A 144,179-nucleotide genomic window follows, 5' to 3' on the forward strand; every position below is an offset into this window, starting at 1 on the left:
GCACACGTGACCCCTTAAGTACTCTTCAGGACAAGTCCTTGCCCTACCACACAATTTGGGGAATTGCTACAAACTGCTAAATAATCAAACAATACCTAGCTAATTAAAATCATATAAGTGTTTCTTGAGTTTCTTGAGTTGATTTAATTCTCCTAACTCTAAATTAAATACAGCATCTAAAAACCCATTGGATTAAACTCACAATGCAGGGAATAATACAGGGCTGCTTTACCCAACTCATGTTTTGGACATACATGTTTTTTTTAACAGGATAGCAACCCCATATGCAGTATAATATTGTCTGAAAGGATGTTAAAATGGAACAACTAGATTTGGTCTAATAAAGAATCAGAGATACACAACAATTCACGAAGTCATAAAGGTTAAAGAGTATTTCACCAAGTTAGAAGTAGAAATCAAAGGGCAAAATGCATAGGCTTTAACACTGAGATGCAGGCCTAAATGAACAAATGCCAATATAAAAATTGTACAGAAAGACCTACAAAACAATAACTGTCTTGTGTAAAAGAAGAGGCAATTAGCAGGGCTCATTTTGTTTTGATGTTATCTTAACCACATGATAGCCTTTTGTGGTTAAAATGTTAGTTTAGGATTAAGTACAGTGCCTTGCGAAAGTATTCGGCCCCCTTGAACTTTTCGACCTTTTGCCACATTGCAGGCTTCAAACATAAAGATATAAAACTGTAATTTTTTTGTGAAGAACCAACAACAAGTGGGACACAATCATGAAGTGGAACGAAATTTATTGGATTGGATTTATCTGATCCAATGTTGACCTAAATGACTAATGATGATAAATAGAATCCACCTGTGTGAAATCAAGTCTCCGTATAAATGCACCTGCTCTGTGATAGTCTCAGAGGTCCGTTTAAAGCGCAGAGAGCATCATGAAGAACAAGGAACACACCAGGCAGGTCCGAGATACTGTTGTGGAGAAGTTTAAAGCCGGATTTGGATACAAAAAGATTTCCCAAGCTTTAAACATCCCAAGGAGCACTGTGCAAGCGATAATATTGAAATGGAAGGAGTATCAGACCACTGCAAATCTACAAAGAACCGGCCGTCGCTCTAAACTTTCAGCTCATACAAGGAGAAGACTGATCAGAGATGCAGCCAAGAGGCCCATGATCACTCTGGATGAACTGCAGAGATCTACAGCTGAGGTGGGAGACTCTGTCCATAGGACAACTATCAGTCGTATACTGCACAAATCTGGCCTTTATGGAAGAGTGGCAAGAAGAAAGCCATTTCTTAAAGATATCCATAAAAAGTCTCATTTAAAGTTTGCCACAAGCCACCTGGGAGACACACCAAACATGTGGAAGAAGGTGCTCTGGTCAGATGAAACCAAAATCGAACTTTTTGGCAACAATGCAAAACGTTTGGCGTAAAGGCAACACAGCTCATCACCCTGAACACACCATCCCCACTGTCAAACATGGTGGTGGCAGCATCATGGTTTGGGCCTGCTTTTCTTCAGCAGGGACAGGGAAGATGGTTAAAATTGATGGGAAGATGGATGGAGCCAAATACAGGACCATTCTGGAAGAAAACCTGATGGAGTCTGCAAAAGACCTGAGACTGGGACGGAGATTTGTCTTCCAACAAGACAATGATCCAAAACATAAAGCAAAATCTACACTGGAATGGTTCACAAATAAACATATCCAGGTGTTAGAATGGCCAAGTCAAAGTCCAGACCTGAATCCAATCGAGAATCTGTGGAAAGAACTGAAAACTGCTGTTCACAAACGCTCTCCATCCAACCTCACTGAGCTCGAGCTGTTTTGCAAGGAGGAATGGGCAAAAATTTCAATCTCTCGATGTGCAAAACTGATAGAGACGTACCCCAAGCGACTTACAGCTGTAATCGCAGCAAAAGGTGGTGCTACAAAGTATTAACTTAAGGGGGCTGAATAATTTTGCACGCCCAATTTTTCAGTTTTTTATTTGTTAAAAAAGTTTGAAATATCCAATAAATTTCGTTCCACTTCATGATTGTGTCCCACTTGTTGTTGGTTCTTCACAAAAAAATTACAGTTTTATATCTTTATGTTTGAAGCCTGCAATGTGGCACAAGGTCAAGGGGGCCGAATACTTTCGCAAGGCACTGTAGTTCAAAGACATGATGATTTCCTCAAGAATCTTTATTGAAAAGCTTTCACTGGACATTTGCCATCAAATCAATCTCAACATCTAACTGCAAAATCAATACATCATCAATACTGAGACTGGAGACATTTCATCGGTGCAGACGGCTTGTCTCCTGATAGCTTCTCTCACTAGCGTCGCAGGATAATTTAATGCATTTATGCACTGCTGTGTGATTGGTATTGTATAACTGGGGTTGGTGAACATGGGAGCTGAACATATTCTAACTGACATAAATGAAAAATCACAAATTTATCTACACACAAATGCATTACTGGCAATCATTCAGGGCTCCTGAAGGTCAGGGGCTGCTGATGAAATTTCTCTCGCCTGCACAGCTGATAATCTTGAGTTGAAGCATCATGTTCTACGGTATCTATGAGCAAGATCGTTACTGTACCAGCATGGAGTTGGGCTCTTCCATCTCTGAACTTCAGTGAGGGGCAACAAGTGACGGCAGTGAACAGCTGATTGCACTTCTACACTTTGCTATCTCAACAACAAATACACACAGTTCATTTGGGGAATGTGTTGGGAACTGAGTACTTTGAGAAGTTAGCCAAAAAGATGGATAGCAAATGGTTTAAAAAAAAACACGTGATTTGCACATTAACGTTAGATAACTTAGCCAGTGGTTAGCATTTGCATGCTGAGAAGAAACTCTAGCATTTGCATTCTAACAATAGCACTGATTACAAGATTGGAGGGCTGGCTGTGAACTGAACTATTTCTTCAAGCTACAGTTTGTAAACAAATCAAAATATCTGACTCAGTTTGAACTTGCAATGACATATTTATTTCACCTGTTAGGTGCAGCAGAAACAAGTTAAATATAACATTCACGTACCATCAGCTTTTCATTTCATATCATGAAAATGATTGCACAGTTGCCTGTATATTGGCATTAAGTCAAATATTCTCTGGTTTTGGTCTCAACCGTCTCTGAAGTGAAATATCGTGTTCAGTAGCTGCTGAATCTCCATTTTTGTCACCAGCTAGTTGTTAACGTGGTGCTGGTGAGCTAAGTAAACTGGGTTTGTCAGAGCTACTACTAGCTAAAACAATAAGCTGAAGAAACACTCTTCATGTAAGCAGCTGATAATGCTCCGTGGGATCATACGAGCAACCCCTTTCACACAGTGTACAAGTAGTCATGTGATCCATTATGAAAATACTGATAATAGCTGTTTTAACTTCAATCTAATAATCGCCCCTCACTATACGGTAATCATTTAAAGGTACCTCTCTTTTACCTGCATGTTGTTTTAAGTTTTATTTTTGCACATCCATCTCCATGGGAGTCCTTGCAGGTGCTCCAAATGTCTGCTGTAATGTAGCAAAACTGCTATATTGTACAATATATGTGTATTGTTTGTTGTTCTCAGTTCTCTAGTTATTTCTTTTACTTTCTCCATTCTGCTGTCTTTGTTTCTCTCTTTCTGTTCCTCTTCTCTTCCCTATTGAATCCCCCCCCCCCAGCTCCCTGCTGACAGCTGGATTACCATGTATCAATGCAGTGCCAGAAACTGTCTGCCAGACAAAATCATGTTTTGTCTCATCCTTGGCTACTGCAGTGTGATGAGGACCAACAGCGCATGACATTGGGAACAAAAGAAAGAAAGCCAGGTGTGACCACAGACCAAGGCAACACGCAGATTACGTTTCCATATGTACATGTGTATATGAACATCATGAATTTGTGCTCGTCTGCATGAATGTTTTGTCCCCGTGAAATTCTGACGACAGAAAGTAATCAGTTTGCTGATGAGAGACATTTATTAGTAATGTATGATTCATTTTTAAAGGACGTATGGTGGTTAAGTGTTCACATATGTATATATGCAGTACATCATTGTCTATATTTAGATCTGTGGAGATGTCTATATGTGCCTGCATGTGATGTCTGTTTGAGGGTTATAAATGCTTATTGTTCCACAGACCAACGTGAAATTGCAGTGCGATGAAAAAGATTCTCACTGGCTTGCAGGCTGAATATTGGATTTTCCAAAAAGTCAATAAAGGGCTTGATCATTAAAGTGAATAAATATTCTCTCCCCTCAAAGCTATTTCAAGACTTGCAGTTTCCAATCGCTACTGTGGCTCTTTTATTATTTACAGTATTGTGCTGACACACTCACTCTTACTGCATGTAGTGTCTTATATGAAACTGAAAAGAGGTGCACGGAGGGAAAGTTGCCAATAATACACAGACAGCTCTATTAAAATGGATTACCTTTTCCCCCACTCTCAATCGTCCTCTGCACTCCCCAAAAATAATGTATAAGATTTCTGTCAGGGCCTTAGCAATAGATTGGCTTTTTGTATATCATTTTCCCAAAGGAGCTGGAGAGGTTATTTTGGAGCCTTTGGTAGATGTGGAGGAAGCGATTTCAAAACAGTATCATGAGGGAATATACAGTATTGAGGCCATTATCTGCCACCTATATAGTACCCATACAGACTCAATCAGTGACTTTTTACTCCTGCAGAATGCTGATGAAATAGACTGTAATAAAGCACTACTAAATATCAGATAGACCGCACAGTTCACTATAAAGCTGACAAGCACTCTGAGGATTTTTTTAAAAAGTGTTGCCTTATTGATGTTTAGGTTCACACATTTACTGGTATCACTTTCTACTAAATCCCTCTTTATAAAAAATGAATAACTTGGATTGTGGCTTTGTTAATCGTTAAGTTGATGATCTTCCTCCAGAGTAACACTTTGTCTTTAAATTTGCTCCAAAAAACTGTTTGGCCTCTGAACTTCTTGAAAATATTCACTGTGTGATTACCAATAAAGTTTTCCTGATGGTCTCGGAGGCTGTTTTTGGCCCCGGGAAAGTTGTGATCACTGGGAGCCTGCTGAGCCTGGTTCCATTGCCCGCTTGCCCGACTCAGGTCCTGTCGCCCATTTCGGTCTCAGGCAGCTTCTAGGGCCACTAACGCGTAGTGTTTTACAAGGAATTTGTTTTGGTAATAAGGTGCTACACATAGACAAACAGACAGTCAAATAACATAATAAATGTAGAAATATATAAATATAACTAACTACAGTTTCTTAATGATAATAACTTTGGACTATCAGGGAACTGGGGAATTGGGGAGTTTAGGGATTCATGTGAGGTTATATAGCAAGAACCATAAATGTTTGATAAGAATCATGATTCTGGAATCCTCTTGTCCCTGTGGTTGAAGTAAGATTTCCAGCACATCTTCTTCCCACCGATGACTAATGGTGTCATGAAAGAGCTGCCCAATTCCTGTATCTGTTGGTTCTGTTGGCGATATCTCTTCTTCCATTTGCTCTCACATTGTTTCTGGTTATTCACCAAGCTGCAATCCCCTAAACCCAGGCAGACAGGAGAGGGCTGATTTGTATTCATCTGGACCGTGTGGAAGGAAAGGAGGAGTGAGTGGGCAAGAATATATCAGTGTATTTGTGTTCAGGATTTATATCTCTGTGTATATGTGCATGTCCAGGTGTGTACATCCCTGTGAAAATTTGTATGTGTGGTGGGCAGCTTACTTCTCTTTCACTCACTGAGCACTGCCCAAGTTAATTAGTTTATTTATGAGGGAGGAGAGTGGCAAGAGGAGGCAAATGAAGACTTAGTATTGTTACTTATCCTGACAGAGCAGGATAGTGGAGAGATTAACTATGTGGGTCCAAGATACAGCTGTTGCGGATTGATGACTCCTGAGCAACTGGGAGACAGACTCAACAATTCTTGATAAGTGCCCATGAAAACCTTGTATCTCCCACAAGTGACCTCCTCCTCTAACATACATCAATTGTCACAGTTGGGGGGATCACTTTAAATTTTGGGGGTGGTGTGATTACCCAGTGTTCCAAAGTATACATTTTTTATTAAACATGCTAAAACCCCTTGTACAATACATGTTTTAATGCCTTAATTTCACCAAGACTTGATTTACTTGACTTGATTATAGACTGAAGCTGTGGGTTGGTGTCTCCGTTACTGCTCTCAAATGGTTTGTCTTGTACCTTTCCAATAAGATGCTTTTGGTCATGATTGGTAACCATCCTTTTCTGTCCACTCATTGTCTTGTTGAGTGCCCCAAGGGTCCATTCCCAGGCCAATTTGTTTTCTATTTATACGGTCCCTTCAGGTAATCATCACTCATTGTCAAAACAGTTAAAGGGGCTATACGTGCTTTCAGCGGTGCAGTTTTTAGATTGAGACATAAGCTGGAAACTCAGGTAAACTCCCACACAGTAATATTTTTATCAGCTTGATGTTGACCTAATCCATGCTGGTTGCATAATAACTTTACACTGACTCCATTTAGCCAACGTGATACATCAGCGTTAGCTCGCCTGCTGCTCTTCAGTAACTATTTGTGTATCTTTCACCAAAGGCTCTGCAATGTGAGCGCAGCTAAATGTATTTGAATGAAAATGTAACGGTTAGTGAGCTAGACTGAATATTATAAATGAGATTGTTGCCACGCTTTGTAACAGTTCTCTCCGGTCTCTCCGTGACTCAAGCCTTTCTGATGTTGACTGTCTTTTTACCCAAAGTCGATCTGATTTTCGTTTGTCCTGACAGGCTCCAGCACATAAAACCTTGTTCTTGGTTTACATCATGCATGGAGTTTGTGTTGTGCTGGAAGCCTGTCATTTTTTGGCCTTAGCGTATGTCTTAGGCTCAGGAGAATGCATGCACGTAACAGCCAATGGATTTCCCGGAAAATCCGACCCGGAGGCTTCACATAGGAATAGGCATTGGCAATAGTGAAATGTTTTATGTGAGGTTACAACTCCTTCACACACAGGCAATAAAAAAGTGATTCATTTCCTTAAGAAAAACTACATTTAGCCCCCTTAAGCAATGCTTGGGTTCTTCATCCAACCATGTAATACCACTGTGCAAAAATTTACTTTTTCAGGCTCATCTCAATCTTCAATTATTCGGCTGCAGCTTGTCCAACAACCAGGTCCGAACACATTACTCCCCTTTTAGAATCAATAAACTGGCTCCCAGTTTGATACAGAATCACATTTTAAATGTCTTTAAATTACCTATAAGGCATTACGTAGTCAAGCCCCAGAATACATTGCTGCAGTCGCGGCTGGCCAATAGAGGGCAGTAAGGCGCCGCCCTCCCTGGTGGGAGCATATGTGTGTTTAAAATGCACAATAAAATGCAATATATAAAATACAGGCTAAAAAATTATGTTTGGGGGCGAAAGTAGCTTCCTGCTCATCCACTGACCTCTTCTGGGGCGCTAGAAATATCACCCAGGCTGTACAGCAGCACAGTCAATAGCTGACACAAGATATATCCATAGCAACATAAATTAAGCCAATCAGCATCCTCAAATCTGATGCCTGAAGTGCGATGCAGTATCTGCCTAAAGCAGAGTCAGTCGATGGTAGAGGGACACCTGACATTGTTGACAATGATGAATGTGGAACTCAAGACATAGGATTTAAGCCTTGGCTAGCTGGTCGCAATCATGTTAATGCCGTATTTTGCTTCCCATGCTTGCTTTTTAAAACAGCGGGGACAGATGACAGACAAGATGGACTGTCACAGGAGTAAATGACATGAAACATTTATCTGAGAAGATTAAGAAAGAAGCTAGCCATCCTAGGCAGAGTTAACATCGCTACACAACTGGCACATTTTATTAAAGATAGGCCTTTGAGCTGACCTTGCGCAGCCACAATGAGACTGAATCCTTTGACAACCCTGGCGCTTACAGTAGATCTTGTTGCCTCGCTGGACAGTGTGTTGGAGGAGCACCTTAAGACAGCTACCGTTTTGAAAGGCACCTTAAAGACTGTGCAAAACGAACATTTGGACGACATGCTGTCAGTTCTTAAACATTACATTCTGGAGGATGTAAAAAATGCAGAATATCTTGCTATTCAGGCAGATGAGACAACTGACATTTCCACCCATTGCCAGTTAGTGCTTGTGCGACGCAGGGGCGTTTTTAGGATCTTAAAACATTGGGAGCTTAGCCCAGCCCATAAAACTACATATCTTCACATAATAATTTAAGTTAAGTCTGTAAAGCAACGTACAAAGTACAAAGTATAGCAACAGTAAACATCCTCTACTTATACACCACAACAAAACTCACAACAACACTATTAACTGTCTCATTTTGATGTTGCTAAATTGTAATGTCATGTGTCTAATTACAATAATATAACAACAAAACTACGGTAATACCGGGGGGATCCAGGTGGTACTCCCCCAGAAAATTTTGAGTCTTAAACACTTAATTTCCTGCATTGTGGAGTTTTTCTGCACCAATTTTCATCCTTTTCTGCATCAATTTATTGTGGAAATTATTTATGTAAAGGGACACACAAAATTCAGGTAGCCCGCAGGTGGCTGAATCTTTGTGAACCGGTTTCACTGGTTGCTTTGAAATGACTTGAAGGCTGGCAATTCTGCCCTCAGATGTTATAACTGATTACTTGTTTGATCGTCCTTGTTGCTGAATTGTGGTAAATATTTAAGAACATTTTGATATTTTATGACCTTGTAACTGATTTATTTCCATCTTAAATGTGCAATTGTACTACTGCCTGCCTTGGCCAGGACACAAGAGTTTTTCTGGTTTAATAAAGGTATAATAAAACAATTCAAAATCTAAAACTGTAACAGAATATAATGCAGAGCAGCTCTCAGGCATTCTGGGTTGCTTTCAGATTTGTTTCTCCTGTAGATCAACTTTTAATATCATCACTGCTGAATCAACACACACGCAGGCCTGACTGATTTAGGTAACCTCTTTAAATGTGCATGTGGCACCTTTTTACGTCATCAATAATAAATTAAATAATTTTAATTCAGTTATAAACTCCTGGACTTTAATAGTTTCTGTCTTTCAGCAGGTTTTCTGCTCATGTTCAAAGTTCTGCACATTCAGAATGTAACTGGGTTCTCTGACATTTCCAGAATAAAGGATATTTTGAGAGGTCAAAAAGGATAAATCCTCATAAACTTTTCAATCAATCCGCGGCCCACCTGTGTGCTGCACCGTGTGGAAGGGATCCATACCATGGATTGTGCAACCCGTTGCACCACTACTATCCATGGTAGTGTGGGGATTTAATTCCTGCATGTTTTGCTGTGCAGGATCACAGCCCCTATGTGTCCACATGAGGAAAGGTCAAGATAGGCTATTAGAGTAAAAATGGACTGTCTATTGCATTAGACTAGGCAATTTGATGAGTTTTTAAGTAGCCCATTAAAATATTCCTGCAAATGCAGTGAAGAAGCTGATTATCTGTAATTTAGCTATTTCTACAATTCTATTCTTTTCATTTTTAAATCTCCATGAAGCTGTTTATAAGATCACTTTAAAATATCACTTTTGCTGCCCAGCCAACTTTTGTTGCCTGTGCCTTTTATTATGGAGATGTAGCCAACCAAACTGCTTGCTTTGCAGTAGCACAGGCTGCCAATACAATTGATTATTCCTGAAGCATCTAAATAATCTTCACAACGCAAAGATTTATTGTGGCAGTAACATGAGAGCAGCTCGTTGCTGAAGCAGGTAAACCTACATACAGAGGAAGCTGTGCGTCATGCGTAAAACCCACATGACTATTTTATCCACCATATTCTCTCTCTCTTTCTCTGTGCATCTCAAAAATAAATAACAGCTGGTAGCTGCTGAGTGAAAGATTAGTTTCACTGGCGACATTCTGTTTATGGAATCACTGTCGGACATCACTATAAAACAAATGGTAACCAATGTGTATTAAAGAAAAGAAACAGGCTTATGTCCAGGGGCACTTTTAATATATCTCAATCAATGCAGTGATCATCTGACATAGATCTTACAGTGTGTAGGCTAGTCTTCATTTGCTCTGCAGAGACTAAAGACGCTTCTAATGCGCAGATAATGGAAAGTGAAAGTATTTCACTTGCCGGCTTGTTAAAGAGCGACGCAGGCTGCTTTCCAACACGGTCACCAGTGCCATGGTGCACGCTCACTAGACTTCAGTTGTATTAGTAGAACATAAAGCCTTAAACTGAAAAGATACTTGCCTGATTTGCGAAATGTTTGCATCTGCCCAGCTCTGTGACTGTGACAAGCGCCCGACCAGCGCTTTACTGCGTACCTGCGCACAAAGCCTGGATGACAGCTCATTTCGGTTAATGAAGCAAAATGTCGATTACAGATTGCTTAAGTTATGAAGGTATGAATGGAAAATGCAGCAAAATTAAGAGTAGGCCTACATTAGATGTACCTACCCCTGCTGCAGACATCATCACTGCTGCCTTCAGCGGTAAGTAACAGCAGCACAAAAGAAAAGTCTGTAATATTGAGGCACTTTGCTGCTAACGACGCCGCTGGTGCTACGGTACATCGACAAGGAGAACAACAGCGGTTGGCTACAGAGGTAAGCTGTGTAGTTATATATAGGCAGCTCTGAAGTGTTGAAGATGTGGTTATTACTTTTTGGTTATTAGCAACTTAAATAGGCCTACTCTACTTAAGTACAAATTAGGGGTATTTGTACTTTACCTGAGTATTTTCTTTTCATACCACTTTCTATTTTTATGTTCACTGTTTATGTTTTTGTGTAAGAAACCTTTTAACATTGGCATTAAATAATTTCACAAAGCACTGGTATCCTGCAGTTTGTGTTAAATTGTATTGGGACGGTTACGGCACAGCCCCACCTAAAATATTTTTCACCAGCCGCGACTGCATTGCTGAAGTGTTACAGCCTTCTATCCCTTGAGGTGTCATCAGAGGAGTGTCTGTTTGCCATACTTCAAACCAAACCCAGATCTAAAGGTCATCATGCCTTTGTTAGTGTGGCCACTAAACTCTGAAAGAGTTTGTTCAAACTGCTGCTGATTTTGTTCATATTTTTAAATCTCATTTGAAGGCTCATCCTAATAGCTTGGCCTATTTGCATTAGATTGTTTTATTGTAATTATTGCCCATATTTTGTATCTAACATATGCCATTGTCTTTTAGACCCTTTTTCTATTGCAATGTTTTAAAGAGGTGTTATTATGCTCATTTTCAGGTTCAAAATCTTATTTAGGGGTTGTACTAGAACAGGTTTACATGGTTAAATTTTCAAAAAACACCATATTTTTCTCTGCACATTGCTGCAGCTCCTCTTTTCATCCTATGTGTTGTACGCTCCGCTCTTGAGCTACAGAGTGATGCATCTTACTTGTACAAAATCTTTGTTGGGAGTTGCACATGGACTACTAGCCAATCAGAAGCAGAGAAGGGCAGGTCGTACGAAACAAGGTAGTGTGATCCAAATCAAAGCCGCTTCAGACTGCGACCGTAACCTAGCAGATGGTATAAGTTACTCACAACCACACAACATCATTGTTCCACATCTTACCATTAGGACTAAACGTTGAACTGTTGCTGGTGTTCTGACGATCTATGCTGCCTTGCCGAAAAATGCTACCATAGCGCAAATCGATCGACTCGACTCTACTCGACCCTGCTCCGTTTTCCATTGCAGACAGTACCCAGAGATAGTACGTAGCTTGTCGTCATAGCAACGCCACACACAACTGCCGGGACATAATGTTCAATGCGATACACACACCAGCGATCCACACAGCTTTCTCTTTTTTAAGTTAAAACGTTTCAACATTACTCAGAATGTAAAGACAGATAAGCGGTATGAAAACCTTCCAGCTGTGTTTTCCTCTGCCGTTGTTGCTGCAGCGGTCTGTGTGACGGCGGGAGCAGAGGGCTCTGTGAGCGGGCGGCTGGCCGGCCTCACACGCTGCTCCAGCGGGTTGGCACAGGCTTCCCCCCGCAGCCACTTGCGGAGCTCCTCAACTCTGAAAATATTCAAGCACATTTTTTTTCACTTCTCGTAAAGCTGTCAATATTCAAAATCTACACAGCTGATTTCTCAGCTCAAAACTTCTCAGAAGTGGATTTAGTGATGAAATTCCATACGCAAACTGTAAAATATAAAACTTTCTGTTGCTGGCCTCTGTCTGGTGCAGCAATGATGATGCAGTGAATAGTGAATATTCTCTCTGACCAATCAGCAGTCTGTCGTGTTTTCATGTTACATTTTAGGATCCCTCAGCTCGCTTGGAACCTGGAAGGAGGTGAGGTGACACGAAAAAAAGTACCTGGAAGCAGGTGCAGGTACAACTATCCAACGAAGGTTAAAATCAAGGGCAACTGGACTTGGTTGAAGATACTGGAAGACGTTTCGTCCCTCATCCAAAGGACTTCTTCAGTTCTGACTGACTGGCAGGGAAACTCAGCTATTTAACCTCAGTGGGGTCGTTGGCCCGGGTCATCAATACCGCTGGTTCAACGTCTTCCAGTATCTTCAACCAAGTCCAGTTGCCCTTGATTTTAACCTTCGTTGGATAACTATGACCTGGATGACTGAGAATCTTCATAGACATCATACAGGTACAACATTTCTACAATGGAAAACCAAACAGGCGAGTCGAGCATAAGGGCCTCCGCTCAGACTAGCTTGGTTTAGGGGCGTGCCTGACCCCGCTAGCTGCTTGGCAAGATTTATGACGCATTTTCATTGTGACGTCACAAGTAAAGGAAGTGAAGGGCTGGACTACAAACGAGCAGAGCTTTCTGTGGGAGATGGGAACTCCCTTTGGGCTTTTTCACTTTGCAAACCTGTTACATGCACAAATGAAGAGACATAACTCAATAAAGGAGAGGGGAGCCAAAAAGCATAATACCATCTCTTTAAATGTGTTTTTATTTGTATTATTTTAATGTTGTTTTATGTAATTTACTATGTGACCACTTATCAGCTTCCATTTTAATTGTTAATCACTTTGTAAACCTGTTTTTAAAAACAGCTGTATAAATGATTCTTTTATTACTGTAAAGTCCGGAGCATATAATCCTCCCACTCAACTACAAATGTTTATGCCCGAACATCAAATAGAAATTAGACATTTTGATCAGTTTACACCTGTTCTGACATCCTTTCACAGGCTCCAATTCAAGTTAGATTAGATTTTAAAGTGCTTCTTACGTAGACTTTTTATTCTCCACCAGCCTCTTCATCCTTCATCTATTCTGTCATGTCCTCCACTTGCAGGATGCTGTTGCTCTTGCTGAATCAAGAAAAAAAATCTGCAAGCAGCAGAGCATTTTTTTATCCCCAGTTGCTCATCTCTGGCACCAAATCCTGTTGCAATTAAAATCTAGTGGAAACCCTCAAATCCAAAATCAAACACATCCATGCTCACTGTACTCATATGACTGACAGTCACAGATGTGTGTACAAGGCAATAAGATTGAGGAGAAGAAGAAGGACTTTACTAAATCAGTGTTCAAATTAAGAGGCTCAAAGTCCAAAGGAAAAGATAGTCAAAACGAGCCAACAAATCAAGGGAGGCAAAACACAGGTAGCAGATATCAGGCAGAAAATCAGAAGCAGGAAACGAGAAAAGGTATAGATGGCTGATTTAAAAATCATTGATGAAGAAACCAGTCTGTGTATTTTATAGACAGTATGCTGTCAAGTGTGCTCCAACTGAACTGCTTGCTGGATGGTTGTTTGACCAAACCAAGCCACATAAACAGCCACTTCACACACATATTGAACAGTTGTTTGGAGATGAGGAAGTAAGCAGGGCTTCAACTGCTCTCTCAACCTGTTTTTAATGTTTTACACAACTATTTCCAGTGCATTTCAAAATGCTTGTCCATATTGTCCAAAGTGTGCAGCGCTTTCCCCATATTCAAACAATTATCACATCTCTGTGACAGCAGGCTTGACAGCATGTCACACAAACTAGTTATTTTCTAGCATACCACGACCTTTACAGTATATAGCACAGCTGGAACCTGTTGGGGTGGTCCAGGGGCAAAACTGAGCTGTGGTCCCCACTTAGCACCAGAAACGGGGCCGTAGCTAGACTGTCAGCACAGTGGGGGCAGAGCTTCATTGTGGCCCCACCTGCTACAAAGTCATATTAACCAAGTTCACATGACCCCAGTCTCACTCCGAAAGTCCACAGTCTGTCTGCTTCGCTGCTGCCGGAGCAGCCTTTCTACTAAATGTTTGTGCTCACACCAGAAGCGCTGCAAGTGCGTCCATAGACGCATAGATGAATGTGTCCTGTAATCGTCCCAGCATTGAGCAGCACAGCGCAGATGAACCGGGCAGGAAGTCAGACACAGAAACGGCAGAGAAACGGTCAATTTTCAAAGTGAAATACCAATTACAGACTTCCGATCGTATATCAACAATAAACACAGTTAAATCAGACAAAAAAGAAACATTTTTACTACGTAACCTACTTAATCATAGTAGAAGCACAAAAAGCAAGCACTAATCACCACATCAACAAAATCTAAACATGTCGGCAAAGTCCGTCAGGTAAAACGCTCTTTTTCTGAAATGCTCCCTGTGGTAGTTGCTAGATGCACCCCTCAAGATGAGAAACGAGAGGTTTGAAGAATGTAGTAGAAGCACAAAAAGGACAATTAAAAACAAGTCATTAATGTGGGGCAGGCTGCACGGTTTGCTGCTGAAATGCTTCTGAGAGACTTCCAGTGGACTTTGACGTCGTAAATAAACCGCTGTGCACACGCAGCCTACGCCCCTCCCTCAGAATTCCCATGATGCACTCAGGGTGAAGGGAGCTTTGTTAAAATGTGCTAGTAAGTTTGCCATTTGTTTGAAATACAAATGTTACTTTATGGTTTATGTTTATTAAAACGTGTCTCCTTATAATCTAGTGTTTGATGGTAATTGTCATTCTTGTGGTGATTTACCATAAAAACCATGAGTGAAGAGACCGTTTCATTTGATAAGAGATGCTGAATTCTTCTAGTTAAGCATATTGTTGCATATTATTGTTGATTGTTTGTGTCCACTATAATCAGCTGAGCTAAACTTCATAGTACACTAGTGGGTCCCCTGCTAGTGATGGCAAGTTGGAGTCTTTTGACAGACTTGTTCATTCAAATCTCGTTCATTAAAATGAACAAATCTTTTTTTGAGTCATTACGTTCATTTTGTTCATTTGAACTAGGCGGTTATTGCAGCGCTGCAGACCTCTAGTGGCCGATTAAAAAACAGCGGCGTTCTCAAACAGGGAAGGCTGCCTGGTGTGCTTTATTTGACAAAGTATAATGCACAAATTCCCCTCTTGATTACTGTATATTATCATTATATAAACCCCCCTGGGCCCACAACCAAATTCAAACCATGTAAAAACCACAGAAATATGTTGTCTATATGTAATCACCACTACTCCGCCTAAATCCTTCCATTTTCACAATCTTTCCCGAGTAGTATACAACCAGACCAGCCATATAAAGGCTTATTATCTCTAAAGTGCTCATTCATACAGTAGCCTAACGTCCCTATCCATGAGTAAAATATCAGATTTGCAGTAAATATATTGAAGTAATAAGCTTGATAGACTATATGAATAAACACACTCTTATTAAAATTCAACCAATTTAATAATAATCTGGATCAAACCACCAAGTTCTTAAATAACTCCAGCACAGAGAGAGGAACAGAGAAATAAACGCAGCAGTTTGGCAGTTCTGGACGCAGAATGGGCCACATCAGGTCCTGATTCTGCAGACAGAGAAACACACATGAGCACATCGCTCTCAAACACTGCAGGTTGTTCACCAGTCACAAGCTGTGAAACAACAGCACGGCTCTGTTGGTAAATAAAAAGGTAAAGTTACGTTGCGTTCTCTGGCAGACCCGGATCAGCTGTTAGCTGTTTACAGGGCTAACGCTAATGTTGCTATGTGGCTGTGTTTTAATGACCAAGTCTGTTTGTTTTGGAGAGGAGACGAACTCTGAGGTAATTTGGCTCCCGGTAGGACTCTGTCAGGGCTCTGAAGTGGACCCACAACAACTCTCATCAGCTGTTAGCTGTAATGTACACTAGCTGGACTAAAGTTACTGCAGCTGTGTTAAAACTATAACTTAGCACAACATCACTGCACTGTAATAACATTATGTTTTATTAAATGTCACAAAATAGAGATTAGATATAATGTCAGTCCAGTGACTGTTACCTGACAGCCGCGCTGGCAGTCACTCAGCCTGCAGAGTGAACGAAAGACTGAGGAGGACCCATGTGAGCGGTGAACGAGTCCTTCATTCCTGCTCCACAGTAGGAGCTGTCACGTGACAAATGAACGACTCAGACCTAGAGACCCACAGTTGAGAGTCGTGAACTAATCAGTTCTGTTTCCTGTGCTGACGAAGCCCATGCAGCTGCCGTGTGACGAGTGAACGTAAGAGTCCAAGATCCTTCACGCATACGTGAAAATGAACGAATTACTCACTGAGACTACCTGTTCCTCCCGAGTCATACACACGATTAGGTCTTATGAACAAAACACAACACTACCCCCTACCGGCGTGGGCCCTGGGTCCATGCACCCACGCTACCTTCGCTTATGACCAGAAACCAACCTGTATATCTATGCCGCAATACTACCCTGTGCCGGATTTGTTGTATGTCACTTGAAAATTTACACTAATTTGATTTGGAAATTTTAGTAACAGTTGTGATCTTATGTAAAAGATGTCTATGTGTTGCAGAGATATCTACTGAAGTTAGCATGCTAACAAGCGAGCCCCGGCCTGTCCTGTGTTGTAATACCACTTGTGCCTCACCTCAAGAGGCGATGAGCTCAGTGCCATTTAAAGAACTTTCAGGGGCGTTTTCCCCTGTTGGCCTTTTGAATTTCCAAACTTGACGTGGACTAATACACATGCTGCATTGAGTATATTAGACAGTTCATTTACTGTCCCCCTGACTGCACTTCTTACTCTAACACAAGGCCAACAAATAAGACTCAATACTAATAAGGGCAGGTGTGGAATGATTGAAGCATTCCCTTTTTTAAGCAGACAACGGCAGTGTATTTAAGTTAATGTTGTTGAATGATTTTCCACCCTGGTGAGCAGACTCAATAGCAAGTGCCACTGTTTGCATTCAAATTGTTTTGCCAACCAATTAATCATTATGCGCAAATTTTAAGCAGAGTTGCTTTGGAAGAAATTATCAATCAATTCTTGTCCTTCCTAGGCACTGACATCTAGCTTGCTAAACTAACCGTACATTGGATACTTTAAAAACTGCTTGGAAAATATCTTTTGTTCACATTCAGCCATCTTAGTTCACTCAGTGTAGCAGTAAATGTTCCTCGGTTGTCTGTTGAGCTGCAGGAACAGCAAGTGCTGTCATTCAGTGCTCTCTATATCCATAATAGACCATCTGTATTCAGGCGGTACAAGTACACACAGGTACACACACAGACACACACACACACACACACACAAATACATACGCAATACTTGGCACTTAAGAATGACACCGACTCTTCAATATTCCAGGCCACTGTCTGAGGCCTGACTGAAACACCTTTGCTACAAATTACTTTATAGAAAAGAACGTTTTAGAGTAGAGGTATCCTCCCACTCCCTTTTGTAATGGGTTCTGATGTCTGATACATAGGAGTAGGGTAATAGCATGCAAAATGCACACTGCAGAGACAGAATAATGCATAAAATCTTTTTTCTTGTTTCATACATGCCAATTTGGAGTTGCTGGAGTGAGTTTGTTCGGCGAGAACCATCTGTGGTTGGTAGAACTGACAGTAATGAGCACATCAATAAGAAACCTAAGATCTGCCCCCTCAGCCCTCCTGTCCTAACCTCCTGATGAATCGAAGTCTCCAAAGACACTTGCATCTGGGCCAATTTATGGCTATAATATGGCTTCCTCTGGTTTCAACCAATATTGCTGAGTGGGTGCTTTGAACGCTTGCATATGAATGAAGAAATAAAAATATATGTGCTGTTTCCATCCCAGGGCTTGAAAATAGAGAGTGATTTCATTGCATCTCCTGGAGCAATTTCTGATCACAACAGAAACTACAACCCTCCTAGCTGCATCAAGGGATGGTTCATTCGTGAGATCCTTGACAGCTTGACATTTTGGGAAATGTGTTTATTTGCTTTCGTGTCGAGAGTTAGTTGATACCACTCGCATGTCTGTACAATAAATATGAAATTATAGCCAGCAGGCAGTTAGCATAGCTTAGCTTAAAAACTGGAAACAGGGAAAACAGCTAGCGCCTACCAGCACCTCTAAAGCTCACTAATTAACACGTTGTATCTCTTTAATTTATAAGCTTTAGAGGTGTACAGGTAGGCAGGTTTTGTTACCTTAGTATTTATGCTAAGTTAATTAGTTAGTTAGTGTCTCCTGTGTAGCTGCTGGCTGTAGCTTCATATTTAATGTTTAACATAACTCTTGGCATAAAGCAAAGTGTATTTCCAAAAATTGCATATTATGTTTTACCAGTCTCCATTTGGATCAGATTGTTTGCTAAACTCTGAGGGAAATTATGCAATGTTGATAACAGGTTGACTGATCACCTTTACAGTCTTAGCCGGAAAAGTGTCAGTTCTATGTAGACACATACTGGCCATAAAATGGATTGGTTTGATTACAGAGCGGGGTGTAAAATTGGCTGCCTGTCACATTTCACACATTTATAACTGCCGCCTGACTTTACACATCAAGTCCCCTGGAAAGAGCAGTCATGTCCGAGCACGTAACTCGTGCGTGCATGTGCGAGTATGTTTTGGGGAGAACGGTATGGACATAACATAGAGACACAGAACCTTGCACACACACGTTATAATCACCATGCAAATAACAAGGGAAAGTGACATTTAATTCCCAAATTGGTGGCCAATGGAGCAGTCATGGCAATAAAGTCCTAGCGATAATGAAATCTCTGGCAAGGGCTCAAACTGAGTTTTTGCGGCTGTATGTGTGTGACTGTGTGCATTCATCCACTCATGCACTTAGACCCACTGTGGGCACATCTGAGTGAAATTAATATCTAGCTAGAGAAGCCTCCAGTGAGTTCTGTCTGGGTCGGTGTCATTTGGAGAGGCATGTGCAATCAGGCACACTGTAAAAAGTGACATTTCACTTAAGCACATCAGATGGCACCTGTCACAGAACTCAACAGAAAGCAATATCATAGATTCAACTATGTTCTGATAAATGGATTAGTTTAGATAAGCTGGTGTCCACTACAGCAGATTCACCGATGGTTTAACAGGTATGTACAGGAGATCCACACAAAAGTCTTCCAGATGGTGCCTCTGAATTATGCAGTGTTTGCTGTTATAGCCTTGATTCCCATATGGTAAAAACACCGTAGTGATATTAAATATGTGACATATGTATGCATGTGTTTGTCTACTATTTACAGAAATCTAATCAGATTAAATGATTTCTCACTGTCATTAAAGAAGTAAACTATAATCTAGCCTATACTATGATTGAAGTTCCTTGTCTACAGGTGACATGCAGCGTCAGTTATCATCTCCAGTCTGCTATGCAAATGAGTAACTTATCTTCTTTTAGTTGTCCCCCGATTAATAATGATGCCAATTAAGGATTCTGATCAGGTAGGTGATTGAGTTGTTGTTATCTCCATTGAGTAAACAAGGTTTCTTTCTTCTCATCCCTCGGCTTCATTGGCAAGCATAACACATGGCTGCATCCTGGAGCCCACAAAGACATGAATCTATAGCTGGGAGTGGTCTCAAGCGTACACACAGATATAGCCACGCAGAGACATAGGCACAATCACCGGCTTTTATATGGATAAAGGGTTTAAAAGCAGCATTGGTCCAGGGGCGATTGTTTATTTCTACACCAGCAGCAGTATGTTTACCCACCTCAATCCAACCCAACTCTAGGTGTATCTCATCTAATTTAAACATTAAAGGATTGGAAGGATTTCTACAGCCATAACTATAAAATGTGGTAAAATTTTCTTCTTTGCACCACTGTGAAACATTTTCTCTTCAATCTTGCTGCATAGAAGAAAAGATTAAAAATGTCTGTGTTATACAAGGTCGCACAGGCCTGGACTGGTTATCTGGCATATCAGGCATTATCCTGGTGGGCCGAAGCAATTTTATTTATATAGCACCAATTCATAACAACAGTTGTGTCACTGCACTTTTCATATATAGCAGGTCTAGACCGTACTCTTTCTAATATTATTTACAGAGACCCAACAATTCCCGCCATGAGCAAGTACTCGGTGACAGAGGCAAGGAAAAACTTCCTTTTAAGCAGAAATCTCGAGCAGAACCATCACTCGGGTGGGTGACCATCTGCCTCGACCAGTTGGGGGTGAAGGAGAGAGAGAGAAAGATGAGAAAGCACAAGACTACAGTAAAGGGAAGAAGTCGAGTTAGTAACGTGCATTAATAAGGTTGCATTTAGAAGGAAAGAGAGAGGAGGAGAGAAGATCTCAGTGCATCATGGGGAGCTCCCCAGACTGCAGCAGTAGTTTCAACATCTACAGTAACAGCAGTACTCACCATTATGCAGCAACAGGTGGAAGGAAGACAGGTAGCTGGCAGAGGAGCAGGAAGAGGTGCAGACTTGTTAACTAATTCCCTAATGCTGTTGGACCTTTGGCTGAATATTCTAACTGCTTAACTAACCAGCTAACATTAGCGTTGGCCATGCAGTGAGTCACCTAGGTCCATAACATAACATTACCAAAATTATTAGGCTTGATAAAGATGGGAAGGATGTATAATTTGAAATGATTCTTTGACTTCTGGCTGAGCTTTTTCTCTGACAGTTACTTGTTACTCTTACCCTCAGTCCCTCTTACCTAAAGTCAGCCCTAACCCTAATGATCCTGTTGATGTTCATTCAGATAAAATGAGAAACAACAGACATTTTCCCTCAATGGCCCTCCATTTCACAAACGTATGACAACAGACATCTCTTCCCCTTTAATCATTTCACCCCTCCCTCTCGCTCTCCCTCTCTCTGTGTAAACTGGGAATGCTTTTCATGCTTCATTAAGGCTAGCAGTGAGTTTCCATTTAAATCCATTACTTTATAAAGCTCAGAGATACACAGTGGTGATGATGTTCTCATAACCCCATTTAAGATTTCATTGCTGCTAAAATGAGCTCTGGTGTAATTCATAAGTAATAATGACATTTGGACCACTGTCGCTACAGTTTTGTGCCTCTTTCCAATTTCTGTGGCGTTCAGTCAGGCAAACTTAACGGGGATGCGTCATCGAAGCCTATTCAGAAGCATCACTGTTAATTCTGCACTACACCAGCGCTGTGAGAGGACACCCATACAACATGTTCCTCATCGACTGCTGAGAAATACGCTCATAAAAGCAGCACTAACTCACAGAAATGAGCAGATATCTCCAATCATTCGCAGGCACAGACGATGTGAAGTCCATTTGGACAATTGAAGGCACCCCTGGCTCCCTTTTGATAGAGCTTGCAGAGGAGATGGCTGTAGCATTTATTAACACTGATAAACCTCTTACCTGTACATTCCCATCCCCATTACCTCTTAATAGGCTCAGTTCATCTGAATTCCATTTGGCCACAATCAGCCACGGTGATTTCTCTATCTCTCTCTCTCTCTTAAGGCTAAATTATGCCTCGTACATCATCATTTCCTTGAGACTAAGCAGATGCTCCGAGCAGAATTAGGTTGGGAAGGGTGTATCGAATTAATCTAAATAATTGGTCTGAGCTTGTTTGAGTGGGCTCTCACACTGATCTCGGACAGCGTAATGAAGTTGCGACCTCCCCTAAGATGAGGCTAGCCAGTCATCCCCAGCTCATGTGTAGTACGTGTCATAAGCGTAATTAAGTGGTTACAACTGAGGTGAGGAGAGATGCAATGACAGTGTACCCCTGACCCCAGCACTCATAAATCATAAACTCCATGTTGTCGCCCTAATCTTGATTATAAATAGAACCCTCAGGTCCAGAGCTGCTGAATTATTCATGTGTTACTAATAGAGGTATTTAAACATATTCTGTTTCCTTACATGAATAATGTGTACTTAACCTGTGTGCAACATTTAGCAAACAACTCATGGGATGTGTGCAGACAGACATTAGCAGAAGCTAATGGAAATATTTCTCTTCTGAAGCAACAGCAGAGAAAAGCCAGGTTGCTGTCAGGGCAAAATGCAACTTGAGGCTAAGCATATAATCTTGATTTTTTTATTTTACAGAATAAATTGTTGTCATATTGGGTATTGTTACTGTTGCACTGACAAAAGCTGCTAGCAATGTATCTTGCATTCTCCTGTTTCTGTGGTGATGTATTGTTGTGAATACCTGGGTAGATAATGGCAATAGGTTGAATTGAAATAAGACAATATGAGCTATTTTCTTTTTAAATTGACGAGTCAGGTTTTGGCATCCATGAGAAAGTGCTTGTTACTATAACTTAAAGACTTGCTATTTCAACCTGAATTTCAACAACCACAAAAGACTAAATCCTTGTGGGTGAACAGGCAGAGGTTGCTAATTGAAAGCAGTTTTAGTTAATGCAACCACAAAGACTTGCCCTCTAATTGCTTAATGCAAGTTGCTTTTCCTTTACTAAACAATGATTCCTAAAGGTATTACAGCTAAGAATAATTATAATTTCATTTAATTTTCCTTTATCCCATAAACACTGAGCTCTGTCCAGCACTATTCCTCCAACATGAGGTGAAGCGAGCTAAGGGACGTTAGCATGACAGTGGATATTTGAATAGCTCTTACCCTAACGTAGCATTTATAAAAAAAATTGATAATAACTGCCACATTTGAAGCACATGTATGTTTGTGATAACAGAAAGGAGGAGGATTAAAACAGTATGTTTTATCCACAGAATGGTCATTTTAGACTAATAACCTACAATATCAAGCTAATCCCCCCTGATTTGCTCTGGTAGCCTACCTAGATTATATTATTATAGTATTCAGTTCAACATTTAGTGAATGAAAGCTAGCCATATTAGTAAAATATTAGAAATAGAAATAATAAACCTACCACAGATTTCTTCATCTTTCCCTAATAAAAAAGAAATGCTGTATGATTTACACCTTTTTGACTGTGATGATAAATATGCAGCTGAATACTAGCTGAAGACTCACAAATTTTGTCATAAATTAGTTAGCATTACCATTGTGTGCATGACTAAGTGTCTGCCACATACGACCACCGGCTACAGGTAAATAAACATAATACTATAATTAAACAGTTTATAACCTTTCGAGAAGGGAAAAAAGAGACATAAACTAAAAAAATGTATAGGCCTACACATGAATGAAATATCTACTCTTCGCTTAATGTAATTTCATTCAGTCAGTTTGGGGGGTTGCCCCCTTGATTGAGAGAAGACAATTTACAGAATTAAACATTGTACTTCCTAAAAAGCTGAAAATCATGGCAGCTGCAATAGGAAATTACTAACTGAAATACAAGCAGCAACTTGAGGGTGTATGGAATATAAGGATGGATTTCCAAACAGCTTTGTAGGAAAATGGTCAACTGCCCCAGGTCCCCCAAAATCCCCAGTTTCACTTTGGTCATATGGTTGTACCCTTCATAATTTCATTATTGCAAATTTGTGTGGGATTTGCATCACCAATGCACAATATCAGCTAAGGCAATAGTGATGTGTCTGTCACAAACAAGTCAGCATCTTTAAGTGAAAGATAGGAGCTAGACCTTATGAGAGCCTAATTCTTTATTTCTTGCAACACATTGGAATCTAACTTATGCAGTGACCAGTGGAAGTGGTAATAAATGAAGAGAAATTTGGGAGCTGAAAGAGCCAGTGTTACTCCAAATTTTGCATGCCTGCCAAGAATTGCATGCACCTCCAAATACTGTTTTTAAACGCATTGTGGGGATTATCAGTGGTGATAAATGATTCATATTCATAAGTATATATTTTATAAACGTTCTGGTAATTAATATTTATTATACTTAGAAGTAGCATTCCTTGACATTCAGCAAAAACATGTGGTGATAACCATGTTTGATCAATGTGCACAGCAAAGTGTCTGAAAACGACCTTAAGAGGTGGATGCATAATTCGGCAGAACAGATGTTGTAGACAACCTGCCAAGAAAGGCAGGTAGTCTACAACATCTGTAGAGGTAAACGGCTCTCAGAAAGGAACGAAGCCAGAAGATCCGCTCCCTGCAAAGGTCTGTAATTTGCACCACTGTGTGGCAATTTGCCAAGGCTGTCTTATTTGCTAATTTGGTGGTCCAGTTGTCCATGTGTGTCAAAATCTAGTTTTAAAACCTGGACTTTTGTAGTTTATTTTGTGCTCACATGATGCATAAACTAAATCAAAGTCTGTTGTAACATGTTCAACTATTATTGTGGGGGAAAAAATAGAACTAATCACAGAGAAAACACAATTAACAGTTCCAGCAAGCGCTGTGTCTATGTACCTTACGTCCTTTGCTATTTATCTGAAATAATAAAACGTAAATATTAGCTAGTACCCAAACGAATTTGTTGCTATCTCATAGTGTGTGGCTGGCTTTCCCTTTTATACAATGATATTTGGTCAGGAAGTGGGAAAAAAGCTCTTCACCTCAGCTATATCTCTCCATGGGAGTAGGATTAATGCAGATTGTTTCAAGCAGGAAAACAAGACTCTCCCATTTGGTTCGGATCAATGTCAGAAATCAAACAGAGGCCTCTGCGGTGGTTTTGTGTTGCTATTTTGCCCTGAAGCAGCTTTGATGAAGTGTATATAAAACAGTGATTGATATGGAAAGGCTGAAGTAGAAAGAGAGGTGAGGACAAACTCAGATGATCAAAGAGATGTGCAGTGGAGAGGGGAAATGGGCCCTACATGGGATGCGTCCCTTTAAATTGTTTTTATAAATAAGACTTTGGAATTCCCTGAACCTTTTGTCATTGCGCCACAGTGATCCTCTCTGACATTTATGAATTAATAAAAAGGCAGCAGAAGGTCAGCCTATCTATTTGTATACGCTGTACTCGCCCATTAAGCCTTCACCCAACTGTAACATACATTTTAAATACACACACCTAACAGTGGAGAACACATATTCTCCCTTGGTTTGCTCTTTCTCATTCCCATATGCACACACATTCACATACACACCATAATATAATATCAGCTACTCTAAATGAGGTCACTAAACCGCATGTACCAGATACATAATAAAGAGTGTGTATTCAGTAAAAATACCTTTTTTTGTTTCCTGCACTGTGGAGCTTGAGACAGAGTATGGATAAATGGAGGGAGCACTTGCTGTTCTTTGAGCACGGGGCAGAGAAGCATGCTGAGTGTTACTGTGATTTGCTATGACAGCCATGCCCCAGTGTAACATTCATTTAAAGCACAAAGTAAGCTTTGTCCATTTGTTTCTGTTAGTGTGTGCACGGGTGTGTGTGTGTGTGTGTGTGCGTTTGTGTGTGTGTGTGTGTATAGAAAGCACAGGGACTAGATGAATGCAGAAAAGTGTGCATTTGCCAGCCAGGTGGAATCAGACAGTGTCTTCTTTAAATGACAGATGAGCTTGGAGACTATCTACATACATCATGTTTTGCTAGACTGATCACGGGAAAGAGTGGGAGTAAGGCAGAGAAATCCCTACAGTGTAGGATTTTGGACTTAATAATTTCATGAGAGGCTGAACACTGTGAGAATTACACCAGACAGATAGAAGAGCCTGCTTATTTTCAGGACCAGTTGGGTGGTATTTTTGCTCAGTCTCCCTGACTGATTTTTCTGTTGAAATACATTGCGGTCAGACACACAAGCACTGTGCTCTTCCATCCATTTTGTCCCATCTGTGTAACATGGCGCTTTACTAACACAATCAGCAGATCCTGGCACCGTGTGTGCCAGACACTGGTGAGACAACTGGCCACAGAAGCCTGTTTATTTACACTACATTTTCTTTTATTTCACCTGAAGTGTTGAAGGATTCAAGTAGAAATTGTAGGGCCAACACTCATCTCTAATCTGCTTTGGTGTTACACACCCGCCAGACCTCTCATATCAGGGACTGGTCTGTTTACTGTTCTGGATGGTCTTTCACCAGCTATTCGTAAATCCAATATGTTTATATGTAATGTTATCAAATGTATTGCACCATTAAAACTTGTCTTGGCTAAAGACTTCAGTAATGTATAAATCAGTTGCAATCATAACCAATCTGTGTCAACCAAGCGGCACCTCCAAGGCGAAAAATTGCAGTTCTTAGAAGGGCCACTTGAGGCTGGCTCCAAAAGCGAGTCAATCTCCATAGACACCCATGATAATTTGCACAACTTTACAGCAGAAATAACCATGTTTATCTGGTACCAAAAAAAGTCAAATCATGACAACTGTGCTGGGGTGAATTTTTATGTAACTCACTCACTTAAATTATACAAAGACTTAAAGCTATGCATAAATAACTCTCACGAGTTGTGGATCACTACGTGCCACTTTAAGTGACAGGTGGGTGTCCTCCCAGGTGGCTAGCCACTAGGCAGTTCAGCAACCAGGCTTCATTCTGCCAGCTTCAGCTCCGCTTCTTTGCCGATTTTTGGAGAGTCAGGCACTGCCAAGTTGGCGCCGGCAGGAGTCACCAGGAGCCGCCCACACACGGCTCTTCAGAAACCTATGGGTGACATCCACATCCATGGTGATATCAAGGACATGTCCATGTTTTATACAGCATTTGGTATCAACAGAAGGTCACTGTAGCATTACAGGCTAAACAATATTTTTAACTTGCACATGCTTTGTAAATTTATGTAATTTTATGTGTTATACAGTATATGGTGAAATATGTGTTTTCTAGTTTTGTGGCATTTATGCAATTTAAAATGCATAGAACATATCCAGTCATGCTAACCTAACCAAAGTTTTTTGGTCATTGAGGCTAGTGCTATAACATTTTGTAATTTAGGTAGCCTACTGTATATAAATGCAGTGGCGTTTTCGCCCAGAGGCCAAGGGAGGCCAGGCTTCCCCTGTTTTTATCAGACTCTATTTATCATTTTAATAAAAACACAGTGTTTTTAGTTTTGATAAATCTTATAAGCTGTTGCTGTCATCTCTTCCCCATTTCTTACTATTTTACAATAAGTGAAACAACACCCCTCTGAATGCTATGCGTTATAGACTGGCCATAGACTGGCCTTCGGTCTGACTATGTGAGGAGGCCAGGCAGGTTGGCATCCCTTTGTGAAAAAAAATTAAATGATTAATCAATCAGATGAGGCCACTGTCATGCCACTGCCTAACTGTGATTAGTCAGGATGATGCCAAGGGAAGCCAGCCGCTGTCTGGCTTCACGCCAATCAAATCACAGCATGCGATCAACGTCATTCAGATGAAATAACGGGAGCTGTTAGCAACTTTAGCTGGTGCAGTTATGGAGGATGGAGATAGGTAGCGCGAAACTTCAACTGATTCTCTTGTTGTGAAGGACCTAAAAGCCAGTCGGAAATTCTATAACTTGGTCACCGACCATTTCCCCACCATGAAAGACAGGAGATGGCCTTCATTTTCAAATAGGGTGAGTGAAATGTCCTCCACCTCCTTCTCTCTCTGAACTTAACTGAACTGCAGCTATTTGTGCGGTTTTTGATGTGGTTATATTGTTTGTTTTGCTTTGCTTGCCTGGATTTAGCTGCTGAATGAATAGTCCGCTGAAGTAAGCAGCAGGGTATGTATGCTATTTGGGGTGAGAGAGAGAGAGAGAGCGTAGGTCTCGGTAAATGCAACTTTCAGCGTGTGTATTGATGCACATCTTTAAAGTATGATTAAATTTTGTGTAAAATTATACCCTGCACTGTAATAGCACAATACATTAGATAATTGCCCTCCAAAAAGGACATCCCCTCTCACTTGGCTTCCCCAAAAATTTACCCCACCCCACACCACACCACTGTATAAATGTAGTATAGCTATCCCACTTCTTCACCCTTCAGTCTAAACGCGTCATGTATTAGCAAGCTAATGTTACTTTTATGAGTTCGTCCCGTTAGCGACATAGCAATTGCACATGGCAGTTAATGTTTTTGCAAACCATTGTAATTTAGCCATGTATAAAATCTCTACTTCCACTGGAATAAACTTCCACAATATCAGTGGTCTGGGCTTATATTCAGGGTAGGGGTGGCCAAACTAAGGTCCGGAAGTGAATTTGTGGCTTGAGCTTATTTCTAATACATTGCACTGTATGTACATTTCACATCCTAGTTCAGATGGCAGTGTCATCTTAAACAGCTACTAGCGTGCCCTGTCATTGCACTGGACACTGGAGATGCTGTCATTTTTACTTGACCTACAATGGTGGATTACTAGTGGATAAAAACATTTACCTCTGTTGAATAAACATGGCGGAACCAAAAAGATGGAAGATGCTGAAACTTTCAGAATTTGGCCCGTGACATCTTGTATTTTTCTGTAAATGACCCACAAACATTCACAAAAATGTTTGGCCGTGCAGTAGTAACCACAGCAGTGGTAACTGAAATGCATCATAACTTTTATTCCTCTATCTCTCTTTTATTAAATTTTTTTCAAATGTATATTTATTTTCCCAGTCATTGTTTTTAAATTGTCCTTCAATGCCTTATGTGAAGCATTTTAAATTGCCGTGCCTGTTTCACCAAAACGACACCAGGTCTGGATTATTCCCATTTTTTTTCAAAATTTTTGGGCTTCAGCTCTGTTTTGTTTGTGTGAGCTGTCTGAATTCCTCAGCCTTTCTATCTCTCGTGGCACCGGCCATGTCCGTGGCTCTGAGAACCATTTGTTATGCAGGTTCATGAGATCAAGTGGGTGTTTATCATTCCCAAGCTCACTCCTTCACAGTGGTTGGCTGCCTGTCTCCCCGCGATACCACAGTGAGGAGAAAACAGCATGACACGGATCGCGGTCATCTGCCTCACAGAAAAGGAATGTACAGAGGCCACTTCTCATATGTTGCTCTGATTTGCTCCAATGTTACATTGATTTACCGGCAAGATGGCCAGGCAGACGGTATTTGCTACAGCAGTTTGATTCTACTGTCAGTCATGCAGCAGCTGCTCGTGCTCTGCTAGAGATAAAAGAGATGCGCTCTGGAAAAAGGGTCTCGCACACACTCATGCACACACATCCACAGTCACAGCAGGCATAAGTGTGACCCCGCAAACAGTGATGAGGTCATTACAGCCGACACAGCCAGAGCTGGAGACTGGGGGCTGTGCGGCAGTAAAACAGAAGAGAGTACAACATGTTCCTCAGAAAGGCCAGAGGTCAGGATGTGTTATTCCCTATGCTTGTCCTCAAAGGTTGGAGACAGAGGACGGGGAGCCAGTGACATCACACAGGGCCACTCGCAGTGACTCACAGACACTAATTATGGTTTCAACCTCCTGCTCTCGCTAAGTTTGACTCCTCTCCACCTCACCGATGACTTTTCCACCTGCGACATTTTGACAATCTCTCTCAAATCTCTTGTTCTCTTTTGCTTGAACTTTTTCTCTCACCTTTCTGTGTGAGTGTGAGTGTGTGTGTCTTTCCCTCTTTTTCTTTCTTGCACACACATCTTGCATGCAACGATTAAATACTATAGCAAAATTCATACTCCATTTGGTTCTCACGTCACCTTTCTCGGCCTTGCTCTCTCGCTTTCTCTCCGTGGACCTTGCTCTCTTGCTCTCTTTGGAAACCACATTTTTAGCTCCGATAAGAGCAGAGAATCCTTTGTGAAGTGCAACTAGAGGGAATGCACTGAATGGTGATAAAGCTCTGCCACTTGACTGGGAGAAAGCACCATGTGCTGCGGTAAATGAAGGCCTTTTTTCGTTGGGTCTGTTGATATCCTGTTAAGGGATGAGTCAACACACAGCAACACAGGTGAATAGAGAGTGTTTGAAAAGCAAGAAGTGGAAGGATAAGGCGGCGAGAAGTGGGGAACATAACAAGTAAACTTTGTTAAAAAGAGGTTTATATAGAGAGAGAGGAAGAACTGTAATAGTGAGGGTTTGGTCGGCAGCAGCAGTGGGTGGGTTTCTGTTTGCGCTCCCGGTTAGCTCTCAGCTGCCTGATATGAAGGAGCCTTGGCAGAGCAGTCAGCCAGCAGCCAGCACACCTGAGGAGTAAACATGACAGATGCTGATAGACCCTGACACAGACTGATAAGCACTCTCCCACAATCCCCCAGTGCTGTCCACAGCGGTGCAGAAACCTTATCGTGCGGTGTGCCATGCCAAGCCTGCCTTCCCTTAAATCGCCACCATCACAGCCACCAAGCGACCACCCACAGTGTGATGTAGCACGCTCAACCTGGTGGGGCCCCGGAAATTATACTTGACTCCTGCAATTATTCATCTCATCTTGGGAACCAGCGTATTTTATTAACATCCAGAGGTTTGATTGAGCACCACTCAAAATCCAAGTGTAATGATGTAGAGCAGAGAAAGAAAAAATTGGAGAAAGAAAAAATGAGTGATGAGATGCCAACATTGCACCAGTTATATGTAAATTGGCTAATAAAGATATCTCCCTTTAAAATGATGTGTAGGCTAAGAAATAATCAAATCAGACACATAGGCTAGTTAGTGTAAAATATTTTTTTAGGAGAGGTAGTAAAAGAGCGCACAGTCATGCATGAAAACATGTAGTGGTGGCAATATTAGTCATAATAACTGTGCATGCAGTTACGGTAGAAAGAGTAGTAAGAGCAGTAAAACTGAGGTACTGGAAGTAGATGTAATAGATACTAGACCTGTAAGCAGGTATGCCAGGGCCCAAGACATTTGTTTCAATACTTGGGCTGGCTCAGACACTCTCCTGCCGTACACAGTGCCAAGATTTGCTCCAGCCTTGCATCACAAAGGCATCCAAGGTATCCATGTCTGCAGCAAAAGTGTTATTTGCAAATAATTTCCAACCTTTTTCAAAAGTGTTGATATGTCTCCAAGTTAGGTTTTCTGCATTACACTCAAAAAGAAAAAATAATATAATTTAAAAAGAAAATTCTGGCTCACAGAGAAGTAATTGCAGTGGAGCTAGTGGAAGAAGTAGCACTTAGCAGTTTTGTTTTGTTTTGCTTATTATTTATTCCAAAATAAAGCCATGGCAGTAATATCTATAACACCTCTTAAATTTTGGTGTCGCTCACTGGTGCTTGTTAAAATGCTTATAACTTCTATTGACCTGTCTCCATTGATCTCTCTATCTGTTTATACACACACAGCTGATCAATTTCAACCTGGCTCTAACTGATCCCTATCACTCTCAATTACGGCCATCAGAGTTTGGGCTGCTGATACCCTCTGGCCTCTAAATATGTGGACTCTGCATCATGTTAACAGGTATCGGATCCTCTGGTGGGCGGACAGCCTGGAATCAATACAGGCAGAGAGGATCCCAGTGCAGCAACGGCAGCACACAGCCGAGAGTGGGCAGGTCATGCTGCCACAGGCGAACAGACAAGTGAATCTATTGGGAAAGACGTATCTCAGCACCAAACAACAATGTGCTTTACTATCCTTTACTGTGTGACTTCTTAATCCTGTACTTGTCATTGCTGTGGGCAATAAACCATTTTGCTGTAACCAAGTGATTTAACCTCTTGAGATTCCTGATTCAGTGAATAAAAAATGGAGTGGCCATAGAGTATATTATGGTGTGGATACACGATGAAAGTTTACACAACTTCTCCTCTAAAACACTGTTCTTCACAAGAACATGTCATTACTATGAAAATTACAGCTCTGTTCACCAGAGCTCCTAGTGATATTCTAAGAAAAACATTATCCGCAGTGAGTGCTGAAAGGTCAGAATTGACCCTTTGCTAAGCCCCGCCCCCTTGGTTACTGTTGCTAAGTCCGACAAACTGTTGGCGCGGTCACTGTCGATTACTGCACTCCCCGGAGAAATATTGTCAAGAAAGAAGCAGATTTGCAGTTGCATTATACATTTGAAGGTTGTATTCAGGCTGTCAAACTGAAAAAATGAAAGAAGCTAAAGTACACACAGTACAAGTGAATCACCGCATCCCCCGACGATTGAGAGAAAAGACAACGATATTAAGGATCAACACTGTTCCTGTAAAGCTGGGTATGCCTCTATTCATTATTACAGTCATTAAAAAGCAGAACAGTAGGGCTTTATTACGTTACATTCAGTAGGAAGTTAGCTAGCATTGGCTAACTAACATTACATTAGGAACAATCCACGGCCAATATTTCTGGATTTATTTTAGGTTTTGGAAAGAGAATAAATCGTACTTCTCCTATCAACCTCTCTGGGTAGCGACTGTAACTATTACAAGTGCCCCAGAAGTTTGACCATATCTTAGAAAAATACAGCCAAAACAATCTAGAAAATGACTCTTTTTGCATTAGAGTCAATGGAGCGCAGCCATGAAAGTGTCAGACCTCAGTTAAAGCGAGTCCTATACTGCACTGTGATTGGTCAACTGTGTATTCGGGGTGTGGCTTAGCAAAGGGTCAATTGCAGTTGAGGCAGAGACAGTACAAGGCAGTCAACATGCCACGACGAATGCTCGTTGATCTGCATTTTGAATGCACCTCTGAGTGGCCACTAACTGCATCAGTGAAAAAACTGCTCAACCACGGGGGCCAAGTAGGGCTGTTATATAAAACAATAATGATAATTAGCACAATTTAATTTCCCCCAATATCAATATAACAAATGTCTAATATATCGTCAATAAATGTTTAATTCAATACATTTGAATCACAAATGAATTAGCACTTAATTTTTCATTAAGATATTTATTTTGTTGATGAGAAGAGACTGAAAAAAGATTTTGCTTAACTTTACTCATGCATATTTGTGTTGAATGTTCTACCTCAAATTTGTTAAGATATCCACTGTTTGCTGAGTGTTAAAAAAAAAAAAAAAAATAGTTTAACCACATTTATTTTCACTAATTTTCACTCAGGAGCAAAAATCTTCCTTTAAACTTGAAATAAATAATAATATGACAATTATCGTGATAATTATCGACATCGAATGATATGAAAGTTTTTTACTGTTTTTCGGTGTCATTTTCAGCCATATCGCCCTAGGGCCAAGATGATCAACCTTATAAAAGCACTCATCCTCCTGTGTATCTGGAACCTGAGAGGCAGTGGTTTGTTGTGGTTTTCTAAAGGTAGTGCAAGTGGGAGACTGTGAAAGTTAGATACATTAGGCCTTGTTTGTCAAAAAGAATATCCGCTCTGCACCATCCTCCATTTCACTCAAGAGAAAAATGGCCTCCTCTACAATGATGGCATAAGGACTGCGTGTCATATTTAATGCCAGTCATTTTCTGACATAGTGGTCGGTCCACAGAGATGTTGTGCGTAATAGCCAGAGGCATAATGGTTATGGTAGGAGTGGGGTTAATAAAAAAATAAGAAGGGCTGGAACTGGAGTGAGCAGGAAAGCCTGCTCTCTGTGCCTCCATCTGAGCTGCTTGGTTTTATACTGCTCTCTCTGATCCTCTCTGGCTGTATCATTCGCACATTCATCCTAAAAAATAGAGCTGCATCTGTCACATTGTCACTGGGTGAATCGTCCTCCATCTGAATTACCTCCTTCAAATATTCAGAAAGAAGTGGGAAAGAGAAAAAAAAGGGGTTGAATCAAAAAGTCCTGCCTGCCCATTATTCCAAACCCGGCCCGTAGAGGTGTTGTCAGGGAAACCAGCAGCCACTTTTAACAATCAAACATGCGTGACAGTTCATTTTCTCTCCTGGATTAGAAGTGCTAGCAATGAAGTGTAAGCAGAGAAACAGCAAGGCCGAGCAGTAGCAGAATGTGACAATTGGATGGCAAACACACAGGCATTACACAACTGGAGGCACAGTGGAAAGAATTAGCAACTACTAATAAGATCAGTGGGTGGCAGCTGTTCACTCACCATCTTGAACATCTGTTTATCATATCAGAAAATTCAGGGAATTTACAACTCAGAGGGAGCGATCCTGCAGCGACACATAACAAATGTTTACATGTTGCAAAAAATGGAAATCACATATCGATCCATCATTTCTGCTTCTCCCCCTGTCATCCTCCACCATGGCGGGCATCAAGTGCATAATGAAGACATCCTGCATCTTTAATATGCACTTCAATATAATGTCCTGTGGAATATTCACGTCCACTCGGGCAGAAATTCATAAATGTGGGTAATGAAAAATGTTAGCATGGGTCATATTCAGGCCAGGCATTGTGAATTGAAAGGTTAACATCCAATCCAGTGTACAGAAGAGATTGACAGACATGGTTATGGGCAGATATTTCCATATTGCATAAAGGGTTATGGTTATGTCTAGTCTCTGTGAGGCATGAAGTCTGAATACACCTTCAATCATACCTTTAGCTCGGTGAATTTATACTGTATATGTGCATGACCGTAATGGGGGATTATAGCAAGAGACCACCCAGTAAAGTAAAGTATATGGTGTGGTTGCCCAGCCGTGACCTGTGTGAGAAATAAATTACAATGCTGACGGAACATCACATCCTCTTAGCTCTAGGAGAGCTGAAAGACGAGGGTCATCCGTGACACCATTTCTCTGCGGACTGTTAAATGCCACTATTTGATCTTTTCCATTTACAAGTAATATTATTTTTTCATTGCCCCTAAGCACAGTGCTGTGCTAAGCTACATATGGCAAGCCATTCAAATACTGAAACAGCCGCGGACCACCACCATCGTATTATGCTCCCTGTGAGTCTCCAAAGCAGGGTTTGGGTTTTTTGTGCTTTCACTCAAAGTTGCGACTAATACCTTCCTCTAGCCTCGTGTGTTTTCAGATCAGACTGACAAAATGATGCCTGAGTGATTACAGCAACTTGTTTATTCTTTCTCATTCACCCTCCACTTGTTTCTCAAACCACCCTTCAAGACTGACCCCGTGGCCTCTCCTCCTCTCTCAGCATTCCTTCGCCGCCACCAGCAGCACGTACATAAAGACAGTGCGAGATGTCGAACACAGAGCAAAGATCAGGGCTATCTGTTTGAACATCTTCTGTGTTCACTCTTTGATTTGTCTTTTTGTTTGGCAAAGGCTGCTCTCCCGCTGTTCCTGCCCTACGCTGGCTTCTCTTTTCTGCTCTCCACTTCAAATAGCATGGCGTATTCAATTAGATTTGCCCCGAGCTGGCAGCCTTTTTTTTTTCACTGCATCAGGAGGGCTCCTCCCCAGAGAGCAGCACAAACACCTCCAGTCCAAGGGGGTAAAAGCCAGAGATCGAACAGTGAAGCCTGCATGGAGGGCTCCATGTAGACCCAAAAATGACGTCAAAACCCTATGACATCCTGTCGCACATGAGAGAAGTAACCGTTTTGCTTAGATTATAATCTCTCAGTGAATCTAAAAAAAATTATTCGAAGAATTACAGTTACAGTGTTTCTGCAAAGACGCTGGTTCCGACAGGAAGTAGCCCTGTAGTTGTACTGGTCCAAAAACTGGTGTCACTGCTCAACTGTCTATGCTCCAGTCACCTCACCATCCAGTGCTCCATGCCTCCTGTCCCTGCCGATTTCAGTCTCAGCTGTGGTGCAACACTGCCCCCACAGGCGTGTTTTGGTTTTGCAGCACTGGATGCAGAGAGCAGAGTGAGATTTATTGACTGCAGTATTTGCAAGTTGGTGCCGTATATGATAATGTGAGATGTTCAGTCTCAGCAGTTGAAGTGGTCTTTTTATTCATAGTGTGGAAAACTAGGATTCTGTGGCTTTAAAGTAAATCTGTCTGACATGAATTTTCTTGTAATACACGAGGGTCAAGTGCAGCTTATGTCTTTGCATTTAAAAACAAACTCATTTATGTACAGGACATAAATGCTACATGTCCTCTTGAGACCTTCATTGTGGCCCAGCTGTGCACAGATGCTTGATGGACCCCTCAGCATGCAGAGTTGAAATTTATGAAATTTAGCATTGTGCCAAAATACCAAAAAGCATTCTGCAGGATATTTTTACTATTTGTCATGTTTGGTAAGCAACACATTTTTCACTGCACATATTACTTCAGCTGTGAAATAACAGTGACTAAGACGTGGAAGTGAATCATCTGCCTAACAGTTCAAATAGGTGAGACGCTGCATATTCTCCAGTCCAACAGGTGAGAGTCCTGGCTATCAATTTTAAGACCAATATTGTTTATAGAATACAGCCTTTTGTGCTTCATGGGTCGATAATCTGCTCTCTTGCTGGTAAACTCTCAAAACTGTCAATTTGGGTTTGACTTTCTAACTCAATCTTATTTGTTACATATGCAGGATACATGTGGATGTTTAGTGCCATATTGCCATGAAGTTTGCTGTGAATATTTATGTTTCCCGGCTGCAGAGTTCGAATGCTTTTGGTGACTCTAATAACTTTTCTTTAGATTTTAAAAAAGCACATTTCAGAGGTTCAGTCTTTGATGTGGTGTCGAGTGCATCTAATGTCCCTAACCACACTTAATGCTCAGTGAACGGATATCAAGCGCCTCTGTTCATTTTGACTTGTCGTCGCAGGAAAAGCACAGGTGTAACTAAAAACACAGGTGGCTCTGTTCCATTTAAACGTCCCAGTATGCTGTGCCCGTGAGCCAAAATGCAGCAGGACCCTGGAACTAGCTCACATAGATGAAAAACAGCCATCACCAGTGTTTAATTAATTAGACCTGTGCGTTGCCATGTCAGTCGTGAACGGTTTTGCTTTAGCTTGGAGTCTTTCACAAAGAAAACGAATGTTTGCTTAAGTCATCTAATTCTAAATTGAGGCTTGGCAGTGGAAGCATGCTTATTCCATGGTGGTTTGAGAATTAGGCCCAGTTTGACATGAACAACTGAGTCAGCCAGGTGCTCCATACTGGACTGTAATAAAGCTCAGTGCAAGCAACTTCTCCTGGGAATACACGAAACAGGGGGAAATATCCTACAAAACACTGTTGTTTGGTGATGTTTGTGGCACTGTTTTCTAGTAAAGGGAATAAATGGATAATTGAGGATTTTCATAACCTCTCCAGTTACTACAGTCTGAGAAAATGAGAATATAAAGAACAAAACCTCCAGTAATTATCAATACTTAGAGCTGCTTACACCATGGTCTCTTTGTTTCAAAGCAAAATAAACTGCTCCTGCCTTTACTGTTGCTTTTTTTTTCTCAATTGATCTTTCTGTTTGTTCTTTCTGTCCCTGGGTGCTGCACTTTTTTTTATTGTCTTTTATTTGCCATCACTCAGCCAACACCAGTAGAGCATGAATGAGCCGTGTGTTTTCTCACAGCCCTTTTGAGGAACCTTGCAGCGAGAAGTGCCTCTTGGTCTAACAACTGAAAGCAGGTACACCCGGTGGAATGTTTCCATGCCAACAGTGCGCCGTAACATATTTAATTCACTTACATTCCCTATAATCTAAGAGATGGATGGGAGACCTCTGCTGTGTGCCTGGCAGTGAGTAACAGCACCATTTCGGATCCCAAGTCATAACACAAGTGTCTACGTTTGGATATGCTCGGACTGGTTGTTTTATGCAGGTTTACTTTCATTATTAAGATGTGGTTGTATCCACAAAGTGTGCACACAATAATATATTTATAAGGGAGCATGTACAAGCTTGACATCTTTCAAAAACACAAACAATAGATTCCCCTCCACATGAATAAATAACACCATTGCACACACTTGGGGATAATAAAATGGTAGTGCACAAGTGTTAATACCGATCCCAGAGTCACGCAGAACACGACTTGACGCTGATTGGACAACAATATTCAGAGGCAAACTGTCTGTCAAAAACAGTTACAGCTAACTAACAGTGTGGTAGAAAGTGTGAGAAAAATCCCCTGCCTTTCCCGGTTTGGTGGGGCGTCGCCCGATCACCCTAATGAACCAACCACCCCTGCTGGTGATGAAAGTTGAATGTTTAATTGCTACAGAGATATCTTCTTAAACCAGAGAAAACCAGTGAAGATTGAACTTACCATTTGTCAAGTAGTGAGTAACTCCAAATAAGTGCTAACGTTGCTACATGTCTGCTGGAAGTGTTAATAAACCAAAGCAAAGATAGCTTAGTAAGTGATATCAGGACAGTATATTGCCAGCCTGATGTTCTGCTGCCCCCATGTGGCCAAAAAGCAAGTGATGCAGCTTTAAAAATATGGAAACTGCATTATTGCTATTTTTGATCAAATTCCCTTTACATCCCTACAGCAATCATTACATCAAATGTTCTGACACAAAAATGAATGAGTTGGGTTTTAGGGGAGTAGCTTTAGAGGGAGGCCTGAGGGAAGGGGGTGGGATTTTCTTTGGTTAGATACTTTCAAAATGTAACTGTCTCTTGCTGGTTTCTCCAATGTTGCCTACAACAGAGGAGTACAAAGGAGGATAGTACCAGTGGCCAACTGCATGTCTGCGAGACCTAGGAGCTGCTGCTGGTGGAAACCAAACATTATGAGATGGCAATGCTTCTACCTTACAAGTAACTGGTTGTGCATTACACCTCGCCCCAGTTTGTGCCTCTCATTTATTACCACTGCAGTCAGATCACGGAGGTAAGTATATGATTTCCTGAAAAATAAGAATTTTTCAGGTAAATCTTAAACTTAGCTTTCTGAATGGCATGTTTTTACATGAGAGGCACGAACATGGGGCTACATTTCACCAGCAAACTGGTCTGGCCACACAGAGGCACTGAACGAGAAAGGGCCTTCTTGAGAAGGCTCAGGTTGGATGAAACAGACTTTTCAATATGTCCTATCAGTCAGCTGTCTTGGCAGCGGTGTGCTGAGGAGGCAGCATAACAAGAGCATTGATACACTGGTGGAAAAAAATTGAAACTGAACTAAACATCAAAGACAACACCTTCCAGCCGCCTCCGTGGTGGACTGACGCAACATGTAGCACTTCTGTGTTCAGCTCCCCCTGTCCAACCAGCCCCATCCTCTGCCAGCCAGTGCTAAAGCAGGGTTTCTGCACACACACTCCTTGCAGACACTCCTTTATGCATATGAGTTAGTGCTTATATAACACATACATTTTATCTACCCAGACACACTGCATCTAACAATGCACATGAGCTTTTTACTTTTTACTTAATCATAGGATATTTCATTGCTATTGATATTTGCTCATTTTGTATGTACATTGGATTTTCAGTGTCTCATTATAAAAGGAACTACTAGTCCAATTTTGCACACTACCATTATTTTTCATGTATCTTATCATTTTTTATATACCATGTTCTTGGGCTGACTTTGTAGGTCATATGTTCGTATAATCTTCCCCTTGCTGTGACCTTATTTATTCTTTGCCACATTCCACATTCCCGTAATGGGACCATTAAAGTTTCATCTTAATCCTGCTGAGCAAAAAGAGATATGTAATTTATGATAAACAGGACTTTACCAAGCATAATCTATTTGTTGCCTCGGATTAAATAGGACCAATCCCCCACCTCCGGCTGATAAATCATCAAAGTGCAAGGCAAGATCTAAACATAGATTCAGCATGAAGTAGATGTTTCAATTTTTTTTAAATCAAAGGAACAGCATATCTGTAAAAATATATATATATTTTCAGTGTTCTGTCAGCCTGTCAGGAAGAGTCCTTTTCATCAACCAGCCTGAAACAACACATTAACTTCGCACTTTGTGACTGATAAGACCTTAAAGTTACTACAACTGATTGATGGGAAGGAGTAAAAACAACTAGTTATTGCATACATGCTGAATAGAATAAATAATAATTTAATTTCATAATTTGTTTTGTGTTATTTGCCACTTGTTATTGTTAGTGGTGTTCAATCATGAATGTGAACTGCTGCTGCCATCTAGTGCTTCACATTTAAGCTTCTATTTTAAAGAGAGGACTAAAAGAGACATGAATTACTTCAGTAAATCCTGTCTTATTTTTACATCTGGATCTGCATAGAACCCCACCTGCCAGGTTGTCTGTGGAAGTATATTGATGACAGATTTGTGAGCATAAAACAATTTCTGAGGCGTCTGGTTAACATTTGAGAGGCTGGTGCTTGTACTGAGCTCACTCATTTAGTCTGCTAGCCTATAGCCACACTACAGGGGACCTATCAGAATTCATTCATTTTGAGCACAACCAATATCCCAGCATGTTACCAATTCTTGCATGTGTGCGTGTCGGGGAGCGGGGGGGGGGGCGTATTTCATGTGAATACATGCTGATTTAGAAATGAATCCTCTGCCACTGCAGTCCCATTTATTATGTACAACCGCAGGGACCAGTTGCACTACTTCATTTCTCATTAAGATCTTTAAGATGTTGAACCACTTGAGCACAAAACACAGCAGTGCAAGTTTAGTTTCCACCTGACAGAACCGACATCCAAGCTGTCTGTTTTGTCACCAGACTGATCTGTTTGAGGGTTCTTCACTTCGCAAATGAGAACTTATTCTATCCCTTATGCTTTCCTGCTCATCCAACCTGTTGAACCAGTGTACTGGTTTCCAAGGACACCCAGCCATCCACTGGTGCACTAATTATGCAGATACCTACACATATTACAAACAAAAGCACTATTTGGATGTGATGCTATAAATCTCTTTAAAATATTTTTTGTTGACACTGGTTAGTTTCTCATTTTTGGACACTACATTGTGCTAAATGGTAAGTGTCTAAATATTTTGCACACATTTGCATATACTGATTAAAGGGTATTACACTAATGAGAAACTACAGCATGCAGCTATCAAGCAAATCAACTACAATTTTATTGCAGGACTGCTGTTTATTTTGTGGACAGTGTCATTATGTTCAGTATGTAGCAGTAATTACGGAGTTATCTTACAGATGACCTTTTACTTTCAGTGGTCAGTCATATACATTAGGTACTCAATATTTAAGACCCCATGTGCTCCAACTTCATAGAACAAGAGGTCAATGTAACAGTCATGTGTGAAATGTCATTTTCATTGAGATCACATGTATATGCCCAATTCAAGGGATGTACAGGGAGATGAATGCATAGGTACTGCTTAAGTATTTTACAGCACAGGATGCTTATTTAGCTTGGTTAGTAGGATGTGGCAACTTCAGAGTGACAGTGGCTAACATGTTTATATACTCATGTTTAGATGTTCTTAAGTGTACTTTGTTCCTCATCTTCCCTGCATATTAGAATAAAACAATGAGTGGAACACAACGCATGAATAAAAACAAGACATTTAAGCTTGGACAAAAAACACATTTATTTGCAGTGCTGAATTATCCCATCTTGGCCAGCCTTCCAGAGATCACTTGACCCATCTGAGGTGGTGTCAGCGCAAAACATCTAGTCCAGCTGTGTGAAATTAAAATCATGTCATTAGTTAAGGTGAAAATCAACAGTCACCATACTTCTCCAAAATTCACCCAGCCATGATGTCTTACAAACTGAAACAGTGCATTACTGACTGAACATGCATGCTGAATCCCTGCAATGATACAAAACTAACCATTCATGAAAAGCTGCTTTTAGCATAATTGCTTAAAATAGAAAGTTCAGTCATGTGAAGTTTGTTCATATGTTGTGGTCGTGCATCCAGTAATTCAACAAAGACGATGTTTACATAAGGACCACTTACTTCACTTACTCGTAAACTAAGTTAACGTTATGTTGAGATATGTTGCGTATTCTCAGCAGAACCCAATAAATTAACATTAGCTAAAAAGGGAAAAATACTGAGTTGCTTCACTTACCTTGACGAAACCGATGTCTTTAGCGTACTGTCTGAAGCACTGGCGGCACATGTTGAGCCCGTATTTACGGATCAGACCGTGTCTGTTCGAGCAAACCCGGCTGGAATAAGAGAGAAAATGTGTTAATCCGCTTATCTTTAAAAAGGAAGGTAAAATGCCTATAGCCGACGTTCATTCGTACATACTGCGGTTGCGGAAGTTATCATTTGGTGTGTAACCCGAACATTTACCTCAAATTAGTCCCAGTAACGTTACCGTAAAGCTTGTATTATAAACGTTACCCTAAAATAACTAACCAACTCCAGAACTGCTTTGTGAACATGTTTTCAGTTTTCGTGAAATTCAACATGCAGTTTCGTTTAAAAAACACTGAGCGGCCAACTGAACACAATGCTGGTGCTGTTAGCTTAGCAGGGCGCATCTTCCACCGCCATATTAGCTCAGGGGGCAGCTTCCATGCGGCGCACGTTTGGTGATAAATTCTTAAGTATCGGAGCCCACAAACACCTTCAGACTGGCTTGCTTTAGCACACATTTCGAAAATGTACACGTTAAAAGCAGGACTGACCAGGATCGGGATCCTTGACCGAATTTTCTAGGATGACTCCAGTAGAGCTGCTGGTGGCCCATCTTGTCTCTTTCGCTCGAGCGTTGGAAAGGAAGAAAGAAAGACGCGCGTGCGCAAATGAAGCTATCAGATGGGGTTATTTCCGGCTGCGGATTTGTTGTACGGCGCCTCGTAGTGGTAGAGTGCGGCACGGGGCGTGGAAGCCTGCTGGTGGTGCAACTTTATTATAAAGAACTTTATCTTTATTTTGACCTTTATAAAAGCAAAATAGCACATTCTCCCACATTAATGCAAAATTTCGATAAATATGGTCTTTGTTGAATGTGCTGAAGTTTGGCCTAAATGTTGTGGTGTGCAAACAATGCAAAAAGAGGTTTTCTGAGTTTCTGAATAGTTTTCACAGAAAGAGCAGTTTATATTGATGTCTCTTTTAAACTTAACCATGTAGTGATTTACAGGGTGATATCTGTGAGGAATCATCCCAAAAAAAAATTCCAGACAATGTCATTTACAAATTGGTTCCAATACGATAACATGTGGAATAGATACAATTTCTTTCTGAAACAAGGCACGGATGTTCTTATTATTTTGAGGATGTTGAGAGAAACAAAATTTTCCATCTGGTGATTCAGTGGAGGCATTCAGCATATACTGACGCTGTTAGTATCAACATTAGGCAATGAATAAGGCGTTTTAGGGAAAAAATACAGGTTCAATATGAATATTTTCCATAAGGTCAGACACACATTTAATTGTGACTGACATATGTTTTTACCAATTTGAAAGTGAACAATATTTTGCACATTGGGTAAAACAGTTATTTTATCAATGGGTTAAATATGACAATAAATGCAATTTGATGTTGAGCTATTACAGTTGGTAATTCAACCCAATAGAATCAGTTTTTTTTCTTTTTCATGATCTACACACAAAACTCAGAAGTGTTGATACTATTTTTTTCTGCACAAGCTAATTACCAGAATTGAGTGAAAATCATCATGTTGGATATGTATGAACATTTTTTTAAATGGAGCATCATTTTACAAGAATGTTGCCAGAGGTAGGATACCTTACTTGTACGTACCATAACATAACTTAATATTTTTCTAAAGAACAACAGATCTATATTGTTGTTATGAAGAATTTCATTTAAAAAATCTACTGGAAATTAATAAGAGGACACCAGGACAGTGAGTAGGCCAAACTCCTAGTAGATCACTATGACAGCAGCCAAGGTGATATAACTAGGTTATATTTCTCATTCACAGCTGTAAGCCTTATATTCAAATAAAAAATTGTGACATTATTTAATTAAGGTAGCTTCTGATGTTCTGGTTCCCAGCTTAGGGAGTCAGTTGTTTGTTTGAACTGACTACTATCACCAGAAAAGCACAAAGTAGGCAAAATTCAGCTTTAGGGTGGATTTCCCACATAAATTTATCTCTATATTAAACCTTGGTATGAACTTGTAAAATGTATAGAAAACCTATCTCAGCCTATGATGAGCCAAAGACAGACTGTTGGCAGCAGGGATGATTATTTAGGGTGTCTTGGGGGCCCCCCTCTGGACCAGTGCATTGTGGGACAGCGGCAGGCAGTGGTTCCGTATTTGGGATTTTTACAGCTAGCTGGTAGTTGCATTTCCATAAATCCTCCTGGAAGGTATGGAGGAGAATGGGACGCCACCGTATTGATGTTTTTCGCTGAAATGACTGAAAGGCTACTCCAGTTTTAGGTAAGCAGTGTAAATACGGTTGTTCTGGTTCGCCATGGATGCCGTTGTTGACGAGGTTTGGTCTGGACGGGCTGCTTGTACGTGCTAGCTGGAGCCGTTGCTAACTTACTGTTAGCATTTTCTGGACGCTCGCTGTCATAAAGGACCGAAGCTGCAACCCCAACTGTTGTTTTAAGCTGCTACGGAAGCATTTCATATATCAGTCGGCGAAATAACGGCAATGGTATCTTATGCTAAAATCGATGAAAGCTGTCGCTGTTTCGGTGTGTTTGATAGCGACCAATTCAGGACAAAAACTAACGGTTCGTAGGCTTCAAGTGAAACATTGCATATTTACACGAGCAAGGAAACACGGTTTACATTGTGTTAGATTAGAGTGGTAAAAACGGCAGTACTTTCAGTTCCTGAGCAAATGTTTGGCTCTATTTGGCAAGCTGCACATGTATGGAAACCACTGACCATGGGAAAGCAATGTAACGTTAAGGATATGTACATTGCAAACGAATTAACGTTAAGTATATAGGTTTGATAGCTTTGCCATTTCATCAGCCATAAATTACTGACCTTAAAGTGTAGTGCATGTTTATTGGTAGCCTTTGGTTTACTTTGTCGCTTTTTATAGTAACGTTAGCTACCAGGAATGTAACGTTATTCATAAATATTATAACAGACAAGTAATAGGTAACGTTATCAAATGCCTAACCGAGGCAGTGTTAGTGGCACACACAGTGACCATTCAGTGGAGGAGAAGACGGATGAAAGGAACAATTTGGAAGCTAGAGAGACCACTAATTTAATAACAAATAAAAGATGGAGGGGTTGTGCAGCAGATCTGAGCCGAAAGGGCTAATCAATATTGATAATGGAGTTGAGGACAGATTTATTCCGAGGAAAATATAGACGCATATAGCAATAATGAACTGATAATATAAGTAAAGAGGAGGAACAAAGGGATAAGCACCAGGCAGAGCGAAGCCTTTATTAGACTGATACTTTTTCATAGTGACCACTAGAATTCTGAAATCTTATGATGATATAATCTTATCATGCAGTCACGTTACAAATTTTTGCTGTCCAAAATTAGTCATCAAAGTTTTTTTGGTACCACAAGCTCAGTAGCTTGATCTGTGGCTTTCTGCTGCATCTCAAGATTGAGTTGCTCAGTGGTGGAGCTAAAACAAATTTTTCATCATTTTTCATTTTTCATAATGACCAGTATATCACTGATGAACAGAAAATGAATCAGTGACAGTTTTGATAATCAGTTAATCACAACAAAAATGCCAAGCATTTGATAGATACTTCTGAAAAAAGAGGAATTGCTTCTTTTCATGGGTTATTTAGTATTTTAAATGGAATATCTTCTGGTTGTGGACTGTTGTGACATTTTAAAGTCGTACCTTTGGGCTCCCTGAACTTTTGATTTTTTGCATACGTTTGCCATACAGAATGTTTGTATCGGAAATTATCATTATTACGATTGTGATAGGGATTTCAACCATATTGCTTAGATTAAACTGCCACTATACACCTAACTATATTTATTGATTTATTTTTCATTTAGGTGGTTCATGCTGCACACTGCTTCTGCTGCTTCCCAGCAACCGCCATGCCTTATGGAATATTTATCCACCGTCAATGACATTCCTGCGGGTTCCAAGTTTACAACAACAGTTCATTTTTGCCAACAATTAGCCTCATAACAGCTTGCTCGCTTTGCCAAGCACGCCATCACAACTGCAAACCTGTGCTTTTTGTTTCACTACAATCAACTTCTCTCCCTTCGCAAGAGGCTGACCCCCTATCATGAGATTCCGAATCTACAAGAGGAAGGTGGTGATACTGACTCTGGTGGTTGTCATCTGTGGCTTAGCTTTCTGGAGCAGCGGAAGGCAGAAGAAGAACGACAGTGGATCGCCCCCCAAGGAAGTGGAGACGGCAAGGAGAAGCAGCAGCGTTAGCAGCAGCAGTAGTAGTAGCATCAACAACAATCATATCCAGGTGCAAGCGACACCTGCAGTCAGCCGGGCACCTGTTCCACCTCCTATTGTACAAGCAAATGACACATACCAGGAAAAAGCAAAGGACAAAGAGAAGATACCCAAGCCAGAGGTAGATAACACCACATTAGTCTACCGCGGCATTGTTTTCCAGCTCAACTTCGACCAGACAATTAGAAATGAGGAAAAATTTAAGGCAGCGCGACATAAGGACAATCTGGTTGTAGTGGTTCAGGTCCATAACCGACCAGAATACCTTAAGCTATTAGTGGACAGTTTGCGGAAGGCCAGAGGTGTGGAAAGCATACTGCTGATATTCAGCCATGACTTCTGGTCTCCTGAAACAAATAAAGTGGTGGCCTCTGTAGACTTTTGTCAAGTACTTCAGATTTTCTTCCCTTTCAGCATCCAGCTGTACCCCCAGGAGTTCCCTGGACACGACCCCAGGGATTGTCCCAGAGACATTCCCAAAAAAGACGCCTTAAAGCTGGGTTGCATCAATGCAGAGTATCCAGACTCGTTTGGCCACTACCGTGAGGCGAAGTTCTCCCAGACCAAGCACCACTGGTGGTGGAAGCTGCACTTTGTATGGGACAGAGTCCGGGTTCTAAAAGACCATAAGGGTCTGGTCCTGCTGATCGAGGAGGACCACTTCCTGTCCCCGGACTTCATCCATCTATTAAAGCTGATGTCAGCTCTCAAAAGGGAGCAGTGCAATGACTGCGACATCCTCTCGCTGGGGAGCTACAGCCACATCAGTTACTCCAGTAAAGCAAATAAGGTGGAGGTGAAGGCCTGGAAGTCCACTGAGCACAACATGGGCATGGCTCTGAGTAGAGAGACGTACCAGAAGCTCATCCAATGCACAGACACATTCTGCACGTATGACGACTACAACTGGGACTGGTCCCTACAACACCTGACCGTGTCTTGCCTGCCCTCCTACTGGAAGGTCATGGTGAGTGAGGCGCCACGGATTTTCCATGCTGGAGACTGTGGAATGCACCACAAGAAGACTTCTTGCATGCCAATCAGCCAAAAAACCAAGATAGAAAACATCCTACAGAGCAGCGGGAACCAGCTGTTCCCAAAGAACCTCCTGATAACAAAGAGACTGCCAGCCAACGGGGCCGGAGGAGTGGCTCCACATGTGAAAAACGGGGGCTGGGGAGATATCAGGGACCACGAACTCTGCAAGAGTTATGTTCGATTACAGTGACCTTAATTGCTACTATTATATATTATTGTCTCTTTTGCATCCTCTATTAAGAAAAAAAGCCTTTTAAAAGTAAATCTTTACGGACTACTCTTCATATTGCCTGTTTTATTGGACTGTTCCAAATAAAGACGAATGTTGGATTTTTGGCTTCTTTAACACAAATGTCTTTACATCAAATTATTTAAGTGATTCTTTGCAAGTCTGGTTTGTTTTGTAAGTTGTAATTAACAATAATCTACTAAACAAATATATTGTTGTGTTTTTTATAACAAGGCTTTCAGATTGGTTACTTTCAGTTACCAAAAATATAGAATATCTCTCAAGTAGTGGTAAATTGGGAAGTGCAGGCTCATCAGGGCAGTCATAAATGTGGTGAACCTGTGGATTTAGCAACCCCACTGTGCATGCATAATTAATCTGAAGATATTTATATCACATAGATTTGCTGAGATCAAAGGACATCCTTTGAGACACCTTGTTCCATTTAAATAATCTCCCATTTAGCTTATTTTCAACAGATTTCTAGAGTATACGCCACACACATGAGTCTCATTATTCCTGTGACTGTAGAAACGGTCTAACTTAAGGTACACAGCATTAATAAACATGCCGGTGAGACTTGCATGATAGGGCATGTTGTAGAATCTACTGTGGTTTTCATAAAGCCATGTCTGACAGAGAGTGTGTGGTCAGTGCAGGACATTTGTTTTATTTTGTTGCAATTCATCACTGTCCAGCGTTACCCGTCAAATAGCATATGCCAATCCAGGTACGTGTGTTTGTGCAGAGATTTTGATTTCATAGATAAATTCAGGTGATTCATCTGGAGAGATCCCAAGACACTGATACAACTTTCTCTTTCGTGTTGTTGCTGTTGAAGATGCATTTACATTTTAAGTGCCTAGACCACAGCGATCGATGGTTTCCACCGAGGCCCAAGCACGTTGTCTTCTCTGAAGCTGCACTGATTCCCCCTCGCCCCTCCGGCAATGTTTAGCAATCAGTTCTGCACACTGTTCAAAATCTGGAATAACCGGAAAGCTATTGCTGACTGGACTCTCCATACAGTTCATCTTAAATACATCCTCTGGCAGACGCAGCTAGGCGCCTTTCTGAGAGTTGACTGTCAAGATAAAATTCATAAACATTGCATGAATTAAACATAATATGCTAAATGTAAGGCATGTAGCCTTCCACAGCTGTTCAATAAACCAAATGTTCAGGACTGAGTAACACTGATGAAGCCTAACAAACCAGTCCACACAATCTCTGCAGGGCAAGAAGTGTCATTTTATTTCCTGTGTGAACTTCAACTCCTAATGCAGTGTGAAGACGTGTGATTCCGGGACTGCTGTGCTGAGGTCACGTGACTGGCAAACTGTGCAGCTGCTCTCATGGTAGAGGCCCAATTATTGGGCCCACATCTCAAGGGAAACACGGCTTAGAATAGAACTGAGAATAGGAGGAAGTGGCACTGTGCTCTGGATTCTTGGTGACTAATAGTGAACTGATGCTGTGGGCCTCTGAAACTGTGATATGCTGTTGCCTTTGAAAGGTTTCTGTTGAGTTCAATATTTGATCAATATTTGAAGGCAGAATTGAGGAAAAACACACAATTAAGTTCTTTGTTGCATTTTTTTGATGGGCCAGTTAAATATACTGTCTAAACCTTTAGGTATAGTGCACATTTTGACTAATCTAACAGCCGAGCTGAAGAAGGGCTGTATGAAAAGGTGTGTCTTCTTTTTCACCAACATCAGCAGGAATAATGATAAGCCGCTGGAGCATGCAGTCAAAATACAGTCATACATAAATGAACCTTGAATTTTTCAAACCATAAGGGGTTTCTATTTTTGTGTTAACCATCAAATGACTGTGTAATATGAGGAGCCATTCATATTGTTGGATCTGTAGAGAATCATCACCCGACTGCAGTTCCCCTCAACTCCCTGGAGCGCTTTAGTGTCTTTCAGCTTGTTTTGGTTTTCCGGCACTTTCTTCAATCGCACCGCTGTCGTAGCTTCGTTCTTGGCAGTAGCTGTCAGCTGAAAAGCTACACCATATTGCCAAAGGTATTAGGACACCCCTCCGAATCATTAAAATCAGGTGTATAAAATCAAGCACCTAGACATGCAGGCTGCTCCTACAAACATTTGTGAAAGAATGGGTCGCTCTCAGGAGCTCAGTGAATTCAAGCGTGATAGGTTGCTACCTGTGCAATAAGTATTTGTGAAATTTCCTCACTACTAAATATTCCATGGTCAACTGTTAGTGGTATGTGAACAAAGTGGAAGCGATTGGGAACAACAGAAACTCAGCCACGAAATGGTAGGGCCACATAAAATCACAGAGCGGGGTCAGTGAACAGAAGCCACCAACTTTCTGCAGAGCTACCGACCCCTAAACATCGTGTGCCCTTCGGATCAGCTCAAGAACAGTGCGTAGAGAGCTTCATGGATTGGTTTCCGTGGCCGAGCAGCTGCATCAAAGCTTTACATCACCAAGTGCAATGTAAAGCGTCAGATGCAGTGGTGTAAAGCATGCCTACCGAGACATTTTGGACAATTTAATGTTCTTTCATGCTTGTGGAAACAGTTTGGCGATGGCCCCTTCCTGTTCCAACATGACTGCGCACCAGTGCACAAAGCAAGGCCCATAAAGACATAAATGAGAGAGTTTGTGATGTGAAGGAACTTGACTGGCCTGCACATAGTTCTGTCCTCAACCTGATAGAACACTTTGGGATAAATTAGAGCAGAGACTGTGAGCCAGGCCGCCTTGTCTAACATCTGTGCCTGACCTCACAAATGCGCTTCCAGAAGAATGGTCAAAAATTCCCATGAACACACTCCTAAATCGTGACAGCCTTACCAGAAGAGTTGAAGCTGTTATATCTGCAAAAGGTTGGCCAACTCCATATTAAACCCTACAGATTAAGAATGGGTTGTCCAAAAACTTTCGGCAATATAGTGTAGCTGGTAGCAACCTGCTAACAAAAAAAGCTTGAAAACTCACTGTGTGCTACCTGCTCAACAAGAAGCAGCAGACAGACATAGTTAGCAAACAGTTAGCATTTGGCAGCCAATGTAAAAAAGTGTATGATATTTTGTTTAGGAATTAGTGAATACCAGAAACAGAGCTAAAAAGAGAGAGAATATTTGATTTAAATTCACTAGGAGGTCAGAAAGACGACTCCAAATTAATGCTAGTTAAGTGTTCGGCATATCAGCTTAAGAGGTAATAATCTCAGTGTTGTATTCACAGCTTGTTTCTACTGCCCCCAAGTACCCCCCAAAAAAGCAGTAATTATGGGTTTAAACACTTGAGTGAGCATGTCATTAGTTTATTGGCACCTCCTGATGGTTAGCAATATGTTGTAATACCCTGTACCTATGTTTAGTCCCGTCCCTACTTCCCAGATACACAGGAGGTTGTCTTTTTCTAATCAATACAGTGCTGTGTAGAAAATGACCTATGCACAGGATACCAAACTCCCCAGTTGCCAAATGCCAATGCAGCCATTTTAAAGAGAATGAATTCCAGAGTGTCATTTATCAATTAATTGTTCCCAACACAATTTATTCCTCCATTTCTGAACGCACTACACGTCTCAACAATGGGCTGCAGAATACCCCTGTGGAATTTGTTTGAAAACTAGGTTAATTTGATAATTTTACACAATCTGACTACGCTTGTTTGTTCAAAGGCAAAGCATCACCGACGTAACTAGAAGGCGCGTGCAACACATCGACTCATTCTGTAGGCTTATAGCTCTGACAGACAATATTAATCATTCATAGCTGTTGCTCACATTGCCAGGTAAACAAAACTCTGGGTCAATATATAGAGGAATGCAGAGGAGGGAATTGCATCACAAAGAAGATGATTAAAGCAGCAGGACCTTACAGATACAAAGAGATTGTTTCTCAATCTATTGAATTCCTATCAAGTGGGACATATTTCCCTAGGGGTGCAAGATAGATGCAGCTGTTTTCCAAGCTTTTACTGTATGCTACAGTGTTTGCTTGCTATTCAAATGGCCAGTTAGATTAAAGGGTGGTTGGGTTGGTATATAAGGAATAAATGTGGTTGACAGCATATGCAGTTTAGAGACAGAAAACAACATAAGAACACATATATAAGAGTCAGTGTGCTGTTTTTATGTAAAACATCTCACTAAACACTAATCCTGATTGATACCTGCTCAGCACTGATGTGTGCTGCTTAACAAGGGTGGGGGATCAGACAGTCAATCATGTGTTGATTGACACCCTGAGAGGATGATCTGCCCTCTCTAGCCTGCTGATCTCACTCCCCACCTCTTCCCTCACTGTGATGCCACAGGCCAATGGTTTAATGGCTGTGAGTGCTCGTATTTCTTCTAAAAGTGACTTATAAATTATGGAGCAGCAGTTTTATTCCCCACTTGGAATTGGAATATAAAATATTTATGAAGTAGTAGAATGAAGTAGGAGGAATACATATATATAAAGAGAGAGAGGGAGACAACAGGATATACATATATAGACCATGTTTACCCTGTTTGATAAGTGATAGTTGTGATAGGTTTACTTCACTGTTATGATGAGGAATTCTCATCCTCTCCTTTGTCTGAGCAACACTGCCACCTAGTGTCCAACTGTAACCCAAACAATGTGTTGAGCCGCAAGTTTAAATAGTAAGATAGACATTAATGTGGAGGAGCATCAAGGACCTCATAAAAATTTTGATAATGAAAAAAAATTCACTTACTAGATTCTAGATTCTTATTGATTAGATCGCAGACGGAGCATGTAAAACCCAAATACATTTGTTGTGGGACTGTAACTTGCATAGCCTACATCTGTAGGCCTACATACAATTTTCCATTGATAAATGGAATTCAGCCATTATTTATTTTGTTTTTTTTTTGTTTTTTTTTACACCTGTCTGTGAAGATTCTCAATCATCCAGGTCATAGTTATCCAACGAAGGACGAGGTCACCCCAACCTTCATTGGATTTTTCACACCTGTGCTTCTTCAAGTGTAGGCCATTTGCTTGGGTTTATCCAGGTTTATGACTCAGGAGTAATACATTATGATACCTAACTGCTACTGATGAGCTCCTTTGCTCATATATACTGTAGAATATTCTTCACGTGCTAAGTGTGGAAGCTCTGTGCACTTGTGTGAATCTACACTAGGCCTTTATTGATGTTCCCTCAATTCCTTCTGCAAAATCTTTCTTCTTCCTCACCAACACACACTGGCTAAACCAAGTGCTACTGCTATGGAAGTGCTAGTGATACGAGTCAGGGTTTGGTTGAATATGTTGTCAGCATAATACCTAATAAATGCACGTTGTGGATAGAGCCCGACCTCTGGCCTCATGCGGATGAAAGCATCACACATCACAAGAGCTTGCAATGAAGATACTGATGCATGTGGCGCGAGTGCGCACGTTTTTATAATATAATGAAGTAACACAAATGGAACGTGTGATCTGTCAAAGCTGTTTTAATAGGCGTCACATGGAGGAAAAAGGCTCCCACTGTTAAAAGTCCTCAGTCTTCCTACGTAGGTGCTTGGAAAACACGCTCACCTCAAGCACTTAACGCCACGATCAAGCGCGGAGTCAGGCGGGGTTGAACACAGTGTCAAATGTTTGTTCACAAGTTCAGCATCAGTTCTGTAATTATTACTCACAATGAAAGGACTCATATTTCAGCCCTGTCTGCAGAACATGGTTGTCAAGTCCTATTTGTAAGTTAAAGTGAATTCACACACGTGTTGATGGATGGGACTAGTGGTGGGGGGTCTACGCCAGCGTTAGTCTTCCTGTGGTTTACCTGAGCTCGGAGTGATGGCTGAATAACACCGCTGCGCCTGCGCCTCACCTGCCTGTTCTAAAAGGAATCTGCAGCGGCAGGCTAGCTAGCGTTCAGCACTACCTGTTAGATACGAGGATTCATAGACATCTCCTATACCAAACAGTTAATTAATAAAAATACACCTGAATTCTCTTTATGTACAACAGAAAAGAAACATCTTCACCTGCATATTCAAGATTCTTTTTAATATTATGTATAGATTTTCTGTATTAGAAATATCACTATTTTCGGAAATGAGGAACTTTGAACTACTGTAATAATGATCGTTTCACCCATAAATCATCGAAGTACAATATTTACATATAATACAGAGCCCATTTAATCTGAAACAATATTAAAATAAATGTTCAATAGATACAAAGTTTTTTTTAATTCTATTTATATTTCAACCTTGTCAAGGAGTCCTTACACACTCCAAAAATGTAAAGCCATTCTCCTCTAACAAACTATTAAGTGCAAACAATTTTTTTCCATATAAAAAACTATCATTGCAGCATCCAGCGTTGAGACAGATGGCAATAACAAGTCGTTTCCCCCCCAAGTGCTTCCAAAGCTGTCTTCAAAATATTTCGCTTGTGTTCCACCGCCAGGAATTCAAAATAGGAAAAAGAAACAAGAATGAAAACAAAATCTGTGCAAATACACTTTAAAGTGTGATACCTTTGATTAAAATATTTCTAAAGGAAGTAAAAAGCTCTGGTCTTTCTTGAACAGGTGTCGAGGACAGGGGCTGCACAAAGGGATCGCCCAGGAAGTGACAAATTGAAAAAGACTTGGCATTGGGGATGTGCTGCTGCTCCAAAACTATCCCTCATCTTACTCCCTTTATATGTAACTTTGTTTTAATAAAACAAAATATAGGTAGAATGTCCAATTAAACCCATACAAAAGGTTAGGTTGAGGCATCACCACAATGCTTACAGCATGTCTAGTCTTTGAAGATCTACAGGCACAAAGGATTGGGTTCTAGAGTTTGTTATTTTTAGACTAGATGCGACTTGATATGACCATAAATGGAACAATGAGCCAGTCAACCCCTCCCACAAACCTCCTGGACGAAAGCTTGACCTCTTACTTCCAATAGTGCCTTTTGAAACACCCAGACACAAGGGGGGGGGGGGGTCATGTTTCTAAGCCTGGCTTGGCCAACATCGGTTATCTAAACATGAGCAATAACACAAACAGAGCATCTGGGTGGTTGTAGTGATGACAATGAAGGTGACACTGGAGGTCATGTGGTGTGTGACAAGTGTGCGAAGAAGCGCTGCAGGGCCTTGGCCTTGGTCATCCCCGTCTCTGTTGCATGGAGCTGTCATTACCAGCACCAGCACTGGGGCTATACTACTGTTCCACTGGGGGAGTTGGCTGGGTTGTTTTGAGATGATAGCAATCCCTGTGGAGAGACAGATAACACACATTGATAACAAACAGTGTAACTTGATACATAATAAAAGAGGCAGAATAGTGAGGCCATGAGGTTTACTGTCGGGGGAAGATGTGCTATTAACCATCAAAATGCTGAGGATTTAGTATAAATCTTGCATGAAATAACCAAAACCTTTGGCTGCAACAAGGTGGCGTTAACAGCTTCTGAATGCAGCGAGAAAATGCCTGTTTTCGGGACAATGTGAGTTAAGAGGTGTCACATGACAGTATCCTCGAGAGGCCTGTCACTCACCACTTTCCCAGGCCTAGCCCATGTGCAAACGAATCCCTCCTGACAGGCTGTTACCAGACAGTCCTCAAGGAAGATTAACACCGTGAGTCTCTCGTGAGCGATCTTCTTGCACACCAGCGGCTCGAGCAGCGGCACGTCCTCCATGAGTGGGCACAGCGTCGTGCCCAGAGTCTTTGCTGCTTCAGCTTTTGCCGTCCGTGTTGAGCTGAGCTGGTTGAGCTTGTCGCTGCTCTTGCTGCTGATGTGGCCCATGCTGTGGTTTCGCTTATGGTCCTTCTCGTGGCGCTCCTTGCGTGAATCATGTAATGACAGAGTTGCGAACTTGCTGACACCAGTGGCAATGAAAGCACTATCAATGATGCTGTTGCCCTTGGTGCTGCTGCTGTTGCTGCCTGTGTGGCTGTTGGGTGTGCTGCCACCTGTCGGGTTGGAGGAATGTGGCAAGCTGTTGGACCGAGGCAGGGTGCTGGGGAGGGAGTTAGCTGGGTTGCCACTGGCGCTACTATTGCTCGCATTGTCTGTACCATTGGTGCCACTGGGATTAGTGGTGGATACAGTAGTAGTAGTAGTAGTTTGTCCAGTGGCTGGAGGGCTTGTGGCACTCATAACATTAGTGTGAGTCCTAGTGCGGGACAAAGGGAGGTGAGGGAAGAGAATGTCCTCCGTTAGGTCCCACAGACACATCTGGGTATCCTGACCCACTGAGCCAAACCTGTAGGTCACACTAACAGGCCTACTGTCTGTAGAGTTTCTCTTAGAAAGCCGAGAATGAGCGCTGTTAGCTCTGTCTCTGCCCGCACCAAAGTGAACCTGCTCATGAAACTCCTCATCACTACCACTGAACTCAGCTGGGGGGTCACCGTCCTCCACGCTGGTGGTACAGTGGTCAAATGCCACCACACTCACCCACGACTTGTGACCATGCCCCCGTGCAATTACTCTGCAGTCTGTAAATGACCACACTGTCACCAGGTCATCCTCCCCTCCTGCCACAATATATCGTCCATCTGGGCTCCAGCACACACACAGTAAACCACCAAAGTAGCTCTTCATTGTTCCGTGGAGCTCTGCAGCGTCGAAGCCAAACACACGCAGGAAGCCATCCTGGCTTGCACAAGCCAGGAACTTGCCGTCCGGGGAGAAGGCAAACTCGTTGAGTGCACCTTCGCCCACTGTCCAGCGCAGCAATGGGTTGCGAGCTGATTTGCTCTTGCAGGTATGCACAGCATAGTTTTCACCCTGCTTAAGGAGCTGGTAGTGGGGTGCCGTGGTGCCACAGGTGTTTTCCACGTTGTACAAATACATGCTGCCACTGGAGTGAGCCACCAAAAACAGGCTCTCTGAACCAGGAACCCATCGTACACACGTTACTCGGGACTTGTCTATGAGTCTCTGGGGGGGAGGGACAAAGAAACAGAGAAAGAGAAAAAACTGTATGTTACAACGATTTAAAGTAGTCTTTAGCATTTTTTAGTTGGCCTAACCAACAGAACATCAGACGTTGACTGGAACCCACCTCTTCATTGAAGAGTTTGCTGGTTTCCTTCTTTATTGGGTCTATGAGCTGCACCTGGCCCGCTGAGAAGCCCACCAGGAGGGAGACGCTCTCTGCTGTAGCCGTGAGGGGGTTGAAGTCATGACATGTGGGCTGCGTTCCTTTGTATATCCTCTTATCTATGGGTTTACTAAGATCTGCAGCCTAGAACAATGACAAATACACACAAATGAAAAAAGAAGAAACTAAAATGTCTGAATACTTGCTGGGGGCACATAACTCAAGAGCGTTGGCTGCTACCTGCTAACCAAATGTTCCTGGTGCACGATAATGAACTGTGACACATGGGAAGTCTTTATCCAGAAATAGAAAGGAAGTCCAGCCCAACCAGACAATAACGGTTTGTCTTCCAACAAACGGTTGACAACAAGGGTTGGGTATCATTTAAAACCAAGCGATACCGATACCGAGTACTTCATTCAATACCTTGCATAAAATGCCACCTGTTAAACCATAGTAGTTGATTGGTAGCCTATTATTATTTTTATTGTTGTTATGGACAAGCAAGGTTATCTATTTTTTTTCTTGTTTCAATTAACTAGATTCTTGTACTGAAATTGTATCAGATCGATCCTCATACTAATTAGGTCATCCTTACGGGTAGTATTAGCCTATGAGGGGAAAGACTACAACTTCGGAGTATTTTTATATTTGAATGACAGAGGAGAAGTGAAATAGCTTACTGACCAAATAAGTTGTGGGGAATGAATTTAAGGTAATTTTTTGATACGTATGTTGAAAGTAGACACGGGAAATTATTTTGTTAACTTTCGATCAATAAACTGAATTGAGAGATCTCCGCGAGTGCTTTGTCCTTTATTGGTGACTCGCAAACCTCCTCCAAAAACGACAGTCACAAGTATAAAACGATTAAGGAGTCTGTTTAAAACACGTCACTTAACTACTCTAAAGACACAAACAGAGGAAAAGAGAGGCTGCACGTCCAGCAGACCACACCAACTACACCTGTATTTACAGCAGCTGCAGCCGGAGGCTCTGTGAGTAAAATCAGCTCATTGCTGCTATGCCACAAAAGATGTGATGGAACGCAGTGATCGATCAGTGACAAGTGATGTGAATAGCAAATAAAAATGTACAGAGATGTGTTAAATGATACCAGATTATAAAACCAACGGAAAGCCGGGCTTGTCTCCAGACGTGCAGGCCTTTTCTCTTACAGTTTACGGTGCAGGCACATAAGGAAAAAAAGCCGTGCTCCTTTCTTTCTTTCAGTGTGTTGTTTGCGTGTTTGGCAGCAAGCAATACAAATAGTAATTTTTTTTGCCGCGATCTGGTTCTAAAAAGTAGGCCTACGTATCGATTGAAGTACTGGTTTGACTGGAGACGTTTTGATTGTACTCGAAACTGGGCTGTTTCGGTCGATACCATAAAAGTATCGAGTAGTAATAACCATCCATATTGACAACATAACCCAATTTAAAAACAAACATGACACTGAGTTTTATGAACCTAAAATGTGGTGTGCTTTTCCCCCATAAGTTATATATATATATATTCCCACACCACATGACACATGTTTGAATCATGTAAGCTTGTAGTGCAAGTTTACACCCAAAACTGACCCTATTCATCACAGCAAAACAGTCTGTTTCATTATTGTAAAAAAAAAAAGAAGACAAGACGATAAGCTAAACCTGTAGTAGGTCAGAACGGAGCTACTAAGGTGGCAGGAATGTATCTCGCATTGGATAAGGGAAAATGTGATGTGAGTGAAAGCTTTCTGCTTTATCGCTGCAACTCTTTTGTGGTCTCTTTTCAAGCAATAAAGTAGTAAGACAGAATGCTTAGGGGATGGAACTATAAAGCTGTCAGTGTTGTCAAAGCGAGGCAGCTCCGAATAGACTTTGAAATTTCAAGTGCTACAATGATGCTAAGCTTTCCCTAAATGAGACTTTATTTATAAACAATCATTCCATAAGTGTCCTCGATAAAAGCAAGAGATATCTCAAACATGAATCTAAATGTGAGGGCGAGTGTGGGGTATAAACAACCCAAGACTTGTTCGGCCTAGATCTTGCTTTTCTCTGTGCACTTTTGGTCGGAAATGGCCAGTGAAGTTCAGCGACATAAACAGTAATTAAATCAAACTCAAGATAGGTCTACACTACTGCCTGTATGTATGACATGTAACATTTTGTAGGTCAACTCAGTGGGGGAAGTGATTGTCTAACATCAGGATTAGAGGCAAGACACACCATTATAAATAAATATAAGAAGAGACGAGCTAAGTGAATACATATGCAGTGTTTTCCCATCTATTTTGGGCCACATGCTTATGTTGACAATTGGACCGATAATCCTCAGCAACAATCAGGCAGCATGACTTGTTATAATTCTTCGCTGTGCTGAAATGTAGCCTTAGATGCTAACTCGTTATTGGACGACGTGGACATGGACATTTTTTCTCACTTTTTTGTCGAAGAACCAATTTGAAATACTGCAACCTAAAGTCTCACTGATTGACCGATCATTTCAGCCTTCAGTACAGCCATCAGTGTCAGGAATTCGGGAAATGTGTTTGAAGCTGTCTGGGCTCAACTTATGTTAAATGAAAAACTTTTTACTAGATGATGCCCCATTTTACCACCTATACTGGCTGCTACCAAAATGTATCAACACACAGTAAGTCTTGATACAAATAGAGGAGCAAAGCTGGTTGTGTTTGAGATAAGCCAATTTTTACAGTTATTAAAACAGTGAGAAAAACATACCATATTTTCAGTCTGCTGCCAACGTTCCTGTTGTATTAATATAAAACACTTAAGTCACAATAAGGTAGTGTATCATTAAAAACAATACTGGAATAACACAGACACTACCAAATGAGCTGATATGGGCTGACACACCGCTGCATATTTGTGCATATTCTAAAATAAAACACTGTGATCCTGTCTGGTAACAATATTTAAAATAAGTGCTTCTTCCTCCTCATAGTTTGTAACTGTGCTGTGAGATTGTGAGAGACCGCTGAGAACACATGAACTGGAGAATAGCAGCAGAGTTCTCATTGGGAGGCTAGGCGCTGCTGCTGTTGTTGTTAGTTTGCATATTCAGTGGCCGCTTCAGGGACAACCACATCATCAGCATCACCGCCACAGTCACCATCCCTGCTAAACAAGAACAAACGTGGCTTGCTGCAATGATGACATCATCAGCGCGTGCAACCAAACAGTGGCTCACATTGCATCACATCACGGACAAGTAACACTAATCACTACCACTCCACAAGCGTGCAATGTGAACACTTGGTCCTGGTACTAGAAACGCCAAAGCTGACCCTGCCGGTGAGCACTGTTGACAACACCGAATGTGGAGCTTTGCCATGTAGAGAACGAAGATAAACAAACACATCTTAAGACATGACAAGAATTTTCTCACGCTATACAGTTCACCGGGAAAGCTCGTGTCGCAGCTTGTCACTGGCTGAAATTCAAACAACTGGCGGACTCTGAAGTGCAAACAAAGTCTCATCGAGGCAAAATCAACTTCTGTGGCGATGTTAGCTACGAATGCTAATTAGCTCCCAACTTAGCTTGGTCTGCTACATGGCCTTGTCTTGACAACCTGCGCACTTCAATGACATAAGCTAAAAGAGTTGACAGGCAGGGTGCAACACGTTTGAATATGCCAAATCAATGGGCTGCTCCTGGACAGCGCGGGCCTCGTCGCTGCAGTCTATATTGTTTACCTTTCTCACGCCTTTGTAGATATAAAAGTACAGTTCCCGGCCCACATTGAAACAGATCCTGTCGCCGTTGCCGGACTGGTCGTTTACATTGACGAAGGAGACCTTGACGGGATTGGAGCCCTGCGAGTTGAAAGGCACCCTGTTCGGGCGGCTGTATTCGGAGTGAGTGAGGAGTTTGTAGACACCTTCTCGTGTGGTGAATTGAGTTTTAATTTCGTTCATCTCCTTCCCTCCTCCCTCCGCCGCCATCTTGGAAATTGGCGTTCATCCTTGTCCGACCCCCGGATGTTACCAACAACGCATGCGTTGAACCGTTGAAGTCCTGCAGCCATGCGTACAGAGAAGTGTAAAGTCATGTGAGACAAAATGAGAAAAATAAACAGTGTATTTGTAGAAACCGGCTTCAAACAAATAACCCGCACCTAACAGACTAATAATGTATAATGAATACATCTGACAAACAAATTGTATCTTTTTTAATGGCGTTTCTTACTAGAAATGGTTGGATTCATGAAATAAAAATACATAAATTACATTAGATTAGCCTACTGGATAATACCAACTCATATACAATTTAATTATAGAGCAATATAAAGTGGGAAAAATACAAACAATAAATAAGGCTTTATTATAATTATAAGGCAAACAACACGTGTTGGATATTTTTAGAAACTATGTAGAAAATTTGCTATCCTTTGCATTGACAAAATGCAGAAAAAAACACTAATAGACTAGACAATATTAATATATTAATAATAATATTATAATTAATATTAAAAAGTAAATCATAGACAGGACCCAGACTGGGATTGAAACCTGTGGACTTTGTTGTAATTAAATGATTAAAATAAGGATATATGATCATGCCTATCCCAGAATATTCTACCATTCCAGAAACATCCATTTCTGTATTAGCCTACTGTCCATTTATTTCAAACATGTCTAGACTCACCACATTATTCTAGAAAAGGATTCAAACTATGGAGAATCTGGCTCTTTGCTTAAGAATATATCATCTTACATAGATTGCGACATATTCTCAGTTACATGGACAGTCAGCTTCTAGTAGTGTCTACTATCAACTAGAGACATTTCAGTTACATAACAGATTTGTAGCAAGTGTAATACACTGCCATCCTCTGGTCAGCTGAAGTCATTAACACCCACACTGGACCATAGAATCATAGTCTTCTGTCATGTATTTACTGTGTAGTTCCACATTTGAAAATCTCTGTGTGTGAGCTGTTGTATATTTCAAGTGTTACGGAGGGTGAGGTTGGGGGTCAAATAACAGTATGCTAGTGAGGCTGCACCATTTACCCTTCTCTTGTGCCTATAGCTCTCATTAACACTCTATATTTTGCTTGCAAATTTTGCAAATAATAATTATGTGTAATTACTATTCCCTGCGTAGTGTTCCCTGGATTCGCTACCAAGCCATGCATCACCTGTGTGCAAGACGTTTTGACCCATGTTACATTTTAACAACCATATCACAAAACTGTGCTGGTCATGTTTCCTTCATCTGAGAAATACTGCTACAGCATCCATCTTACAAATCATGGCATTGGAAGTCATTTGTTATAGTGGCTCACAGTAGATCTTATTATCAGTTTTTGAATTCTTATAATTAGCCACAGGACATACATGTCAAAGTACCGTGGCAAGGACTACATTGCTGAACTTTTCAGTCTAAAATCGCTTTAAAATTCTTTTTGGTGACCGGACAGGGCCTGCTAATTATCCCAATAATTAAACTTGTGCAATTGAGGCCAATAAACTCTGAAACATCTTCAGAATGAGTTAAGGCTTATGATTCTGTTTACAGATGCAGCTGAAAGCCCTGGGAAATTTCTAGTTAGTGGATCTGGTGATTCTTTTTGTCACACTGCTATAATAAGGTTTACTAATATTAATTATGTTTTAAAATATACCATTAACTCATCTACACTCACAAAGTATCACAGGAGCAAATTATTTTCATATGTATCTCAGCTTCTCTTAGAAATACTGTCCAACTGCTTCAAATGTGCTAAACCTTCACCCCAATGTACAACCAGAAAAAGAAATGGCCCTGCTATCCCTAAGAAGGCATATGGTAACTGTGTGTGTGCGGGTCTAGTCAGGCACCGCAACAGCAGCTGATAGTATAGGCACAGCTGTGATGCTTATAGGGGGGTATGGGGCCTAAAAGCTAGACAAGCTATCAGGAAAGCTCTCATTGTGAGTGACAGGCACTCCTTGTGACTCTGCAGCCCTATAAGGGCACATAAACTTTAGGGCTCTGGTATCTCACTCACTACGCCTCCCTTCCCAGCCTTTCCTCAACACCCCCACTACTGTAGTGAATCTTCTGGAAGCTTCTGAATGGGAGCTTCGAGAACCCCCCTTCAAGTATAAAAAGACACCAGCATGTCGTAGGGTCTGCATAGAAAATAACTCACCAAGAGAGACTTACTGCCCACAGGAGCAGCAGCGAAGCACACATTTGGAGCTCTTCAAGAAGAGAAGACAAGCTCAGTGATACATTTGACGACACTCTTCAAGAAGGGAAGAAAAAGCTTATATTCAAGGTAAGACTAGAACACATTAAATCAAATACAGCATGTACCAAGCATGTACTGCAACACATGTTTTTGTGTTGCAGTTTAGATAAGAATCAGTTGCAAAGGGCAAATTTACACTATATTGGGTGCTTAAATGGTAGGAGCACAGGCTGAACAGTGAGAATACTTCACTTCTTTTAGATTTTTAATATCAGTATTTTGTAGTATGGCAGAATTGCCTCTTTTCAATGATTATTCTAGTGAGACTGTAACATGCAAGGAGCACATGGCAAGCAGGGTGACCTAAGTGTGAGAGCAATGGCGGATGAGCAGGAAAACCAGTTGACACAAAGAGCAGAACAGCAGTTTCACACCTTGGTGCAGAAAAGTATCAAAAAACAATATTGAATACAATGGAAACACAAAGATGCCAGCTTTTTTATGGCCTATTTTAATCTTGAATGTTTATGAATAAGGGCCTGTACAACACAAATATAAATACCTCACTCATGAAAAAATCATTACTGCTCTATAGACAAAAAGCTGAATTCCTAGCTGCTAATTCCTCCTTTAACATAAAGGTGTTGAATGACGCATGGTGAAGCCTTTGGGGGTTGGGGAAAGCTTCAGAACTCCAGCCCTCTTCCAAATGGCAAGTCCTTGATTGACAGAAGGAACATATGTTCATCCACCATTAGCAATAGCGACCCTCCTTGAGCCATGAGGCTGTCTTTAAAAGGGTGAGAAAGAGATTTCAAATATAACAGCAGGAAATTATTTCCAAGATAATTAACACATATATAAAAACATTTTTTTTAAAGAAAAGTTGTGCGTTTAAGCATGAGAAGCATAATTATGAATCCAGAATAACATTTTATCAAACATAATGTTTGCTTTCTTTTAGATGCCTGAGAAAGCTGGAAACGTTATGGAGGAGGAAGTGGAGACCTTTGCCTTCCAGGCTGAGATTGCTCAGCTTATGTCCCTTATTATCAACACCTTCTACTCGAACAAGGAGATCTTCCTTAGAGAGCTCATCTCCAACTCCTCAGATGTAAGTATCTTTGTTTCTCAAATGAAAGCAGCCCTTACATGTCTACAAACGTCACTATTTTAACAAGCGTATCCCTTCCGGACAGGCCTTGGACAAAATCAGATATGAAAGTTTGACAGACCCCAGCAGACTCGAGTCCTGCAAGGACCTGAAGATTGAAATCAGGCCCGACCTGCATGCTCGCACCCTGACCCTGATTGACACAGGTATCGGCATGACCAAGGCTGACCTGATCAACAATCTGGGCACAATTGCCAAGTCTGGCACCAAGGCTTTCATGGAGGCTCTGCAGGCTGGAGCCGACATCTCCATGATTGGTCAGTTTGGCGTGGGTTTCTACTCAGCCTACCTGGTGGCTGACAAGGTGACGGTCATAACCAAGCACAATGATGACGAGCAGTACGTGTGGGAGTCTGCAGCTGGAGGCTCATTCACTGTCAAACCTGACACTGGTTAGTTTTATTTCTCTCAATTACATAATACTCTATTCAATAATTTGCATAATGAATATAATTTCACCCATTATCAGGGATCGTTCTCATTATTTATTTTATTGCTATACTTTTAGGAGAGTCTATTGGCAGAGGCACCAAAGTGATCCTTCACCTCAAAGAAGATCAGACAGAATACTGTGAGGAGAAACGCATCAAGGAAGTTGTGAAGAAGCACTCGCAGTTCATTGGCTACCCTATTACACTTTATGTAAGTTCTAACTTTCATTAGCAATAACATTTGTCCATCTTAAAACCTAATAAAAACCGAAGATAGTAATGCTTAAACATAAAAAAAAAAAAATCCTAAACCACCACTCTTTTCGTGTATTCAAGGTGGAAAAGACAAGGGAGAAGGAAATGGACCTTGACGAGGGAGAGAAGGAAGAGGAAGTTGAGAAAGATGCTGCTGAGAACAAGGACAAACCTAAGATTGAGGATGTGGGCTCCGACGAGGATGAGGACACAAAGGAAAGTAAGAACAAGAGGAAGAAGAAGGTCAAGGAAAAATATATCGATGCTCAGGAGCTGAACAAAACCAAGCCCATCTGGACCCGTAACCCTGATGACATCACCAATGAAGAGTATGGAGAGTTCTACAAGAGTCTCACCAACGATTGGGAGGACCACATGGCTGTCAAGGTAAGCTAAATATATTAATGATTAACATGCCAAAAACAGCCACCAAACTACCTTTTTGCAAAATGTTGTAATGCTAATAAATTCATACTTCATTCATGTCTGCAGCATTTCTCAGTGGAGGGTCAGCTGGAGTTCCGTGCCTTGCTCTTCGTACCCAGAAGGGCTGCATTCGACCTCTTTGAAAACAAAAAAAAGAAAAACAACATCAAGCTGTACGTGCGCAGGGTCTTCATCATGGACAACTGTGATGAACTGATTCCAGAGTACCTCAGTAAGTAACATTATTACTAATAGTTCACATACAAATTCTCAGTCTGATCTAAGATATTGACGACCTTTAAACTCGGCATTCTAGCGCTCATGAAGTCATAATTATTGGTAGGATTAACTTATCTTTCATAAGTTTGGAAGGCTAAGCAGTCTTTATTTCTCTATTTAGATTTCATCAAGGGTGTGGTGGACTCTGAGGATCTGCCCCTGAACATCTCCAGAGAGATGCTGCAGCAGAGCAAGATCCTGAAGGTCATCCGCAAGAACCTGGTCAAGAAGTGCCTGGAGCTCTTCACTGAACTCTCCGAGGACAAGGACAACTACAAAAAGTACTACGAGCAGTTCTCCAAGAACATCAAGGTAGTTTGGTCCATCCAAATGTATTTCTTTAACTGTAACCCTTCAGATAGAAAATTTTAGTTCCACGTTTATTGTTCAGTATTAGTAACACCTCATTTCATGTTTTAGCTTGGCATCCATGAAGACTCTCAGAACAGGAAGAAGCTGTCTGAGCTGCTGCGCTATTACACCTCATCCTCTGGAGATGAGATGGTTTCCCTGAAAGACTACGTTTCACGCATGAAGGACAACCAGAAACACATCTACTACATCACAGGTTAGCTCTTCAACTCGATTTCCATCCTTTTCCTTTTGTGCTTTTGCTTTAAAGTTTTCTCAAATGTGATTTGTTAATTAGCATGTTGATAACACAAATTCACATCAACTTTCACAGGTGAGACCAAAGACCAGGTTGCTAACTCTGCCTTTGTGGAGCGACTTCGCAAAGCTGGCCTTGAAGTCATCTACATGATCGAGCCCATTGATGAGTACTGTGTCCAGCAGCTGAAGGAGTATGATGGCAAGAACCTGGTTTCGGTGACCAAGGAAGGCTGGAGCTGCCTGAGGATGAGGAAGAGAAGAAGAAGCAGGAGGAGCTCAAAAATAAATTTGAAAACCTTTGCAAGATCATGAAGGACATCCTTGACAAGAAGATTGAAAAGGTAATGGAAATGGCAGACAGTTTACCACATCTATTTTAATATTCCCTTGCTATTATGCTTACAGAGTATAATCAATTTTGTTTGATCTCGACTATAATACAACATTTGATTTTTGACAGGTTGTAGTCTCCAACCGCCTGGTCTCTTCCCCCTGCTGCATCGTCACCAGCACCTATGGCTGGACGGCCAACATGGAGAGGATCATGAAGTCTCAGGCCCTGAGAGATAACTCCACCATGGGCTACATGACAGCTAAGAAGCACCTTGAGATCAATCCTGACCACCCCATCGTGGAGACCCTGAGGCAAAAGGCAGAGGCTGACAAGAATGACAAGGCTGTGAAGGATCTGGTCATCCTCTTGTACGAGACTGCCCTGCTGTCTTCAGGATTCACACTGGAGGACCCACAAACGCATGCCAACCGCATCTACAGAATGATCAAGCTTGGTCTTGGTACGTTTTTTGCCCCCTCTGACTACTGACATTTTAGACATTACAGGAATTAGTCTGCCTATTATACATTAATAAGCGGCTTTGGTTGCTGATGATTGCATTCTCATTCACAGGCATTGATGATGATGATTCTGCAGTTGAGGACCTCATTCAGCCTGCTGATGAAGATATGCCTGTATTGGAAGGAGACGATGACACATCCAGAATGGAGGAAGTTGACTAAAATACTTTGCAGAATCTTTCCTGCTTGCTTAATTTTTATTTTTGTAAGTTATGTTGCTTTGTCAAATAGGTATTTCATTCTGACACAACTCTCATCTCTTAAACAGTATTAACTAGTTGATACAAGTAAAATAAGGGAATTAATAGGCCACATTGTGGCTTAGTCTACACTGTATCAGCTGCTTAGCCTATATAAAACTACTGACAACGATTAAGAGTAATATACAGCCACTGGGAATTTGGCTTATGTCTCTTTTTGTAACTATTACATTTTCTATGAAATGCATTCACATTTGTAATAAAATTTATTAAGAAATAAGACCTGCAGTCTCGATTATTGAGTGTCCTGCATGTTGAATTCTCACTTTGTTTAGTTGCTTCAAGCTGATATCGGTTTAGAAGAGACAGTTATAACACAGGTGAAGTCATTTAAATATATCAACTTTTTTTTATTCGATGTTCTGGAATTTTCATTGAACATCTCGCGCTTCGTTCTAGTTCCTACTCCCGCAAGCCAGCCTCCCCTCCTTTAGTCCCGCCTCCTCCAGCCTTGAATGCACAGAGATGCATGGGCACACATCATGATTGACAGTCCACCGGGCCTGTCAGCGCCCACTAACGAGCTGTAGAAAGGAGGATTCCAGATGGTTCTGGAACTCATGTTGGGATTTCTCGAACGCTCAGAAGGTATATAAAAGCTGCCAGACATCTATTAGCCGGGTTGTCTGCGACTTAGAAACGACCTCCACACGTTTCTCGCCGGAGTTTACGACACACCGAGGACCAAGGTAAATAAATTAAGTAGTTTTATATAATGATAACGTTTCTGTGGAGATGTCAACTGATAAAGCATATTACACACTTTGACATTCGTGGTTAATATTAGCTAATTCTCTTATCGTTAACTGTTATTTACTATTAAACGTTAACATTAGCTAAGTTATAGCTTAACGTTAGCGGTTTTCCATCGAAGCTGATATTTTATAAAATGACTATAACGATAAAATATTCTGCCTGGCTACAGATGGAGATGACTTTAGTGAAGGTGGGATAAAATATAGTTAAAGTAGGCTACATCGTGTTAAGCAGATTTAAACCAATATAACGTTAAGTTACAATGGCCGTATGCGTGTGATTTGTTCTTTTTGGTGACATTCATACATGTGAGTTTGTAACGGGTGTATCTGCCTTAACGTTATCTTCCTGGCCTACCTGCGTTACTTTCACATGGCCAAACTTTATCCAACAATATCATGGCAACTATCCGTCCCGCATTACCTTAGGCATCGCTCAAAGCTGGGTGACAGCACCACACATGGTGCATCCGCGGTGCACATTTCAGGCAGGGATTATGTTAAGTAGGCGCACAGTTTAATGGACCTGAATCAGATTTCCCGGGGAGAGAGATTTGACGGTGTATGTCGTCCTGTATGGTCACAGTAATTCAGTGCAAGATCCGTCAAGTACAGAGGGGGATTCTTCACAGTAACTCCTCAGATGTTTAAGAAGAGAGAGGAGGAGCTTTTGATTACAATGGAAACTGCTAGAGAGTTCTGCTCGCCTCTTGGTACCTTCTAGAAACTTGCATGTCGCATGGGGAACCGGCAGGTGGAGCCATTTCTGCTTGTGTTTCTAGCCACGTGCTCCTCTCTGACAAACCAATAACTAATCATGACAATTGCAGTAGGAGAGGATAACTGCACATGTAATTGCAGTGTCGTGATTTATTTAAGTGTGTGGGATGAAATACAGTGTTTAATCACTATTAGCCCTCTCTGTTTAAGTCTTGGTTGCAGAACATAATAAACTGTAATAATGGATAATAAAAATCAAGTACAATTAATTTTCTCTACTTTTAACATACACTTTTTAAAGTATTTAGGAAAAAAATGAAAGTTGTGGGGGGGGAGAAAAACATTTCATTATCTAACTGTAAATGCAGAAGCAGGCGGATTCTGATTTGCCAAAGATGGATTAAAGGGAGGTGGAGCAGTGAGCAGAGGCAGACGGTCACACCACCTGCCTGCACAAGTGACACATGCTCACACATAAGTGCTGATGCATACCTCACTTCTGCTTCATTTAACTGATGTGAACTGATTATTATATTGAAGGTAACTTTAATTACTTTTTGGGTGATTGCCGGGGCTTGTTGTGCAGTAGGTGTGACAGTGTGGTGAATCAAGGTGCTGCAGCCAATCCACAGACCAGTGAACATGATTGTGCACACAGGTCCATAACATGTCTGTATAACTAAAATGGCTAAAAACAGGTAGAACAATTGGGTCAGACTTTAGTTGTACAAAAGCATTTAACACTTTTCCTTATGGTAATTCATTCAGTTCTCTAACCTAACTCATAATTGTGTAGGCCTGCTTTAGGAATGCAGATGGTGCCATCTTGTGAGACGTACCAAATGTTTTGCATGTCTGCATGTGTAATCCATGATGTGAGCATGTTCTAAAAAACAAAATTAATTTGTCCTCTCTGCTTAGATGCCTGAATCACACGACCAACCAATGGAGGAGGAGGCTGAGACTTTTGCATTCCAGGCTGAGATTGCTCAGCTGATGTCCCTGATCATCAACACTTTCTATTCCAACAAAGAGATCTTCCTTAGGGAGCTCATCTCCAACTCTTCAGATGTAAGTTTGTCATAGTCTAAAGCTTTTTACTTAATCTCATGTGGTGTCAAAGATGTTTATTGAGCTTATTTTAAGGGAAGTATTGTTATACACTGTGGCTATACATAGTACTAAGCTGATAAACAAGGGACTGAAAAAGACAAATACTGAATAATTCATTTAAATTTCCGTCAAAACGTTTCATTAATGGATTTCTTCCCCCATCCAGGCCCTGGACAAAATCCGCTATGAGAGTCTCACTGACCCCTCCAAGCTGGACAGTGGCAAAGACCTCAAAATCGAAGTAATTCCCAACAAAGAGGAACGCACCCTGACCCTGATTGACACAGGTATCGGCATGACCAAAGCTGACCTGATCAACAATCTGGGTACAATCGCCAAGTCTGGCACCAAGGCTTTCATGGAGGCTCTACAGGCTGGAGCCGACATCTCCATGATTGGTCAGTTTGGCGTGGGTTTCTACTCAGCCTACCTGGTGGCTGAGAAGGTGACGGTCATAACCAAGCACAATGATGACGAGCAGTACGCCTGGGAATCCTCTGCTGGAGGCTCATTCACAGTGAAGGTGGACAACTGTAAGTAATGTTAAGGCCATTGTTTTGTTGCCAGTTAACACTTAGCTTTGGTAGAGGGGTTCCTACAGGGTAATCTGTAACTTTTGACTCCTTTTCCCCCCTATAGCTGAGCCCATTGGGCGTGGCACCAAGGTGATCCTGCACTTGAAAGAAGACCAGACAGAATACATCGAGGAGCGAAGAATCAAAGAGATTGTGAAAAAGCACTCCCAGTTCATTGGCTATCCCATCACACTCTTTGTAAGCACTTGAATTTGCATTTGAATTGTGTATTAAATGGCTAAATTAATTTAAATCAGTTACCTTGACTTAGCAAAGTCATCCAAAAATCACAGCTAGTGACTAAATTATTTTTTTTCAGGTGGAGAAGGAGCGTGACAAGGAGGTGAGTGATGATGAGGCAGAGGAGGAGGAGAAGGACCAAGACAAGGACCAAGACGAGGAGAAGGACGAGGACAAGCCCGAGATTGAGGATGTTGGGTCAGATGAGGAGCATGATCACGACAAGTCTTCTGACAAAAAGAAGAAGAAGAAGAAGATCAAGGAGAAGTACATTGACCAGGAAGAGCTGAACAAGACCAAACCCCTGTGGACTCGTAACCCAGATGACATCACTAATGAGGAGTATGGCGAGTTCTACAAGAGTCTCACCAATGACTGGGAAGACCACCTGGCTGTGAAGGTAGGTCTCTTAACTTTATTTTTTTTATATTTCTTGGAAATGCATATGTTGTCTATATTGTGCATATTTTAATACAAGTGATATAATCAATTTGAATAGTGACCCTATAACTGAGCTCTCACCCCCCCTCCACAGCATTTTTCAGTGGAGGGTCAGCTGGAATTCCGCGCCTTGCTCTTTGTCCCTCGCCGCGCTCCCTTCGACCTCTTTGAAAACAAGAAGAAGAAGAACAACATTAAGCTTTACGTGCGCAGGGTCTTCATCATGGACAACTGCGAGGAACTAATTCCTGAGTACCTCAGTGAGTATGAACCCAATGTGGAATTACTTTTTATGGAATTTGTTCATAAATCAAATAATCATTATATTAGAAATTTAAAGGTATTGCTGACCAGGTGGTCTTTATCCATCCTCTCAGATTTCATCAAGGGTGTGGTGGACTCTGAGGATCTGCCCCTGAACATCTCCAGAGAGATGCTGCAGCAGAGCAAGATCCTGAAGGTCATCCGCAAGAACCTGGTCAAGAAGTGCCTGGAGCTCTTCACTGAACTCTCCGAGGACAAGGACAACTACAAAAAGTACTACGAGCAGTTCTCCAAGAACATCAAGGTTAGTGTTCTCACCTTGCTCCATGAGAGCTGCAGTTTTCCTGATCTTGTCACATTTATGCTTTTGGCAACCAGCTTTGTTTGATACTGTGTTAATGGCATCACAAATTAAGACAGATCTAATCAGAATTTTAGCAGGATGGAGCTTACTTTTAGCTCAAAGTGTAAAGCTTAACAAGAATTTCCCCAGACCTTTTATGCAGTAGCTATCACTCTGATCCTTTGGCCATATTGTCCACATGTAAAACTGCTGAGTCTTGTTTGGAGCTCCTTACTGTTATCTTCTGTTTAAAGGCACTCTAGTAAGCAATGGTTGCTAGAATAAATGTCAATTGAATTGATGTCTACTGATGCACCTTTGTTTTCAACCCCTGACATTTAGTTTTATTTGTCTTTTCAGCTCGGCATCCACGAGGATTCTCAAAACAGGAAGAAGCTGTCTGAGCTGTTGCGATACTACACCTCAGCTTCTGGAGATGAGATGGTTTCCCTGAAGGACTATGTAACACGTATGAAAGACAGCCAGAAACACATCTACTACATCACCGGTGAGGATGCTCTTCATCTATAAACTGTTTAATGTAAATGTATGAAAGCATCCTAAAATGAGGTAAAGTGAGTTGACTCATGTGACAGCATTGCCATGTCTGTATTTCAGGTGAGACCAAAGACCAGGTGGCTAACTCTGCCTTCGTGGAGCGCCTTCGCAAAGCCGGCCTGGAGGTCATTTACATGATCGAGCCCATCGACGAGTACTGTGTGCAGCAGCTGAAGGAGTTTGAGGGCAAGAACCTGGTTTCGGTGACAAAGGAAGGCCTGGAGCTGCCTGAGGATGAGGAAGAGAAGAAGAAGCAGGAGGAGAAGAAGGCTCAGTTTGAGAACCTGTGCAAGATCATGAAGGACATCTTGGAGAAGAAGGTGGAGAAGGTGAGTAGATTGTTGTAGAACTTCAGATTGTGTATAATCCACTGTTGTACAAATAAGGCAGAAAATGGTGTTAATTCTTGTGTCACCTCCACAGGTCACAGTCTCCAACCGCCTGGTCTCTTCCCCCTGCTGCATCGTCACCAGCACCTATGGCTGGACAGCCAACATGGAGAGGATCATGAAGGCCCAGGCCCTGAGAGATAACTCCACCATGGGCTATATGGCTGCTAAGAAGCACCTTGAGATCAATCCTGACCACCCCATCGTGGAGACCCTGAGGCAAAAGGCAGAGGCTGACAAGAACGATAAGTCTGTGAAAGATCTGGTCATCCTGCTCTTTGAGACAGCCCTGCTCTCTTCAGGATTCACCTTGGATGACCCCCAGACCCACTCCAATCGCATCTACAGAATGATCAAGCTGGGACTTGGTGAGTATCTTGTGTTTATCTACACAACGGAAAACTTTCAAGACATTAAACTATGCATCTTGCAAATTTCCAAGCTATTAAATGGTAGCAGCGACATACTACCAATAAAACAATTTAAAATAAACCTGACGTCACTTTCGTGATCTGCATCCTTCCTCTTTCAGGTATTGATGAAGATGATCTGACACCAGATGAAGCCACCCCTGCTCCCACTGAGGACATGCCCCCTCTTGAAGGGGACGATGACGACACATCCAGGATGGAGGAGGTGGACTAGGCCTGTTTCTGTTGCCTGCTAGCTTTCAAATGTAGTGTTATATAAAATTTAAAGTTTGAATGTTGTAAATGAGCCTGGAACGTCCCCCTTTTTGACCAATTTTACTTTATTTTCCCTTGCGTTGACCATATGCAGTTCAGATTCATTGATGTCATGTTTTGTATTTTTTTTTTAACTTATTGACATTCCAATGGTTCTTTGTGTTTTCTTACTTTTACTGTAAATATTTCAAGATCAATACATTTATTTGAAAGGAGTGGGACTGACAAATAAAGATTTACCAGGTTAACAAGTCATATTGGTTCCTTCCATCTTTACTGAGTTACCTGTCCAGTGTTTAAGTAGTTGTCACAAGACAGTAGAAAATGTTAGAATACAGTATAAAGTTCTAGTTGAAGATAAATTTCATCTTGTGAAATCTAAGGGGTACATTACAGGTAAAATAACTGTTGGAAGAAATGAAAATGCCTACAGGCAGTTACCCTGTAAGGTAAAGTTAACAGGATGGAGAAATTTGCAATGCTGGTAAGGCTTTTATGGGCTGTATGGCTAGGGAAATATTTGACCAGGGGACCTTAAGTGTTGACTCCAAATAATCATCTTAGCCTTGACGATGGCTTCCTTCTATTCAAGTGTCAGTAAGCCATTACGGTGTGACAGTGAACCAGCATACACAATTTAAGAATTCTGCAATACTTTTTTTTTTTTTATACCTGTGCTTTTCTGTAATCTGACGTGTCAAAATGTCTACGTGAAAATGCTCGTTATGGGGAGGTGCATGTTAACATAATTCCAGTAGGTGGCAGTAAGGCGACACTGGGGATGCCTGAACCTTTCAAATATTCTAGAAAAATGTGCTAAACGCAGACCGAATAAAAAAGGTTGTGTTTGGCAGCGAGCGGAAAACAGAAGTTGGGTGAAAACCGAAAATGCTACAAACCATTGCCACATTGAAGTTGGTAGATAGTTGGCAGATAAACTTGCTTTATTATAATGTGAGAGATTCAGTAACAGAAAAAAACCCACTCAGTAATGACAAAGTGAGGTGCAAGAGTTGAATATGAAAGTCACAATGTGCACAGAAAATAAAAATGTTGAAAAATTATAAATGCCTTTTACAATTTCAAAATGCCCAAGTTGACATATTTAACATATTTTTGTGCAGTGTACAGCCCCAAATTCCAACTATATTCAGCTTGGTAGGCCTCTAGAAAACCACTACACATTTACATATAAGAAGACTTGACTTTGAAACATTGTGAGTTATAATTTAAGTGAGTGAAAAGTATTTAAAAAGGATTTATGGAATAAGGTCTGTAAGTGTCAAACGGAGAAGATGGGTGAACATCACAGTGCCTGCCTTCTGATGTGTTTGGTTGTAATAGCGTACCTGCCACCGGCAGGGTGCCCCCACTGCCTCGTGAATACGGTCTGTGTACTCAGCACGTCAATCTGAGGGGTTGGAGTCAGCTGACAGACAGCAGCCAATCAGAGGGCGAGGACAGGCTGAACCGCCTTGCAGTGTGGCGGTGCCCCGAGAGTTGTCAGGGTTTTGATTGTGGAGTATTCGGGCGGGGAGCAAGGGCGGCTACGGTTGTACAATGCCGAATAAAACGAAAAAAGACAAGGTGAGTTTGAGAATTACCAGGACGTTATGGTTGTTGGAAATAAAGTTTGCACGAGGTGCATTAAAGTGTATAAACCGGTGTCATAACAGGAGATTTAGCTTTCAGCGCAGTGTCCCATTACGTTAACGTTAGCAAGCCAGCAATCATCACCAGCTAGCCGCTGTCTGCCAACATGTTAGCACTTGGGACACTGTGCTACATTATTTAAATAAAGCGCCGTTATCTAGAAGTTGGATAGGTTAGTATACTTTGAATGCATAAGTTTTCCTAGACAATGTGTTAAAGTGTAAATGTAAGCGGGTTGTATATGTTTTTGAAGCTGAAATCCGGGGTCGTGTGAATGCTATTAACTCTGTAGTAACGTTGGCTAGCTAGCAGCAGACTTACCAATTGAAACTGCATTATGAGACTGGGTGGGCAGACATGCTATATTTAGTAACGAGTTTTATATGGCGGCACGCAAAAGATTGCGTATGGTGCTGTCAACCTATTTATCTGGTAATGTAAAGTTGAATGAAGTACTTCCTTTCTTTCAGGAATCCCCTAAGTCTGGAAAAGTGGGCAAGAGTGGAGGACAAGAGAATTCAGAACATGAGGTAGGCTAACCCAGGACACTTCACCAGAAAAACTTCCTGGAAGTTCAAAAAGATATTGTATCGTCACTGTTTGAAAATGCAGCCAGTGATATAATGAATCAATAAGCTCAATCCCTGCATCATCAGTGTCCATCCATTGCTGTCATTGCAGTGATTGTGTAAAAGGTCTGTGCATAATGCCTCCCAGGTGGGACACGGTCATGCCCTCAAATCAGTAAACTATTCTAAGCATGATGGAATATCTTGGATGATGTAGCAAAAAATGTATCACATTTATTTTATTTTCTACCCCTACAGTGAGCCCTGAGTGGACCCTCCCTTCTGTTGTCTAGTATCATGCTCCTATGAGTGGGAGGCGGTACACCTGTCTTGTAGTAAAGCAGACACACACAGAGGACAGGAAATCTCCTGTGGAGTGGAAGTGAAAAGCTGACTTGATTTAGGAATCGGGATTTTTTGGACATATTTAAATGGCATCAGAATTCTTCTTGCGAGCAAGATTGCAGCTTTTCTGATTTTTGTAATAGAAAAAGCATTTCTCACACAATATTGAATGTGACCGTCTTGCGATGTGTTAGTATACCCTACTTGTGTCTTGTAGCAGCTGCAATCCTGTTTAGTGATAAAGGAATCGCAGGTTTAGGCATTTAATTTACTGGCTTGGTTGTGGATCTTTGGTTGGCTGGTTGGGTGGATTCTGTTGGTGAATAGTGTTCATTGACAGGACTGGGTTGTACCTGGAGCATGATTGCCCTTCTCGTGACTCGCACTGCTGTTTGTTGATAACCTGGTGCTAAATTGCTTGTACATGACATCAGTTTAGGGTACCAGCCAATCACAGGCAAGAGTAGAGTTCACCAAGGTTTCTCCACTATTCGGACTGTTCACTGGTCACAAATCTTCATTCCATATTAACATACTTTCCAAACCTTTTCTAATACTGCCATTTGCAATTGCCTATCAGTTGCAGTATTTTTGCGATATGCAGTTAAAATCTTGATATCAAATAAAGTTAATAAAATATAATTGATGGTAGCATTTTAAAATGCATGACATTGTGCATGCCTTCCATGCTACTTAACTACCCACCCATAATCCAGGGGACAGACAAAATGACTTAAACTTTGTACTAAGCTTATCAGAATTATAAAGGCAGCTGGATGAGCATGTCATTAAGTTCAGTGCCAGCTAGAAGTATGGCTCACCCAATCCTTCTTTTACTATTATATGAGACATTAAGCATACATGAGGCCAAGGACCAAGACTCAGTAGTCCATGTCATACTTTCATGTCTGTTGGTTACAAAATAAATGGGTGTATATTGTGACAAGAATGATAGTCTCCTAAGGCTGAATTTGTGTCACATGATTGCCAGAAGCAACTTGAGTCAAGAGCTAATGCAAATGCTAACGCAACCTGTCAAGGTGTGTAAGAAATAATAATATAATAATAAACATTAACACGGTCTGACTAGCTATGACACTTGCTTAAGCTACATCTGGATTGTGTCACATCTGGAGTGGCCAAAGGGGAGCCATAAGCCCACATTACAAACTGTTAAACAGTGTGTTGGTCCTGTAACAGCGTAGGCATCTGGTGCAAATGATTATGTCACATTGTTGCACTACATGGTCTTGTACTGTATTTGGAAAATATTATGAGGGCTTTCGGCGGGATCAGATGCACAGTGTAGTTTCAAAAACATTGTCATGATTTTCCTTTGTTCCAAGATAAGAAAATGCATGTGTTAACAAACACAACAAACAGATTTAAGTCAAACTTCTTCCATGACCTCTGCAATCGCCATATCTAAACATCAATGAACTGTCACATGGCTCCAGTTTCCACTAGTAGCACTGGCAACTAGCTACTGAATTTAACTCAATAGCACCGCTTAAATCAACAGCTGACATCTGTTCGTGCAGTTTGAAAAGTGAAAGGTGGTTCTCGGCTTTACTGGGCATTCAATATTCATGTTTGGACTGCTGCTCACCACCTGTTTGTATTTTAGTGGCTGCTTTAATACATATTCTGGTTTGTTGTTATGTAAAAATGCATACTTTATTACTTTATAGTTAAAAGGCCAAAATAAGTTTTCTGCTACATATTTAAGAAAAATGCTTTTTATATTTTAGTCTAAATGTCACGTTAATAATATCTCCTTTACATATATTTTCTAGTCTTTGTTTTAATGGCAAGTAGTTATGAATAATTTACATTACATTAGTAAATCATAGATGACAGATGTTTAATGAACTTACAAGTATAGGAGTTAATTCCTATCATTATATTACATGAAAATGTAATTTAGTTCATAATGGAGGCCAGCTCTGCTTTATTTCCCGCTTTACTAGACAGCTTACTTATGGCCCAGTGCCTAAGCTTCTGTCTTGTAGTGCTGCACACACTGTGGCCAGGTTGAGCTGGGTCTTAACTGAATAATTCACCCGTGACTCAGGCTGACAGAGCTCCACAGCTGCATCTGGTGAAGTAAGCTCTGTGCCATCAGGTGTGTGTTGATGAATGGATCCCAGCAGGCACGTGGAACCAGCTGTGAGAAACTTGCCACATTCAGTTGATCCCGCATCAGGATATATCTAATGCTACTAACGCTTTATTGAGTTATATATCTTTTTTTGTGCATGTAATAGGTTTGGAAAGTGAAATAGTCCAAAGTCCAGCCAAAGGGAGTTTCCATCTCCCACAGAAAACTCTGCTTTGTTCATTTGTAGTCCAGCCATTTCCCTTTCATCCCTGTGACGTCACAGGGATGAAAGAGAATGCGCGTTATTTAATGCTTGCCAAGCAGCTAGTCCGACAATCCCTCAAAAACACTAAGCTGCAGCACACACCTCTCCTCTCCCTTCTAGCTACCCTCCAGGGAGTCAATGGACTCTTGCTCCAGTATATGACGCCAAGCTTGTTGGCAACATGTATAGCTGAACCAAAGCCATGTTTAACAGCTTCTCATTGATCTGCCCTTCTCTGCTTCTGATTGGCTAGTAGTCCTTAACTAGGAACTGTGCATGGGCAACTCCCAAAAAAGATCATTTAAAGACAAGATGTATCACTCCATAGCTAAAGTGAAGTGTTCACCACACAGGGTGAAAAGAGGAGCTGCAGCAATGTGCAGGATGACACAAAATATGGTGTTTTCTGAAAATTAAACTAAAAAATGTAAACCTGTTCTGGTACAACCACTACATAGGATTTTGAACCTGAAAATGAGCATAATACCACCTCTTTAGATTAAAAGGTCTCATCTAGTCGTGTACAGCAGTTGAAAGTCTTGGCAAGTAGCCACATGCACACAGTTTGATCCGATTCCTGAAAAGGTTCTTGCACTCTCATATGCTTGCTGCACCGCAGTGTCACTAATGTGGGTTTTTGTCTCGTTTCAGCAGAGCTCTAACAGGAAGGCTAGCAATAGTGTTCCTCCCACCACTCAGCTGCTAAAGGGGAAGCAGCCAGGTTCCCAGACACCTGTCAAAAAGGACAAGAGGCAGAGCTCCTCTCGCTTCAGCTTGAGCAACAACAGGGAGCTGCAGAAACTGCCTGCTTTCAAAGGTATTTATTGGTACAACAACTAAATCCTGTCCTCTAATCACATAATTAACTAACTTCCCAGTGCTCTATGTTTTGGACTTGTTGCAAATACATTTATACAAACAGAAGTGCATATAATAGAAATGCTGTTTTGAACCATGAAGGTTTGGCACTTGGTTGTGGAATTGTAGACAAACTGCCTTTTTGTGTGCAAAAATAATTTAAATTTTTTCAAGCCTGAACTCAGGAAGGCAAAATGTTCCTTTTAGGCAGGTAGGATAAGGAATCCCTGTAATCTTGACACAGATAAGTGCAGGCCTCACAGACGAGCATACTTACAAGCATGCACTTAGTTATTTGCTCATCGTTTCCACGCTGAAATATCTGAACATCCCCTGCTGCATCACCGTCATTTTAATACCAAGCTGAGCATGACATTACGCAATACATGGAAACAGACAGAGGACGTACATGGCATGGACTTTGTGCTGGATTTAACCCAAGTGTCTATATTTAGTGGTAATCCAGAGATAAAGCTTTAATTCCATGGTCCTTGTGTTTCAGGATGTTGCCAGTGACCAGAAATGTCTGCCAGCTATACTACTATTCCATGTCCCTTCCTCCCCTTGTAGGAGGGAAATTGGCAGATCTTTGCAGATGTATATTGACGTTTACTTTAACGTCTAAACCCAGTGCCAGATGGAAAGTGGGCACTGCCGTTAAGCCTCTGGGCATATTGTCTATGAATGGTTCTGTGTGTGCATGCATGCATGCATACACACAGCAATGATGTCTGCTGCCTTTTCCCAGCACTTTTAAAAATAATTATATAACTTGGCGGTGCATTGAAAACAAACAGCTATAACTGGATTATAGGTTGTTAAGTATCTGTGCAAATAGAAAGAGATTTTGCTGATGATAGTGGAAATAAAACTGACCGACCGAGCTTCGATAGTAATTAACAGCGAATAATCGAATCACCCCAAGGCAGACCCATGTACAGGACTAAGAAAGGGAGGACTTTGATAAAAGAGGAATATTTAGCAGGTGAAGAGCGAGGCAGAGTAAAAATAGATGCGCGCCGAACCGAGTTGGTGGCTGCTGTACAGAGCAGGGGGAACCTGAGTGAGAGAGTCTGATCCAAGCAGGTCCAGAGCGGAATCCGGGAATAGTCTAGCCGGGCAGGGGTCCAGACGGAGAGCAGACGGGTAGCGGAACTCAATCTAACATGTTATTATGCAAAATTCCCTTTTAACTTTTATTATAGCGACTAAATGCTCTTCTTCTACAATCGGCCTCATATAATTATTTTGATGTGTTCATTTTGTTGTTCCAGCCTACAGTTTACTGATTAATTTTAAAATGTAGGACATTTTACTATCTGTTAAATTAAGCAATTGTAAAATTAATAAAAGCCATAACTGTCACACTACTGCACTCAGTTTAAAGTGCTCCCACACAGCTGAGGGCTTCATTTCGTTTTCCCTTTGATGTGAACTGGAGCGTTCCATTCACTGCTGTCGGCGTAGGTTGGGCGCGAAAAAAACCCTCAATAATTGAATCTCAAAATTGAAAATCTAATGTACACCCAACGGTCGAATATTCGGGTCCAGCCTCTAATAGTTAGATGAGTAGAAATGATCAAAACTCAGAAAATATGTAGGAGAAAACCATCCATTTCTCATTAAAAAAAAGTAAAAATCCTAATTGCAATCCTTTATTGACGACCCAAATATCCCATTTTGACACATACATTTTCATAAGCAAAACAAAGTCCTTAACATTTGGACATGCTGCGTGCTGGTAAGCAGAATTATACATTGTTGCATGCATTGTTAAATTGTTTAGATTTAATACAGCTATGACATATGCATCAGTACTTGACGACGAAAGGCGTTTTTATTAAACATGTTTGTCTAGAAAAACAAACATTGCGTGTAGCGTGAATAGGAAATGGTTGCATGATTTACATCAGAACTTAAGATAAACCAAACTTGTCCTGTGAGTTGCAAACCTAGGATATCACCCGAGAGAACTGACTTTTAGCAAGACAGATTTTAGTATCACTGTCAGCCACTCAAAGGCCTTTTTATTATAAAAAAATGTTTTTTTTTTAGAAAAAAGTGCCCTTGTTTTCTGCTTCGCCCTTTAAGTCTGAATACCTTTCTTGCAGTGAGCCCCTCGCTACAGCAGACTACAGCAAAGGCAGTATTCCCTTCTGGGGGAATTTACAAATATTATTTGTTTCTTTGAAAGACTTTGATAATATGACAATGTGGAGTAACTATCTGTGACTAAAGGCAACAGCAGCTGTTGTTATTGTGTGCCATTTGTTCCCTGTTGAGACTTTTGTGTAATATAAGAATGAATTGACAAACAAAGGAGTTGATTCTAACATAAAATGTCTTAGTTAGCCATTACCCTTGTACTATGTCTAGAAACCAATAAGCAAAACGTTCTTGCTGATAAATGCTGTTCGCTTCCCACAGCCCAGTGGGAGCTTTGATAACATTCTGCAAAACATTATCCCACCGTGGCCTGCTAGATGTTATCACTTAGTCATGTCCAAACAGGCTCCTCGCTTGGCTTGTTTTCACTCCAGGCATGTTCACCTCCTGATGGAAACGCATCTCAGAGAGCCGCGAGGTTGAGTCAAGACTCAGAACCCTGACCAGAAGCAGGCCTTTCCCATGACCTCTCCCCAAAACCAAATGTGCTTGTTGTTGCTCCAGAAAACATTTTACCTGTCCCAGCATTTGCTTTCGGTAGCACAGCAGTTTAAATGTGTTGACGACCTGATATGGTGAGCTTTTGTTTCCTCTAGAGCTCTGCAAAAGTACACAAATCAAGACATTTGTGTTTTGGATCAATGTTTGGTAGAGATCTTTCTGTCTGCAGCTCGTAAACAGAAGATAAATTCTCTACAGGTGCATTTTAGTGTCGGTGTGTAGTCTCGTAATTGCAGTTTCCAAAAAGCGCAGAGCAAAAGTTGTTGCCCCTGGATGTGTTCTATTTCAAAGCAGGAGCTATCCTGCAAGGAGCATCTGTTTCATGGTGTTTGTTGCCATCTGCTGGTTATAGTATCAGCTATTTGAGTTACTGTAATGTTGGTTAACTGGAACAAACATTTCAGTTATCAGGGCAGTAATGTTATATAACCTACCTCTGTTATTTTAGCAGTGCAAAACAAACAGATACACTGATTCTAATCCATTTAAGTGTTTTTGCAGATAGAGTATATTGTCTGTGTTCAAAATTAACATGCAAAGTAACATATTTTCTGTAATAGGCTCTACAAACCTTTTGGAACAAATTGTATTTTAGTGTGGCACATGTTTATTTTAACTCTTTGGATAAACTAGAAAAAATATTTAATCATGTACTGGGTACATAATATTCTGCATCTACTTTGTAAATTTACTCCTTTTGTTGGTGGGCATTAGCTTAAGATTTTTAAATCTTAAACTGTATTATGAGGACACACTAAGGATTAGTGTTCTAAGATTGCAGGTTACTCTTTCGATGAGTCTCTGGCTTGTAATGGGATGATAGGTGACAGGGAAATGACACATTTCCTCTATTCCACCAAAATATGAGCTGTTGACCTATTTAAGACATGTTGTCCACCAAGGCAGACAAGAGATAGAAATATAGTTTCTACAGTGGTTTTCATTTGAAGGAACACTAAAGGAAACTTAAGAAATTGAATACGTAAGAAGAAGTAACGTTAGTAGTAGTCGAATGGTTTATTAGGTAAAACAAGAGAAATTGGGACAAATAAAAGTATTATTTAGCTCAAGAGCCAACGAAGTGTGTTGGCCACCATCGTTTCTCCTGCACGCTTGGAAAGGGATGGTTGAGCAGTGACTGATGGTGCATTCATGTGTTTCAGGATGTTGCCAGTGACCAGAAATCTTCCCTAAATCTTCCCTAAATCTTCATTGCAAAAATAGAATTAGTGTATATGGGATAAAAAGAAGTATACAGAACTTTGATTTGTGTACGTATTGCATATACATATTTTTCAGAAGAATGACTTCACAACTCGGAAAATGGGACCATCCAAGGAGTGCGTGAATGCAACGTGGGCCACTAGTTGCAATTCGCACACTGAAACTTTTAAGACAGAGTGTACTATAGTCTTTATCATGTTTCAGACTAATATATGTAGGCAACATACAAGTAGAGTCAAACCTATTGGACAAGAATGTTTAATGCTAATCCCATCTCTATAAAGTTATTATCTGGTTTGTTTTCGACAACCACGTTTAAACTTAGAAACTTAACATTTTAGTGTCTGGTAGGGTAGAAAACATGTAAAAAATAAAAAATTACATTGTTGGAAGATCCTTAAAGCAGGATATAAAAGGGAACAGCAGGTTTCAGGGAAGGGTTTCCTCTACCACTACTGAAGGTGATAGAGGAAAAGACTCCCACACCACATGAGAGAGACTTCCCTGATTAAACGCCACACAAATAAATACGAAAACAGAAGAACATAACTCACTAGCTGCCTTGAATAATTTGAAGGAAGTCAAATAATGAAACAGAAATATTGAAGTAACATTTAATCAAATAGTGTTATCTGCTTGACCTACAGAAGACAGTATGTGCCCACCCTGGAAAATTTTTCAAAACTGTTCATTATAGCAATCTACAGTAACAATTTTTTTGGCATAATGTCATGTTTTAAAAAGGATAGTTTTGTAAACAATAGTTTTTGATGCACCGAAATGAAAATTCTTGGCCGAAGCCAAAAATAATGAAAGAAATTGCCGAACAAGTACAGTCACATTTTTTCCCATTTATTTTGTAAATTTTTTTACCATGGCATAAATTGAATAGTCAGAATGTGCTTTTTACTCAGTGTTTCTCACAGGATTTGGAGAGAATATGGTGGGTGGGTCTGAGAGGGTCCGGTAAAGTAAATTACATGTGTCCATTTACTTTTAATGGACACGTAATATGTTTAATACTTTCTGTGAGTATAATCCAATTAATCTTATTTCCATACTCTATAGACACCTTATTTTGAAAACTGGATGTTTTCACATGCGTGCGCTAAATTCATCAAGTTTGATAAATAATGTTGTATGTGGTTCTCGTATCGCGTAACATGAAGACTTAATGGCTCTCTTCAGGTAGGACTCATACTGCAACACTTGACAACAATGACAGGATAAAGTCGCTAACCTGCCTGTCGGCTCGCTCTGGACCGTTTCAGTGGATTTACCATAAAGACTTGAATACGTGTGCACTCCAAATTTAGGTGTGGCTAGCTTAATCGCCTTCTCAGAAAAGAGTGACAGAAATACTCAAGCTGTTCAGACTGTTTGCCTTTTTTAAGAAATCAGCCACAGATGGAGTGGATGTGCAAGGAGACAATTCAGCAGAACAGTGTCTGCAAACGGTGATTTTTGCGTCGTCTGACACTTTTAAATGCTTCCACTGCCGACATGTCAGCGTAATTGTTTGGTAAAATTTATTCGGTCTTTTGACTTATTAGGCCGAACACCATTTTGCTATTTTTGGCCGATTAAATTCTGTGGCCGAACATTCCGTGCATCCCTAATTGTAAGTCATATATTTTTACAGACCCATGAACTGCAGCCAAAACAAATGGAAATTGTCAACTTTGGGGTCTAATTATTAATGATAAATAACAGTTGATGATGATAGTTTTAGTATGCAGTATTTATGGTGAATTTCTGTTGAGTGTATTCAGCTTACAGTTATGCAGCCACAGGTGTTTCCACTTAGAATGTACAACATTTGTGATTGGCTGTTACCCAGTAATACTCCCTATATAGTTGCAGCTGTTTGTCCCTCCATATTTTCTCTTTTTATGTGAAAGTAATGCAGAGCAGCCATAATGATCAAGCCATCTCTAATTTGAATAGATCACTTTCTATAAGAGTTTGAGTAAGTAGATGAATGAGAATTGATCTTGCATACCAATGGAGCTGTGTTTCTATCATTGGAAGCTGCTTAAGGGGAAACAAAGTCCAGCTACTGTTAAAAGAGCCTCAGCTGTGTTGATGGGTCTGTTTCCCCAAATAGATTTGTGCCTTCAGTGCGTATTACAGAGGACCATGACATTGAAGATCAGCAGACCTGTAAATGAACCACTCAGCTGTGTATTTTAGGCTGCCTGCTGCTATCAATGATGAATTTAGAGGCCCACTCTCCATCCCATTCACCAGCAGACTCACGATGTCTCACAAGCTCACTGTCTTTCCACAGCCAGAAAATACACACACACTCAGCGAAAAGCCCAGGCCTGATGAATGCATGTGCCAAAGAAGCGTTTGGAGAGTATTTGTAACAAGTGGGTGTGTTTTGCATTGTCTTGTCTTAGTCAGAACAACAGATCTTCTGATAGGAGGTTGCCCCATGACTAGGGGACAGAATGGCAAGAAAGGGCCCTTTATATGCTCAGACTAAACCCTGCTGCTGAAATGCCCCACTATTGTATATATTAGGACCAGCCAGACTTGATATTGGAGTTCTTTCCACTGCTAAATTATGTTTGGTGATTGGATCATTATACTGGGGATGTATACATTCCTTTTCCCCCCTCCCCCATACATTTAGTCAAATCAACAGTTGACCCCCCATCTGATGATCCATAAATAAAAGAGCAGCAGAAATACATAAGTGAATACATAATACACAAGTCAGGATTATCCAGTTGCACAAAATCAAGCTGCAACCAGGACAATGTTTGAGAAAGGATGTAACCTTTTATTCTGCACTCAGTAGTCAAATAAACTATAACACTAAAACAACACTGTTTAGCAGGAGACGAGAAGCTACATACTAGCAGATGCAAAAAATCCGGTACTTTAGCCAAATGCATGACATCCCGACATGAACCATCCCAACACCTCTTGCACCTCCAAAGCAGAACTACAGACTCACAGGGAGGAGCTGTGACACCCCATGCTGTGTTAAAACAGCTGCCCTTTCTGTAAACCCAGCGAATAATTCATTTGCACAACATAAAGCAACTGAAGACATACTGGGTCTGTGACCTAAAAACATAGTGTTTTGATTGTGAAACTCTGGAAAAGTTCCCCAACTATATTATATAAAAGTGATGTTTTATCTAGACCAAAGTTTACAGCTACATCTGCTGGACAAAAGAAATAGTATTGGAAACAAATAATGATTTAGCAGCGTACTTTTTGGCATGTAAAAAGACTGATACGATTTAGACTCTGTATGCAACAAAGTATAACTTGATTTCATTTGTCCTTGTATATTTCACGGAAATAGTAAACAGAGAAAAGCTAAGCATGGGTAGTGCGGGTTGTCCACTAATCGCAAGATTGAAAGCTCCATCCCCAGCTCCCCCACCCCACATGCCTAAGTAGGCAAGATGCTGAACCTCAAATTGCTCCCGGTGGCTGTGCCATGTGTGTGTGTGTGTGTGTGAGTGCTTTGAGAGGTCAGAAGACTTGAAAAGGGCTATACAAGTCAATTTACCATTGATTTGGTTGTTTGTATGTCACAATGACGACCATGAGGAGTAAAAAAAAAAAAAAAAAAATAATGCTCAAAATCATTATTAATGCGTTTAGTCATGTACACTGTGAGACTGTGTACTTCACAAAGGGAAGCCTATGCTAAGGTTGATATGCTTGTGGATTGTCTTTGTTGGTACAGGTCTGGTTATAAAATTCTAATCCTCATGGGGTAAATCAGATTACACAGGAAATAACTTTTTCCTGGAATAGTTTCTCACATGCAGCAAACATGAGCAAATTGTTTTGTTTTGAAAAATATTACTAAAAAATGCAAAGAGCATCCCCTGCATTGCTTTTGCATTGTTTTGCATGGTACTTACAGAGGTTGGGATGCAAAAGCCATTAGTTGGCCACAGTCCTAGCAGCATGATGACACACACACACAAAACTTTCTACTTAATTAGATTCAGTTGTCACCGGATTTTAGATTGTCTGATTGGGAGAATAACTACCTTGTCGTCATTGGATTTGCTGTATTCGTTAAGTTACTTTGTATGTGAGTATGGTTTTTGGTGCATTTAACTTGGTACGTCACCGTGGATTTGCCCATTTCCTGCACAGCCGTACAGTGCAGAGTTTTGTCCCCAGTGCTGCCGAGACAAGACAGAGTGCTGCTGACTGCATATGCACATCCTGTGTGGCTCACATTGAGACTTCCTGCCTTCCTGCCTTCCTGTTTCTCTGTCACATACACCTGGGCTCAGGCTGTGCTCCGGGAGAGCCATCTGTCATGCAAAAACTCTCACACATACACACAAAGACAGCACACAACAATGGCTTTTACCTGACAAACCGTGTTAGACACGCTCTCTTCTTGTGCAAACCTCAGCTTATAGTTTGTCTGGTGTTTCTGTTACATCTGTGAAGTTTTATGTAGTAAGAATTGTGTTGCACATTCTTAACACATATTGTTTCCTGTTTGTTATTTTTAGTGTATTGAACTTTTGTTTGACTTGAGTGTTGTAATTTGTTGTAACAGTTGTGGTATTGGGCTTTGTTGTTAGGTGTTAAGCTGTGAATGAGCAAAGTGTAGTTTCACTTTACCCCACCTCTGACTCCTTTGGAACAGCCTACATTTTGGATAGGAGTGTGTATTTGCTGACCTTATTCTTACATTTGAGTAACAAAATGGGCTAAATTGTTGGCAGGCCTGTATTTTGTGTTTTTATAAACTCTTTCTCTCATTTCTGTCACAGTAACAGCCCCACCCCTTCCCCCTCAGCCCACCAGCCAATCCCTTCTCTCATGTTTATATATTCTGACAGCCAGCCCATGTGATTACAGCCAGCCAACCCGGCGGCTGCAGTGGGGGATGACATCACTGACTAGCTGGTTTCCTCCAGCAGCAGGGGAGCTTCATTTTCTGCTCCGAGTGTTTGTGCTAAAATGGAGGCTGGCTCCTCTCCTTAGCCTGGGCAGCCCTCTTCTCCCCTGTCTCCTGCCTCAGCTCACTGATGTTGGCATGTACTGAAGCTGCCAGTGGGATGGTTCTGGATGCATCGAGCTCCAATGGGCCTTTCCAGCCTGTGGCCCTCATGCATTTTAGAGGTGAGAATAGGAAATGTGCCTGTTCTGTGTTTGTGTGTTTGAAGGGGAGATGGACAAAAATGTTGTTACTATTTAGCAGCTGCTTCTTTGGATTTTGTAGAAGAACATATTTGTGACTTTTCTAAAAAGTTGCTGCAGAGACTGAGAGCATGTATCCTCTTAGTGTTGGTGGCATGAGTATTTTTGGAAGAGGAAGGTGATTTTGTTTGTATGTCAACGAGGAAGGGGTTTGCCAAGACACTGCATAGCTTAGCTTCCGTGAGGGTGAGAGAGTGAGGAGTGCTAGTTTTGAGTCTCCCATCCCCCATCAAGACTGCTGATGTCATAGGAAGTGAGGTAAAAGCTTGTTGTTGGTGTCTGCATCTGTATTGTATTTTATATAGGTATTTTGGTGTGAGTTGACACACGTGTTAGTAAAATGCTTTGCATGTTGTTGTTGATCTCAAGTAGGCTTCTTCTGAGTTACTGTCTAACCAGGCAAACTTGAAGCTGGGACCTACAGCCAGTGTTGAGCATGGAAAACAGAAACTGACTAGGTGCGTGGTACCTCTGAGTAAGTGTTATACTGTAACAAACTCAAGGTACATATGTGTTCATGTATTACCTTCTTTGCAATCAACCTTTCCCTGGGAACCGATTTAATAATGCAGCCTATTATTCTACATGCGTGCTGCTGTCGGCGATATCACATTGGTTGTCCTATATCTAAATTGCCACTGGTTCCACTTTGATAATCAGTTCATTACATATCACCAGTTGATATTGTTGGGATTTGAGATTTGTACTTGGGAGCAATTTGTGTCCATGACTGGTTTCCTGTATGCGCACTGGAGCCTTCAGATGAGTAAAGGTTATTTGCCCATCCATGCGGAGAGGCCTGTTTGTGAAGTCTGCAGTTGCACAGCATGTCTGTTAATATTTTAGGCAAGTGCTGTTGTGTAACAGGAGCTGGAATACCTCTTGACACTAAGGGGTTGATGAGATGAGGTGCTCATGGGTGGACCCATGTTTCAGCTTGCAGGCGCCAACCTTACAGGTCCTCAGGAATTAAACCTAAAAATCACTTGATATACTCTCATGATCTCCATTTAACTTAAGAAACTTGAAGTGCCAAGGTGATGAGCTAGTGGTGGTAGTGGATTTTTGTGCTTAATTATTTTAGATCAATGTAAAGATTTATTTGCACTTTGGCATTAATTCATAAAGGGCGCAATACTTTTGTAGGTATTGTATCTGTTAGAGAGGGAGACGGGAAATGGCAGTAACAGACACAGAAAGTGGTAGAGGTTTTCCCCAGAAAAGTTTAAATTGCAGCTTCACAGCTTAAGTTGCAGCTTGCTAGAAAGGAAGAACAAAAGAATATTCTCAGCTGTGACTTACATAAACGCAGTGTGCTCCAGCTGTTTGACCTTTTGATGCAGTCGATTAGATCCTGTTTGTGGCTGGTAGTTTGGATAGAGGGGAATAAAATATGATGTGACTGCAAAGCTACTTACAAACATGTCACTATTCTACACTGTCTGAAGATTGATAAAAAAAAAATAAATTTGAATCTGTTTGCTTGACTCCTTGCGCCAAGGTACCACACTACTAGTCGTGCCACGCCTCGTCCACCACCTAACGAAAGCGTAGATGTTTCTACGAGTGCTCTGTGAAGGGGGCTGTATTTTGTGTGTGCCGAATACCAGCTGTGATTCAGAAGCGTCGAGGTGTAGGTAAAGTCTGTCTGTTGGTGCTGCCAGTCCCAGGTTCAGGTTCTAGCCTGTGTGGGAGTGTGCAAAACCTACACTACTGAAAATTAAAATTAAAAACACTGATGTTTGTACCAGTGTCCCTTCATGCTGTAGAGGCAAAATTCAAAATGGGGCTGCACAGAAAATACTGCAAATTCATTATTACAGATGACCGTATTGGCAGCTTCCTTTACGTATGCCAGATAACTTTGCATGTCAGCTGCATTTATCTGCTAGTTGACAGTTTTAAAAAAAAAAATATAGCTGAATGTGTTGGTGGTAAAAGGGAGATTATGCAAATGACGGATACTAAATTTTACTTGAAAAGATGTCAACAAGACTAAGGGCATTATCCCTGTGTATATGTATGCGCCATTTATGTATCTGTTTCCTGTTATGAGAAAGTACCTATATACAATTAGTACTTGTTTTGTAGGTTCATAGAATTAGACCTGCTGTGTTGTTGGCGTTTGTGGTAAACGTTTATACGTTCAGGTGCTAGCCTAGTTGGGTGTTGCATACTTTAACTCAATTAACATGACTTCGTAGCATTGTTTGCTACAGAAAACCAAATTACCCAAATACAACTGTCTTAAATCTGAGAACTTACTGTGCTACCTCTTTTGATGGGCCTGAACTACAATAAGTTGTCTTAAATCTGATACCAGTTGTTACTATCGGATGTTGGATCTGTGTGTTCTGTATGTAAAATGAGGTAACGGTAATTTGACAGCATCCGCAGGCTGATCAGTCTCAGTACAGGCTTGTTGAATATTCTTAATCTTAATCTTTCATACGTACATGTTGGGAGACTGTTTCTGAGACAGTCACGTTAATTTTGTTTGTTTGATGTTGAAGAATAAAGCCAGTTGCTTAATTACCTTTTTATTATCAGAGCAATTTTTGTAGTTTTGTGTGCTTTTGTGGTTTGGATATGTTTGTAGGAACATCTTGGACTGTCCTTTGGGAATTTGCTGTTGCCGGTTGGTATTATCCGTGTTTTACAAGGTCAGTTTGGCTGACACGTCTCTTGGCCGCAGCTAATGGGCCCAACAAATCAGCAGCATATGATGCCAGTTTAACAGCAGCAGCCTGCCTGCATCTTTGATTAGCAGCCGTAACCCCTGGTCCAAAGTCCTATCTCTGCCGTGGTCGCCATGGTGACATACAGATTGTTAATGGGGAGACGAGGCTGACTCATAAATCACAGGTTGTGATGAAAAAATTAATGCTGCCCTATAGGTGGGTTTTATAAGGTGACATTTAGTCACATGTTGGACAGAAATGAATGCACTTGTTTTTGGTTTCTGAGTACTTTTTGTATCTTGGGAATTTGATCAATCGATTGAAATGAGGACAAGAGAAGCTGTTTGGCTATTGTCATTTCTTACAGGCTGCTACTGACATTTTAATCAACTGAAAACAAAATAGTGATTCCCGCAGTGAAAGTGGCGTGTTCGTGCAGTACCTACATCATGACAGATTATATACACTATTATTACTTACTAGAGTTGCACCGATCGATCAGCTGGTGACCAGAATTGTCCGGTTTTCAGCTAAATCGGCCGTGACTAGTGACTGGTGCTAATCAGCCCCAAATATTTGATCCTGTGCTAGTCACCTGCTGCGCCGCACGATGGTTCAAGCACACAGCAGCACAAACAGTAACCAACTGAATGATGAAAATATGTAGTCGTGGAAGTTCTTCGCTGTGAGTAAAGAAGACACAACGCTTGGAATTTGTAATACCTGCAAGGCCAAAATAAACTCTGTTTCCTCTCACAGACTTAACTTGTGCTGACCGCCCCGGTATATTAACAGCCACCACGGTATGTTTGGCAGACACAGAGAGAGATGTTATATGCTATTAGGTGAGAAGACGCGGACACGGTGGCTATTTTAAAGCTCGAACCAGGAAAAGCAACACTGAACACACCTGTTGGTGCAGATGTCATTCAGTACTAGAGTGATCTTGATCGTTTTCGATAGGCATCGTTAACAACAAGTAAACGTGGGTGGAAAAACAGAAAATGCACCTTCAGAAGAACAACAGAGCAGACAGATAAAGGGAGAGATAGACAGAAGGGAAAAGTTACTGTAGTGTGTGAGTAAACTCACACTGGAATTAAGTAGAATTAAAATGGCGAGATACGAAATAACCTACTAGAAATAGGTAATGTATTCTTTGAAATATTTTCAAATATAAACTACTAATATACGTCGGTGCATCTCTATTACATACTTAATGGTGTCCTATCTTGTCTTCCAAAAAAGTCAAGTTGATCCAGAACTGTACTGATGAAAACGAGAGGGGAGAACACACATAATGGCTCTTTTCAAATCCCTACAATGTTGCCTGGAGTTTAAGCATAGTTCTTAGAAAGGTTTATAGTTTAGAAAGCGCTTAAATGGCCTTACACCATATGTGTCAAAAACATTTTTTTGTTTACGATTTGGGAAAGCCCTTGAGGTCCTCTGGGAGCAGACTTGTAATGGTTCCAAAGTGAACAAGAACAAAAAGTCTTGCCGATTCTGCATTTAGCTCCTGTGCTCCTAGCTTTTGGCACAGCGTCAATATTTCAGAGGTTGATGAAATTTTTTACATGAGCTCAAAACCTTTTGGGTCCTTGTATGATAAAAAGAATAATAATAAACTCTATTTATATAGCTATTGTCTTGACAATGTTAAGTGTTTTACAAAAAGAAACAAAACCAGACAAATGAAGGCTGAAGAACATGAGCAAAGAGGAAGTGAAGACAATAGAAGGAATACCATCAAATTAATAGTAATAAAAACAATAAAAATGCATATTTCCATATAACACAAAGAGAAAAGTATTAAGAAGAGATTTGAAAGAAGCTAAAGACTTCAGTAGGCAAAGAGTGTGTCTAGGCTCTAATAGCAAAAGCCCCATCACCCTTGGTCACAAGCTGTGACGTGAAAGCAACCGGCAGGGCTCCATCACCCGATCTCAACGATGATGTTTATTTGATTCCTTAAAGCCTGTTTTGTTGAGTAAAAGTGTTGGGGATGAATTGTTCTAATCATTGATTTATTTGCAGCAGCTGTTGCATGGTGATAAATGTGTGCTGCGCTAGTACAGAGTGGAGGTGTGCCCATAGACTGTGAGTGTGCAGTAGCTACAGAAACGTGTAATGATTTTTAAAATGCGAGTTAATGATTATACACAGACAGGTGTGGCACAGAATCCCTGGAGGCTGATTTAGAGCCTCTGCAATATTGATGTGGTGGTGGCACGGTCTTTGAAAGGTCGTTTAAATGGAGCCTCTACATGTCACCACATGAACTCCACAGCAGCAAATTACAGTTGTACTGAAACTTAATAACTCATGAAGTGTTGGTACAAATTATTACTGGCTGAGAGAGCGAGGATGGGGGGGGACTGGGCGATGTTCATATAATGGATTTTGGCACTGATTACCATGGCAACAAACAAAGATGAACATAGACTGCTTTTTCATTGTTTATAAAAGACATTGTCCGGTGCTACGGCAGTATCCCTTTCCTGTATCATTTTTGTCTACACTTTAATCCATGGTGGTGATAGTGGGATACACCATGGTGGCTGATCAGGCAGTGACTGTTGGGCAAACTATGCCATATTAAGATGTTGGTCTGTGACAGCTCCGATGGTGTGAGGGACAATTTCTCAGATAGTGTTCATATCTTGAATGTGTAGTCACACTTCACTTCACTTCCGTCCATTTCTCTCTCATAGATGTTCCCTCTGCAGAGCAGGAAAAGCTATTCATCCAGAAGTTGCGGCAGTGCTGCGTCCTGTTCGATTTTGTCTCAGACCCACTGAGCGACCTGAAATGGAAGGAGGTGAAACGGGCAGCACTAAGCGAGATGGTGGAGTACATCACCCACAACAGAAACGTCATCACCGAACCCATCTACCCAGAGGTGGTTCACATGGTCAGTATTTAAACAGACCACGGGCTTTGATTTGTCATTGACATTTCACATCAAACAAAGTTCATACACGGAAAAATCTAATTATTTAAATTGTCCAGTAGTTTGGGCTTTCATAGACTACTGTTTTGTGTGTTTTACTGTATCATTGCGTCTCACATTGATTCATAATGTGCCTGAAACAGAATAGTTTTATGTGAAGTTCATGTTAATAATCAGAAACATTAATCACACCATCACTGTTTCCCACAAATGAAAGCCTCTCCTGATTTTAATTGGCAGCCATAATCACCTATGATAGAAAACACATTCTTACCCTGCATAGTAGAGCTGACCGATAAATCATATTTTCCTCTTTTTGAACAAGCGCAATAAACACATCACAAAAGACTACCTGAAAACTAATATTTAGGGATAGGCATTCAAACGCGGTATTAAACGGGCCTCAAGGCTATAGTGTTTATTATCAGGCTGCAGCCTTTGCCCTGCTCTGTGTCAGTTACACACACACACACACACACACACACACAGCCACAGAGCAGCCAGCAGAACAGAGAGGTGGCAGTGGAGACAGTGAAGTGAAGGTAACTCCAAATAACTCGAGCTGAAAATATCTGCACTTGTAACTGAAAGTGCAGTTTAACCTTAAAAGTAAAAAGCCATTACTTTATCAATACACCTGTTCAACAAGCGTAAACATGTAGAAAGCGATGTTCTACCCTGCTTTGTCCACAACTTCTCATCCTATATGTTTTACACAAGGACGGCACGCTATCGTTAGCTTGGCAATTAGCAAAAAGTTGCAAACAAGCTAAATTGTTAAGCTTAGTTTGCCACATACCTTTAAAATTTGGCACATGCTTGTAAACATAGCTTCTGGCTGAGACAAGCCAGTCCCTCCTCTCTACCAGCGGTAACGTTACCTATAGACAATGAATCACAGCAGACTATCAGACTGGACTGATACGGACTGATGTCTAAACTCTTCATTTTTTCTCATGTAACGTCACTCAGTATTTTGATTTCAGAGTTTTTATACTGACTTTGCTGTTGTAAACTAAGTAGTTATGTTTAAAATATCCAATTCATATTCCTTTAGTCAATTTAAAAACAACCAGGCAGCAAATATGCACACTTCATTATTGGTTAATTTATTGCAAGTCATATTGTCATCGCAATATTGAACAATGCTATCGCACATTGCAGATTTTCCACATTTTGTCCCTGCCTACTACCTAGTGATGTTATTCTGCTGCTAGTGTAAGCCTATTTTTACATAACGTAAAACTTAAATAAAAAAAAAAGCCTAGTCCCAATTAGACGTCTGTCTCATCCTGGCCTGGTGTGGCTACATGTTTTGACAAATAAGTCTCAATTAGGCGTCTGGTCTGGTTTTTACAGAAGTCCTTTAAGGCTTGTGCAGACTACACGACTTTCAGCGTCGGCCAATGGCTGTGCCGTTCACACTACACAACTTGCGGTCTTGTGACGGGAGTCTTGAAGTCATTGTGGCGTTCACACTACGTGACTGATAGGTGACAGGGCCTCACACACTACACGAGCTGACAGCGGCTGTGTCACCCGACGCTGGTCTCCAAACCACGTTTTGTCAAGAAAACGCACGTGAAACGGGAAATGACGCGAACCAACACATGAAACAACTGTTGTTTGTTATTATAAAGATACCAATTATAAAGACAAAAAATCTGTGTGAAAGAATGGATTAGCACACTCAGATAGCAGGGATTGTCTGAGCTACAGAGAGCTGAGGGGAGTAAAAAGTGTTTTGTGGTGAAAAAGTAGCTGCCGGCTCTGCCAGGTGCCTGCTCTCATTGGCTGGATGTGGATTTCGAGTCTGCCGACTCTTCCAGATATTTGGCATGCTAGATATCTGGCAGACGTTGGCGATGTGTCAGAAATGTGTCGGGAAGCCGTTTTGATGCGTCATTGAGTAGTTCACACATAACGACTGGCCGATCAACTGCTGATTTACCCCCAATCACAGCCTGACAGGCAAATTGGGCTGAAACTCGTGTAGTGTGAACTAGGCTTTAGATGTCTAAAAACTCTTAAAGTTCACCCAGTCGCCAGCTTGAGGTAGTTCTAAGCTGCTTAGATTGTGCATAAATGTTTTAACTTTCGTCAATATGGACATGCTACACATCCTTTCTTTCTCCACAATCAAATCGTTTTGTTCATTTTATGGAAACATTGAGCACCAAAATATTATTCATTCAGATTTACCGACATGGTAAAGGAATTAATTAGGCCTGATACATATAGATGCCTTTCCCAAATGTTCATGAGGTCAGTAACTTAAGCAAATAAAAATTTACAACAGAAGTTTTACAGTAATAATTGCATATTATTTAGCTCCATAAAAAATATCCTGCCATTCTCATGTCTGTTTTTTAATTCCTTTAACTTACTGTATAAGGATATTTGTTAAGAAGCTAGCTCTTTTTCATGTGGGCTTTAATTCTGTGCCATGTGAAGAGAAGAGTACTTACTGGTTTCAGACCTATGGCACCTCAGTGAGTCATAGGAAACTCTCATGAGCATCACTGACCTCAGTTCCAAAGATCTGTGTCTCACAAACCATAAACTTAACAGTCATCCTTAAAATCACTGATCTTCCATTTATTTTGGTTCCCACAAGTGGGTCACTTCAGGGTATTTGTCTGAAGATGGCCAAGAAAGTATTGAGGTCACTAAACCTAAATGGTCTGTCGCTTCTTTCTCCGCAGGTCTGAGCCTGTTCATTCAGTTGGGCTGTAGTCAGCGTGGCTGTCATTGAGCTCCTACTGTATATTTATTAGACATGTGTTCCTCTGAGCCTTGTGGCCTCAATGTGTTCATGGTGCCAGGTTTGCTCTCCCAAATTAAAAAAGCCTTTGATGTTAATCAAAGCCCTGCCTCAATGCCACATGGTAAACTGCAGATGATCAAGGTGCAAATTTACCCCCATCCTCCTTGTCATAGCTTTATTTGATCAGTGCAGGAGAAAATGCAGCAGAGCTGCCAAATCAGCATGAAAATATACTCTCATTCCTTGCAGCCTCTTTCCCCTTCCCCCCTTAAAAACAAAGACTCTTTGAAGTCCACTGATGGCTTTCATCATCAAAGTATGGATATTGACACTACAAACTCCTTTTATAGCCATAAAGAGTGTATTCTTATGTTAAGGCTGGACATACTATTTCCCCCCGTAAGATTTTGTTCTTTGGGGTGTGTTTGATGCCTCAGTGTTCAAGCTTTACAACAATATTTTGGAAGACCTTTGGATAACACGACATTGGTTGTTCCATTAGTCCCCTTCTCTCGGGGGGAGTAAGAAATGGTTTCTACTAAGAATATAAACATGATCGCGAGTAAGTGTGTTTTGACCTCTGGTCGACTGGACTGGACCCTGAGTGTGAATAGACGAAGAGGGAAAATAGATGGAGCCAAGTTTGGGAAATGGTATTGCCAGTGAAACACAAGCACAAGAGGGAATATTCAACCATCAAACACAATTTCATTCATTCTTTTTCATCAAGAAAATACAACATTTTCTCATTTAACATTATGAAGATGGATTTGCATAATGTAAGCCTTATTTGACAAAACAGTATTTATATTTACTTGTCTTTTGGGACACTTGTGGGCAATAATGCGATGTACTGGAACTAGTGTTTGGAAGAAAAACCACTTTACAGAGGCTATGTAACATTGTACCAGTGTTTGTTTTAAGGTGTATTTTTACTGTGATCTGTGCAGTAAAATAGCATATAACATATATTGTTCCAGTGAGAAACTTTTCACAAAGGGTCAGGCTTGTTTTCTTCTTTAGTACTTATCAGTCAACTCCCTTAACAACCCATGTGTAATAAATTGTGGGTTAAGTTACTGATTGTATACTATCTTGTTTGCTTGTCAAATACTGTGGCTGATGGATTTCTGAATTCTCCCATCAGGTTCATTATTTCAGCTTTCAGATGTGTTTTACAAGCAATCAATTAATCATCCGTTGTCAAAGTGGCAGGTCGAGTAGGCAAACTTAACAGCCTGAGCTAATGTTTACTAGGGTTTGACAACAGCAACTATTATGTTTTCATACTGGCTACATGCGGTATAAAAGGTGATTGTATCCTGTCGAAATGTCATTCAGTTTCTGTAGAGACCATGTCTTCAGATCACTGGTATAGTCTATCCGCCAGCATTTATAGAAAGCAACAATTGGCAGACCTACGCGACAGTAAATCGCACAATCATAAACCTTATTTTTACGTGTGTGGTGAATCATATGGTATTGGTAATTAATTCTCCGAACCGGCAAGCCCCACGGCACCAAATTTGGCATGGACCATCTCTGGACAAAGCTGATAAAAGTTAACGGTCCCCAGATTGATGCACGAAAATCGGGTCCAATTATAAGCTAACAATTCTTCATGCAAAATGCAAAAAACAGGAAGTGATGTATTATTAATTTTTTTTTGACTTCATTGTATTTAAATAGTTAACCAAACTCCACACTTGTTTGATGTCAGGCTGGACTGAATGACGTATCACAGTGTGCATGTTAAATCACAGTAATAACAGGAAGAGTCAAGTTCTCTTCAGACTGTGAAGAGAACTTGACTCTTCCTGTTGTTGTCTAGTGATTCCATTTTAGTTTTGTTGATATTGTTTTGTAAAATAAACAGTCAAATCTGTAATTGCAAGGTATCGAGAATCTCTTACGTTGACTGAGCAATGTTGGATTTTCGGTGGATTGTTGAGCTGAAAAACCTTTCTTTGTTTTTCTCCCCCAGTTTTCTGGAAATATGTTCAGGACGTTGCCTCCATCATCCAACCCCACCGGTGCCGAGTTTGACCCAGAGGAAGATGAGCCCACACTAGAGGCAGCATGGCCACACCTACAGGTACACAGTTAACCCCCCCCCCCCCCACACACACACACACACACACACACACACACACACACACACACAGAAATACACAAAAGACATACTCAGACAAAGTCTTGCTTATTCACTGTAAACTGATGAATAGAATCAATCCATCCAGATGTTACTTTCAAGACTTTTCACCTCTGCTCTTCTTCCCACAGATTGTCTATGAATTCTTCCTACGGTTCTTAGAGTCACCTGACTTTCAACCAAACATAGCCAAAAAGTATATTGACCAGAGGTTTGTAATGCAGGTGAGCACATAATGATACAAGTTTGTGTTTATGGTTATAAATGTTAAAGAGTAAGGGCATCGTTTGCATTTTCACGATGCTCGAGTGTATTTTTCTTCCATCTTTGTGTCTGGAGCTCAATTGAATTTGCCCTCAGTGATTTTAGTAACCTTTTTTTATTTTCCTGCACAGCTCTTAGACCTGTTTGACAGTGAAGACCCCAGGGAAAGAGATTTTTTAAAGACCACTCTTCATCGCATCTATGGCAAGTTCCTGGGCCTGCGAGCGTACATTAGGAAACATATTAATAACATATTTTATAGGTGAGTGAGGAGTTGAGTACGTTACTGATGCTTGTGTTTGTGATTAAATGGAGCTTATTTTGTTAAATGTTCCACCGTGATGTGTCACTGTGTTGCTTTTTCAGGTTCATTTATGAGACTGAACATCATAATGGAATAGCAGAATTACTGGAAATATTAGGCAGGTAAGATATTGAGGTGCACCCGTGAAACGTTGCTGGTGTTTATGGTTCAGGTTGTGGTTTTGTTTTAAATTAAACTGACACATTTGTGTTGATACATACAGGTATAGCCTTTGTGTTATCTCTGTTGTCTCTAAAGACCATTATGTACAGACCTAGTGCTTTTTTTTTCTCCTTACAGCATAATCAATGGGTTCGCATTACCATTGAAAGAAGAGCACAAGATATTCCTGCTGAAAGTTCTGTTGCCTTTACACAAAGTCAAGTCTCTAAGTGTATATCACCCACAGGTAACTACAGACTGTCAGTCTTAAATATTATGTCATGCCTTGCTGTGTCATTTAAATAAATTGAAAAACATATAACATCAGTGTTTACAATACTGCGATTTTCAACATGATGTCTTTCTCCCTTAGCTGGCCTACTGTGTGGTACAGTTCTTAGAGAAGGATAGCACCCTCACAGAACCGGTAAGACATGAGTTATTAATGTTGCTATGTTGTTAAAAGCGTTAATGGAATTATCCTTTAACTAATCTTGAGCAGACAAGATTTTAATGTCTGGTTGAACTAGGGCTGGACGATATGGCCAAAAATGTTATCACGATAAAAAGTCAACACTTGATGCCAAACAGTGGATCACTTCACAAATCTGAGGTAGAAGATTCAAAACGATTATGATAAAATCTTTTTCAACACATGTGCATGAGTAAAATTAAGTAAAAGCTTTTTTTTTTCCCTCAACAAAATAACCATCCTATTAAAAAATTAAGTCCTAATTCGTATATGATTCAAGTGAATAAAATCAAATATTTATTGAACATTTGTTATATTGTTATTGAAAAACATTATATTGCGATAATTAGTTTTATTGTCCTGCCCTAGGTTGAACCCAAGGACTCCACTGACAAAGTGTAGTTTTTGACATTTCCTTACTATACTCAGTTGCAATGTGATTTGTCAGGGTACTCACTGTAGTGTAGTAGTTAGGCTGCCCACCAAATAAACATGTTAAGCAGTCTTTTATTATCTTCTATCTATAGTAGTTATATCTTCTTTCTTCTGACTATCTTCAGAATTGCCTGGTTGTATTATTTTAAAATCTTAGTGAAGAACAAATGAAATGCATTTTGATAATAATAAAAGGGGATAAAAAGAGAGACAACATTTGCTTGCTTAGCCCGTGTGATTTCAGTATGAAATAAGAAAACAAACCTGATCTGATTTGTATCCCACACGAAAAGTACAATGATGTACAAAGTATATACATAGCTATCTGTGCTATATCCCTCTAAATATGTGTGTCAAACTTTTGTAAATGCTAGCTCCACTAAAACTTCATCGGCAGATTATTAGTTGGACAGATACATACCGTCTATACATTCTTCTGCTTCTTGAATTAGTCCGTTCTCCTTTTGTGTGCAGACGGTGATGGCTTTGTTGAAGTATTGGCCAAAGACCCACAGTCCAAAAGAGGTGATGTTCCTCAATGAACTGGAGGAGATCCTGGATGTCATTGAGCCTTCAGAGTTTGTGAAAGTCATGGAGCCTCTCTTCAGACAGCTGGCCAAGTGTGTGTCCAGCCCACACTTTCAGGTCTGACACTCATCCTAGCAAACATTTGATGTGGTTTAGTATATTCGTTATACACATGCGCAGAGGGAATGTTGGTAGATTTTTTTCCCATCTAAAGTTGTCTGTCTGTAACCTTGTTAGGTGGCAGAACGAGCTCTGTACTACTGGAACAATGAGTACATCATGAGCCTGATAAGTGACAACGCTGCCAAGATCCTGCCCATCATGTTCCCATCCCTCTACCGCAACTCCAAGACCCACTGGAACAAGTGAGTCACTGCACAGGCTCCGCTTTGCTTTCCTTTGTGTCTGTCTCTGCGTTTCTCTACTAAGTATGTAAATCAAGTGACTCGTGGTCATGACTTGTGTGTCTGCAGGACGATCCACGGGTTGATATACAATGCTCTGAAACTCTTCATGGAGATGAACCAGAAGCTGTTTGATGACTGCACCCAGCAGTTCAGGGCAGAGAAAAGCAAGTAGGTCACATGCGAGACATCACATCCAAATTTTCCACCGCAGCTACGGCTCTATAACAATATAACAATATAAACACTATTAGTAAGGGTAAAAATAACTAAGCAGGGAGTAAACCGGAAAAGTAAACTGAAACACAAACTCATGAAATGCTTTGAATGTAAAACATTTGCAAAGTCAGTGTCTTTGAGTAAATATTTCCTAGTGATTGTGTCTGGTTTTGTTTGGGGCGTCAGAGAGAAGGCCAAATGGAAAGAGAGGGAAGAAGCATGGTTGAAGATTGAGAATCTTGCCAAGTCAAACCCACAGGTGAGCAAAGAGATTTTAACCTATTGATATATTAATACTGCAGGCATCTTAGCGGCTGATAGTGTACATCAGGATTGCCTCATAACAATAATCTATTTGACAATTTTATATTTCTGTGATTACAATAATAAACATCCAGTATAATACAAGCACTTCAAATGCACAATAGAAACCTTTGAGTATGCGCAGTTCACCGATATAAAACTGACTTCTTAAAGATTTAATGTCAAAAGCAGCAATAATTGTGCACACGCCACAAAACTTATATCAACTGTGTGTTGCCTCTGAACCGTTCCTCCTCTTCTCTCCTCCCTGCACAGTTTCTGATGTACATTGACTCGGCAGGCTCAGACGGCCCGACGGACATGGAGACCGATGGGCCTCTGCTAGACGACGTCAGCATGCTAAAGAAAACAGTGGAGGAGGAAGCCACGCAGGTGAGGAATAGAGTGTCGTCATGTAGCGCAGTGCAGCGGTAAATATTTGTTTTGTGTGGGGCAGGTGCTGTGGCAGGGCTTTGTGGTTGATACACCAGACTCCATGTACAACGTGATTGCTTTGTGTAAACCTACTAAAGCTAAAAATACATTTAGGAAAATTTTCTCACTGTTGTATTTTGTTAGTTTGGAGAAACACTGCTATGCTTTGATCTTTCATATACGTCTGCTTTAGCTAACACTCCTCAGCTTTTTTCAATCAATTCTCAGCAAGCTCTCGCTTCAAATATAATTTAGTGCAATTTTGCTTCTCCTTAATACTTCATTCCCTTTTTAGCTGCCCTTTATAATACATTAGTGTGGTTAATTTTTTTACTGTATGTAATGTGTGTATGCTCAATGTGTGTCTGATTGGATACAAATTAACTTTACCAGCCATAGCTACAACATTTGAGGCCATTTCAGGTAATGTTACACACTAGGATAAAAAACTCTCCTTCACTCTATGCCATAAATAATTTCTTCTGTCAAGATTATTATTAGATTATTCAAAGCTTACGGACATTGGGTGACATCATTCACAAAGTGTCATCCCAGCTGTCTTCCAGCTTCCAAGTGGAACAGTGGACAAACTGGGACTAAAGAACTCAATTCTTTGCCTTAAAGTAAATTGTTTATTTTTGCAAATTGTCTTGCATTCTTTTCATATTGCGTCATGAGGCCTGCTCATCTTGGCACTTACCCTGTCATGTCCTGCAATTATTTACTCTTCATAAACAATTTTTGCTTTAAATGTGTAGCCACGACGAGACATTCAAATCAGACAGAATTGTACTGAAACTTTTATGTGATCTTTCAAAGTGTGAGAGCAGGTTGGTTAAGAAGGCCAGATGTGTTTTTGTTTGGATCAAATCTCAGACGTTCACGTTTTCAGACGAGCTGCTGCACTGCGACTGTGAAGTAGGGGTTTTTATTTTTGAATGTTAATGATCCCTCTGTGTCCCACTGTCCCCACGTGTCCAGATCCAGAAAGATCAGCGTAGAGAGCGCCCATTGATGAGGAGGAAATCAGAACTTCCCAGGGACATCTGCACTGTCACAGCCCTGGAGTTGCACCGGAGAGCCGATGAATTGTTGACGACGCAAGACGGCCACTAAGAGGGCACCGCAAATTCCACCATAAACCAGCAGCAGCATCCACAGAGGAACTACGGTCCAACAGAGGCCAGCACAACAACAGAACTCTGGTATCTCAGCCCAGCCCAGCACAACATAACACAGAACTGAACAGCCCCAGCTCTACCTGACACAGAAAATGTCTGAAGCCTCTAAGCCTGGTTCGGCTTTTCGGGACAAGCAGTGCTCGGCCCCTACTGACCCCCCCCCCCCCCCCCCACACACACACACACACACACACACACACACTTTTACCCACCTGGTTGTTGTCCAGCAGAGACATCTGTGGCACTGAACGGTTCTGCATGACCACGACATGCACCGCGCCCTGAATGTCACCCAAGATACTGTAGTGTCGTCTTCTTTCCCCCGCTGTTTTTTCTCTTTTCCTGTCCTCTCAACTTGTTGCGTTTTCGGGGGTGCTGTGCTGCCCCCTTCTGGTCATTTCTCTCAGGTGTTCTGTTCTGTGTGTGAGCTGTCTTCTCTTCTTGCCTCTTCTTCATAGATGTCAGGTGCTTGTACAAATAATATGAGCCCCCCAGCTGTAACCTCCACAGAGGACTTCTTGGGTTTAATTTGGGGGTCAGTGTTAAAAAAATCATCCGTTGATGAGAAAAAGACAAAATATTTAATATTAGCTATTTTTCTCATAACATTGAAACTAGACAGTTGTTTATATTTTTTCCTACATAGTATTTTAGGAGCTCTTCTCAGAGTAAAACACACTTCCTATCTGCATAACTCTTCTGTTTGGAGCTTGCTAATTTTTTCTCAGTTAATTTTCAGTTAGCTGTGAAGATTCATTGTTCCTCCTTTTAATCAGGACAGGGTCATCTGGGAGTAGAGGATGTCTGGATTAACAGCGTTACAACACAGTTCTGTTTATCAAACAGTGCTGGCCTGACAAAGGTCCAGATTGTTCCTTTCTTCTCTCATTAATTTAGTTCCTTTATTTTCCTTTGAATTGTGCTAGGCAATAAGTTAACACAGGTCACTGTGTGCGTCAGCGGCTCAAACAATGGCCCGATAGTTTGTTATAACATGTTTAGATCCATTTGATTGGTCCTTGGAGATGAGTCCAGCCTGAGCCCGGAATTGCTGCGCCAGTTACATGAGAGGGGATTGTGGGATTTATTTTTGGTTGCCCGTTCATATCCAGATATTGTAGGTATCGTGTTTAACATGGTCATTTGCTTTCAGTACAAGTCATTCATGTGAGGCTTACGAGAGGTCAGAGAGATGCGGTTGCTCGTCTGGGACTGTTGCTGTGTTTAAGAGAAGTCTATGTGGGGCAGAAACTGTGCTGATTGTGATCTCTTTTTCTACTCTTCTCAAGCAAGACCCTTTTATTTATAAAAACACTCGTTCGAGATTAGACCGCTTCATAGATATGAGGTATGTTTGGTTTGAAGAGGTCAAACATAAGCCTTTCTTTTCACAGTGCCTTTTTATAGTCTAAGGGGATATTTGCTCAGCCGAGAATCGAGTAGTAGCATGAACTAAAATGCCAGATCATTATGTAACATTGGTTTTCCAAAAACAGATCCGCACTTAGCGCACCTCCAGCCACTTGGACTCCGGCACATGCCTTGTTGAAGCTACAAAGTCGACTTTGTAGTTAAAAAGCTAGAGAGGAGAAAAGCAGAGTGGTCGCCCCAAACCACTTCAGCAGTAAAGCACTTCCTGATAAAACTTGAAAGAAAATAAAAAAACACAACTGAAAAAAAAAAAAAAACAACTAGTAAAGAGTTGAAATCCGTGATGCTGTCTGTCTTGGTGTGTGGGGTCACCTCCCATGGGTGGCTGTCGATAAGAGCTAGCCTCCACAGGAGAGGAAATCACCTCCTATTGTGACTTCTTTTCATTCTGTGCCCCCACTGCCCCATTCCACTTTAGATTTGTACCATTGTTTGACCCCTTCTGCCCAGACATGCACACTGGCTGTAGCCCCCCCCTTTCAGTAAAAACCCACTACCCTGTAGGGCTCGTTATTTGGTCTGTTTGATCTGCTTCTGGATGCTTGCAAGTTCTTTTTGTTGTGGCTTTACTCATCCTTTGCCTGCAGAACCATTTTGTCAGTGTTTCAACTGAATGTGCAAATTGTAAATAAAACTGCAGTCGCGCTGTTCCATTCTCTCCATGTTTGTCTTGAAGAACAACATTCACTAAAGGTTTCGCCAAAAACCTCATCCCCTTCTACCCTGGGTATTATAGTGGATTTGATGAGGGGAAGGTGAATCCATCCCTTCAGTAATCCTCTGATTGTCCTGTGATTTGTCTGGGTTGTCATGCAGCAGCTTCTCATTGGTGACTGTTGTTCTTCTTGAAAAGGCTTTAATATTGGCTTCTTTGGAGCTCTCTTCCTTTTTACATAAGCTTTGTTTTCTTTTTCTTTTAAAAGAATGAAGTGTCCTTTTGGTATATGTCTCATACTAAATGACTTCATCTAATATTGTACATACTATAATGTACTTTTATTTTATGTTATAACTATTGTTAAATGGTAGATATTTTGTACAAAACACCCCGTGTACAGAATACAGAGGTTATTAGCAACTGAAGACAGTTGATATGTGGCACAGACGTCAACACATGTGACTATTTGCATTTAGAAACCATATAGATTTTGGATAGTTTTTTATCTATTTGTAATCCGACATCTTTTCTGTTTTTGTTTTTCCATCTCCAGACATGTGTTGAGATTCTACATACCTGAGCTTTTTGTGTGTGCTTTTATCCAAATATCCGGTGGTGTACATCTATCTATATACAGCAAATAAAGAGAACATGTGAGTTTTATATTTTCATCCTAAAAAACACCAAACTGTTCTGCGTGTTGTCATTTTTTTTTTTTTTTTTACAGCACTCTTGATGAACGCCAGCTCATCTCTGGCCCAGAAGTCCTGTTAGAGGGTTTTTATTCAAACAACCACACTTGAATTAACAGCAAGACCTTGTCTTCAATGTGGAGTGCAAAGGTATCTGGATAACAAGTTTAAATCATAACAAATTAATTTACATATAGCACCATGAATTAAAACATCCAACTTTAATTTTGGAAACTGAAACTGTCTTAGTACCTATTTTACATTGGATAAGCAAGTATTGCAGTAAATTTAAATAAGCAATGTAAATATGTTTATGGGAAATAAGAAAGGACAACTTATTAATTCACCTTTAGTCCTTTGAAATTGTTATACAGGCACTGAAATGTGGCATTTGTGTTGAAATGGCCTTGTGTAAATGTAAATGCAGTCTTTTGCTGTCACCTGCTGGACAACATTGGCAAACATCCAACACCCTTGAAAGCAAGAAGATTCATGTCAAGAGGTTTATCCTAATCTGAGGTGGGTAGAGTAGCTAAAAACTGTACCCAAGTAAAAGTACTGTTACTTTGCAAACAAGTACTCGAGGAGAAGTAAAAGTAGTCATCAAAATAACTACAGTACAAAAGTATTCACTGAAAAAATTACTTCAGTAGCGAGTATCAACGGCACACTACTGCCTGAGGACGACTAAGTTGTGTCCACATGAAATAAAAGTAGTTTGTCTTTTTTTCCACACAAAGTACATAATTTGGTCTTTTCTGTCTCTCTTCATCATACGAATGAGCATGACTAGTTAAAGGCACACCGCCTGCACACCCTTAGCTGTATATATATACATATAATATTTGCATATTAAAAGTTTTGAAGCATCATATACTGTGCGCATATATGATTAAACTTATTAGCATTAACACACTTACAGCTCGCTTATTTTCAAAATTGAATCTCATTTGCTATGATATTTAAATAATAATGAGAATGTACCAACTAACTATGATAAGAATAAGCCTCATTGCATTTTCTCTAAATGATTTGACATGTTGTCTTATGTGTCTGTTTTTGTTTGAAATCAGTTTGGTTCTCTTGCTGCAGTACTGAATCAGGAGTCCATTCATTCATTGCCGACTAAACTGGTGTCAGCACTGGTTTCATTCAAAAGCAGTCATATTTTTATACTATATAATTCAAAGGACACTGCTTTTCTTTAGATGTTGCTAGGTGCTGCCATCAGCCATTCACAGTTGGCCTAACACTGGCGAGTCTGAGGGTTGGCACCCGCCCACCCTCTTGTGTCTAGCACCCCTGCTGGGATCTGCGCTGAACCCAGATGAACCGGCGGGGATTTAGAAAACAAATAGACCTGCGCATTTGTCCCCTCTGAAACACAGATGTCAAGCTGCTGCCGTGACAGTGATGGTGACACGGTGGAAAAGACGTGGCAATCATTTAGTTGTAAGTATCCCCTTCACCTTTGAACTGTTTTATCCCTATTTGTATTTGACAGTTTTGCCCTCAGTGCATTCCACAGATCCTATTTTTTGAAGACATACATTTATTTCCAAAATATTGTAGCATAATAGTCTTTGTCTCTAAATGACTGCCGTAATGAGGATGCAAATTGTCGCCCACAAAGAAACAATTTGCCTCATTATCAACACATTGTATCCCAATTATCTAAGAGGAAATATTCCTCTGGGCTGGATGCGCCTCTCAAAATCAAAATAGGCTACGTCAGTGGTTTTTGTGCGTGGTTAAAAGACTCTGTGTACCTCTCTCTCTGCTTTCAGATGAGGTCACTTGGGTTCATTATTCTCGCCTGCAGTCGGAGAGCTATATTGTCGTTCTTGACTTGAAATCTATTTATTTTTTTTATTTTTTTTATCAGGATGTTCTGACAGCCTCCTTTGACTGTCAGTGTTGAAATCTTGCTGTGCAACCAAAAACATCTTGTCACGACAGGAGGTGTCGGAACCTATTGCCATGGAAACAGTGCTCAAAAGTTTGGAGCGTCGACCCCCATTGTGACTACATCCAATCAGATTTTAGGAAAAGCTTTCAGCGCTGCTTTACTTTACTCAGAAGTGCAGTGTGGGTACATCTGGGTGGACCTGATTCTGTGTCTGGGTGTGTGAGTGCGTGAATGTTCAGTGCCGGTTGGTGGATTGTGTGTGTGTGTGTGTGTGTGTGTGTGTGTGTGTGTGTGTGTGTTGGTGGTGTTTGTGAGGATTGGGAGCCAGAAAGTGACTCATCACGCCACCCCAGGGGTCTGAGATCCGACTTAGCTCCGTAGTCTTATATCCACATCTTCGCCTTTCTCACAAACTGAAGCGCTGTAGCACCCGAAGTCCTCTTGAGCAAAGTGATGAGTCACACCTTACACTTCAGCCGCCCTTCTCCACCACCCCTCGCCCCTACCCCACACCCACCCCGAAGATGGAGGGTTGGGGTACAGCCCAGTTCCAGTTTCTTTGATGCTTGACACTTCAAAGTCCTCGGCATCAAAGCCGGGGACTTGGGCTCAGGCCCGGTAGCGGCCCGTCATCCTGCCTTACACACACAAGAGGGTGAGACAGGATAGAGCCGTCTTCCCTTTAGGTTCATCTGACTTTAACAAGGTTAGCTTTCTTACAGGGGAGACAACAAGACACTGTGGGTAAAATTACAATTATGCTGAAAGATTTTTTTTTCGGTAGAATAATAAAACATGAAGTTGTACAAAATTACAAAAACATTTAATAAAGATAGAAAATGAAAATATGTTACAAAGAATATTTGTAAAAGCATTATAAGTACGGTGAGGTGGATTCATTACTACAGCCATTGTATTGTGGTAGATGTGTTTGCATCAGGCTCTCGAAAGTGCAGTGGAGTAAGAAATGTCTGTGAATTTTCTTAGTCATCCAGGTCCATTATCCAAGGATGGTTGAATCAGGGGCACCTAGACTTGGTTGAAGATACTTAAAGACGTTTCACCTTTCATCCAAGAGGCTACTTCAGTGCTGGCTGAGTGGCCAGGAATCCCAGCTATTTAACCTCTGTGGGGTCATTGTCAAGATGATGATTGATAGCACTGGGTTCGGTAGTGCTCCTGGCTGTTTTGATGACATTTATTATGCTTGTTGGAGACGTCAGAGGCCAAGTCTGAATGACTGTTGTTGGCATTCTCACATGAGGCCAAATGTCAGAAGCACTAACGAACTAAGCGGTATCAATCATCTTGACAATGACCCCACAGAGGTTAAATAGCTGGGATTCCCTTCTAGGAAGCTGCTGAAGAAGCTTCTTGGATTTGAGGCGAAACATCTTTGAGTATCTTCAATAAAGTCCAGTTGCCCTTGATTTTAACCTTCCTTGGGTACCTAAGAAAATAGTAGGAAATACTTATTTCTATTATACTCTGCTATATTAGTAACAGGCTGATAAATATGTACAGTGCATACAAGAAACAACCAAATCATTTTGAAATGTGTTAAAATAATTTTTTAGGTAAAAGAAGTTAGTGAAAAATGTCCATCAGTTTTTCATAGTCAACATCTTCATCAAATTGTCAACCAACAGTCCAAAACCCAAAGATATTCAATTTACTGTCGTAGATGACGTAGAAAACCAGGAATATTTTGACACTTTTGCTTAAAATAGCAAAATAGACATAAATGATAAATCAAAACAGTTGCAGATTTATTTTCTGTCAATCAACTAATGAAATATTTGACTAAAAGTTTAATCTATCGTGTTTACTTTCAAATATGAGTATACTTGTTGCTTGTGGAGCGTTACATATTTTTTGTTCATATAAGTTACACAAAGATCTGCAGAGCTTACAAGACACATGGGAAAGATGGATATGACTGACCTTTAGCCAATCACACCAGTATAAATGCATTTGTCAAAACACTTGATTTGTGCTTCACCAGACACTTGATGGAGTAAATGACTGCAGACGTGTCTTAACACTGTCCAGGCAAAGTAAATAAAACTTTACCAATTGCCCACACTGTGTGTCTGTGTTCTGTATTTTAGTCTGGATTTAGGTTAAGAAACCTGCTGCTGATCACCTGGAAGCTAAAAAGGAGCAAAGGTGAGAAGGGTGAAACTCAGAATACAGCATGAGTTGTGACAGTGTCCTTTTCCCATCACGACATGAAAGCCATGGAGAAGCTGGTGCATGTTCAAAACTGACTTGTACAGTAGAAATGCAGTTTGCGACATGTTGAAGAGACTCCATGAGCACACTTTGAGTGTCCACTGTGAGTGATCTGTGCAAAACAGTAACCCACAAATGTTCAACTTAGACTCATGGCACATCCTCCACACAATTTTCAAGTAGAAAGCATGTAGACATGACTCCTAAGATTCTACCTCTGTGCCAGGGAGTCAAAATCAGAGGGAGGGACAGTTGGTAACGCAAAGAAAACATGGGTTTAAGGTGAAAACTGTCTATTTCCTGCCATGTATAAAGCTAAAAGATAAAGTGTTTTTTTGGGTTTTGTGGTCACAGCGGAGTTTAAACATGATAATAATGTACACTCAAGGTATTACCCTCCAGAGTATCCTGGTGACGCTGTAAGATGAAACTGTTCTTAGACATCACAAAGGCTGAACTTTATTTTCTAGGATGTTATGTACAGTATATTCTTGATTTTAGTTTAGAGCTGAAATGGTAAGTCAGTCCAGTAATTTGTCAATCGCCAGAGAATTAATCAGCAATCATTTTGATAACTAATGAACCATTTCATTTCCTTTTTTAACCAAAAAAAGCAAAAAGCAGTCGCTGGTTCCAGCTTTTCAGAAATGCTTGTTTGCTTGTGTTTGTTGGATGAAACAAGACATTTCCAAGACGTCATGTACATGTCAGAGGTCGCACGCCTCTGGAGCAACGAGAGGTTAAATGTCTTGCTCAGGTACACATTGGTAACAGTGGGGAGTTGAACCCAGGTCTCTCACACCAAAGGCAGGTATCTTCTCCACTGCACTCTCACCACCCCATTATTGTCACTGCATAGAGTACAGGCACTGACATGACAGCTGTAATGTGCAGAGTAATGTATGTATTTGTATAGAATAAACAGTGAGGGGTGGACATGTATACGCTAATATCTGTACATATGTTACCATATTCATTTATATGCACAATTAACAGTATGAACAGTGTGGAATTATGGTAATGGTAATAGTAATGGTAATAGTGAGACATTATATACAGAATAAACAGCTGGGGGTATGATATGAACACAGTGTATACACCATAGATCAGATAAATACAGCATGGGCAGTAGTATAAGTATGTGCGTTTGGGAGATAAAACTGTGGTAACCTCTGCCCGTCAGTCCGGGCACAACAGAGTCACACCAGGATGCTCTTCCAGTGTGAGCGTCTGGAACACACACACACAGCCCTTTATTATCTTTCAATATCTGGGGCACCTGGGGATAACCCCATTGTCTGCAGCCATGCAGACACATAAGCCTTAGTCTGTACAAGGGACGTAGGTAGCTGTCTGACTATATGTGGGGCAGATGAACAAGAACAGCGTAAACGAGGCAGCCTCACCTGACCGTCTGGAGCCTTGCTGCTCTCAGCACACAAGGTCAGAACACACTTGGGGGACGTGAAGGGCAGACAACACCGACAGCAGAGTGCCTGTGTTTGGAAATAAGACGAGGAAGACGGAAGGAACTGGGCTGAGAAATAGACAAGCAGAGAGAGAGAGAGAGAGAGAAAGACACGCGCAGCGGTCTCTCACACTCTTTTGCTCTTTTTCCACTTGGCTGAGCAATAGACGGATGTGCAGAAAGTGATGGAGGCAACCTTTCGCAGAAGGGGATGTTCAGATGAGAGGCTTTATCTAAACAGCACGGGTGAATGATTTGTCTCAGCATGTGCATGGATGCATTTGGACGGTGCTGTGGGTGTTTTTCACTTACCATGTACGTAACAAGGGGTATGCTTAGCAGGTGAATTTTGTCTGGGCACATTATCACACATGTATTACAATGATTTGTACAAAATGGGCATTCCACTTCATATAACCTCCTTCAAGTTCCACTCAGACAAGCTGTGAGCACACGCGTACTCTGCAGATCCAATTTCAAGCTTATTTCTAGTGCCTGTTGTTTGTATGAGCTTCCATACATTATTGCCGGATGCTATTGTTTCAGTATAGTACAGATTTCTGTACTCTTCCCCACGTCTCAAACATGCTTTTCAACATGCATCTGATCCATTTGACTTTGAGACAGACCATTCTCAAACCTTCCATTCCTGGGGGGAAATTCTTGAAAAGGTTGTTTACAAATATTAAAATTAATTAAATTATTTTATTAAAATTAATAAAATTATTTGCTTGATGTTTCCCAGTCAGGTTTTAGAGTTAGCCACAGTATGGAAATTACCCTGATTGGGGTTGTAAATGATCTTAAAATGAGCACTGACAACCATAAAGTTTCCATGGCACCTCAGTGCAGCCTTTGATACAGTTGACCATATTATTCGTCTTCGGCACCTTGAACACTGTTAAGGCCTTAGAGGCACAGTTGTTACCTGGCTTTCTTCTTATCCTACTGAAAAATCTTTCTCTGTATCTATAGCAACTTTGAATCAGATGGAACATATTATATGGAGTCCCTCAGCGGTCTGGTGCACAGCTGTTTAAATTGTATATACTCCCACATGGGTCCATCATTCAGCAATACAACACTTTATATCATTTGCTGATGACAGACAGTTTCTGCAAGTGAGCTTAGGCCACTGAATGACCCACATCCAATTCAGCTTAACTGATGACAAAACAGAGATTGTTTTAGTAGGTTCCAAGACCAGCTTCACTCTTTGTTAACTCACCTGTTGGTTAAAAACCTTGTGAGCATGCCAAAATAAGGGGGTGTGATTTTGGATGCTGATCTTGACTTGAAAAGCACATATCTAATTTCTCCAAGACTGCCTTATATCATTAATATTGAGTCATATTGCCTAACATTGGACATTTTCTTTCCACACTGAATCTGTTAAATATGCACTTCTGCTCTGTCATGTAAACAAACCACTTAAGTAAAAGATGGGGGAGGACTTGTTGCCTTTCTACATTTGTACGTTTTAAACAGAAAACACGTGTTTTATATTGTGATGTGTTTCTTTCCTGCAAGCTAGCTCTTCTGAGCATCCGGACAGAAAACACACAAAAATAAATTTTCTATCTCCCTTCAGCCAACTGCCACCTTAGGTTTTCCTGGTTAAATGAGGAGGTATTGTATAGATAACTGGTCATTTCAGCTTCATGAATCAACCGTTCCTCACCCATGATGCAGCGCTTTCAACATGAGCGACAGGAATAAATTGAATCGGGGTGCCACAAAACTGATGTTGCTCCCGGCCAGTTAGGACATCCCAAAAGAAAACAATGCAATCACACTGATTTTGTTGCTTGCACTCGCTTTGCATTCAGTTACATGATGTTAGAAATATTTAAAGTTAGATGCTTCCTTCTTGCGTCTTTGACATGCTCACAGAACACACACTGGACAGACCCCTTAGATCATCAAGAATATGTCTCCTCTCTATACCTAGAATACATTCTATATGAGCTGGTGCCTTCAGTCATACGGTCCTACTATCTGGAATTATCTAGCACATGAACTAAGGTCTGCAACAACAGTGTCTTCTTTTAAAAGCAGACTAAAAACACTGTTTGGTTTTTTTTGCAAGCTTTTCGTCATTTTAAAGTGTGTGGTTAATGGGTTAAACTTTAATTTTAGCATCAGAATTACCATTATTATTTCGCTTTTAATAATAATCACTAGATCATCTAGTGTGTATATTTTATTATGAAGCACATTGAGGCCTGTCCTATGAAATGTGCTATATCAACATTGTGATATAATGGGATGGCGTATAAATAGCAAGTCTTTTTTAAGGACATTTTGTGCGCCATACTGTGGTGCCATGTCAATGCATTTTAAACTTTTTGCATGTAATTTAACAGTTTAGTCCCCATAGACTGCAGCAACACAGGAGGTTAACCCTATAACTAGCAGACGTAGGGTTAACCGGTCAACATGCATACTTTTAGTGACTTAGGTTTAGGTGCACACCCCTGTGATGATTAGGGTAAGGGTAAGAGGTTTCGGAGGGCTGTCAACGCCTAAAACAACACTAGCTACCTAGCTATTCACACTTTGGCTACCTAATGTAGCTAAAATAGTTAATGCCGTTTAGCCAACATAGCGTGGCTATAACGTTAGCTACACGCTACTCAAAACATCATAGTTTGGTTTAGATAACGATGTCACTTAACTTAAGTAACTTACGTAACCTACTCTTTGTTTCACACCTGGGTCAAAGTCCGGATTATTGCCCCTCCATCCACCCCCCACCATCTACTTGGACTTTTTTTGATTATTTATATCCTACACCTGTCTTTTCCCCGTGACAGTTGGCATAACATAGCATGCCGTTTCTGCACAATATCAGTAGAGACTAATTGCTTGAAATGACACTCGAAAAGCAAAAAATGCATTGGAATATCATGCGAAATGACTTAAGAAGACATGTTGTTCATATGTCATATGGTAATACCAGGCTGATACAAACTGGATGGTTTGAGAGAGAAGGAGCGATGGGGAGAGGGAGAGAGAGAGAGAGAGAGACATTATACCTATATACTGCACTCCAGCGACCGCCTGGGATGAGAACATGTTGGTGATACAGGCTAGCATGGCTAAATGGAGCTTAGCTTCTCTTTACAGGCAACAGGTGGGCAGTGTTATAATGGACATGTGCTCAAGACTTTAAAACCTGAGCTACTGCTCTCTCATTTCATGCACAAAGTTGTACTAATATACTTGTGAGGATGCTGTCTTACAAATAAATTAGAGGCTGATGCTAACTTACTCAAGCCTTGCCATAATTCTTCAAACTAAACAAAGTCTTAACCCTAATGTAATAAATAGTGAACCTTGCGCGGACCAGATTTGTCTCCCTAGACAGGAGTCCAAAATGAGAGCAATAAACAGAATTTCATATGCTGCTCAGAGGTATTAAAGCAAATACGTGGTATTCCTACTTATGCAGAGCCACACGTCAGAGGTGCAGAGACATGCGTCATACAGGGGCCGCACTGTACCACACAGCACTGAGCCTCTGAAGTGGAGGATGGGAGAGAAGAGTGAGGTTCAAGGGGAAGGACTGTACGTCAAGCTGTCCTTTGATCTTAACCAGCATACTTATGGTAAACATCTGATATACTGAATACTTCAGTGTGCATTTGGTTCAGTATGTTTGATATAATGATCAGAAGAGAGAAGATGCCACTGCAACAATAAACTGTAAAAGATCACTACACAAAGATATCCAAATCGTCTGATACTTGACTGACTTTCTGTCATTTTTAAGATCTTTTGTCAGTCGGGTCAGAATAAGAAATGAGCAAGCCAACTGTAATTTGACCGAGGCTTTGTTATCGAAAGCAGCGCCCAGTGACATCTGCAATAGCCAGATCTCCAGATAAATTGATCTCATAGCAACTGCATTGCCATGGCAACCGGGATACAGATGCCACGCTGAGGTGATATGCAGAGTGACTGGCTGCCAGACTGATACTTTTTCAAAAGAAAACACATAACTGAATGATTCATCTAGTTTCCATCCCTAAAGTATTGTCTGCATCATTGCCATCCCACCATCTCCTGCCTATTTTTCATCCTCCAATTATGTTTTATCATTTCTCCAGCCTCCTCTCACCATGATAGATATTCCTCTTCAATATGGATCAGTAAAATTTGTAAAAGTTGGTACAGGTAACACTTATTCTTCTAATTTTAAATATTTTCTCTTCATACAAGTGGATTGAGTCAGATAACATGTTTACCCTACGCATTCACCAGTGGCCCATGATTAGTGCTGCTGCTATAAAAATCTCCCAAATGCAATAAAGTCGTTATATCTACTAGGTGCCATATGTAATAATTTGAATCAATTAACATATGCTAATCATTGCCACAGTGCAAAAGGATTGTAACATAACTTGCCTTTCTTCCTGGGGCAATCACTCCCCTTGCAGAACGCCTTGTCTGCTGGATGAAGTTATCATTTTAAGGTCCACTAGGACCTAAGTTGATGAGTGTATGTCTGTCGTATGCTGCTGGGGATGTCCAGATCATGTTTTGGGAGTGCAAGCAAACAGATTCTGACTGCAGTTCAGTTAACAGCCACCAGTGTCATTAATAACAAGGATTTTTTGAAAGTTACACATAGAACTTCAAGCAATCAGAGTCAGGGACGAGTGAGGAAATTAAATCAAACACCACCTGACAGCTCAAAGGTAGGCCACTCTTCGTTATCAAAGGAGGTACCTATTTGTCTTTCTGTAAAGTCTTTTATTTAGCTAAATACATAGTCAGAGAGATATAGTCCCCTCCAGAAGTATTTGTATTTGTGTTCACTGAAGACATTTGGGTTTAAGATCAAAAGATGAGACAAGAGTTCAGCTCTCATTTCATGGTATTCACATCTAGATGTGTTAAACAACTCAGGACATACCACCCTTTGTTTGAACCCACCCATTTTTCAAGTGAGCAAAACTACTGGAACATGACAGATGTTTCTCGTTGCCCAGGTGTTGCCTTTTAGGTTGACTGTCCAAACATTAAATAGCTCTGCATGACTAGTCTAAGTTTTCATCCTTGGTTCAAACCTATAAAGACTGCATTTTCTGTGAAAGAGGATAAACCAACATGAAGACCAGAGAGCTGTGTATGGGAGAAAAGCAAGCCACTGTCAAGCTGAGAAAAGGAGGAAAATCGACCAGAGCCATTGGACAAACATTGGGCAGAGCAAGCACAACGATTTGGAATGTCCTGAAAAAGAAAGAAACTACTGGTGTACTGAGCAACAAACGTCGAACAGGTCGGCCAAGGAAAACAACAGTAGTTGATGACAGAAATATGGTGAGAGCTGTGAAGAAAACCCCCAAAACATCAATAAGTGACATCACCAACAACCTCCACAGTGCAGGGGTGAAGGTATCACAATCCACTGTTGGAAGAAGAGAGCAGAAATATAGAGGCCACACCACAAGATGCAAACCACTCATCAGCAGTGAAAATCCAAAGGCCAGATTGAAATTTGCAAAGAAGTACAGAGATGAGCCGCAAAAGTTCTGCAACACAATCTTATGAAGTGATGAGACCAAGATTAATATCTACGAAAGTGATGGAAAGGCCAAAGTGTGGCGAAAGAAAGGAACTGCTTATGATCCGAAGCATACAAGCTCATCTGTGAAGCCTGGTGGAGGTGATGTCATGGCTTGGCCGTGCATGGCTGCTTCTGCAACAGGCTCATTAATATTTATTGATGATGTAACTGATGATGGTAGCAGCAGAATGAATTCAGAAGTGTACAGAAACATTTTGTCTGCCAATTTATGGAGAAATACATTGAAACATATCGGGAGGAAGTTGATCATGCAGCAGGACAATGACCCAAAGCAAACTGCCAACAAAACAAAGGACTTCATCAGGGGAAAAAAGTGGAAGGTTTTAGACTGGCCAAGTCAGTCACCTGACCTTAACCCAATAGAGCATGCATTTCACCTCCGGTAAGAGGAGACTGAAGGGAGAAACACCCCGAAACAAACAAGAACTGAAAGAAGCTGCGGTAAAAGCCTGGAGTAGCATCACAAATGAAGAATGCAACAGTTTGGTGATGTCGCTGGGTCGCAGCCGTGAGGCAGTTATTGCAAGCATGGGTTCTGCCACCAAATATTAAATGTTATTTACTTTAAGATTATCTGTTCCATTACTTTTGTTCACCTAAGAATGCTGTAGTCTAAAACAAACGATGGTATGTCCCAAGTTGTTTAACAGATCTAGATGTGAATACCAGGAAATAAAAGCTCAAATTCTGAACTCTTGTCTCATACTCATCTCTTGATCTTACACCCAATCTTACACCCAAATGTCTTGAGTGCACAACAAAAACAAAGGAATTTGCCTTACTGTTCCAATACATTTGGAGGGGACTCTATGTAGTGAGAGATATGTCTTAAAGGCATTAAATGAATCGTAGCGAATGACCTTTATTTATTATTAGCGCCTTCAAATCACAGAATTCATATATTATTCAATTATATATTCAATTCGTATGGTTCAAGTCCGGGGCACCACCTATGTTTTCTAAAGACTGAGGAAACTTTAAATTAATTGCTGAACTATTAATTATAGTAATTTAATTGGTAATTATTTCAATTTCCTTCTGGAGGTTGCTATAGAGTTGGCTCGGTGTACAGTGACCGTATACTACTTCATGCACACAAGCCATTTAAACAAGTTATTTATAAATGAAAGGTTTATTAAACTACAAACTAGACACACAACAACAACTACTAAACACAAAAAAACACAAAGTGTAGACTAAAGGCCCTTTCAGGAAGTGAAGATTTGAGCTCTACTTTCTGCTGGGTTTAGTACAGCTTTGACCCCAACGTGCACACAAGCTTGACAAGTGGTGCGCGTTGCTTGATGCAGCAACAAACTGGCCTGGCGTGACGCAAGCCATTGAAAATATTGGGTTTCATAGCACAGCAGTGCAGTCGTCTTGGTGTGTCTGAAAGGCCCTTAAATGCAACCATTAATAAACACGTTGGATACGGCATGAACAATTACTTCATTGATAGATGAGGGAATTCACTAAACCCTTAATATGGCTTATGGATAAGCAAGCATGATTTCTTAAACAAATGTACAGGAATGCAGGAGTAAGGTGAATGCAGGTGTAAACAAGGAGGCAGGTAGAAGGAACCTTTAAAGTTAGAGAGAAATTCAAGTTAAAGCACCGATCAGTAGCTGAGAGGTTTCAGGAATCACAATAATTTGCACTTCTTATCATGATTAGATCAATTTTGAAGCGAGATTCTAATGTTACTTCTGTCCAAACACTAAGTTACTTTAGTAATTGGTAGCATCAACCCCAGTATCACAGAAAAGTATGTTGTTTGACCTGAGTTTGAGTTGACCAGGGAAGATGTTGCTCTGGAGGAGGGAGGAGGAACGGTATAGTTCCCCTGCGCGTTTGGAGGTGGAATTTGATGGGTTCTTGGGGCGCTCTCAGGCATCGTCAGTTCCACAAGGCGACTTTGGCTTGAATCGGTTGTCTCCGTTCCTCTCGCTCTCAGCTAACCGCAGGATGTCAAGATGTCCTCTGGCAAAGTTGTTATCTTTTGTTCCTTGTTCCCTATATGGATTATTGATGAAGTCCGGGTTTCGTGAGAGTCATAAATTGGCCCATTGTCACTTAATTTTTATTGCCGTCCTCTCTGAGTCCTGGCTGGGGTTTTCAGGCATGTAGGGTTCAGGTCATCGTAAAACGGGGCAATGGTCACTTAACTTCCATTGAAGTCCTGGCATGATTTGCGTACACTCAGAAGAAAGTGAAGACAGAATGTTTGGACATACAAGAAGCATGTGACTTAAATGTCCACTGAACCTTCCACTACAAAGATGGCAGGCAGATGAAAACATTAGATCTGTGTGGAGCGATGAGGAGACTGTAACCTTCCTCAAGTTTATGAAATAAAATTAAATGGCATATTTCGATCATGGTTGTCCATTGCTTGAAGTTTGACTGGTACACTTTAATTCCGTCATCTTGTTGGGACTCTTGTGTAATGTTTTAATGGCACCGGACCATAGAATTAGTGACACCAACTGTTGATCTTCATGCGACCAACTCCTAATATTTGCATAGCAGTAGTGGATAGATTTTTTCCCCTCTGGGGATTTTTTAATTTTCTGAATATTCTGTTTTTTTATTATGTCTTTTTATTAAACAGGTGAATCCTTAATTAAAAAGACCTCATGGATTTGTCTAACTCAAAAAACCCTCATACTAACTTTAGCTGAATTTGAAATGCACTTTTGTATTGAACGAGGACTGCATATTTTGTCCCTGATCTCTTAAAATTGCATTAGTAAGAGATCTCTTCATGGCTAGTATGACGAGAAGGAATGACAACTGCAGCAGCCACCATCCATACTCAACGTGTACATATGTGAGTATTGTTTCAAAGACAGACTGAAACAATGTTAACCCGTCTTTAAAAGAAATCTATCAATGCAAATGTGAAATAGTTAGCAGTCAAGATCTGAACTAAACTTACATGAACTTATATCAAAGTCAAATACCAGCATGCTTTCATGTCTGGTCAACTTCCCACTGGAAGCTCCAATCATTCTTTCAGCCACATTATTATTCCTTATGTTGTATCCAGAGTTTATGAAACTGTCTACAATCCCCTAGTGTTATTGTCTGGTCTGTTCTATGTATTATTAGTATATGTTGTTTTCACAAGTTATATCCTCTGCACACCATAAGTCTCATACACTATATGAGACTTCCTTCTCAGGAACTAATATCCCTGCTCCACAAGGCTCAGACTTGATTCCATTAAAATGCTGTCCTCCTTGTTCAGTGCAGGTGTGTTGTCCTGCTGAAGTCTTATAGTGATAGACGCCACTGCATGCCACGTGTTTTCTTAACATCTTCCTTCACCTGTTTGCCATTTATAATACCTTTCGGATGAGGTGAACCTGTCTCTGATAGACAGCCACATTCCTGCCTTCAGTGTTATTCCAAATAAAAAGCTTCTGTGATCTAATTATAAAGCTACCCTGAGGGTCACTGAGTTCAGGAGACGTAAAATTGTGTCTTAAAAGTGTGTGTCGAAGAGTGTCTTTATGGATTTGTGGTCCCATGGTTCTGCATCATATGACTTCAAGGACTTGCAGCTAAATAGAAAGTCATGGGATTGGCTAGATGAAGCGATATCATTTCATCAAAGCATTTTATGTCCTGCCAAGCCGTACCTTGTTTCAAACACGATCATTTTATTGAACTGTACACAACAGGGTGGTTTGGGAATAATTTTTTGACATGTGCCAGGACAGTACTTAAGGCCCTGAATCAGAGGAGAGAAGTGCTCTTTTTGTTGCATTAAAATATGACCAAGATACTTCTCTGGAACCATATAGGTAATCCAGCGTGCAGGAGCTGGAGGAATGGGGGGGGTGGGGGGGACGGGACTGAGTAATTGCAGTAACAACAACAACAAAGGGGGGGAAATCCAGACATGGAAAATGTGTATACTCAATCTACAATGCAACCTACAGAAAAGAATATATAGAAATGCCAGCAAGCCCCCGCCCCACCCATGCCAGGGTGGGGCGGGGGGGCGGAAAGCAGGTCAGTGGGCGGTTCGCCCTCTGTCTGAAGAAAAAAAGGATGCTGAGCAGTGAGGACACCGCTGTTTATACGGTACGCATGTACAGTAGCAATGTCCAATTGGTCGGCTACTTACAGTATGCAAAATTTCAGTGGGCGAGTACGTGCGTGTGATAGGAGAAGAGGTAGTACCCATCCAGTCCAGTAGAGGGCGGAGCCTGCGTGAGATAGAACTGAGAAATGGGAGAGAAAACGGGTTAGACAGCTTATATGCCTGAGTGCATGTGATTGGATTTGAGAAGCACAGGTGGATGTAATGAGTGAAGCACGGGTGGTTGATTGGAGGAATTGAATGAAGCGCAGGTGGTCGAATAAGTGAGAGAGGTGTGGTCCTGTTCCTGGACCTCAGTTTATATAACTCCATATAAAAACACTAATTTCTGCAGCTTTAAATATACATAAAATGTGTACTTGCAAAAATACTTGAAGTGCGTATGTAACAGGATTTTGGATCAGAAGATCAGCTATCTGGCATGAGTAGGCATTTTGTTATTACTGATATTTAAGAGTCCTAGGTTTCCCCTCCTTGGAATTTCCCAGCGTGCTTCAAGAGGGATTATGAGTTGAAACTGTTTGTGTGTGTTATTCAACAGTTAATAATTTTATTTAACCAGCGAATGCCTCACTGAGATTAAAAACCTTTTGTGTGCTGGCCAAGACAGCAAATAAATTCTTGGTCCAAATCAAATCACATTTTATAACACAGTAAATGTCAACAACATCAAAAAGGACACTCTTGCTACTTCTGCCTGGTGCCTTTATGTCTGGAAGATAAATGTAGAAATTAAGAAGCAGAACAGGCTACATCTGACAAAAAATGTCACCACAGTTTTTCTAATGAACAATAAAAACAAATAGTACAATGTTGTTATTCCATTCTTTTCACTTCAGTAATAATAATAAATAACTAGCAATTATCAAACAAAAGTACAAAGTGCTTAACAAAAGACAGGGCGAAAAAGGACTTGAAACACCACCACAGATGATAAAATACATGAGGACAAAATAAAAACAAAAACTGAAATCACAGTGAAGTAAAACAAATTCACTATAAAAAGAATGAAATGGAATAGAAAAAATAGCTACTTTACTTAACTAAAATAAAAACCTTGAGAATAACTCAGGATATGCCCTCCGATAAAAGGGCATTTTTAGAAGAGACTTAAAAGAGGCCACCTACTCTGAGAGCCTTATTTCCTCAGGCACATCGTTCCAGAGCCTCGGGGCCCCGACAACAAAAGCTCTGTCACCTTTAGTTCTAAGCAAGTATCATTTACCCTGCCTGAAGATCTTAAACTATGCTGAGGCTCATAAGGAGTTAAAAGGTCTAATAAGCTGGAGCCAAGCCATGGAGAGCCTTAAAAGCAATAAATAAAATCTTAAAATCAATCCTAAAACAAACATCGAGCTAATGCAAAGAGGCTAAAACAGGTGTGATGTGATCGTACCTCCTAGTTCTAGTTAAAAGCCGAGCAGCTGAATTTTGTATATTTTGTAGTCTGTAGTATTTTGTACTTCAGTATATTGTATATCGAAGGACTGCTGTTTGTATGTCTTTGTCTTTCATTGCAACAGAGACTTTGTAACGAGTCTGAAACACTGGTTGCTGCTTACAGTGTCACAGAAGTTCAACCTTTAATACTCCAAGCTGCAAAACAATGTCAACATTGATTTTGTTTCATAACTATAAAACAACAGCAGGATGTCTTATAGGAGCATATATTTTTAAACATGTGATTAAAAGCTTTTCAAAAGCTGATTCATATTTTACTAGTGATAAAATATGAATTAAAGCTTAAATTTCAATGTAACCATGTAATATTTACACCATTAGATGTATTAGTTATGCATTTTTCCCCTCAGTAAATATTATCAGGTATCAGAGGTTAAAATGTACTCAAGGATCCAAAGTATAAGTACTAATTTACAAAAACAGAAGAGTTTCGTTTCACAGAGCCAAGGAGTCAAACTTGTATCCCTAGTTTTTCATGATTTCAGATGAGTTGACGTAAGACAGGAAAGATGGAAGTAAAGAAGTTGGGTAGGCAGGAAGAAATAGAGATTGAAAGAAGAAAAGGCCATTAGGAAGTACACAAAGAAGGAGAGAAGACGGGATGAGAGGTTGGCAGTTCATTTTGCCAACGGCAGGATGATATTTCTGAAATGCAGGGTGTCACAGCCCACAGACTATAAAGAACAGGCACATCTCAGTCACATTTTGTGACTCATGAGTCACAGTTGAAGCAGAAACCAATACCCCTACACACCATCTTCAGACCCATCTTCTATTCACTATGTATTTAGCACATCAACTGAAGACTATATCAATTATTTTGTACCAATGAAAATAATTTAAAAGGTCAAAATGTCTGTGATCAGTGAGGAGGAGAATCAGCTTTAACCCTGTTGACTAATGCACAGGCATAAAAGGCATAATCTGATAAAAACAAGATAAGATTTACTGCCTGTAGCATGTCATCAGTGTTTGAACCTTTAGTCTAAAGTTGTGTAATGTTGCATGAAAGGGGAATCCCCCCCATTTCCATGTGATTTTCTTAAAAGAAGTTTGGTTAGATTGAGAATATTTCACACGCTTCCACTACAAAAACATGTTTTGTTCTGTGCTGTTGTCTTTTTTGAAGTTACAACACTAATTAATGGAAACTTCCTGCAACAATAGTGAGAGAAAAATCAAAAGCAAGGTCGCCACAAAATTCTTTTTAATGTTTCTCTGTGGGGAGAAAAATAAGTTATGAAAGCTAAATCTGAGATAAAATGGCCTGTCAAGAATGCATTATAATTGGTATTTTGGTCAAAGTGTATGCCTGTAAATGTTTGTAGCAATAACTTTTATTTCTTTTAACATGGTCGATCGAAATTCATTATTATTATTCTATGTCACATTTTGCTCTGCGGTGTACATAGCCTGTTCTCATAAGATTGGAGTTGTTCCATGGCAGTTGTTCTATTTTAATTACGACTTTTCATAACATCACAGAAAAGGATTTGGGATTCCAGCTCCCAACAAATCTAAATTACCCAAATTCACCGACTCATGATCTTCCCATCAAGGTTATTATAGTTTTGGATTTTTCATTAGTTTTTATTTTTATTTTGTTTTGACTTTTTGTTTTCAGTTTCAGTTTAGTTTTCAACGTGGTGCTAGTTTAGTTTATTTTTTATTAGTTTTAGTGTTAGTTTTAGTCTTCGTCGCTGCAGGATGCCAGGCTCAGTTCAGTTTAGTTCAGTCCAGTTTACTTTTTTCACAAAACATTTAAATACAAGTACAATCATTAGAAATAATGCAGATCTGTGAAAAGGGACACCTTTTTTAAGCTATCTGAAGCTTGTATGTAGGGGCCCAAACACTAAGAAAATTTTGAAAAGTACTAACACATTGTCTACATAAATACTACAAATAAATGAAGCACATGTAATCTACAGCTACAATTACTAAGATACATACAGAAAACCCTAAGAGCAAACTAACCTAATCCAAGAAATTCATTGCATCAGTCTCTAGCTCTATCATTCATGGTTAAATAGGTGAAATACAATAAATGGAGGTGAAATACAATTGATGGAGAGCTAAGAAAATGGAAGATAGTGGAGGCACAAACAACAGGTCCCTAGCACCCTGAAGGAAAGTATGACTGGAAAGCAGTTATATTAAAATCTAAACCTTTCTTAATCAAAAAAAAAAAAGGTATTAAAACAATGTGAAGCACAGGGCTGAGATATCAATGACCCGTTAACCCAGCCCAAGGGGAGCTCACAGTCAATGGACAAGGGGCAAGTTAATCCCACACTCAGGATGAGCTCTAAGCCTGACCATCAGAACAGAACAGAACAAAACAAGGAAAAGAAAACCACCAAGACAGTGACTCACTACCTGCAACCCAAACTAAACAAACCATAACTGTACAGTTGTTGCACATATTATTTTCTACCCATGTATGTATAAAAGATAAAAGAAAACGTTCAAATTCCACCAACTACGCATCTGGGCTCTCTTGACAAACAGGCAGCGTGCCAGCTCTTCATGTGGAGGACAAACGTGTAACACACCCGCGGCTCACCAACAGGTGCCTATCGGCTAATCACTGCACGCACCGCTGAACTGCCGGTCTGGAACTGACCAGCTGCCCCGCACCGTCAGTTCCTCCGCCTTCATATCCACTTGAAATGTAGGTTTATTTTGGTCCTATGAAATAAATAAATAAATAAAGGAAAACTAAGGATATTTACTCTTTCATTTTAGTTAGTTTTAGTTACTTTTGCAAATCTACAATACAGTTTTAGTTAACGTTTTTTTTAAAGCCTCGTTTTTATTTTTATTACAGTTAACGATGTTTTTTCACATCTAGTTTTCGTTATTTCGTTCATCTTCGTTAACGATAATAACCTTGCTTTCCATCCACCTTTTCAACCCAGAGGGAAATGGTATTGATCTTGCTAGCTAGAGCTAGGGGCATAGCACAAACTTCTGGGCCCTAAACCGTCTTTATGGGCCCTCTTCCTCTCTTGGTCCATGTCTCTCCCTGTTTCGATCCAGGGTGTCAGTGTGGACATTGTGGAGGATGACAAATACCTGGGAGTGCACACTGACAATAAACTGGACTGGGCCAAGAACACCCAAGCCCTCTACAGGAAGGGCCAAAGCCGTGTCTATTTTCTGAGGAGGCTGAGGTCCTTTAACATCTGCAGGATGATGCTGAGGATGTTTTATGTGTTTGTGGTGGCCAGTGCTATCCTGTTTGCTGTTGCATGCTGGGGCAGCAGGTTGAGGGTAGTGGACGCTAACAGACTCAACAAACTGATCTGCAAGGCCAGTGAAGTTGTGGGGGTGGAGCTGGACTCTCGGTGATGTCAGAGAGGAGGATGCTGTCCAAGCAACAAGTCATCTTGGACTATGTCTCCCACCCACTCCATAACGTGCTGCTCAAACACAGGAGCACTTTCAGTGCAAGACTCATCCCCCCAAAATGCACCACAGAGCGCCACAGGAAGTCATTCCTGTCTGTGGCCATCAAACTCTATAACTCGTCCCTCTAACTGGCTGACACATGGGCCCTTAGATAGTTATTATACTGGACATTATTACCTTTTTTGTACAATATTATCTGTTTTATAAGTAATGTTATAATAACAATTATTATTTAATACCATAATGGTTCTTTAATAATGTAAATATTGCAAATACCCGCACTCCTTTATATTTTTCTTTATATCTTATATTTATACTCTCATATTTATATACTCTTTATTCTACTTACTTTCTATTATTATTTTCTATTCCTGATGCCTTGATAAGTGTGCAACTGTGACAAAAGAACTTCTTCTCAGGGATCAATAAAGTATTTCCGATTCTGACTTTAAGCTTTGCTTGGTAATTGATAGATAAATTGTCATATGACTATGTAGCTATGAAGCTGATTAATTTATGATGCTGATAATGATGCAAATATGCGTAAAGCTAGATTCCTTGCTGACTGCCTTCAATCTAAACACCTTCTGATATTAGTCTAAACCATTCTTTGACTGTGTAAGTCTGATAGCCTCAGCTGTTTTTTTTTATTTTTGGGGGGGATGGAGGGGAATTCAGTCACTCAATTAATTTAGTTATGACACTACTTGCTTAGAAATAAAACACTGCAAACTTTCCATTCCAGGGTCTTAAGCCTCCTCCATCTGGGTAATCAGAATTAATAGCACACCTTGCACATGATGTTCAGCACAATATTGTCTATCGTTCATCTGACTGTAAATATTATGGCTAACTGCTGATGGAGGCACTGTTTTTGGTCCTTCCAAGGCTGTGACAAGAAGCCTTCAGAGTGAGCATGCAACTGCTGCTGGTGCGCTTCAATGGTAAAAGTGCTAAAAGAATGCATACATGCACTAGACTATAGGAAACAGTGGAAAACATTTTGGCAAACACCAGGGAATGTGCAGTTGCACACAACCTAAAGTTGCCTGACTGTAGAACAATTTGGACACCATCTCGTCTTCGCAACAGTGGAGGACATTGTTGCAGGACAAGGTGAATCACTGAGAAGGAGAGAATGTTATGAGGTGCTTGATCTAGTGAGATCAAAAATCAAGTGCAGGTTTGATCAAAGTGGGATGAGAACAGCAGCACAGAAGGAGCAGACTCTAATGGACCCGTGAAGGGCACGGCTGTAACTCAGGCCTGTTTCGGAGCAACATTGAAGGAGCTTCTTTATACCTCCAACTGAGGACACCGCATGACCTGAATAAACCTGAGAAGTATGAAATTGGAGAATTTATGTCAAACCTGCATCCACAAACAAGAAGACTCTTCAGTGAGGTTAAAAAAAACTAATCCAGCTGTTTATGTACTGCATCCTCAGAGGTCTTTCTCTGGGCTTCATCGGCCGAAAACTTTGTTCTGACTCAGAGGTGATTAACTCATCTGGCATTGCTGCATGTGCAGTCTGCCTAAGGTAGGATGTTTCTATTTTATTATTATTATTATTATTAATTTTATGATTTTTTATTTTATTACTAATGCCATGCAGTAATTTCTTATGTTGATTTGTATTATACACCAAAGTTGTGATTTTTACAGGTTGGGTTTAGAAGTTTGGCAGATTAGGACTGCACTCTTATTGCACTGCATTTTCAGGATCGATTATAACCAGGTTTGCTGTTTGTCTGTGTTACCAGTTGCTCTTACTTTACCAGACGCTGTGGATGTTTGACTGCTTTCTGACTGTGTAAGTCATGCTCCCTCATGCGGGCAAATTAACAAGCAGATGTAAAGATGTAAATCATAAATAGTTGTGATAAAAAATATGAGGTTTGCGCAGCATTTTGTATGACGTCATTAAGCGAGTGGGCCACACTTTCAGCACCCCCAACTCCGATCACCTTCCAGCGTCTCTGCACGTGGGCCAAGTCTCTGCTGTGTGGTTTTCATGTATCCAGATTCCTTCATACCTCAGTTGATTCTCATTGTCTCACCACATGCATGTAGTGTATGGCTGTGCATATAAGTGGAGAGGTGAACTGAGGGCAGGGGAACTGACATGCTCCCTCACCTCCGTCCTGAATACTCCTTCACCACGTTTTCCATGCTAAAAAGGAAAACGTGTTCCCATTTGAATCTCACTCTTCAAATCAATTACAGCCCTTCAGGCACAAACACGGTGATTAGAGGGTCAGTCAGTCAGTGATGTCAGACTAGAGAGCTTTGTAAAATGACCTGAGACTGATTGATAACACAAAAAGTCAGGGGGGAAAAAGGCTATCACTTTCAAGCAGGACTGACCTCTGTTTCTCTACAGAAAACATCATCTTGACAGCAGAAATGCTGGAATGTGATTGGTGTTGGGATGCTAAAACGGTGACCTACTTGCTTGATGACATCATACAAAATTAGTAAACAAATCATAAAAAAAGTATTTTTCATTAGTCTGAATGTTTAGGATACAATTCATGATGTACGTCCTTTATTGCATTAAATGACAGGTGAAAAAATGTTTTTGCCAGGATAATCCAGAGGGATGTGGATGCAGACATAATGGCAGACCTCCGCAAGAAGCACCTCCGCAGTTGAAAGGAAATCCACTTGTGGAAGAAAATGGAAAAGACAAGAAGGATGCTGGGTTTCAGTGATTGGTTTCAGTGGTGAAAGTGCATCATATTTTTTGGGTTTCCCTCTGATGTCCTCTGACTTCTCTGCCTCAGAGGTCATCAGTCCTTGCTCGAAGTGGGGACCCAACGTAACAGGTAGACTACACACATAAGCAATGCAGATGTTCATGCAAAAATGACCAAAGAAGACCAACTTCTGCTGAGGTCACTTGTCAACTGCAGAGGTCATCTTGCCGCCTGTTGGGCTGATCTTTCTAAGATCTTTTTTCATCTGTAACACAGGTGGGGAAAATGTTTTTCCAGGTGAAAAAAAAAGTTTTGTTTTTGTAAGTTATTATTTTTTCGTCTGTGAAAACAAGTGAAAAAAATATTTTGTCAGGATAGCTTTACTCAGTGTTCGCTGTGGTAAAACTCATTTCAGCCACAAGAGGCTGAAATATACCGCTACCCCATATTCAAAATTTTTGATTAAAAGCATTTATTTTTTCTTCCAGGTGTGTTTTAATTTCTCCATGCACTCTAAACACAATCTTGTGTGTAAGCAAGTTATGTAACATTACTGTCACATCTTTGGCTAGAAATGTATTTTAATCGGCGCTTCACCTGGAAGAAAACATGAATGGTTTTAGGCCTATTTAGAACATGTGGTTGTGGTGCACTTCTGCCTCTTTTGGCCGAAATGTGTTTTACAACAACAAACCCTTAAAAAGTCACCTGCCTCTCAGGGCTTCCATACAAATGTGCCAATCTTAACCAATATCACAAAAGTAATCACACACAGCAAAATCACTGTTTATAGCACACACGAGAGAGCGTGACTTACACAGTCAGAAGGCAGTCAGACTTCCACAGCATCTGGTATGGCAACAGCTAAGACAAATACAAAACCTGGTTAGAATTGTTCATGAAAATGCAGTGCAATGACATGACCAAGCCTCTAAACCCAATCTGTAAAAAATCACAACTTGGGTGTATTATACAATAAATAAGTCAGCAAAAGCAATTACTGCACGGCAGCAGTTCTTAAAATAGAAACATCCTACCATAGGCAGACTGCACATGCGGCAATGCCAGAAGAGTTAATCTCCTTTGAGTGAGAGCAAAGTTTTCGGCCAATGAAGCCCTGAGAAAGACCTCTGTGAGGATGCAGTACAGACACAAACACACCTGGATCAGTTTTTCACCACAATGAAGAGTCCTTGTTTGTGGACACATGGTTTGACATAAATTCTCTGATATCACATCCTGTTTGGAACTTTTGAGGTTAAGTGATGTGCAACACATAAAGAAGCTCCTTCAGTGTCGCCATGAAGCTGAACAGAGCTCATGTTGGCCTCAGCTGTGCCCCTCATGGAGACCCTAACTGTGCATTCCCTTTTGTGCTGCTGGTATCATCCCCACTTTGATCAAACCTCATAACATTCTCGTCTCCACAGTGATTCACCTTTTCCTGCATAATCTTGAAAGGTTTTCATGCCAAGCCATGCTGGCTAGAAAATCAAACTCCTTCAGATGGAAAGGCTCACTCAGTCGACCATCCAACTCGTCAGGGATGGGGCTTCCTGCTGAACCAGCATCTGCACCAGTTTCTGTAGCTGTGGGTGCACTAGCATTCGAACTAACGTTGGATAACTGGACTAGAGTCAGCTCTCTCTCCCCCGGGGCGTCACAATTACCACATTCTTATAGCTAGCTTTAACTAGCTGGATCAATATTGTCTCTCTCGACTCTCTCTCACTGGTGTTGTAAGGATGGATAGAAGGATCATGAGAAACGACTGAGTTTGTGAACTTGGGTAATTTAGATTTTATTGAAACCTGGAAAAAAATCCAATATACCCCAAAATAGTGAAAACACATTTACTATAAACTGCTTGCGTCATAATGCTGCACTCCCCCTCCCCCAGCACCCCCACTTCCTGCACCCACGGCTACTTATAATCTACAGTAATCACATTGCTCTCTAATCCTAATTACATGTGGCAGCATGTCTGTGTGTGAGTTCCTGCTAGTGTGTATGTGTGTGTGCACATATGTATAGATTCCGGAAATACTGAGAAAGTGAGAAAGAGGTGAAGATAAATTGATTAAAGACGCTGCACAACACCCCCAATCAGCTCACCTCACTTTGTTTCTTTAGACTGATCCGCATAGAAAAGGTCACGGCACTGTATAGTTAACAAAAGAAACATTTGATCAGGTGATTTTATCTAACAAGCATGCATATATATATATATAGTTCTCACTCTTTTGAATCAGTTCCTGAATCAGTAACGACTTGACTCAATTGTTTAAATAAGCTGCCACACAATGGGATATTCAATAAAGAGAATATCTAATTTTAAATCATTACATTTTCTGCCATTTGCCTTTTACTTGATCATCACATTCATGATTCATGATCACTTAGCTGTGTGTTACACAACATGAAACAGCCCTCTTTTGAACTGTATAAATAAAGCTGACTTCACTTTGGCTTCCTCTTTTACACACACATGAAAAGGTGATTCCTCTTTTTTTTTGCAGGTTTCATGGCTGACAGTGGGTTAATGAAGAGTGAATGGTTTACTAATCAGTCACAAGGACACAGTATTTGCACTTTTCTGTAGATTACTGGGATCGCTTTGACCTGAATAGGCCTGATTATTGGAGCAGGAGTCAGTAAAGATATATGAAGATAAATAATCATATAAAGATAAATGATGGCTGTAAACAATCATGAAATACTCTGAAAAAAGCACACATATGGCGTCATCAGATTTTGGGCCAAGGCTGACAATCAAAAAAGGTTTAGCAATTGGCCTTAAGCCTGAGAGTTTAAACATAAATCCATCCTGTTTTCTTGTGTATTGAAAAAATGTAAAAAAAACTCAATAAAATGACCAAAGACAGAACTTTCAGGTGTTTGTTCAACAGTCGATAGCAAATCATCAATGTGTGAGATGACATTTATTAAAAAACATTTGTTCAATTACATTGTTTCAACATTACATTGTTTGACAATCGCTCATGGAGGACGGCATCCTGCTAATATAGACCCGCTCCCGGTGTCAGAAACATCAGTGTCGGTTTTCTGGCTTAGCCTTTTAAAAACCGAACTTCACAGAAACACCAGAGTGAGATATTAGCACTCACGCACGCACGCACACACACACACGCACACACACACACACACACCAGTATTGTAGAAAAATAGAGTGATCACTAATTGAATCCAGTTTCAACTGATTCAAGACTTTTCCATACAAAAAATAATGACAATTGCTATAAGCAATCAATTAAGGTCGAAACAAGCACAATAACAGCCTTTAGGCTATTTGTCAAAGAGTCCTGAATATCTTCACGCAAGAAAAACAACATCATGTGCCGTGTGTGAACATTTGATAGCAGCATCTGAATATTTTGCACTGTGAGTTGGACACTTAAGCAGAATGGGCCGAGCGTCAGGCAGTCCATCGTCTTTAACTACACATGGAGCACCGCTGTTTGGGAATTCATCAGATCGTTCCTGTATTGCTCAAGCCAGTTTCTAAGATCAGAAATCCGGTATCCCTCCGGACCTCTGTCCCCCTGGTACACCACTCTTTCATCCCTCACGATGTATAGTCTCTCAAAGTAGGCTCCGTACGCGGCGTTGGATGAGTTGTCCATATTATCCACCACCACGTTGCTCCCGGGCACCTCGGTGAGCATCAGCTGAGCGGCTCTCAGTCTGTCCTCCAAGCAGCGGTGTTTGGGGATCTGATATGGCGCGTCCGAGCTCACCCAGCCGTCCGACGGATGCGCCTCCTCGATATATACAACTAAGAAGTCCGCAATGTCTGCGTACTGGCTCACGACGCGCTGAAACGCCGCCAGGCGCGTCATGAATGGCGGTCAGGAGCAGCTGCCAAAGTTAAGGATGAGCGGTCTCTTCCCTTTCATGCAGTCCAGGATCCGGACCTGCCTCCGCTCATGGACCAGCATCACCTCGGTGTTGGGAGCAGCGCGCCCCAGGTGCGCAGATTTGAGAAAGTCCAATTTCTGGCCGTACCACACGGCCCTGAGGGACTCCAAGGTGAACATCTTATTAGAGTCAGAGACGCACACCGGCGGGTCGTCCGGGCTGTCCTGCGTCTCTCCCATTTTCAGCAGCACTTTTTTCCTAATGCACAAGAAATCCAGGAGCCACAGCATGACGGCGGCCAGGAGGAACCGGGGCAGCAGCATCAGGCACAGGGCTGCATGCTTCAGCGCTCTGGCCATTTGGACACCGCCAGAGTCTTGGATCATCTCTTCGCCTGCCGATAAGATGCGACTGGGCCGGCGACAGAGCCAACTAGTATTTAGTCACCTTTACCCATTGGAGAAAACTATCTGACGCACGTAGGCACTCTTTTTATAGGTACAGCAGCATTTGAATATTGGAGGAGGAAAAAAAACGAAAGAAAAACACGCCTCCGATTCCCGCACCGCCCACTCACATGGCGGGGATTACCTCCCGTCCTTTCTGGGCTTCGAAGATCCAGGGAGAGAGAGAGAGAGAGAGAGAGAGAGAGAGAGAGAGAGAGAGAGAGAGAGAGAGAGAGAGAGAGTTTGTGTTCAAATTGACTGTTGCTGTTTGCTTGTTGATTGATTGTCATATTTCAGTAATGTCCTTTTTATTAGGGCTTGTGGTTGTAGAAATTGGCAGGCTATACCTTTATTATAGCAGACCTATTGTCTTTGTTGTAACTGTTGTCATAGTTATTTATAACTAACTTGGCTATTACAATTATTGTTGTTAATATTTGTTTGCTTTGACAGTATAATGACGCCAATAAAGCTCACTAAATTAAATTGAATTCAGAGAGAGAGAAAGAGAGAGTGCAGAGAAACAGCCTACAAGACACGTGCAGATTAAACATTGCAGTGTGGATGGATGCTTTTTTTTACGTCATTGTGAGACACCTATTAATTTTAATTGGCTGTAGCTGAGCGCATGGTTGGTCCTGAAAGTCGGAAAAAGAAAAACATTTGACTTCATTCTGCCTGTGGACTCAGATCTCTCTGTAATGAGCGCAGGAGCCTCTGGAACCACTAGACGGCGCTGGATTCAAACAGACTGTGAAAGGCTGAATGAGTCATTCACTGATCTGGCAGGGCCCCTGAAAACCTTGTGAGAATTAGAGGTAGAATAAACTACCATTTTCAGCTCAATTATTTGGAAAGAAATGAACCACTTTTTTATGTAGGCTATAGCCTATTCAGTGCATATTTAGCCCTTCACATGCTCCCCTCTGACAATGTCTAAACAAAGCTGAGCAATTTACCTTCACAAAGTTAACATTTACGGGCAGGACTACTGTATTGGATTATATTTTATTTTACAGATATCCTAACTAAGTTTCAATGCTGAACTGAACAGTCCCAGGCTGAATTCTTGTAAACTCCATGGTAAATTAATAATTTGTAATTTTATCTCTCATTTAATCCTTTTTTTGGTATAGAGTTTTTTGATATTGTTTTATCTTATTGCAAAAAAAGGGTCGTCAGCCTTAGTGGGAGTCAGATATCTGGTAAATAAAAGGTTAAATAAAATAAAATATTGATTGATTCCATTCTTATTTTCAAACTCGTCACATCCCCTTAGATAAAAAGATACAACCATCTGGCTCCAAGCAGAGCATGATCTGAACGTCACACTCGTCACCTCCCCTCAAACTACCAAAATGTGTCTGCCAGCACCTCTGCAGCTCACTTAATACCATGAGTTTCCTCAGTACTGTGAGGTTGCCATGCAACCAGTGGAGACTCAAGGAATTTTGTGTGGCACGTTACCCCCTGTAGGACCCCAATGTCTTTTTACACATCAGATTTCTTATCGATCCAACAAATAAGATCCAACATGTTAATCAGTGAGCTTTAGAGGTATCGTTTGGCGGATTTTGTTACCTTTGGGCAAAGCCAGGCTAGCTGTTTCCCCCTGTTCCCATTCTTTAGGATAAGGTAAGCTGACTGGCAGCTGGCTGCTTCATACTTTAACAAAAAAGTGGCAATCTCCTTATCTAACTCTCGGCAAAAGAGTGAATAAACGTTACTTCCCTTAATGTCAAACTATTCCTTTAAAATGTAAAATGTTACAACATTTGAGATGCCAGATCTCAACAGTTTGAAACTACCTTTTCCTGTGACAGCTAACTTATCCCTTAACCCTTTCATATATACAAATGAGAGTTATTCAACATAAACGAACAGTCTGAGGAGACTTGAAAATGAAATATGAGGCTTTAAAAGATTTGGATTCATTTCAACCATCATCTCGATTGGTTTTAATGAAAGCCAGATAGGGCAAGAAAACACAAGTGGTAAGACAGGTTGTTAAACAACCATACAGTTAAGTTATTTTTTCTACCACTTTATATGAAGGTGAAACCGAAAGTAAGCGCGCTCTAAAATGTTCAACAAGTCCTCCAACCTAATAGGCTAACACAAACAGGTTGTTTGTCCACGCTCCCAGTTTTGAAGTCGTTTAGGAGTTCACACTACTTGACTGATTGAGCTGACAAAGACTCTGTCACCCGACGCTGGCCTCCAAACCACGTTTTGTCAAGAAAACACACGTGAAATGTGAAACAGGAAATGACGCGAACCAACACACAAAACAGCTGTGTCAGAAATGTGTCGGGGAGCCATTTTGATAGGTCATTGAGTAGCCTAGTTCACACATAACGACTGGTGACCGCTGATTTACCCCTGATAACAGCCTGATGGTCACCGAGCTCGCTGAAAATCGGGCTAAAAATCGTGTAGTGTGAACTAGCCTTAACAGTCCAGCAACAGTAACTACATTACTTACTTCACATGATGTCCATCACATGACATTAAACACGTGGTTTACGTTGTAAAATTATTTCATTTTGGATAAGGTTTAGGCAACAAAAGTACTTGGTTAGGTTTAGGAATACATTGTGGTTTGGGTTAATATAGGTACGTTAGGAGGGTTCACTCTTGGTACACCCATCAATCATTACTTCCCCATAAGGGTTCACTGTTCCTCTCACCAGCTGCAGAGCATTATATTAAACTGTAATGTCAAAAGCATATGTTATACACCACAAAGTCACCTGAAATGTCAGTTAGAATCCTGCATTGCGCAGGAAAACAGCAAGTCGGTCAAAAAGATTTGCCTTTGTTTTCTCTTCCAAGTAAATGTGGTTTACCCCAGGGGTTTGTTTAAAAACCTGTCAGATCATCAGACTCCGCCTAGTTGTCTTACCCTGTTTGACTTCTGTTAGGTCACCATGATCTTAGCAATTAACTGATAAAGTGACCATATAGAACCAGTGAAAACCCAGAAAAATAAGGTTCAAGCTGTGATAAACTGCATTCACAGCACATACGTCCAGGCTGACTGGAGACACCTGGAACTGTATAGCAGCTGTGGGACTGGCGGCCTCCGATGGAGTTCGGAGAACTCTAAATAGAACAGCAGACAACCTGGTGAGAAACGGCCGTAACAAACCAGATGTACAACAGCTAAACGTCTGATGTCTCAGCTTCTTTTACACAAACATCTGTAAGGGGCGAAGCTGGTTTGTTTAGTAAACAAAGTGTTAGAAAGGGATGCCAGGCGCCACCCACTGCGGAAGGCCATTAACTGGCAACATTTACTGAAGGAGAAATGTATCAGATAGTGAGCTACATGTGTTTCACACAAAAGAAGCTGAGGAAAGATGCTGTCAGTTTTTTACCACCCAGGGCTTTTGGATTTAATAAGAAACACCACACTACTTTTGATATCTTATTTATATAATGTCTTGTGATTATCCATGAAAACGGAAACAATGTCAGATTGTCTTTTTCACACTGTCACAGTATGATTATAAGATATTATAAGATTATAAGATATTGGACAATATATAAGAAATAAAAGAATTAGTAACACAAAATTAGATTATAGCTTACTTGTCATCAAAACGCTGTCACTGGCACTTTCCTGAATGAAACACATCAGATTTTCTTCATTATGTCATTAATGCTGAAGTGGTTTTGCTGTTGTCCTGTGAGTAGGTGGAACAAGAACACCTCTGGAATAAACAACTAAAATTAGACCTTTGTGCCTGAACCTGCAGAAATTGTTTTTCCCTTTGTATGACATGGATTTCTCATTGTGAAACTCAAAAGGGCAGAATTGAAAATGGACAAGCAGAATATCTTTCCATTGAAATGGATGTGACTCACATGCTGATGTGAAAACGATACCGCCCTTGTACACCAAAAAGTCCAGCTAACTGATGACACACTGTTTTGTCTCATGAAGCCTATCATTCCTGCTCTATCGTGCAAACTTCATTCATTTCATCCCAGTCTTAACACGAACTGGATTTACAAGATGACGCACTCTCTGTGTACAGAAGCTTTCCATATGACAGCAATAAGAAAGATGCTTGATTAGTTTAAACATACTTAAAGAATGACGGCAATGATCTGTGTGAAAGGACATGTAAAAATGTGTTTTCTATGTGCTGATGCAAGTTGTATGTGTGGACTTTAAATGAGAAGTTGCAACATAGTAAAAGAAAAAACAAGCCTACAGATCAGATGTAATGTCGTGCTGCTGATGTCATTCTCTTGAAGGTCACTGAAATGCTGCCAAACGAGGTGTTTATCATAAAAGTAAGAAAAATCACCCATCAAGTACAAAGAGTGTCTGATCTCAGTCTGTAATAGAGAAACCATCTAGACACTTAACGCTCTATAATCAGGAATTCCTGTGATTCTGGTTGCTCCACACTAGTCTGTTAAACCGCCACTGGGATCTGGATTAGACCACTGGCGTCTTTCAGTTGTTTACACCCAGGCTAAAGGAAGAAAAGAGCATGTGTGCTGGCTCGCAGAGAACTTCTGGCCGGTGTCTGTTTCTTGGGCTGAATCAGATTTTCCTAGAATCATTAGGACTTCTAAGATCAGCCTCGTGTGACCCCAACGGTCAGAGAGGTCATCACAGAAATACTCCTAAGCTCATTAACTCTAACAAAGATTGTACGACAACACTCAATACGTGGGTCCCTCGGGTCACGGGCCTCATCCGCACTTACATGATCCCATAAGCACGCACTTTAACTGATGGATACCTTCTAAGCAGATGATTACAAAAGCGATAGGAAGAAAAGGACACTGATTTACCTTCACTTTCATCAGATGCTTTTAGCAAATCCCATAAAACCTTTCACATCCAAATTAGGACAATGATATTTAAGTCTAATTTTGTAGTGTGAATCAGTACACACAACACCATATACATTTAACATAACAAAAAGAACAAGAGGAAGAAAAAACAAAGATGGAAAGGTATTATTATTTTTTTGTCTCATTGGGTTTTTCTGATTGTTGTTACCAATGATTTCCTAGAAAAAACAAAGTATTTAAAGTCTGGTTTGCTTAAAAAAATCCCCATTAAAAAACATTTTCATTGTGTGAATTCCTCTTTCTCTTAAAACATTCTATGCTATCACCACAATCCCACAGTTACTGCTACGTTTCACATTCTCAACTGCCGGTTTGACAAGTATGGCTCAGTGAAACACATTTTTTTTTTCTCTCACCGAAATATACTGCTGGAACCTTAGTTTCATTAGACACAGCCGGGATCTTGGCATGGCAGTGCAGGTCACACAAGGACAGCCCAGAATAGGAAAAACAGCCCCGACAGAGCCTGCAGCAAAGCACTACAAGTGGCAGGGATCCAGCATAAACCACTGGCCACTGGAGAGTCATTGAATACACATGTCTCAGGTAAGACACACACAACACATACACCCATTGTTGCAACACTAGTTTTAGGGTTGTCAGGTGATTGTAATGACATATGTGTACTGTATGTCACCTATATTGTATGTAGTTCAAGGTTAGGTAAGGTTCCGATATAAAGCACTTTTGACTATTCATGGTCAAAATACAGCCCTGTCCCTTACGTTCGTCAAGCATTTGAGTAGGTTTGTAGTTACTAAGCAACCGTCATGTAGACCCTCTCAGGCTAATCCGTCTAGGCCGCTGTGGCTGCATGGAGCCTTCGATACACACTGATACATCACCTTGGATCACCAGCGTCCTTTGTCCACAAGAGCCGCACTGAGGCACCAAACTGCACGTCTTTAGAGAAGGTGGTGTATTTTCTTTATCGCATCACACAGCCTGGTCATTTAGCCCAGAAAAATAACTAATCTGTTGATAACGAGTCAGGAAGATAGGTGGATTTTACACTGTGTTCCTCGCTTTGGTATCAGTCTGCTCAGAAATGAGTCGCGCTGCCTCTTTTGACTTTTCAACCAGAAACAGCACCAAAACTAAGTCGATAAAGCTGGGACAAAGTGTGTCAGCTGAGGTTTGATGTGATACTATTGTGAAAATGAAAGACTATTCTCAAATGTCAAGTGACGAAGTTATTATCTAGAAGAGATTTCCAGTAAGGGCACTAATGTGATTTTGATTTGGGCAGGAATTTCACTCATGTTTTGTTCATTTCCAACCAATTCCCTAAGACAGTCTTTCAAGTGTTTCAAAAATTGCTTGTCATTAGGGCATGATAACAGAGGCTCTCCGGGGAAAGGTCTTCCTGGAATTGAGTGTTTATTTGACCCACTTGGAAAATAAAAACTATTAACGAGAACAGAATTCCCAAAACAGAAATCACGTGTTGTTCCTTTAATATCGGACAGTCACCAGGTTTCATCAAAAGCAAACCACCATGTGTCATGAAGGTTCACATGTTTTAATGTTATATATAAGAAGTCTACACACTGCATGGCTGACTTATCTACAAGCTCCCTCAACATAAAATGCAAATATACAGTATATAGCGCTGCTTTAGCCGTTAACATCCTAGTGGTTTGGGACATTTGCATTCATTCACCCTATGTGCTGTTTTATTTGTCTCCATGTTACACTGTCTAATGCAAGTGTGTGTGTCTAGTTTAGTCGCAACACTGATTTGCCTTGGCCTACTTCTTTAGATAATGTACAGTTACACACTGGAAGCACATAATTTTTTGAAAGAGTAGTTTGACATTGGGAAACACACTTCTGTGTTATTTTTCAGTGCACACAAAAATGTATATAAATGTAAAAAAATTACACATATTAAAATAAGGTTCACAAATGTATTTCTGATCTGCACACAAATATTTCTAAATAAATGTGATAGAAATTTACAAATATATGCAATAAAATAAGTTGATAGCAAACCATAATTCATAAATAGTTAACTAGCTTTTGAGATCAGACTGCACCTATGCAACTTTGACTGCACACATTGACTACTTGCAGTTTTGATTCACTATATATCTTAGCAAGCATTCTTAACTTAAACATATTTAATCCCCCACGACAAGAGGGTTATCACTTACCTGTGGAGAGCAGCTACCTGACCTCATGTAAAGGTTGACCCCTGGGCAGCTGTTTGATGGACTGTAAGTCCTTGCGTCATAATTCCAGACTGTGCAGAAGTAACGCAATGTGATCACATTAAATCATACCCTCGAATCTACGCTTATGGCCGAAATGGAACACAGAGCCAGGCTTGCTGTCTCCCCTGTTTCCAGTCTTTGTGCTAAGCTAAGCTAACTATATCTTCATATTTACCATTTGGACATGAGAGTAACAATCTGCATTGATCACTCTAAATTGTCATCTAGCTCTCTGCAAGAAAGCCACAGTCTTTCCCAATATGTCCAACTATTTATTTAGGATTGTATAAACAACATATAAATATGTTTTTTTTTTTTATCTTTTACATGTGTTAAAAAGGAATGCAAATATGTGTCAAAATGAAATATATGTCTTCTCCTTCTACTAGCTTTGCCTGTACAGGATTTATAGGTCAGTCTTGCTTATTTCTACCACACCTGAGACTTGAAAGTTTTAACACAACCATATGTATTTTGGGGATTTGCCAGCTTAGGGAGCCTCACTTATCTCAACACAGGATATTAATGTGTTTTTCTGTGCAATCTGATCCTGTGTATGCTCACCTCTACACATTCTGTAAGATGGAAGAAAATACATTTGGGCTGTTTAAATGTTTTGTTCTATATTTTCTGACTCCTCCTCTTTCTTTTTCAAAATGTTGAACACCCTTGTCAGCTCATCCAGTATCAGCTTAACCTACAGTGCTATTATCTCTCAGGTAACTGTAATGGATCACATGAAAGCCCTAACCTGTCCATTAGCAGCAAGCAACACATGGCTAAAAGTTCTCACAGAAACCATTGCACCATAAAAGCTGATATGAATTTCGTTAAGTAGCTGAGCCGAGCAAAGTTTTGCATAATTTAGAGGGACCACTTTCCTATTCCCTCAGGAGCTGGTTTCACCTCACATGACCTGAATACCGGTTTAAGTGACTGAGTAAACAGAAGTGAATACATCACTTGGTATTCCCTCTAGCATGATTGTGAAGTTTTTATTAAAAGCACAATACAGCAATATTGTGTGTAATGAAACATTTAAAATATGGGATTTTATTACAGCTGCTTCTTGATAATAGCTTTGAAAACTTTAAAATTTCTTTTGAATGTTTATTTAAACTTGTTTATGCTCCTTTTTCACTATCAAATTCACTGCCTGTTTTGACAGAGATGGCATTAAGACTTGACTAGTTCTTGTTTAAGGCCAAATAGAACAAGACCACTTTGGGACTTTCCCCCCCAAATAATACAGTATTAAATACTCTTAAATACCAAGCTACCAAAGTAAGGGGCTTTCCACAAACTCAGACAAGAATGCAAAGAGCTTATGGCACTTTTACAATAAACACAATGTATGTTAAGTCACTTTGTTTTACAGAATTGAAATATTAAAAGTTATAGTTATAAGAGACTACTCAGGAAATACAAGAGTCTGTAAGCTGACTATGAACAGGGTTATGACCATGCTAACCTTAACCTACGACCACGGGTCTGGGAACTGGTCTGGAAACACCATTGGAAGTACTACAAGGATAAATTGTGCAAAAGGGTTCCCAGGTTTCTATTCTAGGATCCACTGGTATCAGTGCAGCTGCAGTCACTGACTCAAAGGAAAACCAAAACCTAATTTTGAAACAATTCCACATACATAGAGCACCAAATCCACAGCTAAAAACTCAATAGTTCCCCCTGTTTGAGTAACATTTGCTCAAACCTGGGGAATCAAGAAAGTATTGAGAAACCAAATGATGAATGATTGATAGTTTGAAAAATATAGAATGCCACCAGCATTAACATTTAAGGCATGGGTGGAGCACTCAGCAAACAGTTCTCAGGCAAAGCAAAGCAGAAGTGGCTCAGTCACACTAGACTTTAAAACAGCAACATTTATGGCGAAATCAATTAATTTCAATTAACTTGATGCGATCAGTGCTTGGCGGTGTTATTTAAATCTTCTGAAATGTTTGCAAATTTGCTAAAGACGTCTTGTCGCCAGTTCATAACAGAGGTTATCTAAGGGCACTCTTCATATAGACCGTACTGAATAGTAATGCTAGTGGTCGTGGTAATAATATGACCCCGACACTTTATCAAAGAGGAAAGTTTTAAGCCTACTCTTAAATGTGGAGATGGTGTCTGCCTCCCTAACTCACCGGGACTTATTGGGGCAGCCTGATAATAAGGAATTCCACTAATCCAGCCTAGAAGTAACAAATGTGTGGACTAGTTTTTGAGACAAGATGTGCCTTATTTTTGCAATGTTATTAAGGTGAAAAAAGGCCTTGAAGGTTGTTTATGTGGGAGCAAAAGGACATGTCCTGACCATGCTTGAAGTTTAAACTACTTGATTGTTTTCATCTGTCTTGATACATGGATATAATTGTTTATCATCTACATAACAATGAAAGTTTATGGAGTGTTTCCCTATGTTGAGAACACTAGGGGGTTCACAGAGCTATGACCCATAACATCACCTGACCAAAAAAAACGCAACGCACCTTCTGCTCTCTATCTTTTGTCTGGATTTGATCGCTGACACTGTTGAAAGCAGCAGCTGTCTCCCAGCGTGGCCTGATCTGAGCAGACACACAGCAGTACATGTATTGATTTGTCATCAGACACACATTCTTTCAGACGTGCACCGAACACACATTCTGTCTAGGGATGCAACGATTACAGATTTTGTTGGTACGATTATTGTCAGAGAAATAATCACGGTTTCACGATTATTACCATTATTATGTATTAATTAATTTCACAACACTAGTAATGACTTAAGTTGATTTTTAATATTTAATTACATTTACATTACTAAAACCCCTGGATCAAGAGTGAGCTTTTTAAGAAGAGGTTTCATTACAGCTAATTTAGTGGTTTAGATTAAGAAATTATTGAAGTTAGTTGGTGAAGATCGATGGGAGCAAAGCAGTCTAAATATATATCAGGTTTTACAGCTGTTTCTAAAGTTCCTGAGTTTGAAGATAAATTGGTACTGGTTGAGGATAGGAGGTGATTTTTGTCATTAAAGAAGCTCATGAAGTTGTTACTACTGAGGGCTATAGGAGTGCGTGGCTCAATAGAGCAGTGACTCTGTCAGCCTGGCAACAGTGCTGAAAAGAAACCTGGAGTTGTTCTTATTTTCCTCTATTAATGACAAGTAATAGGCTTCTCTGGAATCACATATGGCCTTCCTCTATGTTTTAAGATATCATAGCTTATAAATCGATAGTTTTATTAGCCACACGACAATGCTGGTGGAATTTGTTTTCAGTACAGTATGTTGTTTAAGCTCTGCATCACGTGCATACAATACAAACAACAAATAGACAATACACTTCACAACATGTAACAATACAAAATACAGTGGGTAACTGACCATGCGTAATACATGAGAAGACAACTAAACTAAAGAGAGAAGTTCAGAGTCCTGATGGCTATGGGGAAAAAGGGGATTTGCTTATGATCTTTAATGCTTTGTTGACAGTCCGCTGTAGTTTTTTCTTTGTTTGGCTGTCCGTGCTACCATACCATACTGTGATCGACGATACAATAATGGACTCGATGATAGTGGAGTTGAACAGAACAAGGAGTTGATGCTTGATCCGGTACTTTTTAAGCTGCCTGGGGAAATGAAGTCTTTGAGCTTTTGCAATGATGTGTTCAGTGTTAGTTGTCCACTTTAAGTTACTGCTAATTTTAATTCAATTCAAAACTTTATTACAGAGTCAAGGTCCAAATCTTACCCACAACAATACATAAATACATACCCACAATTGCACATGCATACACACATACATACTTGCATGTCCAAAACACCATAGTAAATCATGGCTAGAAAAATTAAAAGTATCAAATTATTTAAAATGACAATCATTATTCTACCAGGAGACAATTATACCAGTTTTTCCACATACGGGATTGGTAGCATGTAGTACTTAGCCATATGTTAGTTAAGCCTACTATTATTTCATTTTGTGACCCATTAAGCCGGCACCTGAATTTAAACATTAGGT

The 144,179-nt window shown here is 40.7% G+C and overlaps 7 protein-coding genes and 1 long non-coding RNA gene across 10 annotated transcripts; 4 read left to right on the plus strand and 4 right to left on the minus strand.

Moving 5' to 3' along the window:
• Positions 1 to 41,214: 41,214 nt before the first annotated feature.
• Positions 41,215 to 42,455, minus strand: rps29 (ribosomal protein S29). Its single transcript, XM_038727402.1, has 3 exons — positions 42,298 to 42,455; positions 41,730 to 41,829; positions 41,215 to 41,331 (listed from the first exon to the last, which is right to left on the minus strand). The coding sequence occupies exons 1-3, from the start codon at positions 42,357 to 42,359 to the stop codon at positions 41,323 to 41,325; spliced, it is 171 nt and encodes a 56-aa protein (XP_038583330.1). The 5' UTR covers positions 42,360 to 42,455; the 3' UTR covers positions 41,215 to 41,322.
• A 1,421-nt stretch (positions 42,456 to 43,876) lies between these two features.
• Positions 43,877 to 47,490, plus strand: mgat2 (alpha-1,6-mannosyl-glycoprotein 2-beta-N-acetylglucosaminyltransferase). Its single transcript, XM_038727066.1, has 2 exons — positions 43,877 to 44,032; positions 45,597 to 47,490. Exon 2 carries the CDS (start codon positions 45,839 to 45,841, stop codon positions 47,249 to 47,251), a length of 1,413 nt encoding a protein of 470 aa, XP_038582994.1. The 5' UTR covers positions 43,877 to 44,032; positions 45,597 to 45,838; the 3' UTR covers positions 47,252 to 47,490.
• Positions 47,491 to 52,728: 5,238 nt separating this feature from the next.
• On the minus strand, positions 52,729 to 60,356 carry wdr20b (WD repeat domain 20b). Its single transcript, XM_038726849.1, has 4 exons — positions 60,065 to 60,356; positions 56,317 to 56,499; positions 54,801 to 56,192; positions 52,729 to 54,515 (listed from the first exon to the last, which is right to left on the minus strand). The coding sequence occupies exons 1-4, from the start codon at positions 60,311 to 60,313 to the stop codon at positions 54,459 to 54,461; spliced, it is 1,881 nt and encodes a 626-aa protein (XP_038582777.1). The 5' UTR covers positions 60,314 to 60,356; the 3' UTR covers positions 52,729 to 54,458.
• A 2,067-nt stretch (positions 60,357 to 62,423) lies between these two features.
• Positions 62,424 to 67,064, plus strand: hsp90aa1.1 (heat shock protein 90, alpha (cytosolic), class A member 1, tandem duplicate 1). The gene is given in 12 exon segments (XM_038726806.1): positions 62,424 to 62,637; positions 63,515 to 63,664; positions 63,750 to 64,116; positions 64,233 to 64,366; positions 64,492 to 64,797; positions 64,903 to 65,068; positions 65,237 to 65,427; positions 65,536 to 65,683; positions 65,801 to 65,956; positions 65,959 to 66,068; positions 66,188 to 66,521; positions 66,635 to 67,064. Coding segments are annotated over 11 exon segments (2,172 nt in total). The 5' UTR covers positions 62,424 to 62,637; the 3' UTR covers positions 66,745 to 67,064.
• A 312-nt stretch (positions 67,065 to 67,376) lies between these two features.
• hsp90aa1.2 (heat shock protein 90, alpha (cytosolic), class A member 1, tandem duplicate 2) lies at positions 67,377 to 73,181 on the plus strand. Its single transcript, XM_038726807.1, has 11 exons — positions 67,377 to 67,531; positions 69,239 to 69,388; positions 69,597 to 69,963; positions 70,070 to 70,203; positions 70,325 to 70,645; positions 70,781 to 70,946; positions 71,064 to 71,254; positions 71,654 to 71,801; positions 71,912 to 72,180; positions 72,275 to 72,608; positions 72,773 to 73,181. Exons 2-11 carry the CDS (start codon positions 69,239 to 69,241, stop codon positions 72,883 to 72,885), a joined length of 2,193 nt encoding a protein of 730 aa, XP_038582735.1. The 5' UTR covers positions 67,377 to 67,531; the 3' UTR covers positions 72,886 to 73,181.
• A 1,195-nt stretch (positions 73,182 to 74,376) lies between these two features.
• Positions 74,377 to 105,847, plus strand: ppp2r5cb (protein phosphatase 2, regulatory subunit B', gamma b). Of its 3 annotated transcripts, none has more exons than XM_038726513.1 (16): positions 74,377 to 74,513; positions 75,050 to 75,109; positions 78,511 to 78,676; positions 93,206 to 93,405; positions 98,196 to 98,306; positions 98,495 to 98,587; positions 98,759 to 98,889; positions 98,994 to 99,053; positions 99,232 to 99,340; positions 99,467 to 99,520; positions 100,475 to 100,645; positions 100,766 to 100,893; positions 101,002 to 101,103; positions 101,338 to 101,410; positions 101,731 to 101,847; positions 102,871 to 105,847. In XM_038726513.1, exons 1-16 carry the CDS (start codon positions 74,487 to 74,489, stop codon positions 103,003 to 103,005), a joined length of 1,737 nt encoding a protein of 578 aa, XP_038582441.1. In that variant the 5' UTR covers positions 74,377 to 74,486; the 3' UTR covers positions 103,006 to 105,847. The 3 variants fall into 3 exon arrangements, with proteins under 3 accessions (XP_038582441.1, XP_038582443.1, XP_038582444.1); XM_038726515.1 differs by having other exon boundaries at positions 78,514 to 78,676; XM_038726516.1 differs by lacking the exons at positions 74,377 to 74,513; positions 75,050 to 75,109; positions 78,511 to 78,676 and adding an exon at positions 87,514 to 87,732.
• A 22,727-nt stretch (positions 105,848 to 128,574) lies between these two features.
• On the minus strand, positions 128,575 to 129,616 carry LOC119909602. Its single transcript, XR_005445490.1, has 2 exons — positions 129,565 to 129,616; positions 128,575 to 129,012 (listed from the first exon to the last, which is right to left on the minus strand). It is a non-coding gene; the product is annotated as an uncharacterized LOC119909602 (long non-coding RNA).
• Positions 129,617 to 131,670: 2,054 nt separating this feature from the next.
• On the minus strand, positions 131,671 to 133,101 carry LOC119909227 (thyroxine 5-deiodinase-like). Its single transcript, XM_038727333.1, has one exon. It carries the CDS (start codon positions 133,010 to 133,012, stop codon positions 132,206 to 132,208), a length of 807 nt encoding a protein of 268 aa, XP_038583261.1. The 5' UTR covers positions 133,013 to 133,101; the 3' UTR covers positions 131,671 to 132,205.
• Positions 133,102 to 144,179: the final 11,078 nt, after the last annotated feature.

This window comes from Micropterus salmoides, unplaced genomic scaffold (genome assembly GCF_014851395.1).
Source record: "Micropterus salmoides isolate LMB-PRFRI ecotype aquatic unplaced genomic scaffold, ASM1485139v1 Ms_hic_scaffold_18, whole genome shotgun sequence".
NCBI classification, from domain to species: domain Eukaryota; kingdom Metazoa; phylum Chordata; class Actinopteri; order Centrarchiformes; family Centrarchidae; genus Micropterus; species Micropterus salmoides.

Bases quoted from the DNA above. Each gene is read 5' to 3' on its own strand.
- rps29 (XM_038727402.1), bottom strand. From the start codon at position 42,359: ATGGGCCACCAGCAGCTCTACTGGAGTCATCCTAGAAAATTCGGTCAA. The intron at 41,830-42,297 runs GTCAGTCCTGCT...CTCTTATTCCAG, and splicing joins GGTCAAGGATCCCGATCCTG to CCGGGTTTGCTCGAACAGAC.
- mgat2 (XM_038727066.1), top strand. From the start codon at position 45,839: ATGAGATTCCGAATCTACAAGAGGAAGGTGGTGATACTGACTCTGGTG.
- wdr20b (XM_038726849.1), bottom strand. From the start codon at position 60,313: ATGGCGGCGGAGGGAGGAGGGAAGGAGATGAACGAAATTAAAACTCAA. The intron at 56,193-56,316 runs GTGGGTTCCAGT...CCTCCCCCCCAG, and splicing joins GCAAACTCTTCAATGAAGAG to AGACTCATAGACAAGTCCCG. The intron at 54,516-54,800 runs GTGAGTGACAGG...GTCTCTCCACAG, and splicing joins GGGCTAGGCCTGGGAAAGTG to GGATTGCTATCATCTCAAAA.
- hsp90aa1.2 (XM_038726807.1), top strand. From the start codon at position 69,239: ATGCCTGAATCACACGACCAACCAATGGAGGAGGAGGCTGAGACTTTT. The intron at 71,255-71,653 runs GTTAGTGTTCTC...TTGTCTTTTCAG, and splicing joins AGTTCTCCAAGAACATCAAG to CTCGGCATCCACGAGGATTC. The intron at 72,609-72,772 runs GTGAGTATCTTG...TTCCTCTTTCAG, and splicing joins AATGATCAAGCTGGGACTTG to GTATTGATGAAGATGATCTG.
- ppp2r5cb (XM_038726513.1), top strand. From the start codon at position 74,487: ATGCCGAATAAAACGAAAAAAGACAAG. The intron at 98,890-98,993 runs GTGAGTGAGGAG...TTGCTTTTTCAG, and splicing joins ATTAATAACATATTTTATAG to GTTCATTTATGAGACTGAAC. The intron at 99,341-99,466 runs GTAACTACAGAC...TTTCTCCCTTAG, and splicing joins TAAGTGTATATCACCCACAG to CTGGCCTACTGTGTGGTACA.